The following is a 142,258-nucleotide window of genomic DNA, read 5'->3' as shown; positions in this document are numbered from 1 at the left end:
TTAGAACTTTTTAAGGATGCACTGTCCTGGGAAGATGTAACTCGGGAAACAATGAGCTTCTTTAAGCAGCTTTCTGCCTTACGAGGGAGCAAAACAAGGTAAAAGAAACATCTCTCTCTCTCTCTCTCTCTCTCTCTCTCTCTCCCTCTCTCTCTCTCTCTCTCTCTCTCTCTCTCTCTCTCTCTCTCTCTCCCACTCTGCCTGTCTCTCTGTCTATGTCTCTCTGTTTCTGTATCTCTCTGTCTTTGTCTCTCTGTTTCTGTATCTCTCTGTCTTTGTCTCTCTGTTTCTGTATCTCTCTGTCTTTGTCTCTCTGTTTCTGTATCTCTCTGTCTTTGTCTCTCTCTGTCTTTGTCTCTTTCTGTCTCCTCCCCTTCTCTCTGTCTCTCTCTGTCTCTCTCTGTCTCTCTCTATTTTTTTTTAATCACTGAGTTGTTGCAACCAACGGCAGTCACTAAATGAAGACTATGTGTATCGGTGTTTTTTCTACTGCACAATCGAGTTTCTCAGCTCCCTATAATCTTATAAAAGTCCAATAAACAAACTGTGCCTGTGATAGAAATGGCAGGCGTCTTGTTTGGCCCATCGGCTAAGAATTAAAAAACAGCATGACCTCCTTCCGTATTTTGCAACCTGAGTCACTTTCAGATGAATGGACTTCAACTCCCAGAATTCCCCAGCCAGGAATTCTGGGAGTTGAAGTCCACGCATCTTAAAGAGGTCGAGGCTGCGGAACACTGACTTATTCCCAGATCTTAAATTTGCAGAAATCCAGAGGGGAATATTTTCCAATCAATCAGAACAGAGCTGGAAGGGACCTTGGAGATCTTCTAGTCCAACCCCCTGCTCAAGCAGGAGACCCTATACCCTTCTTACGAATAGTCGTCCAATCTCTTCTTTAAAACCTCCAGTGATGGAGCACCCACAATTTCTAGTGGTGAGCTGTTCCACTGGTTAATTGTCCTCACTGTTAGGAAATTTCTCCTTAATTCTAGGTTGCTTCTCTCCTTGATTAGTTTACACCCGTTGTTCCTCATCCTGCCTTCTGGTGCTTTGGAAAATAAGTTGACCCCCTCTTCTACATAGGTTCGGGACCATCCTAAGCCCACCCAGAGTAAGTTGCTGTTAAAACCCCACAAACAAGAGCTCGGAAAAGCTTTGGCCGTCTTCCCTACCTGTCTGGAACTGACCCAATGAATTCTTCTGCCTCCCATCCTTTTACAGAGAGTTGGGTCTCCGATGCTGCCTGCGGAAGTGAGAACGGCGAGAGAGGACGGACGTCTCCCGAAAGGAATTTGACCGGGCTGGACGGCTCAACTGGAGACCTCCTTCTCCGGCTGATGCACCTGGCCAGCAAGCAGCAACAAGGAAAACCACAATTTTATTAAGGCATTCGGAGCGCTGGCATTTCGTGGCCTTAAAGGGCTTCGAACTCGAAGCTGCCCTGAGAGATCCAAAGCATATAACCGCTTAAGAGTAAAATATAAATATTCTACCCCCAAACCAGTTCTAAATTAATAAAAGTCTCCTTGTGTCATGTGACAAAATTGTTTAAGCGTCGTTTATGAAGAGAAGAGATAACGCTTTCCTTGCGCTGGGAAGCATTATCACAAAACCCTGGATGGCCACAAAACTCCTAACCTTTCTGTAAAGAAGGGAAAGAAAATTCTTTTGTAGGTGTACTTGTGGTCCTCATATTACAACCCAAATGTACGACAGATCGTCCAGTACTTACGACTCTGTTCCAAAGTTCTGACATGACCGCATTTTGGGTGTTGGGCAACTGAATCATATTCCTGTAGTCATGTGACCCCAATTTACGAGATCAAGACCTTGGAGGTCTTCTAGTCCACCACCACCCCTGCTCAAGCAGGAGACCCTACATCAAGTGACTTTCTTAAAAGCCTCTGTGATGGAGCACCCAGAACTTCTGGTGGCAAGCTGTCCCACTGATTAATCATCCGGTCAGGAGTTTTCTCCTTAATTCCAGGTTGCTTCGCTCCTTGGTTAGTTTCCATCCGTTGTTTCTCATCCTGCCTTCTGGTGCTCTGGAAAATAAGTTGACCCCCTCTTCTTTATGGCAGAAAGAAGAGGGGGGGGGACCTTGCTGATGGCGGCAGCTTAACGAGCTGCCCCCAGGTTTCTGGTGGCGTTATCTGCCTAAATACCTGGTAGATACCTCATTCTTCAGGCAAAGAAGAGTGAGAGAGAGATCCAGCTGGTAAGAGCTTTTCTTTGAAGTTTGCAGCTTTTTTTTTTTTTTGCTGCGAATGGAAGGAGGGGCCAACTAAAGGCTGAATCACATTTCCGGGCCAGAAACCACGGCTGTATTTATTACGGCGCAAAGTAAGGATCCCCCCACTAGGGGACAACTTTTGATATATTTATTTGAGATTAATACAAGCAGAGTCCGTACCTGAGAACCTTATCTGCCTTTTTTTAAAAAAAAAAATCCTAGCTTCTTTTTACAAGAGCTTCCTTCGTGCACGGGGTTTTTTTTTTCTTAAAAAATAAGCTCCTAAGATGGCGATTATCCCACATTCCTAACTATCCGGCAAAGAGCAGTGATAAAAAAGATCAAAGGAACAACCAGCCTGCAGTCTCTTATTAATTAGCTTCATTTCTCTGAAGAGCTTACAAGACTTTCTTTTTTCTTATCAACTCTTAAAAGTTTTAAAAGACTCCTTGTTAATATAGAGACATTCCAAACAGAGATGAATATGCTGAACTGTTTCGTTACAATGCTAATCTTTTGAAACCTGCTTTGTTACAATGCTCTTTTCTGAAACCTTTTGAAAAACCTCTAAGAACAAATAAAGAGGGGACTTAATACTTTCTTTCCTCGTAAGCTACACAGCGGGCCAGTAGAGTTTGAATAATTGTTGAATAATTGTTTGAAGAAAAGATATAATGGCATCAAAATTAAATTCGGGGAGACCTCTTATTAGGAGTACATCTCACACACTTGGCACAAAGTCGCAGCTTCCACCCTCTACGCCCCCTACTGGAGATTTGCTAACAAAAGAACTTTTTTTTGAAACTCTTAGAGAATTTAGAGAGCAGAATTCAAAAGCTTTCAGAGAATTCAGAGAGGAGATAAAGAAACTTAAAGCAGACTTATATGATAAGCTTGATACTAAGATTGCCAAAACAAATGATGATATGCTGGGACTTGTAACTGTACTGACAGAATATGTTTCTGGAATGGAAGATAAGTTAGATGTTCTTGAAGAAGCCAACACTAACTTGACTTCCAAAATTGAAGTGGTGCAACAAAGAGTTGAAAACGGTGAAAAACAAATTGTTATGATGCAGTACACACAAATGGAGCTTGCATTAAGAGTCAGGGGGCTGCGCGAGGATAAACAGGAGAACTTGAAGCAGATTTTTTCAGAGGCTTTTGACCGTCTGGTGGAAAGACCGGGGTCCAACTTTGACTGGCAGATCGAAAAAATTTATCGCGTGGGGGGTGGGGGTGGACTAGAAGACCTCCAAGGTCTTGATCTCGTAAATTGGGGTCACATGACTATAGGAATATGATTCAGTTGCCGAACACCCAAAATGCGGTCAGGCCAGAACTTTGGAACAGAGTCGTAAGTACTGGACGATCTGTCGTAAATTTGGGTTGTAAGATGAGGACCACAAGTACATCTACAAAAGAATTTTATTTCCTTTCTTTACAGAAAGGTTAGGAGTTTTGTGGCTTTCCAGGGTTTTGTGATAATGCTTCCCAGCGCAAGGAAAGTGTTATCTCTTCTTTTCATAAACGACGCTTAAACAATTTTGTCACACGATGCAAGAAGACTTTTATTAATTTAGAACTGGTTTGGGGGTAGAATATTTATATTTTACTCTTAAGCGGTTATAAGCTTTGGATCTCTCAGGGCAGCTTCGGGTTCGAAGCCCTTTAAGGCCACGAAATGCCAGCGCTCCGAACGCCTTAATAAAATTGTGGTTTTCCTTGTTGCTGCTTGCTGGCCAGGTGCATCAGACGGAGAAGGAGGTCTCCAATTGAGCCGTCCAGCCCGGTCAGATTCCTTTCGGGAGACGTCCGTCCTCTCTCGCCGTTCTCATTTCCGCAGGCAGCATCAGGGACCCAACTCTCTGTAAAAGGATGGGAGGCAGAAGAATTCATTGGGTCAGTTCCAGACAGGTAGGGAAGACGGCCAAAGCTTTTCCAAGCTGTTGTTTGTGGGGTTTTAGCATCAACTCTCTTTGGGTGGGATTAGGATGGTCCCCATTCCATGGAGTTGCCCCAAAAAGGAGGGGGTCAACTTATTTCCAAAGAGAGGGGGGGGATTCCTACTTACGGGCAGGGAGTACCGGGACAGTCATCCTCCTGGCAAATTACACCTGGGCTGGTCACAAGTAGACAGCCCTGTTCTTGGTCACAACAAATCTTGCGCCCAAAGCACTTCCCTCGGTTTTCCGGGCCACAGTACATACACTAAAAGAGAAATGAAAAGAAGACAATGAATAATTAGCACTATTAAAAAAACTAAATAAAATTCATACAATCAAATGTTAATCAATACTGGGAAAATGTTATGATATATGATATAATTGAATATTATGGATGTTTAGCTAAAATAGGATATGAGGATTTGATGACAATAGAGGATTTTACAAATAAGTAAATGAATTGTCAGCATGTGTTATGGATTAATTCTTTAGCATAGCTAAGGATGAAGGATGTTTAAATAACCATAATAATTAAAACTGGAGGTATAATGATGTTGATATGGTAAATATTCGAGTTAAGATATCTGAATTAATATGAATTAATGGAAGAGAAGCACCAAAACATGTTGTAACCAGTTGATATACTTCTTCTTTTTTTTCATAACAGACACCTGTGTTTTGTTTTGTTTTCCTGATTGTCGTTTTTGTCTTTTTTGTATTATCTACTATCTTTTATCTTAATTTTTATTTTCTATTTGTCCTTTTTTTTTTCTTTTTTCTTTTTTTTTGATTTCTCTCCCCTCCCATCGGTGTGGGTAGGTATTGTTCAAGATTATTACTCCTACCAATACTCCTAAATAATAATTACAGTTAAATGAAAATGGATATATAATAATGCTTGAGTTAATATGAGTTATGTTGGTTGACTGTGGAGAAGATGTACCAAAACTTATTTGTAATCGATTGATATATTAAGAAAGATGCTGTACCCGTTTCAAACTAAAATTCAAAAACATTTAATTTAAAAAAAAAAAAAAGAAGACAATGAACATTTTCTGCATCAACAGAGGGTGAGACTCAAGATCCCGTGAAGGGTTAATACCACTTTATAAGGCCTTGGGAAGGCCACACTTGGAATCCGGCATCCAGTTTTGGTCTCCACGATGTAGAAAAGATGCTGAGACTTTAGAAAGTGCAGAGAAGAGCAACAAAGAGGATTAGGGGACTGGAGACTAAAACATATGAAGAACGGTTGCTGGAACTGGGTATGTCTAGTTGAATGAAAAGAAGGACTAGGGGAGACATCATAGCAGTTCTCCAATATCTCAGGGGCTGCCCCAAAGAAGAGGGAGTCAAACTATTCTCCAAGGCACCTGAGGGTAGAACAAGAAGCAATGGGTGGAAACTAATCAAGGAGAGAAGCAATTTAGAATTGAGGAGAAATTTCCTGACAGTGAGAACAATTAATCAGTGGAACAGAAATTGCCTCCAGAAGTTGTGAAAGCTCCAACACTGGAAGTCTTTAAGAAGATGTTGGAGAGCCATTTGTCTGAAGTGGTTTAGGGTTTCCTGCCTAAGCAGGGGGTTGGACTAGAAGACCTCCAAGGTCCCTTCCAACTCTGTTATTCTATTCTATTCTATTCTACAATAGAATATTCTATTCAGCCATTTGTCTGGAACCGTACAGGGCCTCCTGTTTGAGAGGTGGGTTGGACTAGAAGACCTCTGAGGTTCCTTCCAATTCTATTATTGCTGTATCACCTTTGCATTGGGGAGGTGGGGTCTACCTTTCAGCCCACCGGTGTGGCTCCTGGACAAACCTGCTGGAAATTAAAAGTTTGGTCACCTACAGACAAGGACAGGAGAACGAGAAAGAAGAGAAGGCTATGGGATTCTTCCTTACGATAGAAGATGGAAAGGGTAAATGCAAACACCTTTGCCTTACCTGTTGGGTTGTTATCTCAGGCACGGACCTCTTCTTCCCTCTTTGGGGGCAGTTCGTGAAGATGCAGGCTGAAGACAAGGTGAGAAGGCAGAGGAGAAACACCGAAAGGATCTCGGCACGCATCTTAGGAAGTTTGGCAAGTTGGCGTATCTGATATCTTGCCTTCTGGCTCTTTCTCTCTGAATCCTGGCTGCGTATTTATATTGTTTGCATCTATTGCTTGGAGCCCTGTAACACTGTGCCCTCCCCAAACATTTTCACAGGTGGGTGGGCTCCCTTCCTCTTCCCTCCACAGACCTCCAGTCTCCAACCGACACCTATAACCCACCCACATAGAAAGCAAGGGACCAGCTAGAGAAATCAAGCGGAGCTAATGGGGATCAGGGAAGACAGGGGGCTAGGAGCAAAGCTAATGGGTCAGAGGAGGCAAGGGGCGAGCGAGGAGATTGTACCCCAGCACGCACTATTAAGCAACCCAGGACAGGAAGATCGTTTCAAATCAAAGATTGATTGGGAACGTTCCAGTCCAAAAGCATTCTGTATTACCTGGACAGAACTCAAAAGTTGCAATCTTTTGTGGTTTAACTCATCAAAGACTTAAGGACACTCCTTTGCTCTGCCTTCCCTCAGACTCATCAAAGGTAAAGTACAAAGGTCCCAAACACCTAAGCCAAACACACACACCAAGAGTGGGTTCCTGCCAGTTCTGACCTCTTCCATAGAAGAGGTTCCACAGATCTACAGTGCTGTTTAGAACCGGTTCCAGCTCCCTCCCCCCGTCCGTCCGAGCATCATCAAGATGAAGAGCGAGAGGAGGAATTCTGGGAGTCGAAGTCCACAAGTCTTAAAACTGTCAAGTTTGAACACCCCTGGGTTTTTTTTTCCTAAAAGGTTAGGAGTGCAAGGGTCTTGTAACTTGACAGCTTTAAGACTCGCGTGCTTCAAATGCCAGAGTTCCTGAGCCGACATGACTGGAGGAGGAATTCTGGGAGTTGAAGTCCACAAGTCTTAAAGCTGTCAAGTTTGAACACCCCTGGGGGTTTTTCTCTAAAGGGTTAGGGGTGCAAGGGTCTTGTAACTTGACAGCTTTAAGACTTGTGTGCTTCAAATCCCAGAGTTCCTGAGCCGACATGACTGGAGGAGGAATTCTGGGAGTTGAAGTCCACAAGTCTTAAAACTGTCAAGTTTGAACACCCCTGGGTTTTTTTTTCTAAAAGGTTAGGAGTGCAAGGGTCTTGTAACTTGACAGCTTTAAGACTCGCGTGCTTCAAATGCCAGAGTTCCTGAGCCGACATGACTGGAGGAGGAATTCTGGGAGTTGAAGTCCACAAGTCTTAAAGCTGTCAAGTTTGAACACCCCTGGGTTTTTTTTTCTAAAGGGTTAGGGGTGCAAGGGTCTTGTAACTTGACAGCTTTAAGACTTGTGTGCTTCAAATGCCAGCATTTCTGAGCCAACATTTTGGTTGCTAAGCAAGAGCGTTGTTAAGTGAGTTTCACCACATTTTACAAGTTGGCCATGCCCATCCAGTCACATGGCTGGCAAGCCATTCCCACCCGTTTTCATGGCCAGCAAGCCACTCCCACAAAGCAGGCCACACCTACAGAAGAGGTTCTAAAAAAATTTGAAACCCACCACTGACACACACAAACACACACACACACACAGACGAACCCTAACCAAGGTTAAAACTAACCAGGGTTGGTTGCTGTGTGAATGCAACTGCTTGTTCTTTGACTTAAGGAGGCCTGGTTTTGTGAACATAGAGAGCTGCCCTCCAGTTAAAACTCTGAGGATTGATTGTGGAATGCCACAAGCGTTAAAGCGGACAATTTGATACGAAACAGCTCCCATTAACCTGTTGCAAGGTGTGTCATATTATATACACTTCCTAGTTAACGTGTCATACTACACAGACTTCCTAGTTGGTAGAAAGTGGGGAGCAATATATGGGCTTAAAACAGAGCTGCTAGTTGCCTAGAGATGCTGGGAGTGAATTTTGCCTTTGGGAGACTTGTAGTCAAAAGAAGGACTAAGGGTGACATGATAACAGTCTTCCAATGTTTGAGGGGCTGCCACAAAGAAGAGGGCTTGGGGTGTCAACCTGTTCGCCAAAGGACCCGAAGGGAGGACAAGAAGCAATGGATGGAAACTAATCAAGGAGAAAAACAACCTAGAACTAAGGAGAAATTTCCAAACAGGAAGAACAATTATTCCGCCACCAGAATTTGTGGAGGTTTTTAAGAAGAGATTGAACAACTATATGTCTGAAATGATAGGCGGTTTCCTGGTTGGACTAGAAGACCTCCAAGGTCCCTTCCAACCCTCTTACTCTGTTCCTTTGTGTCTGTTCTTTTGTGCCAGAAGAAATCTAGCAGAAATAATGGGATCGGGGAAGGTACCAGTTAGGAGAAAGTGAGCGGAGCTAATGGGGGGACAGAGAAGGAAAGGGACCAGCCAGAGAAATCAAGTGGAGCTAATGGGGGTGAGGGAAGACAGGGGGCTAGAAGCAAAGCTAATGGGGCAGGGAAGGCAAGAGGCTAGAGAGGAGAAATTATTGGCCAAATCTGGGTATCAGCTCGTGCCCCGGTACGCACTATTAAGCAATCCAGGACAGGAAGATCATTTCATTAAGATTTACTGGGAACGTTCCAGTTCAAAAGCATTCTGTTGTTGGAAGAAATGCCCTTCTGGGTTCAGTTCCAAGTGGGGGGAAAAAAGACATTGAAAACATGGAGGCTGCTTGGAAAGATGGTCTAATGGTGGACAGGACCACATGGCCTGAGCTCCTGAACAGAAAATGGGGGACCCCATGCTTCTAAATGTTGGGTGAAGAAGAAGAAGAGAGAAAGAAGGGGGCTTGCTGGGTTTTTATACCTTGTTCGGCCCCACCTCTCTGTTTCCTGTTCCTGTGTAAGAAACGTATTCTGATTGGTTGTCAGACACCCATGGGGCCATGCAGGGGCAACTCTCTAAGCTGTGTTTTGAGTCCAGGTTTGATTGAGCATTGCTTCTTCCCAGACGTTCTACTCCCCCTCCCCACCTGAAAAGAACTCTGTTTCAACTGCCACTTGCCTCACATTCCGTTACCTCAAACTGGCAGACGTTCCACTCCTTCCCTCAGGAGCGGACTTGGGCTCCTTATAGTACTAAATGTCGGTACCTCACCAAAATGTCTATGCCTTCCACCTATGGAACTGCTTCCAGACTCAAGGCGGCGGGAGTGATATTCCCTTATGTGTTTCAATCACCAACCACTACTGAGCCGACGGATTGAACCGGATTTCTCCTGCATTGCCCAATCCCATAGTTTCGTTGTGAAACACAGGTATCCAGCTAGCATTTAGTGTTTAAAGAGTGTTGGGACCACCCTGCTGACTGTTTTGCAATCCAGGACTGAGCTGAAAATATTCTTTGACTTTGCAATTATCAACCTTATTAAGTGCTCCGTATTAAAACCAGAGACGCCAAGTGCCAAAGGCGACTTTCCAGACAATTAGCTGATTTGAAAGAGGAGTGGACAGATTATTTAATCCAACCTTGCAAATATTATTAAGTGTTTCCAGATCTTGTCCAGGGCTGAGAAATCTGCAGACAGGTTGATTGGCTCTGATGAAGGTCGAAGAAGGAAAGAAACAGAACAGAATTTCAACCCCAGATAGATGACCCCGGTTAATAGCTGGTATTACTCATTGATATTCATTCCTGGATTGGAGGAAGGAATTTAGAAATGGGACCTTCGGGTTAGAAGGGACCTTGGAGGTCTTCTAGTCCAACCCTCCGCTCAAGCAGGAGACCCTTCTATGACATTCTGGGTAAAATGGTTGTCCCAATCTTTTCTTGAAAACCTCCAGTGATGGAACACCCACAACTTCTGGAGTGAAACCGTTCCATGGTCAAGAATTTTGTTTCCATAGTTCTAGGTTGCTTCTCTCCTTGAATAATTTCCATCTGTGACTTCTTTTCCTGCCTTCAGGTGCTTTGGATAATATGTCCCCCCCGCCCCGTTCTCTGTGACAGCCCCTCAAATATTGGAAGACTGCTATCATGTCCCGTCTAACCCTTCTCTTGTAGGTTAGACATAACTTCCTCCCTCAACTTTTCATCGTAGAGTTTAGTATTCAGAGCACTTGTTCTAGGACAGTGAGGGCAAATCTTTTTGTTGTTGTTGAGTGCCAAAAATGCGAAGGCCTGCTTGCACCCATAATGGAAAGTGTTGCCCCCCATGCGCAGGCGCGCACAACCCCCTACGTTCCCCCCCCCATGCGCGCCGCATTGCTCGGCTCCAAGCTGAGCTTGTTATTTCCTTCGGGGAGCTGGGGGAGGCCATTTTCGCCCGCGCCCCCAGGCTCCAGAAAAGCTTCCGGAGCCTGGGGAGGGCGGAAAACAGACCCAATGGTCCAACAAACGTCCGGTAGGCCCATTGGTCTGTTTTGTGAACTTCCGGTTGGACCTTTTGGCCTGTTTTTCGCCCTCCCCAGGCTCTGGAGGCTTTTCTGAAGGCTGGGGAGGGCAAAAACCGCACCGGCGCTTGCGTGCCTGCGGGAATCGCGGCTAGGCAGCTGGCTTAGTGTCTTCTCTTGTTTCACCTAGGCACTGCGGGAATCGCTGCATCCCACCTTCGTCGCCAGTTTTGTGGTTCGAGGCAGGAACGATGCAGATGCCAGGTTTCAACGAGAACAGGTTTATTATTACAACAAGAACAAAGTGACAGCGATTCAAATGCGGCAACTGCGCGCCAAGGTATTTATGTAAACTAGTTAACCAATCAGTGGCCGGGGACTGGGCAGCAACCGCTGACATCAGTACCTCGGCCAATCAAGGAGGATCTGTGGCCGGCAACAGCCTCTGCTGCGTCCCAACCAATCAGGGAGCAGCAGGGCTGTTGCTGGCTTCTTATAGAAGAATGCATTAACCAACTAATGAATATTTAACAACCCATGGCACTGGACACGCGACAGTTGCCAACGGAAACTGCAGTGGTTTAACCTCCCACGCAACCTAACACGGACTTCTTTAGGATCGACGTCCCAGGTCAATGGCGGTGATCAGGCACCCTCTTCTACTCTCAAGCGGAGTAGGTACACAATACTATATTATACTTGCCTGTCGGCAGGCCTTGTATTCCCTCTCATCCTGGCCAGGATTTGTTCAGATTTTCTCCTTTCCCTTTCTCGCACAAAGGGTCCTTGGGCTGACTGGAATTTCCCTCGACGGTGGAAGGTGTCCTCCCCCGTTCCTCCGAAGCAAGAAGCCTCGTGGTGCCAGAGGTACCCGGGGCTCGGATCCTTCCACCGGCGTGGGGTCCTGGTCGTCCAGAGCGAAAGATCGCCTGGTTGTCCCATCTGGGGTGCCAGAAATGTAGCAGAAAATGAGACAAGACCAGCTCTTTGTCAGAGGGAGAGGTTTATTTGTGAAAAAGGTTCAGTAGTGATTGGTCAAGCAAAATCTGAACCCCGAAGGGCCGGTTGTTTACAGTCTTTTATACTCTTAGACAACATATCGATTATCCCAAAGTACCCGGCCTTCCTGTGTCATGTAGGCCTCGTACACAATCTCGCAAAACAGAGACAGGACATTCATTACTCAATTACCTCCCTACAGGGGGTATTGGTACCTGTTTCATTATCCTGTTTTAGTTAGGTGAAGCAAACAGAACAACTAATCTTAAGGGTAATTAATCCTTTTCCCCATTCCACGTGGTAAAGAAACTTTAATAGCCAAATAATCTGTCTAGTTGTCAAATTCTCTTTTACCTCCAGGTAGCCTTACATCCATGAAGGACTACTCGTCTGAGGGGCTGCCATAAAGAAGAGGGGGTCAACTTATTTTCCAGAGCACCAGAAGGCAGGATGAGAAACAACGGATGGAAACTAACCAAGGAGCGAAGCAACCTGGAATTAAGGAGAAACCTCCTGACCGGATGATTAATCAGTGGGACAGCTTGCCACCAGAAGTTCTGGGTGCTCCATCACGGAGGCTTTTAAGAAAGTCACTTGATGTAGGGTCTCCTGCTTGAGCAGGGGTGGTGGTGGACTAGAAGACCTCCAAGGTCTTGATCTCGTAAATTGGGGTCACATGACTACAGGAATATGATTCAGTTGCCCAACACCCAAAATGCGGTCATGTCAGAACTTTGGAACAGAGTTGTAAGTACTGGACGATCTGTCGTACATTTGGGTTGTAAGATGAGGACCACAAGTACACCTACAAAAGAATTTTCTTTCCCTTCTTTACAGAAAGGTTAGGAGTTTTGTGGCTTTCCAGGGTTTTGTGATAATGCTTCCCAGCGCAAGGAAAGCGTTATCTTTTCTCTTCATAAACGACGCTTAAACAATTTTGTCACACGATGCAAGAAGACTTTTATTAATTTAGAACTGGTTTGGGGGTAGAATATTTATATTTTACTCTTAAGCGGTTATAGGCTTTGGATCTCTCAGGGCAGCTTCGAGTTCGAAGCCCTTTAAGGCCACGAAATGCCAGCGCTCCGAACGCCTTAATAAAATTGTGGTTTTCCGTGTTGCTGCTTGTTGGCCAGGTGCATCAGCCGGAGAAGGAGGTCTCCAGTTGAGCCGTCCAGCCCAGTCAAATTCCTTTCGGGAGACGTCCGTCCTCTCTCGCCGTTCTCACTTCCGCAGGCAGCATCGGAGACCCAACTCTCTGTAAAAGGATGGGAGGCAGAAGAATTCATTGGGTCAGTTCCAGACAGGTAGGGAAGACGGCCAAAGCTTTTCCGAGCTCTTGTTTGTGGGGTTTTAGCAGCAACTCTCTTTGGGTGGGCTTAGGATGGTCCCGAACCTATGTAGAAGAGGGGGTCAACTTATTTTCCAAAGCACCAGAAGGCAGGATGAGGAACAACGGGTGTAAACTAATCAAGGAGAGAAGCAACCTAGAATTAAGGAGAAATTTCCTAACAGTGAGGACAATTAACCAGTGGAACAGCTCACCACTAGAAATTGTGGGTGCTCCATCACTGGAGGTTTTAAAGAAGAGATTGGACGACTATTCGTAAGAAGGGTATAGGGTCTCCTGCTTGAGCAGGGGGTTGGACTAGAAGATCTCCAAGGTCCCTTCCAGCTCTGTTCTGATTGATTGGAAAATATTCCCCTCTGGATTTCTGCAAATTTAAGATCTGGGAATAAGTCAGTGTTCCGCAGCCTTGACCTCTTTAAGATGCGTGGACTTCAACTCCCAGAATTCCTGGCTGGGGGATTCTGGGAGTTGAAGTCCATTCATCTGAAAGCGACTGAGGTTGCAAAATACGGAAGGAGGTCATGCTGTTTTTTAATTCTTAGCCGATGGGCCAAACAAGACGCCTGCCATTTCTATCACAGGCACAGTTTGTTTATTGGACTTTTATAAGATTATAGGGAGCTGAGAAACTCGATTGTGCAGTAGAAAAAACACCGATACACATAGTCTTCATTTAGTGACTGCCGTTGGTTGCAACAACTCAGTGATTTAAAAAAAAATAGAGAGAGACAGAGAGAGACAGAGAGAGACAGAGAGAAGGGGGGGAGACAGAAAGAGACAAAGACAGAGAGAGACAAAGACAGAGAGACAAAGACAGAGAGATACAGAAACAGAGAGACATAGACAGAGAGACAGGCAGAATGGGAGAGAGAGAGAGAGAGAGAGAGAGAGAGAGGGAGGGAGGAAGGGAGAGAGAGAGAGAGAGAGAGAGAGAGAGAGAGAGAGAGAGAGAGAGAGAGAGAGAGAGAGAGATGTTTCTTTTACCTTGTTTTGCTCCCTCGCAAGGCAGAAAGCTGCTTAAAGAAGCTCATTGTTTCCCGAGTTACATCTTCCCAGGACAGTGCATCCTTAAAAAGTTCTAACATCTCAAGTCCACAAGCTCAGTTTTGTCCCCTTAGTTGATTAGAAGCCTCCCATCAGCTGGCAGCTGCTGCCTGAAACTGACTGGGTCTTAATAAGAGTCCCTCTGAAGATTTTGGTTGTCCTAAACGCCCGCGTTGCTTGGGAAATGAATTTTTAATCGCCTCACCTTCGTGAACCGTCCCCATCTGAGGCCGTTGATAAATGAGGACTACCTTTACGGAAGAGAGGATGGCTTTTAACTTGCTGAAATCTTTTCAGACGCCTCAAACTTCAACTCCCAGGGCTATCAGGAATTCTGGGAGTTGAAGTCCCACACATCTGGGGGGGCAACTGGTTAGAGAAGCTTTAGGGCTTCAGCACTGCTCAACGTAACATTTGACTGAGGACGAATGCAATTAATTTGTTTACATCGTGTCTGATCCTATAATTACCATTATTGCAGCAAATGCCAGGGATTCCTACCTTACGTGCAGGGAGTAGGGGGACGGCCCTCCTCCTGGCATCTTCCTTCTGGGTTGGTCACAAGTAGGCAGCGCATTACTCCGTCACAACAAATCTTGTTCCCAAAGCACCTCCCTCGGTTTTCCGGGCCACAGTACATACACTAAAAGAGAAATGAAAAGAAGACAATGAACATTGCCTGCATCAACAGAGGGAGAGAATCAAGATCACGTGAAGGGTTAATACCACTTTATAATCCCTTGGTGAGGCCACACTTGGAATACGGCATCCAGTTTTGGTCGCCACGATGTAGAAAAGATGCTGAGACTTTAGAAAGAGTGCAAAGAAGAGCAACCAAGAGGATTGGGGGACTAAAACATATGAAGAACGGTTGCAGGAGCTGGGTATGTCTAGTTTAATAGAAAGAAGGACCAGGGGAGACGTGATAGCAGTCTCTCAATATCTCAGGGGTTGCCACAAAGAAGAGGGAGTCAAAACTATTCTCCAAGGCACCTGAGGGTAGAACAAGAAGCAATGGGTGGAAACTAATCAAGGAGAGAAGCAACTTAAAACTGAAGAAAAATTGCCTGACAGTTAGACAGAAGAGCCGAAGTGGCGCAGTGGTTAGGGTGCAGTACTGCTGGCCACTTCAGCTGATTGTTATCTGCAGTTCAGTGGTTCTAATCTCACCGGCTCAAGGTTGACTCAGCCTTCCAAGGTGGGTGAAATGAGGACCCAGACTGTGGGGGTGATATGCTGACTCTGTAAACCGCTGAGAGAGGGCTGAAAGCCCTATGAAGCGGTATGTAAGTCTAACTGCTATTGCTGTTAGAACAATTAATCAGTGGAACTCCTTGCCTCCAGAAGTTGTGAATGCCTCAACACTGGAAGTCTTTAAGAAGATGTTGGATAGCCATTTCTCTGAAACAGTATAGGGTTTCCTGCCTAGGCAGGGGGTTGGACTAGAAGACCTCCAAGGTCCCTTCCAACTCTGCTACTGTATTGTATTGTATTGTATTGTATTGTATTGTATTGTATTGTATTGTATTGTATTGTATTGTACTGTACTGTACTGTACTGTACTGTACTGTATTGTATTGTATTGTATTGTACTGTATTATATTGTATAACATTCTGGAGGCATAGCTTTCCTGCTAAGGTGCTCCTTAGCTCCTTCCCCCTTTTAAATCCCAAAACATTAAGGTACACTGTTGCTCGACCTGGAAGTTCCCTAAATGGGCCACCTCAGGAATCCCATCTCCCGTGCAATTAGTATTAATTAATTAATTATCACTAACACTAATTAATACCAATTCATTAACAATTAATTAATACTTAATACTCTTTAATTAATACTTAATACTAGTTAATTAATACTTAGATAATAGTTAATTGATAATTAAATAATATGTAATCAATAATCAATAATTATGAATAATCAATAATTAGATGATCATTGATCATTAATTGATCATTGATCCCTGATTACTAAATATAAAATGCTAATAATTAATAATTAATAATCAAGGAAGTAAGTTGTGAGTAAGTTGTGAAAAGCGTGCAGAGAAGTATAAAAATAATATCTTGGGAAGCGTTTAGGGCCACCGGCTGTAGCTAATCCTTGCTGGATTCAGCTATGTCAGTGGAACTTATTGCAATAAATTGCTAATCTAAGTAATGCTATGTTTGCTAAAATTGTACATGAAACAATAAACCTCCGATCATAAAATAAGATTTATTGCTTGTGGTTTCCCTTTGTTTTTTATATAGGGATATTTTTTATGACAGAATTGATGCAAAACACTGGCTTTTTCATGTTCAAAATTACTCAGGAAATAAACTCTTGATTCAAAGTGGAATGGTGGAGGCGTGCTTGTATTTTTTGTTTTTAGTGTCTTGTTTTACGACAGAATGAAGCCGTGTGTGGCTGGACAGCCATTTGTCTGGAACCGTAGAGGGGCTCCTGTTTGAGAGGTGGGTCGGACTAGAAGACCTCTGAGGTTCCTTCCAATTCTATTAATTGCTGTATCACCTTTGCATTGGGGAGGTGGGGTCTACCTTTCAGCCCACCGGTGTGGCTCCTGGACAGCCCTCCTGGAAATTAAAAGTTTGGTCACCTACAGACCAGGACAAGAGAACGAGAAAGAAGAGAAGGCTATGGGATTCTTCCTTACGATAGAAGATGGGAAGGGTAAATGCAAACACCTTTGCCTTACCTGTTGGGTTGTTATTTCAGGCACGGACCTCTTCTTCCCTCCTCGGGGGCAGTTCTGTAAGTAGCAGGCTGAAGACAAGGTGAGAAGGCAGAGGAGAAACACCGAAAGGATCTCGGCACGCATCTTAGGAAGTTTGGCAAGTGGGCGTATCTGATATCTTGCCTTCTGGCTCTTTCTCTCTGAATCCTGGCTGCACCCCCTGTGTATTTATATTGTTTGCATCTATTGCTTGGAGCCCTGTAACGCTCTGCCCTCCCCAAACATTTTCACAGGTGGGTGGGCTCCCTTCCTCTTCCCTCCACAGACCTCCAGCCTCCGACCGACACCTATAATCCACCCACATAGAAAGCAAGGGACCAGCCAGAGAAATCGAGCAGAGCTAATGGGGATCAGGGAAGACAGGGGGCTAGGAGCAAAGCTAATGGGTCAGAGGAGGCAAGGGGCGAGCGAGGAGATTGTACCCCAGCACGCACTATTAAGCAACCCAGGACAGGAAGATCGTTTCAAATCAAAGATTGATTGGGAACGTTCCAGTCCAAAAGCATTCTGTATTACCTGGACAGAACTCAACAGTTGCAATCTTTTGTGGTTCAACTCATCAAAGACTTAAGGACACTCCTTTGCTCTGCCTTTCCTCAGACTCATCAAAGGTAAAGTACAAAGGTCCCAAACACCTAAGCCAAACACAAACACCAAGAGTGGGTTCCTGCCAGTTCTGACCTCTTCCATAGAAGAGGTTCCACAGATCTACAGTGCTGTTTAGAACCGGTTCCAGCTCCCTCCCCCCGTCCGTCCGAGCATCATCAAGATGAAGAGCGAGAGGAGGAATTCTGGGAGTCGAAGTCCACAAGTCTTAAAACTGTCAAGTTTGAACACCCCTGGGGTTTTTTTTTCTAAAAGGTTAGGAGTGCAAGGGTCTTGTAACTTGACAGCTTTAAGACTCGCGTGCTTCAAATGCCAGAGTTCCTGAGCCGACATGACTGGAGGAGGAATTCTGGGAGTTGAAGTCCACAAGTCTTAAAGCTGTCAAATTTGAACACCCCTGGGGGTTTTTCTCTAAAGGGTTAGGGGTGCAAGGGTCTTGTAACTTGACAACTTTAAGACTTGTGTGCTTCAAATGCCAGAGTTCCTGAGCCGACATGACTGGAGGAGGAATTCTGGGAGTTGAAGTCCACAAGTCTTAAAGCTGTCAAGTTTGAACACCCCTGGGGGTTTTTCTCTAAAGGGTTAGGGGTGCAAGGGTCTTGTAACTTGACAGCTTTAAGACTCGCGTGCTTCAAATGCCAGAGTTCCTGAGCCGACATGACTGGAGGAGGAATTCTGGGAGTTGAAGTCCACAAGTCTTAAAGCTGTCAAGTTTGAACACCCCTGGGTTTTTTTTTCTAAAGGGTTAGGAGTGCAAGGGTCTTGTAACTTGACAGCTTTAAGACTTGTGTGCTTCAAATGCCAGCGTTTCTGAGCCAACATTTGGTTGCTAAGCAAGAGCGTTGTTAAGTGAGTTTCACCACATTTTACAAGTTGGCCATGCCCATCCAGTCACATGGCTGGCAAGCCATTCACACCCGTTTTCATGGCCAGCAAGCCACTCCCACAAAGCAGGCCACACCTACAGAAGAGGTTCTAAAAAAATTTGAAACCCACCACTGACACACACAAACACACACACACACACAGACGAACCCTAACCAAGGTTAAAACTAACCAGGGTTGGTTGCTGTGTGAATGCAACTGCTTGTTCTTTGACTTAAGGAGGCCTGGTTTCGTGAACATAGAGAGCTGCCCTCCAGTTAAAACTCTGAGGATTGATTGTGGAATGCCACAAGAGTTAAAGCGGACAATTTGATACGAAACAGCTCCCATTAACCTGTTGCAAGGTGTGTCATATTATATACACTTAATGTGTCATACTACACAGACTTCCTAGTTGGTAGAAAGTGGGGAACAATATATGGGCTTAAAACAGAGCTGCTAGTTAGCTAGAGATGCTTGGAGTGAATTTTGCCTCTGAGAGACTTGTAGTCAAAAGAAGGACTAAGGGTGACATGATAGCAGTCTTCCAATGTTTGAGGGGCTGCCACAAAGAAGAGGGATTGGGGTGTCAACCTGTTCGCCAAAGCACCCGAAGGGAGGACAAGAAGCAATGGATGGAAACTAATCAAGGAGAAAAACAACCTAGAACTAAGGAGAAATTTGAAATTTCCAAACAGGAAGAACAATTATTCCGCCACCAGAATTTGTGGAGGTTTTTAAGAAGAGATTGAACAACTATATGTCTGAAGTGGTAGGCGGTTTCCTGGTTGGACTAGAAGACCTCCAAGGTCCCTTCCAACCCTCTTACTCTGTTCCTTTGTGTCTGTTCTTTTGTGCCAGAAGAAATCTAGCAGAAATAATGGGATCAGGGAAGGTACCAGTTAGGAGAAAGTGAGCGGAGCTAATGGGGGGACAGAGAAGGAAAGGGACCAGCCAGAGAAATCGAGCAGAGCTAATGGGGGTGAGGGAAGACAGGGGGCTAGGAGGAAAACTCATGGGGCAGGGAAGGCAAGAGGCTAGAGAGGAGAAATTATTGGCCAAATCTGGGTATCAGCTCGTGCCCCCGTACGCACCATTAAGCAATCCAGGACAGGAAGATCATTTGGAATGGGGAACATTCCAGTTCAAAAGCATTCTGTCCTGCAAAGAGGGAAGCCAGAACTCAAAAGTTACAATTGTTTGTAGTTTAACTCATCGAAGGTTGACGCACAAAGAAACGTTTACCTGGACAGGACAAAACATCCTGCTATTGGGATAATAGCTTGACACCCCCCCCTCCTCTCTGTGGCAGCCCCTCAAATATTGGAAGACTGCTACCACATCACCCCTGGTCCTTCTCCAGTTGCCGCAGCTGTTCATCATACAGTTTAACCTCAGGTCTCCTAATATAGGCTTGAAACATTTTGAAATGTTTGGAGTAGATTGATCTGGGAGGTTCAGTCCAGTCTCCTATTCTATTCTATTCTATTCTATTCTATTCTATTCTACTCTACTTTACTCCATTCCATTCCACATTCTATTCTGTTCCGTTCCGTTCCACTGCATTCTATTCTACATTCTAGTCTAATCTAGTCTGTTAGTAGAAAGTCAGGAACAAAATATTGGCTTACATGGCCGCCTCTAAAAGAGAGCTCCTAGTTGCAGAGAGATGCTTGGAGTGAATCTTTGAGTGATATGAGCCAAGGTGGCGCAGTGGTTAAATGCAGCACTGCAGGCTACTGCTAGATCAGCAGGTCAGCGGTTCAAATCTCACCGGCTCAGGGTTGACTCAGCCTTCCATCCTTCCGAGGTGGGTAAAATGAGGACCCAGATTGTTGGGGGCAATATGCTGACTCTCTGTAAACCGCTTAGAGAGGCCTGAAAGGCCTATGAAGCGGTATATAAGTCTACTGCTATTGCTATATTGCTATTGCTATTTGAGTGAGCCAAAACAAGGACTAGTGGGTGACATGATAGCAATCTTCCAATATCCAAGGGGCAGCCACAAAGAAGAGGGTTTCCCCCCCCCTCCACCTATATGCCAAAGCACCTTAATAACAAGAAGATCAATTACTCAGTGGAACTACCTGCCACCAGAAGTTGTAGGTGCTCCATCACTGGAGGTTTTAAAGAAAAGATTGGGCAAATATATGTCTGAAGTGGGAGACGGTTTCCTGTCTGAGCAGGAGGTTGGACTAGAAGACCTCCAAGGTCCCTTCCAACCCTCTTACTCTGTTCCTTTGTGTCTGTTCTTTTGTGCCAGAAGAAATCTAGCAGAAATAATGGGATCGGGGAAGGTACCAGTTAGGAGAAAGTGAGTGGAGCTAATGGGGGGACAGAGAAGGAAAGGGACCAGCCAGAGAAATCAAGTGGAGCTAATGGGGGTGAGGGAAGACAGGGGGCTAGTAGCAAAGCTAATGGGGCAGGGAAGGCAAGAGGCTAGAAAGGAGAAATTATTGGCCAAATCTGGGTATCAGCTCGTGCCCCGGTATGCACTATTAAGCAATCCACGACAGGAAGATCATTTCATTAAGATTTACTGGGAACGTCCCAGTTCAAAAGCATTCTGTTGTTGGAAGAAATGCCCTTCTGGGTTCAGTTCCAAGTGTGGGGGAAAAAGACACTGGAAACATGGAGGCTGCTTGGAAAGATGGTTTAATGGTGGACAGGACCACATGGCCTGAGCTCCTGAACAGAAAATGGGGGACCCCATGCTTCTAAATGTTGGGTGAAGAAGAAGAAGAAGAGAGAAAGAAGGGGGCTTGCTGGGTTTTTATACCTTGTTCGGCCCCACCTCTCTGTTTCCTGTTCCTGTGTAAGAAACGTATTCTGATTGGTTGTCAGACTCCCATGGGGCCATGCAGGGGCCACTCTCTAAGCTGTGTTTTGAGTCCAGGTTTGATTGAGCATTGCTTCTTCCCAGACGTTCTACTCCCCCTCCCCACCTGAAAAGAACTCTGTTTCAACTGCCACTTGCCTCACATTCCGTTACCTCAAACTGGCAGACGTTCCACTCCTTCCCTCAGGAGCGGACTTGGGCTCCTTATAGAACTAAACGTTGGTACCTCACCAAAATGTCTATGCCTTCCACCTATGGAACTGCTTCCAGACTCAAGGCGGCGGGAGTGATATTCCCTTATGTGTTTCAATCACCAAACACTACTGAGCCGACAGATTGAACCGGATTTCTCCTGCATTGCCCAATCCCATAGTTTCGTTGCGAAACACAGGTATCCAGCTAGCATTTAGTGTTTAAAGAGTGTTGGGACCACCCTGCTGACTGTTTTGCAATCCAGGACTGAGCTGAAAATATTCTTTGACTTTGCAATTATCAACCTTATTAAGTGCTCCGTATTAAAACCAGAGACGCCAAGTGCCAAAGGCGACTTTCCAGACAATTAGCTGATTTGAAAGAGGAGTGGACAGATTATTAAACCCAACCTTGCAAATATTATTAAGTGTTTCCAGATCTTGTCCAGGGCTGAGAAATCTGCAGACAGGTTGATTGGCTCTGATGAAGGTCAAAGAAGGAAAGAAACAGAACAGAATTTCAACCCCAGATAGATGACCCCGGTTAATAGCTGGTATTACTCATTGATATTCATTCCTGGATTGGAGGAAGGGATTTAGAAATGGGACCGTCGGGTTAGAAGGGACCTTGGAGGTCTTCTAGTCCAACCCTCCACTCAAGCAGGAGACCTTCTATGACATTCTGGGTAAAATGGTTGTCCCAATCTTTTCTTGAAAACCTCCAGTGATGGAACACCCACAACTTCTGGAGTGAAACCGTTCCATTATCAAGAATTTTGTTTCCATAGTTCTAGGTTGCTTCTCTCCTTGAATAATTTCCATCTGTGACTTCTTTTCCTGCCTTCAGGTGCTGTGGATGATATGTCCCCCCCGCCCTGTTCTCTGTGACAGCCCCTCAAATATTGGAAGACTGCTATCATGTCCCGTCTAACCCTTCTCTTGTAGGTTAGACATAACTTCCTCCCTCAACTTTTCATCGTAGAGTTTAGTATTCAGAGCACTTGTTCTAGGACAGTGAGGGCAAATCTTTTTGTTGTTGTTGAGTGCCAAAAATGCGAAGGCCTGCTTGCACCCATAATGGAAAGTGTTGCCCCCCATGCGCAGGCGCGCACAACCCCCTACGTTCCCCCCCCATGCGCGCCGCATTGCTCGGCTCCAAGCTGAGCTTGTTATTTCCTTCGGGGAGCTGGGGGAGGCCATTTTCGCCCGTGCCCCCAGGCTCCAGAAAAGCTTCCGGAGCCTGGGGAGGGCGGAAAACAGACCCAATGGTCCAACAAACTTCCGGTAGGCCCATTGGTCTGTTTTGTGAACTTCCGGTTGGACCTTTTGGCCTGTTTTTCGCCCTCCCCAGGCTCTGGAGGCTTTTCTGAAGGCTGGGGAGGGCAAAAACCGCACCGGCGCTTGCGTGCCTGCGGGAATCGCGGCTAGGCAGCTGGCTTAGTGTCTTCTCTTGTTTCACCTAGGCACTGCGGGAATCGCTGCATCCCACCTTCGTCGCCAGTTTTGTGGTTCGAGGCAGGAACGATGCAGATGCCAGGTTTCAACGAGAACAGGTTTATTATTACAACAAGAACAAAGTGACAGCGATTCAAATGCGGCAACCGCGCGCCAAGGTATTTATGTAAACTAGTTAACCAATCAGTGGCCGGGGACTGGGCAGCAACCGCTGACATCAGTACCTCGGCCAATCAAGGAGGATCTGTGGCCGGCAACAGCCTCTGCTGCGTCCCAACCAATCAGGGAGCAGCAGGGCTGTTGCTGGCTTCTTATAGAAGAATGCATTAACCAACTAATGAATATTGAACAACCCATGGCACTGGACACGCGACAGTTGCCAACGGAAACTGCAGTGGTTTAATCTCCCACGCAACCTAACACGGACTTCTTTAGAATCGATGTCCCAGGTCAATGGCGGTGATCAGGCACCCTCTTCTACTCTCAAGCGGAGTAGGTACACAACACTATATTATACTTGCCTGTCGGCAGGCCTTGTATTCCCTCTCATCCTGGCTAGGATTTGTTCAGATTTTCTCCTTTCCCTTTCTCGCACAAAGGGTCCTTGGGCTGACTGGAATTTCCCTCGACGGTGGAAGGTGTCCTCCCCCGTTCCTCCGAAGCAAGAAGCCTCGTGGTGCCAGAGGTACCCGGGGCTCGGATCCTTCCACCGGCGTGGGGTCCTGGTCGTCCAGAGCGAAAGATCGCCTGGTTGTCCCATCTGGGGTGCCAGAAATGTAGCAGAAAATGAGACAAGACCAGCTCTTTGTCAGAGGGAGAGGTTTATTTGTTAAAAAGGTTCAGTAGTGATTAGTCAAGCAAAATCTGAACCCCGAAGGGCCGGTTGTTTACAGTCTTTTATACTCTTAGCCAACATATTGATTATCCCAAAGTACCCGGCCTTCCTGTGTCATGTAGGCCTCGTACACAATCTCGCAAAACAGAGACAGGACATTCATTACTCAATTACCTCCCTACAGGTACCTGTTTCATTATCCTGTTTTAGTTAGGTGAAGCAAACAGAACAACTAATCTTAAGGGTAATTAATCCTTTTCCCCATTCCACGTGGTAAAGAAACTTTAATACCCAAATAATCTGTCTAGTTGTCAAATTCTCTTTTACCTCCAGGTAGCCTTACATCCATGAAGGACTACTCGTCTGAGGGGCTGCCACAAAGAAGAGGGGGTCAACTTATTTTCCAAAGCACCAGAAGGCAGGATGAGAAACAACGGATGGAAACTAACCAAGGAGCGAAGCAACCTGGAATTAAGGAGAAAACTCCTGAGCGGATGATTAATCAGTGGGACAGCTTGCCACCAGAAGTTCTGGGTGCTCCATCACGGAGGCTTTTAAGAAAGTCACTTGATGTAGGGTCTCCTGCTTGAGCAGGGGGCGAGGTGGACTAGAAGACCTCCAAGGTCTTGATCTCGTAAATTGGGGTCACATGACTACAGGAATATGATTCAGTTGCCCAACACCCAAAATACGGTCATGTCAGAACTTTGGAACAGAGTTGTAAGTACTGGACGATCTGTTGTACATTTGGGTTGTAAGATGAGGACCACAAGTACACCTACAAAAGAATTTTCTTTCCCTTCTTTACAGAAAGGTTAGGAGTTTTGTGGCCTTCCAGGGTTTTGTGATAATGCTTCCCAGCGCAAGGAAAGCGTTATCTCTTCTCTTCATAAACGACGCTTAAACAATTTTGTCATACGACGCAAGGAGACTTTTATTAATTCAGAACTGGTTTGGGGGTAGAATATTTATATTTTACTCTTAAGCGGTTATAGGCTTTGGATCTCTCAGGGCAGCTTTGGGTTCGAAGCCCTTTAAGGCCACGAAAGGCCAGCGCTCCGAACGCCTTAATAAAATTGTGGTTTTCCTTGTTGCTGCTTGCTGGCCAGGTGCATCAGCCGGAGAAGGAGGTCTCCAGTTGAGCCGTCCAGCCCGGTCAAATTCCTTTCGGGAGACGTCCGTCCTCTCTCACCGTTCTCACTTCCGCAGGCAGCATCGGAGACGCAACTCTCTGTAAAAGGATGGGAGGCAGAAGAATTCATTGGGTCAGTTCCAGACAGGTAGGGAAGACGGTCAAAGCTTTTCCGAGCTCTTGTTTGTGGGGTTTTAGCAGCAACTTACTCTGGGTGGGCTTAGGATGGTCCTGAACCTATGTAGAAGAGGGGGTCAACTTATTTTCCAAAGCACCAGAAGGCAGGATGAGAAACAACGGATGTAAACTAATCAAGGAGAGAATCAACCTGGAATTAAGGAGAAATTTCCTAACAGTGAGGACAATTAACCAGTGGAACAGCTCACCACTAGAAATTGTGGGTGCTCCATCACTGGAGGTTTTAAAGAAGAGATTGGACGACTATTCGTTGGAAGGGTATAGGGTCTCCTGCTTGAGCAGGGGGTTGGACTAGAGGACCTCCAAGGTCCCTTCCAGCTCTGTTCTGATTGATTGGAAAATATTCCCCTCTGGATTTCTGCAAATTTGAGATCTGGGAATAAGTCAGTGTTCTGCAGCCTTGACCTCTTTAAGATGCGTGGACTTCAACTCCCAGAATTCCTGGCTGGGGGATTCTGGGAGTTGAAGTCCATTCATCTGAAAGCGGCTCAGGTTGCAAAATACGGAAGGAGGTCATGCTGCTTTTAAATTCTTAGCCGATGGGCCAAACAAGACGCCTGCCATTTCTATCACAGGCACAGTTTGTTTATTGTACACGTAGTCTCCATTTAGTGACTGCCGTTGGTTGCAACAACTCAGTGATTAAAAATAATAATAATAGAGAGAGACAGAGAGAGACAGAGAGAAGGGGAGGAGACAGAAAGAGACAAAGACAGAGAGAGACAAAGACAGAGAGACAAAGACAGAGAGATACAGAAACAGAGAGACATAGAGAGACAGGCAGAGTGGGAGAGAGAGAGAGAGAGAGAGATGTTTCTTTTACCTTGTTTTGCTCCCTCGCAAGGCAGAAAGCTGCTTAAAGAAGCTCATTGTTTCCTGAGTTACATCTTCCCAGGACAGTGCATCCTTAAAAAGCTCTAACATCTCAAGTCCACAAGCTCAGTTTTGTCCCCTTAGTTGATTAGAAGCCTCCCATCAGCTGGCAGCTGCTGCCTGAAACTGACTGGGTCTTAATCAGAGTCCCTCTGAAGATTTTGGTTGTCCTAAACGCCCGCGTTGCTTGGGAAATGAATTTTTAATCGCCTCACCTTCGTGAACCGTCCCCATCTGAGGCCGTTGATAAACGAGGACTACCTTTACGGAAGAGAGGATGGCTTTTAACTGGCTGAAATCTTTTCAGACGCCTCAAACTTCAACTCCCAGGGCTATCAGGAATTCTGGGAGTTGAAGTCCTGCACATCTGGGGGGGGCAACTGGTTAGAGAAGCTTTAGGGCTTCAGCACTGCTCAACGTAACATTTGACTGAGGACGAATGCAATTAATTTGTTTACATCGTGTCTGATCCTATAATTACCATTATTGCAGCAAATGCCAGGGATTCCTACCTTACGGGCAGGGAGCAGGGGGACGGCCCTCCTCCTGGCATCTTCCTTCTGGGTTGGTCACAAGTAGGCAGCCCTTTTCTTTGTCACAACAAATCTTCTTCCCAAAGCACCTCCCTCGGTTATGCGGGCCACAGTACATACACTAAAAGAGAAATGAAAAGAAGACAATGAACATTGCCTGCATCAACAGAGGGAGAGAATCAAGATCACGTGAAGGGTTAATACCACTTTATAATCCCTCGGTGAGGCCACACTTGGAATACGGCATCCAGTTTTGGTCGCCACAATGAAAAAAAGATGCTGAGACTTTAGAAAGAGTGCAAAGAAGAGCAAGCAAGAGGATTGGGGGACTAAAACATATGAAGAACGGTTGCAGGAACTGGATATGTCTAGTTTAATAGAAAGAAGGACCAGGGGAGACGTGATAGCAGTCTCTCAATATCTCAGCCACAAAGAAGAGGGAGTCAAAACTATTCTCCAAGGCACCTGAGGGTAGAACAAGAAGCAATGCGTGGAAACTAATCAAGGAGAGAAGCAACTTAAAACTGAAGAAAAATTGCCTGACAGTTAGACAGAAGAGCCGAAGTGGCTCAGTGGTTAGAGTGCAGTACTGCAGGCCACTTCAGCTGATTGTTATCTGCAGTTCAGTGGTTCTAATCTCACCGGCTCAAGGTTGACTCAGCCTTCCAAGGTGGGTGAAATGAGGACCCAGACTGTGGGGGCGATATGCTGACTCTGTAAACCGCTTAGAGAGGGCTGAAAGCCCTATGGAGCTGTATATAAGTCTAACTGCTATTGCTATTGCTATTAGAACAATTAATCAGTGGAACTCCTTGCCTCCAGAAGTTGTGAATGCCTCAACACTGGAAGTCTTTAAGAAGATGTTGGATAGCCATTTCTCTGAAACAGTATAGGGTTTCCTGCCTAGGCAGGGGGTTGGACTAGAAGACCTCCAAGGTCCCTTCCAACTCTGCTACTGTATTGTATTGTATTGTATTGTATTGTATTGTATTGTATTGTATTGTATTGTATTGTATTGTATTGTATTGTATTGTATTGTATTGTATTGTATTGTATTGTATTGTATTGTATTGTATTGTACTGTACTGTACTGTACTGTACTGTACTGTATTATATTGTATAACATTCTGGAGGCATAGCTTTCCTGCTAAGGTGCTCCTTAGCTCCTTCCCCCTTTTAAATCCCAAAACATTAAGGTACACTGTTGCTCGACCTGGAAGTTCCCTAAATGGGCCACCTCAGGAGTCCCATCTCCCGTGCAATTAGTATTAATTAATTAATTAATTAATTAATTAATTATCATTAACACTAATTAATACCAATTCATTAAGAATTAATTAATACTTAATACTCTAACTAATACTTAATACTAGTTAATTAATACTTAGATAATAGTTAATTGATAATTAAATAATATGTAATCAATAATCAATAATAATCAATAATCAATAATTAGATGATCATTGATCATTAATTGATCATTGATCCCTGATTACTAAATATAAAATGCTAATAATTAATAATTAATAATCAAGGAAGTAAGTTGTGAGTAAGTTGTGAAAAGCGTGCAGAGAAGTATAAAAATAATATCTTGGGAAGCGTTTAGGGCCACCGGCTGTAGCTAATCCTTGCTGGATTCAGCTATGTCAGTGGAGCTTATTCCAATAAATTGCTAATCTAAGTAATGCTATGTTTGCTAAAATTGTACATGAAACAATAAACCTCCGATCTTAAAATAAGATTTATTGCTGTGGTTTCCCTTTGTTTTTTATATAGGGATATTTTTTATGACAGAATTGATTCAAAACACTGGCTTTTTCATGTTCAAAATTACTCAGGAAATAAACTCTTGATTCAAAGTGGAATTGTGGAAGCGTGCTTGTATTTTTTGTTTTTAGTGTCTTGTTTTACGACAGAATGAAGCCGTGTGTGGCTGGACAGCCATTTGTCTGGAACCGTACAGGGGCTCCTGTTTGAGAGGTGGGTCGGACTAGAAGACCTCTGAGGTTCCTTCCAATTCTATTAATTGCTGTATCACCTTTGCATTGGGGAGGTGGGGTTTACCTTTCAGCCCACCGGTGTGGCTCATGGACAGCCCTCCTGGAAATTAAAAGTTTGGTCACCTACAGACAAGGACAGGAGAACGAGAAAGAAGAGAAGGCTATGGGATTCTTCCTTACGATAGAAGATGGGAAGGGTAAATGCAAACACCTTTGCCTTACCTGTTGGGTTGTTATTTTAGACACGGACCTCTTCTTCCCTCCTCGGGGGCAGCTCGTGAAGTAGCAGGCTGAAGACAAGGTGAGAAGGCAGAGGAGAAACACCGAAAGGATCCCGGCACGCATCTTAGGAAGTTTGGCAAGTGGGCGTATCTGATATCTTGCCTTCTGGCTCTTTCTCTCTGAATCCTGGCTGCATCCCCTGCGTATTTATATTGTTTGCATCTATTGCTTGGAGCCCTGTAACGCTCTGCCGTCCCCAAACATTTTCACAGGTGAGTGGGCTCCCTTCCTCTTCCCTCCACAGACCTCCAGCCTCCGACCGACCCCTGTAACCCACCCACATAGAAAGCAAGGGACCAGCCAGAGAAATCGAGTGGAGCTAATGGGGATCAGGGAAGACAGGGGGCTAGGAGCAAAGCTAATGGGTCAGGGAAGGCAAGGGGCGAGCAAGGAGATTGTACCCCGGCACGCACTATTAAGCAACCCAGCACAGGAAGATCGTTTCAAATCAAAGATTGATTGGGAACGTTCCAGTCCAAAAGCATTCTGTATTACCTGGACAGAACTCAACAGTTGCAATCTTTTGTGGTTCAACTCATCAAAGACTTAAGGACACTCCTTTGCTCTGCCTTCCCCCAGACTCATCAAAGGTATAAGTACTAAGGTCCCAAACACCTAAGCCAAACACACACACACACACACAAACCCTAACCAAGGTTAAAACTAACCAGGGTTGGTTGCTGTGTGAATGCAACTGCTTGTTCTTTGACTTAAAGAGGCCTGGTTTCGTGAACATAGAGAGCTGCCCTCCAGTTAAAACTCTGAGGATTGATTGTGGAATGCCACAAGAGTTAAAGTGGACAATTTGATACGAAACAGCTCCCATTAACCTATTGCAAGGTGTGTTATATTATATACACTTAATGTGTCATACTACACAGACTTCCTAGTTGGTAGAAAGTGGGGAGCAATATATGGGCTTAAAAAAGAGCTGCTAGTTAGCTAGAGATGCTGGGAGTGAATTTTGCCTCTGGGAGACTTGTAGTCAAAAGAAGGACTACGGGTGACATGATAGCAGTCTTCCAATGTTTGAGGCGCTGACTCAAAGAAGAGGGATTGGGGTGTCAACCTGTTCTCCAAAGCACCCGAAGGCAGGGCAAGAAGCAATGGATGGAAACTAATCAAGGAGAAAAACAACCTAGAACTAAGGAGAAATTTCCAAACAGGAAGAACAATTATTCCGCCACCAGAATTTGTGGAGGTTTTTAAGAAGAGATTGAACAACTATATGTCTGAAGTGGTAGACGGTTTCGTGGTTGGACTAGAAGACCTCCAAGGTCCCTTCCAACCCTCTTACTCTGTTCCTTTGTGTCTGTTCTTTTGTGCCAGAAGAAATCTAGCAGAAATAATGGGATCGGGGAAGGTACCAGTTAGGAGAAAGTGAGCGGAGCTAATGGGGGGACAGAGAAGGAAAGGGACTAGCCAGAGAAATCGAGCAGAGCTAATGGGGGTGAGGGAAGACAGGGGGCTAGGAGGAAAACTCATGGGGCAGGGAAGGCAAGAGGCTAGAGAGGAGAAATTATTGGCCAAATCTGGGTATCAGCTCATGCCCCCGTACGCACCATTAAGCAATCCAGGACAGGAAGATCATTTGGAATGGGGAACATTCCAGTTCAAAAGCATTCTGTCCTGCAAAGAGGGAAGCCGGAACTCAAAAGTTACAATTGTTTGTAGTTTAACTCATCGAAGGTTGACGCACAAAGAAACGTTTACCTGGATAGGACAAAACATCCTGCTATTGGGATAATAGCTTGACACCCCCCCCCTCCTCTCTGTGGCAGCCCCTCAAATATTGGAAGACTGCTACCACATCACCCCTGGTCCTTCTCCAGTTGCCGCAGCTGTTCATCATACAGTTTAACCTCAGGTCTCCTAATATAGGCTTGAAACATTTTGAAATGTTTGGACTAGATTGATCTGGGAGGTGCAGTCCAGTCTCCTATTCTATTCTATTCTATTCTACTCTACTCTACTCTACTCTACTCTACTCTACTCTACTCTACTCTACTCTACTCTACTCTACTCTACTCTACTCTACTCTACTCTACTCTACTCTACTCTACTCTACTCTACTTTACTCCATTCCATTCCACATTCTATTCTGTTCCGTTCCGTTCCACTGCATTCTATTCTACATTCTAGTCTAATCTAGTCTGTTAGTAGAAAGTCAGGAACAAAATATTGGCTTACATGGCCGCCTCTAAAAGAGAGCTCCTAGTTGCAGAGAGTTGCTTGGAGTGAATCTTTGAGTGATATGAGCCAAGGTGGCGCAGTGGTTAAATGCAGCACTGCAGGCTACTGCTAGATCAGCAGGTCAGCGGTTCAAATCTCACCGGCTCAGGGTTGACTCAGCCTTCCATCCTTCCGAGGTGGGTAAAATGAGGACCCAGATTGTTGGGGGCAATATGCTGACTCTCTGTAAACCGCTTAGAGAGGCCTGAAAGGCCTATGAAGCGGTATATAAGTCTACTGCTATTGCTATATTGCTATTGCTATTTGAGTGAGCCAAAACAAGGACTAGTGGGTGACATGATAGCAATCTTCCAATATCCGAGGGGCTGCCCACAAAGAAGAGGGTTTCCCCCCCCTCCACCTATATGCCAAAGCACCTTAATAACAAGAAGATCAATTACTCAGTGGAACTACCTGCCACCAGAGGTTGTAGGTGCTCCATCACTGGAGGTTTTAAAGAAAAGATTGGGCAAATATATGTCTGAAGTGGGAGACGGTTTCCTGTCTGAGCAGGAGGTTGGACTAGAAGACCTCCAAGGTCCCTTCCAACCCTCTTACTCTGTTCCTTTGTGTCTGTTCTTTTGTGCCAGAAGAAATCTAGCAGAAATAATGGGCTCGGGAAGGAAAGGTACCAGTTAGGAGAAAGTGAGCGGAGCTAATGGGGGGACAGAGAAGGAAAGGGACCAGCCAGAGAAATCGAGCAGAGCTAATGGGGGTGAGGGAAGACAGGGGGCTAGGAGGAAAACTCATGGGGCAGGGAAGGCAAGAGGCTAGAGAGGAGAAATTATTGGCCAAATCTGGGTATCAGCTCGTGCCCCGGTACGCACTATTAAGCAATCCAGGACAGGAAGATCATTTCATTAAGATTTACTGGGAACGTTCCAGTTCAAAAGCATTCTGTTGTTGGAAGAAATGCCCTTCTGGGTTCAGTTCCAAGTGGGGGGAAAAAAGACATTGGAAACATGGAGGCTGCTTGGAAAGATGGTTTAATGGTGGACAGGACCACATGGCCTGAGCTCCTGAACAGAAAATGGGGGACCCCATGCTTCTAAATGTTGGGTGAAGAAGAAGAAGAGAGAAAGAAGGGGGCTTGCTGGGTTTTTATACCTTGTTCGGCCCCACCTCTCTGTTTCCTGTTCCTGTGTAAGAAACGTATTCTGATTGGTTGTCAGACTCCCATGGGGCCATGCAGGGGCAACTCTCTAAGCTGTGTTTTGAGTCCAGGTTTGATTGAGCATTGCTTCTTCCCAGACGTTCTACTCCCCCTCCCCACCTGAAAAGAACTCTGTTTCAACTGCCACTTGCCTCACATTCCGTTACCTCAAACTGGCAGATGTTCCACTCCTTCCCTCAGGAGCGGACTTGGGCTCCTTATAGAACTAAACGTCGGTACCTCACCAAAATGTCTATGCCTTCCACCTATGGAACTGCTTCCAGACTCAAGGCGGCGGGAGTGATATTCCCTTATGTGTTTCAATCACCAAACACTACTGAGCCGACGGATTGAACCGGATTTCTCCTGCATTGCCCAATCCCATAGTTTCGTTGCGAAACACAGGTATCCAGCTAGCATTTAGTGTTTAAAGAGTGTTGGGACCACCCTGCTGACTGTTTTGCAATCCAGGACTGAGCTGAAAATATTCTTTGACTTTGCAATTATCAACCTTATTAAGTGCTCCGTATTAAAACCAGAGACGCCAAGTGCCAAAGGCGACTTTCCAGACAATTAGCTGATTTGAAACAGGAGTGGACAGATTATTTAATCCAACCTTGCAAATATTATTAAGTGTTTCCAGATCTTGTCCAGGGCTGAGAAATCTGCAGACAGGTTGATTGGCTCTGATGAAGGTCGAAGAAGGAAAGAAACAGAACAGAATTTCAACCCCAGATAGATGACCCCGGTTAATAGCTGGTATTACTCATTGATATTCATTCCTGGATTGGAGGAAGGGATTTAGAAATGGGACCATCGGGTTAGAAGGGACCTTGGAGGTCTTCTAGTCCAACCCTCCACTCAAGCAGGAGACCCTTCTATGACATTCTGGGTAAAATGGTTGTCCCAATCTTTTCTTGAAAACCTCCAGTGATGGAACACCCACAACTTCTGGAGTGAAACCGTTCCATGGTCAAGAATTTTGTTTCCATAGTTCTAGGTTGCTTCTCTCCTTGAATAATTTCCATCTGTGACTTCTTTTCCTGCCTTCAGGTGCTTTGGATAATATGTCCCCCCCGCCCCGTTCTCTGTGACAGCCCCTCAAATATTGGAAGACTGCTATCATGTCCCGTCTAACCCTTCTCTTGTAGGTTAGACATAACTTCCTCCCTCAACTTTTCATCGTAGAGTTTAGTATTCAGAGCACTTGTTCTAGGACAGTGAGGGCAAATCTTTTTGTTGTTGTTGAGTGCCAAAAATGCGAAGGCCTGCTTGCACCCATAATGGAAAGTGTTGCCCCCCATGCGCAGGCGCGCACAACCCCCTACGTTCCCCCCCCATGCGCGCCGCATTGCTCGGCTCCAAGCTGAGCTTGTTATTTCCTTCGGGGAGCTGGGGGAGGCCATTTTTGCCCGCGCCCCCAGGCTCCAGAAAAGCTTCCGGAGCCTGGGGAGGGCGGAAAACAGACCCAATGGTCCAACAAACTTCCGGTAGGCCCATTGGTCTGTTTTGTGAACTTCCGGTTGGACCTTTTGGCCTGTTTTTCGCCCTCCCCAGGCTCTGGAGGCTTTTCTGAAGGCTGGGGAGGGCAAAAACCACACCGGCGCTTGCGTGCCTGCGGGAATCGCGGCTAGGCAGCTGGCTTAGTGTCTTCTCTTGTTTCACCTAGGCACTGCGGGAATCGCTGCATCCCACCTTCGTCGCCAGTTTTGTGGTTCGAGGCAGGAACGATGCAGATGCCAGGTTTCAACGAGAACAGGTTTATTATTACAACAAGAACAAAGTGACAGCGATTCAAATGCGGCAACCGCGCGCCAAGGTATTTATGTAAACTAGTTAACCAATCAGTGGCCGGGGACTGGGCAGCAACCGCTGACATCAGTACCTCGGCAAATCAAGGAGGATCTGTGGCCGGCAACAGCCTCTGCTGCGTCCCAACCAATCAGGGAGCAGCAGGGCTGTTGCTGGCTTCTTATAGAAGAATGCATTAACCAACTAATGAATATTTAACAACCCATGGCACTGGACACGCGACAGTTGCCAACGGAAACTGCAGTGGTTTAACCTCCCACGCAACCTAACACGGACTTCTTTAGGATCGACGTCCCAGGTCAATGGCGGTGATCAGGCACCCTCTTCTATTCTCAAGTGGAGTAGGTACACAATACTATATTATACTTGCCTGTCGGCAGGCCTTGTATTCCCTCTCATCCTGGCCAGGATTTGTTCAGATTTTCTCCTTTCCCTTTCTCGCACAAAGGGTCCTTGGGCTGACTGGAATTTCCCTCGACGGTGGAAGGTGTCCTCCCCCGTTCCTCCGAAGCAAGAAGCCTCATGGTGCCAGAGGTACCCGGGGCTCGGATCCTTCCACCGGCGTGGGGTCCTGGTCGTCCAGAGCGAAAGATCGCCTGGTTGTCCCATCTGGGGTGCCAGAAATGTAGCAGAAAATGAGACAAGACCAGCTCTTTGTCAGAGGGAGAGGTTTATTTGTGAAAAAGGTTCAGTAGTGATTGGTCAAGCAAAATCTGAACCCCGAAGGGCCGGTTGTTTACAGTCTTTTATACTCTTAGACAACATATCGATTATCCCAAAGTACCCGGCCTTCCTGTGTCATGTAGGCCTCGTACACAATCTCGCACAACAGAGACAGGACATTCATTATTCAATTACCTCCCTACAGGGGGTATTGGTACCTGTTTCATTATCCTGTTTTAGTTAGGTGAAGCAAGCAGAACAACTAATCTTAAGGGTAATTAATCCTTTTCCCCATTCCACGTGGTAAAGAAACTTTAATACCCAAATAATCTGTCTAGTTGTCAAATTCTCTTTTACCTCCAGGTAGCCTTACATCCATGAAGGACTACTCGTCTGAGGGGCTGCCATAAAGAAGAGGGGGGTCAACTTATTTTCCAAAGCACCAGAAGGCAGGATGAGAAACAACGGATGGAAACTAACCAAGGAGCGAAGCAACCTGGAATTAAGGAGAAACCTCCTGACCGGATGATTAATCAGTGGGACAGCTTGCCACCAGAAGTTCTGGGTGCTCCATCACGGAGGCTTTTAAGAAAGTCACTTGATGTAGGGTCTCCTGCTTGAGCAGGGGTGGGGGTGGACTAGAAGACCTCCAAGGTCTTGATCTCGTAAATTGGGGTCACATGACTATAGGAATATGATTCAGTTGCCCAACACCCAAAATACGGTCATGTCAGAACTTTGGAACAGAGTCGTAAGTACTGGACGATCTGTCGTACATTTGGGTTGTAAGATGAGGACCACAAGTACACCTACAAAAGAATTTTCTTTCCCTTCTTTACAGAAAGGTTAGGAGTTTTGTGGCCTTCCAGGGTTTTGTGATAATGCTTCCCAGCGCAAGGAAAGCGTTATCTTTTCTCTTCATAAACGACGCTTAAACAATTTTTGTCACACGATGCAAGGAGACTTTTATTAATTTAGAACTGGTTTGGGGGTAGAATATTTATATTTTACTCTTAAACGGTTATAGGCTTTGGATCTCTCAGGGCAGCTTTGGGTTCGAAGCCCTTTAAGGCCACGAAATGCCAGCGCTCCGAACGCCTTAATAAAATTGTGGTTTTCCGTGTTGCTGCTTGCTGGCCAGGTGCATCAGCCGGAGAAGGAGGTCTCCAGTTGAGCCGTCCAGCCCGGTCAAATTCCTTTCGGGAGACGTCCGTCCTCTCTCGCCGTTCTTACTTCCGCAGGCAGCATCGGAGACCCAACTCTCTGTAAAAGGATGGGAGGCAGAAGAATTCATTGGGTCAGTTCCAGACAGGTAGGGAAGACAGCCAAAGCTTTTCCGAGCTCTTGTTTGTGGGGTTTTAGCATCAACTCTCTTTGGGTGGGATTAGGGTGGTCCCCAATCCATGGAGTTGCCCCCAAAAGGAGGGGGTCAACTTATTTCCAAAGAGGGGGGGGGATTCCTACCTTACGGGCAGGAATTAAGGGGACAGCCATCCTCCCGGCAACTTCCTTCTGGGTTGGTCACAAGTAGGCAGCCCTGTACTTTGTCACAACAAATCTTGTCCCCAAAGCACTTCCCTCGGTTTTGCGGGCCACAGTACATACACTAAAAGAGAAATGAAAAGAAGACAATGAACATTGCCTGCATCAATGGAGGGAGAGAATCAAGATCACATGAAGGGTTAATACCCCTTTATACGGTAATCCCTCGGTGAGGCCACACTTGGAATACGGCATCCAGTTTTGGTCGCCACAATGAAAAAAAGATGCTGAGACTTTAGAAAGAGTGCAAAGAAGAGCAAGCAAGAGGATTGGGGGACTAAAACATATGAAGAACGGTTGCAGGAACTGGGGATGTCTAGTTTAATAGAAAGAAGGACCAGGGGAGACGTGATAGCAGTCTCTCAATATCTCAGGGGTTGCCACAAAGAAGAGGGAGTCAAAACTATTCTCCAAGGCACCTGAGGGTAGAACAAGAAGCAATGCGTGGAAACTAATCAAGGAGAGAAGCAACTTAAAACTGAAGAAAAATTGCCTGACAGTTAGACAGAAAAGCCGAAGTGGCGCAGTGGTTAGGGTGCAGTACTGCTGGCCACTTCAGCTGATTGTTATCTGCAGTTCAGCGGTTCTAATCTCACCGGCTCAAGGTTGACTCAGCCTTCCAAGGTGGGTGAAATGAGGACCCAGACTGTGGGGGTGATATGCTGACTCTGTAAACCGCTGAGAGAGGGCTGAAAGCCCTATGAAGCTGTATATAAGTCTAACTGCTATTGCTGTTAGAACAATTAATCAGTGGAACTCCTTGCCTCCAGAAGTTGTGAATACCTCAATACTGGAAGTCTTTAAGAAGATGTTGGATAGCCATTTCTCTGAAACAGTATAGGGTTTCCTGCCTAGGCAGGGGGTTGGACTAGAAGACCTCCAAGGTCCCTTCCAACTCTGCTACTGTATTGTATTGTATTGTATTGTATTGTATTGTATTGTATTGTATTGTATTGTATTGTATTGTATTGTATTGTATTGTATTGTATTGTACTGTATTATATTGTATAACATTCTGGAGGCATAGCTTTCCTGCTAAGGTGCTCCTTAGCTCCTTCCCCCTTTTAAATCCCAAAGCATTAAGGTACACTGTTCCTCGACCTGGAGGTTCCCTAAATGGGCCACCTCAGGAGTCCCATCTCCCGTGCAATTAGTATTAATTAATTAATTATCATTAACACTAATTAATACCAATTCATTAACAATTAATTAATACTTAATACTCTTTAACTAATACTTAGTACTAGTTAATTAATACTTAGATAATAGTTAATTGATAATTAAATAATATGTAATCAATAATCAATAATAATGAATAATCAATAATTAGATGATCATTGATCATTAATTGATCATTGATCCCTGATTACTAAATATAAAATACTAATAATTAATAATTAATAATCAAGGAAGTAAGTTGTGAGTAAGTTGTGAAAAGCGTGCAGAGAAGTATAAAAATAATATCTTGGGAAGCATTTAGGGCCACCGGCTGTAGCTAATCCTTGCTGGATTCAGCTATGTCAGTGGAGCTTATTGCAATAAATTGCTAATCTAAGTAATGCTATGTTTGCTAAAATTGTACATGAAACAATAAACCTCCGATCTTAAAATAAGATTTATTGCTTGTGGTTTCCCTTTGTTTTTTATATAGGGATATTTTTTATGACAGAATTGATGCAAAACGCTGGCTTTTTCATGTTCAAAATTACTCATGAAATAAACTCTTGATTCAAAGTGGAATGGTGGAAGCGTGCTTGTATTTTCTGTTTTTAGTGTCTCATTTTACGACAGAATGAAGCCGTGCGTGGCTGGACAGCCATTTGTCTGGAACCGTACAGGGGCTCCTGTTTGAGAGGTGGGTCGGACTAGAAGACCTCTGAGGTTCCTTCCAATTCTATTAATTGCTGTATCACCTTTGCATTGGGGAGGTGGGGTTTACCTTTCAGCCCACCGGTGTGGCTCATGGACAGCCCTCCTGGAAATTAAAAGTTTGGTCACCTATAGACAAGGACAGGACAGCGAGAAAGAAGAGAAGGCTATGGGATTCTTCCTTACGATAGAAGATGGGAAGGGTAAATGCAAACACCTTTGCCTTACCTGTTGGGTTGTTATTTCAGGCACGGACCTCTTCTTCCCTCCTCGGGGGCAGTTCTGGAAGTAGCAGGCTGAAGACAAGGTGAGAAGGCAGAGGAGAAACACCGAAAGGATCCCGGCACGCATCTTAGGAAGTTTGGCAAGTGGGCGTATCTGATATCTTGCCTTCTGGCTCTTTCTCTCTGAATCCTGGCTGCATCCCCTGCGTATTTATATTGTTTTCATCTATTGCTTGGAGCCCTGTAACGCTCTGCCCTCCCCAAACATTTTCACAGGTGGGTGGGCTCCCTTCCTCTTCCCTCCACAGACCTCCAGTCTCCGACCGACACCTATAATCCACCCACATAGAAAGCAAGGGACCAGCCAGAGAAATCGAGCAGAGCTAATGGGGATCAGGGAAGACAGGGGGCTAGGAGCAAAGCTAATGAGTCAGGGAAGGCAAGGGGCGAGCGAGGAGATTGTACCCCAGCACGCACTATTAAGCAACCCAGGACAGGAAGATCGTTTCAAATCAAAGATTGATTGGGAACGTTCCAGTCCAAAAGCATTCTGTATTACCTGGACAGAACTCAACAGTTGCAATCTTTTGTGGTTCAACTCATCAAAGACTTAAGGACACTCCTTTGCTCTGCCTTCCCCCAGACTCATCAAAGGTATAAGTACTAAGGTCCCAAACACCTAAGCCAAACACACACACACACACACAAACCCTAACCAAGGTTAAAACTAACCAGGGTTGGTTGCTGTGTGAATGCAACTGCTTGTTCTTTGACTTAAGGAGGCCTGGTTTTGTGAACATAGAGAGCTGCCCTCCAGTTAAAACTCTGAGGATTGATTGTGGAATGCCACAAGCGTTAAAGCGGACAATTTGATACGAAACAGCTCCCATTAACCTGTTGCAAGGTGTGTCATATTATATACACTTCCTAGTTCATGTGTCATACTACACAGACTTCCTAGTTGGTAGAAAGTGGGGAACAATATATGGGCTTAAAACAGAGCTGCTAGATAGCTAGAGATGCTGGGAGTGAATTTTGCCTCTGGGAGACTTGTAGTCAAAAGAAGGACTAAGGGTGACATGATAGCAGTCTTCCAATGTTTGAGGGGCTGACTCAAAGAAGAGGGATTGGGGTGTCAACCTGTTCGCCAAAGGACCCGAAGGGAGGACAAGAAGCAATGGATGGAAACTAATCAGGGAGAAAAACAACCTAGAACTAAGGAGAAATTTCCAAACAGGAAGAACAATTATTCCGCCACCAGAATTTGTGGAGGTTTTTAAGAAGAGATTGAACAACTATATGTCTGAAGTGGTAGGCGGTTTCCTGGTTGGACTAGAAGACCTCCAAGGTCCCTTCCAACCCTCTTACTCTGTTCCTTTGTGTCTGTTCTTTTGTGCCAGAAGAAATCTAGCAGAAATAATGGGATCAGGGAAGGTACCAGTTAGGAGAAATCGAGCGGAGCTAATGGGGGGACAGAGAAGGAAAGGGACCAGCCAGAGAAATCAAGTGGAGCTAATGGGGGTGAGGGAAGACAGGGGGCTAGGAGGAAAACTCATGGGGCAGGGAAGGCAAGAGGCTAGAGAGGAGAAATTATTGGCCAAATCTGGGTATCAGCTCGTGCCCCCGTACGCACCATTAAGCAATCCAGGACAGGAAGAACATTTCATTAAGATTTACTGGGAACGTTCCAGTTCAAAAGCATTCTGTTGTTGGAAGAAATGCCCTTCTGGGTTCAGTTCCAAGTGGGGGGAAAAAAGACATTGGAAACATGGAGGCTGCTTGGAAAGATGGTTTAATGGTGGACCGGACCACATGGCCTGAGGTCCTGAACCGAAAATGGGGGACCCCATGCTTCTAAATGTTGGGTGAAGAAGAAGAAGAGAGAAAGAAGGGGGCTTGCTGGGTTTTTATACCTTGTTCGGCCCCACCTCTCTGTTTCCTGTCCCTGCGTAAGAAACGTATTCTGATTGGTTGTCAGACTCCCATGGGGCCATGCAGGGGCCACTCTCTAAGCTGTGTTTTGAGTCCAGGTTTGATTGAGCATTGCTTCTTCCCAGATGTTCTACTCCCCCTCCCCACCTGAAAAGAACTCTGTTTCAACTGCCACTTGCCTCACATTCCTGCCTACACAGGGGGTTGGACTAGAAGACCTCTGTTATTCTATTCTATTCTTCATTCCAATATGTTATGTTATGTTCCGTCCAGTCCTATTCCATTCCATTCTATTCTACCACTTGATAATGCCTTTGTGAGGCCACACTTGGAATATGGCATTCAGTTTTGGTTGCCACAATATAAAAAAATATATGTGGAGACTCTAGAAAGAGTGCAGAGAAGAGCAACAAAGATGATTAGGGGACTGGAGACTAAAACATATGAAGAACAGTTGCAGGAACTGGGTATGTCTAATTTGATGAAAAGAAGGACTAGGGGAGACATGATAGCATCTTCCGATATCTCAGGGGTTGCCACAAAGAAGAGGGAGTCAAGCTATCCTCCAAAGCACCTGAGGGTAGAACAAGAAGCAATGGGTGGAAACTAATCAAGGAGAGAAGCAACTTAGAACTAAGGAGAAATTTCCAGACAGTGAGAACAATGAACCAGTGGAACAGAAGTTGCCTCCAGAAGTTGTGAAAGCCCCAACACTGGAAGTCTTTAAGAAGATGCTGGATAGCTGTTTGTCTGAAGTGATATAGGGTTTCCTGCCTAAGCAGGGGGTTGGACTAGAAGACCTCCAAGGTCCCTTCCAACTCTGTTATTCTATTCTATTCTATTCTATTCTATAGTATATATTCTATTCTATTCTATTCTATAGTATTTATTCTATTCTATTCTATAGTATTTATTCTATTCTATTCTATTCTATTCTATTCTATAGTATTTATTCTTTTCTATTCTATAGTATTTATTCTCTTTTCTATTCTATTCTATTCTATAGTATATATTCTATTCTATTCTATAGTATTTATTCTATTCTATTCTATAGTATTTATTCTTTTCTATTCTATAGTATTTATTCTATTCTATTCTATTCTATTCTATAGTATTTATTCTATTCTATTCTATTCTATTCTATTCTATAGTATTTATTCTATTCTTTTCTTTTCTATTCTATTCTATAGTATATATTCCATTCTATTCTATTCTATAGTATTTATTCTATTCTATTCTATTCTATTCTATTCTATAGTATCTATTCTATTCTATTCCATTCCATTCTATTCTATAGTATATATTCTATTCTATTCTATTCTATAGTATTTATTCTATTCTATTCTATTCTATTCTATTCTATTCTATTCTATTCTATTCTATTCTATAGTATTATTCTTTTCTATTCTATTCTATAGTATTTATTCTATTCTATTCTATTCTATAGTATAGTATATATTCTATTCTATAGTATATATTCTATTCTATTCTATAGTATATATTCTATTCTATTCTATAGTATTTATTCTATTCTATAGTATTTATTCTTTTCTATTCTATAGTATTTATTCTATTCTATTCTATTCTATTCTATTCTATTCTATAGTATTTATTCTATTCTTTTCTTTTCTATTCTATTCTATAGTATATATTCCATTCTATTCTATTCTATAGTATTTATTCTATTCTATTCTATTCTATTCTATAGTATCTATTCTATTCTATTCTATTCCATTCCATTCTATTCTATAGTATATATTCTATTCTATTCTATAGTATTTATTCTATTCTATTCTATTCTATAGTATTTATTCTATTCTATTCTATTCTATAGTATAGTATATATTCTATTCTATAGTATATATTCTATTCTATTCTATAGTATTTATTCTTTTCTATTCTATTCTATAGTATAGTATATATTCTATTCTATAGTATATATTCTATTCTATTCTATAGTATTTATTCTATTCCTTTCTTTTCTATTCTATAGTATTTATTCTATTCTATAGTATTTATTCTATTCTTTTCTTTTCTATTCTATAGTATTTATTCTATTCTATTCTATTCTGGATGTAGCAAGCAGAAGAAAAAGCGAGCAGCGAAAATAAGGCAGAGAGTCAACACGGTGTAAGTCATCTTGGCCATCCCTGCTAGTTGCCTAGTTTATGGAATTGCCCAGAAAACCTCGCCCTGGTTCCCTCTTGGTAGCTGCCAGCATTTATACGGCCGAGAGGTCTGCGTAGGAAGGGCACCAGCCTCCTCGCCCGTCTCTCTTAAAAGGCACAAGAGATTGCTGTCCATGCCAGAGGTCTCATCTAATATGCCGAGGTCGCAGGTGTGAGGTCAGTCAAATATGGACAATTTGCGGTTGTGCGTTTTTCCTCCAAAGTGGGGGAAAGGGAGGGCGAGGACCGAGACTCCAGAAGTGATGGACGTCACTGGGGGGGGACAAGCAACTGGATCGCTTCTCTTCGTAACTTTCAAGAGGCCCCAATGGAATAAACCAGTTACTGGTAATCCCCAACTATAATTGAGCCCCAAATTTCTGTTGGTAAGTGAGACAGTGGTTAAGTGAGTTTTGCTCCATTTTACGATCTTTCTGGCCCTGGTTGTGTTAAGTGAATCCCTGCAGTTGTTAAATTAGTGACGTGGTCGTTAAGTGAATCAGGCTTCCCCTCTGTCTTTGCTCCTCAGAAGGTCGCAGAAGAGATCTCGTGACCCTCTAGGACACTGTAACGGTCATCAGTTATGGGCGTAAGTGTGAAAAATGGTCACATGTCCCTTTTTTCCGGGCCGTTGTTACTTTGAATGGACAACTAGAATTAGAATTAGAGTAGAATAGAATAAAATAAAAGAGAAAACGTAATAGAAGGGAATACAATAGAATAGAAAATAGAATAGAATAAAATAAAATAAAATAAAATAAAATAAAATAAAATAAAATAGAATAAATAGAATAGAATAGAATAGAATAGAATAGAATAGAAAATGAAATAGAAAATGAAATAGAATGGAATAGAAAATAGAATAGAAAATGGAATGGAATGCAATAGAATAGAATAGAAAATAGAATAGAAAATAGAATAGAAAATAGAATAGAATGGATAGAATAGAAAATAGAATAGAAAATAAAATAGAAAATGAAATAGAATGGAATAGAATAGAATAAAAAATAGAATAGAAAATGGAATGGAATGCAATAGGATAGAATAGAAAATGAAATAGAAAATGAAATAGAATAGAATAGAAAATGGAATAGAAAATGGAATGGAATGCAATAGAATAGAGAATAGAATAGAATAGAATAGAAAATAGAATAGAATGGAATAGGATAGCATAGCACAGCATAGCATAGCAGAGTCAGGAGGGACTTTCGAGGTCTTCTAGTCTATCCCCCTGCACAAGCAGGAGAACCTATACAATCTCAGACAAGTGACTGTCCAGCCTCTTCTTAAAAGCCTCCAGTGATAGAATACAGTGGTGGGTTTCAATTTTTTTTACAACCTCTTATCTAGGTGTGGCCTGCTTTGTGGGAGTGGCTTGCCACCCATGTGACCGGGTGGGAGTGGCCAACTTGTAAAATGTGGTGAAACTCACTTAACAACGCTCTTGCTTAGCAACCAAAATGTTGGCTGAGAAACTCTGGCATTTGAAGCACCCAAGTCTTAAAGCTGTCAAGTTACAAGACCCTTGCACCCCTAACCCATTAGAGAAAAAAAAACCCAGGGGTGTTCAAACTTGACAGCTTTAAGACTTGTGGACTTCCACTCCCAGAATTCCTCCTCCAGTCATGTCGGCTCAGGAACTCTGGCATTTGAAGCACGCAAGTCTTAAAGCTGTCAAGTTACAAGACCCTTGCACTCCTAACCTTTTAGAAAAAAAACCCCCAGGGGTGTTCAAACTTGACAGTTTTAAGACTTGTGGACTTCAACTCCCAGAATTCCTCCTCTCGCTCTTCATCTTGATGATGGGGGGATGGATGGGGGGGGGGGGAACTGGAACCGGTTCCAAACGGCACGGTAGATTTGTGGAACCTCTTCTATATAGAAGAGGTTAGAACTGGCAGGAACCCTCCCCTGTGGAGCACCCACAATTTCTGGAGGCCAGCTGTTCCACTGGTTAATTGTCTTCACTCTTAGGAAGTTTCTCCTTAATTCCAGGTTGCTACTCTCTTTGATCAGTTTCCAACCCTTGTTTCTCGTTCTGCCTTCAGGTGCTTTGGAGAATAATTTGAGCCCCCTCTTCTTTTTGGCAGCCCCTCAAATACTGGAAGACTGCTATCATGTCACCCCTAGTCTTTCTTTTCTTCAGACTACCTAGCCAAACATAAATCCTGCAGGCGTTCTTCATATGTTTCAGTCTCCAGGCCTTTGAGTATTGCTCTTCTCTGAACTTTTTCCAAAGTCTCAACAACTTTTTTTGTAGTATGGTGACCAAAATCTACTTGGTCGAATACTTTACAGGGTCTTGCCACACTGTTCAGCCCTATTTTTAATACTTATGAGGAAGTTGGAGAGAAAAGTTCACTCCAGCTAAAAGTCAACTTTGGAACTCCAGGGCACTAGAATGAAAAGCCAAGCTAATATGAATTTATAAGGTCCATTCTCGTAAGACCACCTAACCTGGCCAGCCACTGGTGGGTTTACCTGTGCACCCCCTCCTGCGTCAATATAGAGAACAAAATTAAGAAAAAACTTTTCAAAAAGAAAAGAAACAAGCTTTTGATGTGAGCAACACATCACTTCTGGCTTCCTGTGTGTGCCTGTGCGCAAATGCTTGCAATTTGTCTGTCTTGATGTGCTGGGTTGGGACGGAGCAGTTTCAAGCTCCACCCACCTCTTGGCTCCGCCTTTCCCCTTGGCCCCGCCTCCACCCTTGGAGTGCATAAAAGCCGTTCGGTCCAACCTGCATCCATGCTTCAACCAAAGAGCATCCTTAACCGAACAGGTGAGTAACCTCCCCCCTTTTCTCCTGGCTCATAATTCTTTTCTTTAACTTCGTCAAATCTTGTAATTTCTGTTTTAAAAAAAGTTTTTTTTGTTCCCTTTCAAGTTCTTTCCCAAATATACATCCTTGTAATTGCTATTTAACATTTTGTCTATTCATCAGTAGTCTCTATAATTATTTTTACACACACATATCTATAATACAGTTTGGGTGACTTTTTTGCCTTCATCTTTTTTTGCTACAACCTTACTCCTTCCATCTTCTCAACCTCCCTTCTGCCTTCTTCTTTCCTCCTCTCCTTCCTCCTTTCTTCTTCCCTTCTCTTTCCCCTCTCCTCCCTCCTTCTCCTCTTTCTTCCCCCCTCTCCTACTCTTAATTCTTCACCCTTACTTTCTCTGCTTTACCCTCCCTTCCTTTCCCTCCTCATCCCTCCTCCTTTCTTCTTCCCTTCTCTTTCTCCTCTCCTCCCTCCTTCTCCTCTTTCTTCCCCTCTCTCCTACTCTTAATTCTCCACCCTTACTTTCTCTGCTTTCCCCTTCCTTCCTTTCCCTCCTCACCCCTCCTTTCTTCTTCCCTTCTTTCCCCTCTCCTCCCTCCTTCTCCTCTTTCTTCCCCTCTCTCCTACTCTTAATTCCCCACCCTTACTTCCTCTGCTTTACCCTTCCTTCTTTTCCCTCCTCATCCCTCCTCCTTTCTTCTTCCCTTCTTTTCCCCTCTTCTCTCTCCTTCTCCTCTTTCTTCCCCCTCTCCTACTCTTAATTCCCCACCCTTACTTCCTCTGCTTTACCCTTTCTTCCTTTCCCTCCTCATCCTTCCTCCTTTCTGTTGTTGCACCTGCTTATTTATTTTCTCTGATGGGTTCAGCAATCCCAACTTTATCTTTTCATACAAGTAATTTTCTCTATTGCATTTTATTTCTAATATTCTAGTATTTTCTAAAGGGCAAAAGAGTTCATTTACTGGGTTTGTTGTTGTGCGAGAGTTCCTTTTTTTCCCCAGCATTTCTATTTTATTCTTCTCTCCCCCTATTTTTATACAGCAGGGTTTGATATTTGAACTGATTTCTCCACGTTTGGTGTCCTTGAGTTGAGTTGTGAAGGTGCTCAGAAGAAATTGAATTTGCTGCAAATGTGGGCCGAATCGAAGGGTTTTTTTTCCTCACCAGCTTTGCAAGCGTGAAAGGAGGAATCGCCAGGATATTTTTTGGTCCCCTGGTGAGTATTTTAATCTATCAAGAGAGCAGAGAATGGTTATATGGGGACAGGCCAGGGGTTGATCCACAGAGAACAGGATAGGTGGTTTTTGTTTGCAGTTTGGAGAATGCCCAAGAAAAATATAATTTCTGAAGGTATAAATGCCATTTCTGCTTTGGGGTCTTTATCAATTGTGTAAGTTGTTTGGGGGCAGAGACAAAATGAGGGATGGATAATACATTTCACTCTCCTCTGGTTTACACAAAAGTTAAATCAGTTTTCCTCAACCTTGCCAACTTTTAGCTTATTAGGCTATTTTGTAATTGTGCAGTGTCACAAAATAGCATGAGTGTTGCATTGAGAAAGGTGGGGGTAGCTATTAAAAGTGAGTCTGCTTCCTGCCTAAAAACATGTTTCTCCATTTCTGATCCAGGGAAACATAATATTCTGCCTTTTCAATATTTCCCAGGATGTTTCATTTTTTTCTAGGAGAGAGGCGGGTTTGAACTTCCTACACCATCACCCTAGAGCTGAAGGGGGAGATCTCTGTTATGTAGAATAGAACATGTTTCTCCATTTCTGATCCGGGGAAATATAATATTCTGCCTTTTCAATATTTCCCAGGATATTTCATTTTTTCTAGGAGAGAGGCGGGTTTGAACTTCCTACACCATCACCCTAGAGCTGAAGGGGGAGATCTTTGTTATGTAGAATAGACTGGCTAGGCCTTTTAATGGCTCATTCACAAAGGTGGGGGCTATTAAAAGTGAGTCTGCTTCCTGCCTAAAAACATGTTTCTTCATTTCTGATCCAGGGAAATATAATATTCTGCCTTTTCAATATTTCCCAGGATGTTTCATTTTTTTCTAGGAGAGAGGCGGGTTTGAACTTCCTACACCATCACCCTAGAGCTGAAGGGGGAGATCTCTGTTATGTAGAATAGACTGACTAGGCCTTTTAATGGCTCATTCACAAAGGTGGGGGCTATTAAAAGTGAGTCTGCTTCCTGCCTAAAAACATGTTTCTCCATTTCTGATCCGGGGAAATATAATATTCGGCCTCTTCAATATTTCCCAGGATATTTCATTTTTTCTAGGAGAGAGGCGGGTTTGAACTTCCTACACCATCACCCTAGAGCTGAAGGGGGAGATCTCTGTTATGTAGAATAGACTGGCTAGGCCTTTTAATGGCTCATTCACAAAGGTGGGGGCTATTAAAAGTGAGTCTGCTTCCTGCCTAAAAACATGTTTCTCCGTTTCTGATCCAGGGAAATATAACATTCTGCCTTTCCAATATTTCCCGTGGAATACAGCCTTACAAAAAAGATGTTTAGACTTTGGAAAAAAAGTTCAGAGGAGAGCAACTAAGATGATTGAAGGCCTGGAGGCTAAAACATATGAAGAACGGATGCAGGAATTGGGTTCGGCTCCTCTAGAGAAGTAGGGATGCGGTGGCTCAGTGGCTAAGAGCTTGTCAAACAGAAAGGTGGGCGGTTCGGCGGTTCGAATCCCTAGCGCTGCATAACGGAGTGAGCTCCCGTGACTTGTCCCAGCTTCTGCCAACCTAACAGTTCGAAAGCACGTAAAAAATGCAAGTAGAAAAATAGGTGCCACCTTTGGTGGGAAGGGAACAGCGTTCCGTGCTCCTTCGGCATTGAGTCATGCCAGCCACATGACCACGGAGACGTCTTCGGACAGCGCTGGCTCTTCGGCTTTGAAACGGAGATGAGCAGCGCCCCCTGGAGTTGGGAACGACTATAGCACATATGTGCGACCTTTACCTTTAGTCTAGAGAAAAGAAGGACTAGGGTGGACACCTAGTAGTATTCCAGTATTTGAGGGACTGCCATAATGAAGGGGGGGACAAATTATTCTCCAAAATAATAGAAGGGAACTAATTAAGGTAAGACGCAACCTGGAATTAAGGAGAAAGTTCGATTGCCAGACACCCAAAATGCGGTCATGTCAGAACTTTGGAACAGAGTCGTAAGTACTGGACGATCTGTCGTACATTTGGGTTGTAAGATGAGGACCACAAGTACACCTACAAAAGAATTTTCTTTCCCTTCTTTACAGAAAGGTTAGGAGTTTTGTGGCCATCCAGGGTTTTGTGATAATGCTTCCCAGCGCAAGGTGAAGCGTTATCTCTTCTCTTCATAAACGACGCTTAAACAATTTTTGTCACACGATGCAAGAAGACTTTTATTAATTCAGAACTGGTTTGGGGGTAGAATATTTATATTTTACTCTTAAACGGTTATACGCTTTGGATCTCTCAGGGCAGCTTCGAGTTCGAAGCCCTTTAAGGCCACGAAAGGCCAGCGCTCCGAACGCCTTAATAAAATTGTGGTTTTCCTTGTTGCTGCTTGCTGGCCAGGTGCATCAGCCGGAGAAGGAGGTCTCCAGTTGAACCGTCCAGCCCAGTCAGATTCCTTTCGGGAGACGTCCGTCCTCTCTCGCCGTTCTCATTTCCGCAAGCAGCATCGGAGACGCAACTCTCTGTAAAAGGATGGGAGGCAGAAGAATTCATTGGGTCAGTTCCAGACAGGTAGGGAAGACAGCCAAAGCTTTTCCGAGCTCTTGTTTGTGGGGTTTTAGCACCAACTTACTCTGGGTGGGCTTAGGATGGTCTCGAACCTATGTAGAAGAGGGGGTCAACTTATTTTCCAAAGTACCAGAAGGCAGGATGAGAAACAATGGATGTAAACTAATCAAGGAGAGAAGCAACCTGGAATTAAGGAGAAATTTCCTAACAGTGAGGACAATTAACCAGTGGAACAGCTCACCACTAGAAATTGTGGGTGCTCCATCACTGGAGGTTTTAAAGAAGAGATTGGACGACTATTCATTGGAAGGGTATAGGGTCTCCTGCTTGAGCAGGGGGTTGGACTAGAAGATCTCCAAGGTCTCTTCTGGCTCTGTTCTGATTGACTGGAAAATATTCCCCTCTAGATTTCTGCAAATTTAAGATCTGGGAATAAGTCAGTGTTCCGCAGCCTTCACCTCTTTAAGATGCGTGGACTTCAACTCCCAGAATTCCTGGCTGGGGGATTCTGGGAGTTGAAGTCCATTCATCTGAAAGTGACTCAGGTTGCAAAATACGGAAGGAGGTCATGCTGTTTTTTAATTCTTAGCCGATGGGCCAAACAAGACGCCTGCCATTTCTATCACAGCCACAGTTTGTTTATTGGACTTTTATAAGATTATAGGGAGCTGAGAAACTCGATTGTGCAGTAGAAAAAACACCGATACACATAGTCTTCATTTAGTGACTGCCGTTGGTTGCAACAACTCAGTGATTAAAAAAAAAATAGAGAGAGACAGAGAGAGACAGAGAGAGACAGAGAGAAGGGGGGGAGACAGAAAGAGACAAAGACAGAGAGAGGCAAAGACAGAGAGACAGACAGAGAGATACAGAAACAGAGAGACATAGACAGAGAGACAGGCAGAGTGGGAGAGAGAGAGAGAGAGAGAGAGAGAGAGAGGGAGGGAGGAAGGGAGAGAGAGAGAGATGTTTCTTTTACCTTGTTTTGCTCCCTCGCAAGGCAGAAAGCTGCTTAAAGAAGCTCACTGTTTCCTGAGTTACATCTTCCCAGGACAGTGCATCCTTAAAAAGTTCCAACATCTAAAGTCCACAAGCTCAGTTTTGTCCCCTTAGTTGATTAGAAGCCTCCCATCAGCTGGCAGCTGCTGCCTGAAACTGACTGGGTCTTAATCAGAATCCCTCTGAAGATTTTGGTTGTCCTAAACGCCTGCGTTGCTTGGGAAATGAATTTTTAATCGCCTCACCTTCGTGAACCGTACCCATCTGAGGCCGTTGATAAACGAGGACTACCTTTACGGAAGAGAGGATGGCTTTTAACTTGCTGGAATCTTTTCAGACGCCTCAAACTTCAACTCCCAGGGCTATCAGGAATTCTGGGAGTTGAAGTCCAGCACATCTGGGGGGCAACTGGTTAGAGAAGCTTTAGGGCTTCAGCACTGCTCCACATAACATTTGGCTGAGAATGAATGCAATTAAAAAATTTTTAAATGATGTCTGATATTTCTTTTTTTTCTCCATTTCCCCCCCCTCCTATAAATACCATCACTGCAGCAAATGCTAGGTGCTGCGCATCGCCCGCCCGCACTGCAGGGTTTCCCACCAGCCTCGCAGGGAGAAGGGAGAAAGTTCTCTTCCAGGCAACGCCGAGTCTCTGCAGTCCCAAAATAGCAGCCCATCTCTTCTCCACAACAAATGTTGGGCCCGAAACAGTTCCCTCTGTTGCCGGGGCCGCAGGGGATACACTAAAAGAGAAATTAAAAGAAGATGATTAACATCACTGAGAAACCCCCCACAATCTTTCCCCTGGTATAGTTGACAAAGTGAGGAGATCCCGTGGCTTAGAGGTTAACACATCTACCTAATACGTAAGTATGGATTTGAATATGGCTAGCCAACACAGTTCTAGGCTGCATCAACAGAGGGAGATAATCAAGATCCCGTGAAGGGTTAATACCACTTTATAAGGCCACACTTGGAATACGGCATCCAGTTTTGGTCTCCACGATGTAGAAAAGACGTGGAGACTCTAGAAAGAGTGCAGAGAAGAGCAACGAAGAGAATTAGGGGACTAAAACATATGCAGAACGGTTGCAGGAACTGGGCATGTCTAGTTTAATGAAAAGAAGGACCAGGGGAGACATGATAGCAGTCTTCCAATATCTCAGGGGCTTCCACAAAGAAGAGGGAGTGAAGCTATTCTCCAAGGCACCTGAGGACAGGACAAGAAGCAACGGGTGGAAATTTAGAACTAAGGAGAAATTTCCTGACAGTCAGAACAATTAATCAATGGAGCAAATTGCCTCCAGAAGTTGTGAACGCAGAAAGCCGGAAGCCTGGTAATAACTGTTCTGACTAACCGATTTCATGAAAAGTTTTATTAAACTTTCTGCCTGGAAATCAGAGGTGGCATTCAGCAGGTTCTGATCAGTTCTGGAGAACCGGTAGCAGAAATGTTGAATAGTTCAGAGAACCAGTAAATAACACCTCTGGCTGGCCACGCCCCCATCTATTCTCTGCCTCCCGAGTCCCAGCTGATCGGGAGGGAATGGGGATTTTGCAGTATCCTTCCTCTGCCATCCCACCAAGCAGTGGTGAAATTCAAATTTTTTTACTACTGGTTCTGTGGGCGTGGCCTGGTGGGCATGGTGTGGCTTGGTGGGGCGTGGCTTGTGAATCTCTATTCCCTCTCCACTCCAAGGGAAGGATACTGCAAAATCCCCATTTCCCTCCCCACTCCAGGGGAAGGATACTGCAAAATCTCCATTTCCACTCCACTCCAAGGGAAGGATACTGCAAAATCCCCATTTCCCTGCCCACTCCAGGGGAAGGATACTGCAAAATCCCCATTTCCCTGCCCACTCCAGGGGAAGGATACTGCAAAATCTCCCTTTCCACTCCACTCCAGGGGAAGGATACTGCAAAATCCCCATTCCCTCCCACTCCAGGGGAAGGATACTGCAAAATCTCCATTTCCACTCCACTCCAGGGAAAGGATACTGCAAAATCTCCATCCTCACCCCACTCTGGGGCCAGCCAGAGGTGGCATATGCTGGTTCTCCAAACTACTCAAAATTTCCACTACCGCTTCTCCAGAACCTGTCAGCACCTGCTGCATTTCACCCCTGCCACCAAGCCATACCACGCCCACCAAGCCACGCCCACAGAACTGGTAGTAAAAGTATTTTGAATCCCACCGCTGCTGGAAACAGCTATAAGACTAACCTGCTAGTTGGATCATGCTAGTTAACCTGGGGTGTTAGTTTACCATTGCTAATCCAGATGCTTCCTCCCCCCACCCCCCAAACTGAGTGAACCTGGTCTCTAAAAGCTAAACAAGGTTGAACCTGGTTAAGACTCGGATGAGAGGCCACAAGGAAATCCCAGGGCTACCACGTAGCATGGAGAAAGTTTTGGGGGTGTGAAATCCTAGAAGGAAATGACATGGTTTCCACATGCTTGCCGAGAAAACCAGAGGAAATCCCCAGGAACCAAGTTGTTGTTGTTGTTGTTGTTGTTATTATTATTATTATTTATAAATTATAAATTATCTATCAATTATCAATTATCTATCAATTATCAATTATCTATCAATTATTTATCTATTATCTATTATCTATTATCTATTATCTATTATCTATTATCTATTATCTATTATCTATTATCTATTATCTATTATCTATTATCTATTATCTATTATCTATTATCTATTATCTATTATCTATTATCTATTATCTATTATCTATTATTTTAATGGATTTATAGGCCGCCCAATCCCAGAGGAAATCGGGGGAACAGTTTGCTGGGTGCTCCATCCCATATTCAAAAGAGATTTAAAGCTTGGGTAGGGGGCCACAGGGATCTCCCAGGGTTATAAACAATGTTCCCTCTAATTTTTTTTCAGTGTGAGCGGAAAAGTATAGTGTTTGAGCGGCACATTTTCATGCCTGAGCACCTTAATTTTTTTCACAGATGTCACCTAAGACAACAACGAAATCAGTATTATTTGAAACTCAAAGTTATGTTTATTCAAGGTACCCGCTTAATTAAAAGTGTTATATAATATCAGTATCACTTAACAACGGTCCTGCTTAGCAACCAAAATGTTGGCTCAGAAACTCTGGCATTGAAGCGTGCAAGTCTTAAAGCTGTCAAGTTACAAGACCCTCGCACCCCTAACCCTTTAGGAAAAAAACCCCAGGGGTCTTCAAACCTGACAGCTTTAAGCCTTGTGGACTTCAACTCCCAGAATTCCTCCTCCAGTCATGTTGCAGCAACGTCATCTGCGTGGATCTGCTCCATCTTCGGTTTTTTCACAGGAGGCAGGGCTGCTGCTGAAGATGCCAACGAGCTCCCGCCGCCACTAGAATATGCATTTGTTTAGCATGACATAGAATAGTCTTTCAACCAGAAGTATGGAATAAAGAGAGACTGATAAATATTAAAAAAAATAAAACCAAAAAGCAGCTATTTATTTGAGTTCTAGATAAACATTTAGTTCAGAAGAGATTAGAATAGAACAGAGAAAGAATAGAATATAGAGAATACAATAGAAATAGAATTGGAAGGGACCTTGGAGGTCTTCTAGTCCAACCCCCTGCCTAGGCAGGAAACCCTACACTACTTAAGACAAACGGTTATCCAAAATCTTCTTTAAAACTTCCAGTGTTGGAGCATTCCCAACTTCTGGAGGCAAGTTGGTCCATTGGTTAATTGTTCTCACTGTCAGGAAATTTATCCTTAGTTCTAGGTTGCTTCTCTCCTTGATTAGTTTCCATCCATTGCTTCTTGTCCAGCCTTCAGGTGCCTTGGAGAATAGTTTGACTCCCTCTTCTTTGGAGCAACCCTGGGCCCTGAGATATTGGAAGACTGCTATCATGTCTCCCTAGTCCTTCTTTTCATCAAACTGGACATACCCAGTTCCTACAACCGTTCTTTATATGTCAATATCATTTAGACAAAGTTGATCCCCTTATTCTCCACTCCAGAACCTTGGAGTTTGAAGTTCTTTGGTTCTCTTCTCCCAACCTCTGTGTTCCCACGAGGGGATTAGCATCATAGCTCAACTGCCCCCCTCCCACCCATAAAGACCAGGAGAGCATCGCTGCGCATAGCCAAATGCTACCATAGCAACTATGGCGTTGTCTCAGGGGATCAAACTATTTTCCAGGGAGAGGAGGGGGATCAAGCTATTTGCCCCAAGCTAAAGAACTGTTGCCCCCCCCCCCCCCGTCTTGAATGGTATGACTGCTGTGTGTTTTAAACCATGTATTGTTTTGTGTCATTTTAATTTTGTCTGTATCCCCCCCTTCCCTGGTTTTGAGTTGTGAGCCGCCCTGAGTCCCCTTCGGGGGGAAAAGGGTGGCATATAAATAAAATCAACATTCAACATTCAAAGCACCCGAACAAGGAATAATGGGTGGAAACTGGTCAAGGAGAGATTCAACCTAGATGTAAGGAGAATTTTTCTGACAGTGAGGACAATTAACCAGTGGAACAGCTTGCACCAGAACTTGCAGCTGCTCCATCGCTGGAAGTTTTTAAGAAGAGACTGGATAACCATTTGTCAGAAATGGTGTTAGGGTCTCCTGCTTGAGTTAGATGACCTCCAAGGTCCCTTCCAACTCTGTTAATCTGCTAACAGGTGGAATCTTACCAAAGAGAGCTTCAATCTAGAATTAAGGTTAATCTGTAGGTTATATACCCCCTAATTTTTCTCTTCCGTAGGCTACAGACAAGGAAAGGACAATGAGGAAGAAGAGAAGGAAGAAGGCGGGAAGGGTGAATGCAAACACCTGGAAAGCCTTAGCCTTACCTGTCGGATTTCTGCATCTGGCAGGGACCTCTTCCCTCCTCGGGGGCAGTTCTGGATGTAGCAGGCTGAAGAGAAGGTGAGAAGGCAGAAGAGAAACACCGAAAGGATCCCGGCACGCATCTTAAGAAGTTTGGCAAGCGGGCGCATCTGATATCTTGCCTTCTGGCTCTTTCTCTCTGAATCCTGGCTGCATCCCCTGCGTATTTATATTGTTTGCATCAATTGTTTGGAGCCCTGTAAGGCTGTGCCCCCCCCAAAAAAACATTGTCACAGGTGGGGGGGCTCTCTTCCCCTTCCCTCCACAGACCTCCCACCCGAAACCAGCCTCCGACCGACACCCGTAATTAAGCCATTCGGTGCCAAGAGCTGTACCCTTCTCCCAAAGCTGCCGCTTTATTGGCAGCCAAATTATTTTTAATCGGGGCATCATCAAAATTGTGAGTCGGGTGGTCCGCAGGGACGCAGGCAGCGAGCATAAAATCAGGATGGTTTTTCTCTGTCCAAAATCTTTTTTTTTTTCTTTTCCTCCTGGCAGGGATGTTGTGTTTTCCGGCTGAACCTTCGTAAACATCGCTAGGTTGAGTGCGAAAGGCATCAAAATCCTCCCGTACTTTTGAAAAAGAGATGCCACGCTTCGAAGGAACAGCTGGCACCGTCCTTGCTCTGAACAATAAAAGTCCAGCATCGGTTTTTATGTTCTGAAAAGCTCCTTTGACTTAAGGCTAACTCCATCTAACTCACACCTTTCTTTCTTTCTTTCTTTCTTTCTTTCTTTCTTTCTTTCTTTCTTTCTTTCTTTCTTTCTTTCTTTCTTTATCCTATTTCTGAAATATAAGGGCACATCTGCCTTAGAGGTTCCTTTCTTATTGTTATGCAAGGTCTTAATGCTTTTAAGACTCTAATAGGGTTAGGGTCTTCTCCTCTCCTTCCCCCGATTCTATTCAATTCTTGTTTTTATTTCTCTTCTCTTCTCTCCTGCCCTCCCTTTCACTCCTCCATTCCATTCCATTCTTGTTTTCTATTCTATCTTCTTTTCTCTCTTCTCCTCTCCTCTTCCCTCCCCTTTGCTCCTCCATTCCATTCTATTCCATTCTTGTTTTCTATTCTATTTTATCTTCTCTCTTCTCTCTTCTCCTCTCTTCTCTCTTCTCCTTCTCTTCTCCTCTCTTTTCTCTTCCCTCCCCTTTGCTCCTCCATTCCATTCCATTCCATTCTTGTTTTCTATTCTGTTTCTCTTCTCTTCTCTCCTGCCCTCCCTTTCACTCCTCCATTCTATTCCATTCTTGTTTTCTATTATATTTTCTCTTCTCTTCTCTCCTCCTCTCCTCCTCTCTTCCCTCCCCTTTGCTCCTCCATTCCATTCTATTCCATTCCATTCTTGTTTTCTATTCTGTTTTCTCTTCTCTTCTTTTATTCTCTTACCTTCTCTCCTCCCCACCCCACCCCTCCCCTCTCTCATTCCATTTTTTTTCTATTCTATTTTCTATTTTTTTCTATTTCTCCTCTCCTCTCTCTTCCATCTCTGTTTTCTATTCTATTTTTTCTATTTTTCCTCTCTTTTCCTCCCCTCTCCTGCCCAGTCCAGTCCCATTCCGTCCCGTCCCATTCTTTTAAGCTCTTTTGGTGAACCCATTCAATACGTCGTGCGAATAGAAAAAACAGGTCAAGCCGAGCAATTGTGTGAACACAATCGGTGACATCTCCAAGACCTCTTTTGTGGCCTGGCCAAAAAGATTGTGGGGGGGGGGGGGAGAAGGCCTATGGGGGATGGGAGGGGGGGTGCTCCTGGCAACATTTCAAACCGTCCTCCACACTTGACTTCAGCCAAAGAGCTGCTGAGATCTTCTGCCAAGCTACAGATGGCAATTCCTCTGATTCAGCATCACGAGGAATGTGGGACTCTTCATGGCTGCAGCCAAGAAAATTCCCCTGCACCCATTCCCCATCTGTGTAGGGCAAGGGACTTTGGAGGAAGACTTTTCCCTTTTTTTCCCCTCCTACTTCTGGTTCTGGAAAAACACAGGGACCCAGAAGAGTCCAGCTTCACTTCTTCCCCGCTTTAGAGATTTAAACCTGGTTCTATGCCGTGCCAGTTGTGTCCCACCTTGGCAGGATAAAGGGCCCAGCTTAAGCAACAAGGGTTCTGGAATGGGGGGGTGGGATGCTGGGGCTCGCGAGGAACATTTCTCTCCCAAGGAGGATATTCAGAAATGTGATCTCTTCACTGCCACCGTCCCCCCTTTCTAGCACTGATGATGTTACCTAGTTGGGTCACGAAACGTCTACGAGAAAACAACCAAGCTCAGAGAGCATCAAGAGGTTTTGGTGTCTTGCTATTAAAGTACATTCCAGTTAAGCTTGTCTCGGCATTCGTTACTGGATGGAGGAGGGGGTCAGAACTCAATGAATTCAATATGTTGCTCAGTTATCATTTCCAACCAATTATGATTCCCCCCCCCCCCCCCCAGTAATTCCTACATGGCCACCACATGTGGTAATAGGTTCCTGGAATCTGGTTGCATTTCCAACATTTAGGAGAGGACGTTTTATACATTTTTCCTCAATTCAGGCTTGAGGCTTGATGGCTTGGGAACTTTTTCTAACTTTGGAGTCTTGGAAAATAACAGAGTTGGTTTAGGATTGCATTCACGTTGCGTTGTCTTCTTCTAAACAAAGTTTTATTTTATTTTTTGTTGCATATTTTAACTTCTTTATAAACAAAGTCTTGTCCTGGTTTCCCTCCTTTTACATTTTTTGTTACGGATAGTACATATTACCATTTTACATTTCAGTCATCTTATTTTCATTCCATAATCTCCCGCTTAATTTTAATTTCTTCTTAATATATTGACAGTATCATTATTTGCCTCTCCAAATTAATCAAATTTTACACATTATTTCCATCTATTATTCTGTTTTGCGGTTAATAACATATATCCTCAAATTTAATTTTAAATATTAAACATTTTATTTAGTTAGTTATCCACAAGTAATAGTTTTAATCTTTTTCCCCACAATGTCAGGGTTCCAAATAGCATCCAAACGTAAATCAGAGTCCAAAGTAAATGATTCCTCAAATTTATTAAGAGAGCCACATTGGCACATCTGGGAAAACCTGAATCTGAAAGCTTCCTGGTTTTCCCCACCCAGTTGAAAGTTCAAGATCTTGCCCCCCATACCCACAAGCCCATCACATGGTCCAATCTCCCACTGCCATGCTGGCAGTTCCACCTGTCCAATTCCGGTCAGGTGCAGAGACAAAGGATGACCTTGGCTTTCTAGAAAGAATGTTGTTATGGCTACATAGCATCTAACTCCGTACAATCCTCCCTCCCATTTTCCCACAATAGAAAAGGCATGGTAGACTAATAGAAAGATCCAAAAGGAATATGGCTGCAGGCCTGACAGACAGCCTCTCCTTGGAAGAAAAGCATTTTCTGAAAAAAGAATATATACCTTTGGCTATATTTACTAGATTTCATTCCATTCTACTAAAAAAAAAATCCTTTTCTTTCTTTCCTCCTTTCAACCATTTTCTCTTAGTCTCTAAGGTTCTTTTCTCTTATAATCTCTTCTCACCACCCATTTATCTAGCATTTTCTTGATCTTGAAATTGCTATATTTTTTCTTTCGAGTCCTTTTTCTCCGTTTTAATTCTATTGTTTTAGTACCTCTCCCCAATTTCCCCCTCCCAAAATCTTTCCCCAGTGATCCCACGTTGGTTTGTCTTCTTGTAATTACTCCTCCAGGCTATCAAACACCAGCTCATCCTTCCACCCCCGGTTCTCTTCCACGTAGTTAAACCCTCCCTGCAGTGCAGGTCCCCGAGGAAAGACAGGGGCAGGCCAGATGCCAGCAGGAAACGAGCCGAGAATGTGCCATGAATATGCAGAAGGGAATCTGGCAAAGGACAAACACGTCAGCAAGCTCGCCTTCAGGAGAGCTGGCAGATGCCCAGGATGGTCAACGCCACGGGCTTTCTTCCTTTTAGGAGAAGCAATTCTCCAAGGTGGCTGCGAAGGTTGAGTTAATTTGCAGGAAAAAATAGCGAACGAGAAACAGAGAGGAGTAAATCTGAAGATGAAAACTTGGCAGAAGAAATCCAGCTGGTGCGCCTTTTATCGCCCAGAATTCCCCGACCAGCATGGCCGAGTCTAAGATTTCTGGAAGTTGGTCCAAAGTACAACAGATTTTGGTTACAGATCAATGTAGAGATGCTATTAACCTTTTATTTTTATTTTTTTCTCAATATATTGTAGACTGTGTTTGTTAAAAATCTGTACCATGTACGGACTCTGGGAAGTCGGGGGGGGGAGGGAGGTGGGGGGTTTGGGGGGAGGGTGGGGGGAGGGCAGTGGTGGGTTTCAAAAATTTTTGGAACCTCTTCTGTAGGTGTGGCCTGCTTTCCGGGTCCACTGGTGGAACCTCTTCTAACCGGTTCGGTAGATTTGACGAACCGGTTCTACCGAATAGGTGCGAACTGGTAGGAACCCACCTCTGGGGGAGGGAGGGATATATACTAGGTTAGATTTCAATGTAATATGACTTCACATGTATACTGTTTTTCTATAATTTCTCTGTAAAAATAGGATAAGTTAAGTACACTGACATATAGTGGAAATACACAAAGGGGAGGAGGAGTGGGATAGAAGAAAGACGGGTAGAGAGGGATGGGAGAGAGGGATGGGAGGGAGGGTGAGAAGGAAGGGAGGGAGTGGATCGGGAGAGAGGAGTGGTAGAGGGCGAGGGGAAGTAGGGTAGAGGAGGAGGATGGAGGGAAGATAAAAAGTTGGAGGGGGTGGTGGAAGAGAGAGGTGTATGGAGAGGGGAAGAGGTATATTGGGTTTGTATTTTTGGGGGTATTGTTGACAAGAGGAATTGCTGCGATTATTGTTTAATGTTGTATGGCGCCGGCTATGCACAGTATATATGTGAGTGTATGAAAATGATAAAATGGAAAATAAAAAAACTTTTAAACAACAACAACAAAAAATAGATTTTGGTTACAGGTTACAGGAAATTACAAACACTCAAACCAAACTCAAAGCAGAATTGTTCCTTCTGGGGATTATTAAGGGAAAGTATACGAAAGAGATAAAATATTGAATTTTGCACATAATTACAGCAGCGAGAACAGCGCTCAGACAATGTTGGAAAAGTGATACCAGGCTGACAAATTGTTTGATAATCCAAAGCATCCTTGATTGCGCAGAGATGGATAAATTCACCTTGGAGTTAAGGAACAAGGGAGACTCGGAATATTATACCGTTTGGGAAAACTGGTATCAATGGATGAATAACAGGAACATGAAAGGTACAGTTTGGAAATACAGATGTATAAGATATAGGAAGAATTAGGAATGTATAAAAATGTATTTGAATAACCAAATGGTTATATTAGTACTGTCAAAAAGAATTGCAACTTACGCAAAATTATTTTTAAAAGGCGTTTGTATTTTAATGTTTTAAATTTTCAATAAAGGTTAAAAAAACAAAGCAGTATAGATTTTATCGAAATATAAGCTACAAAGAAAAATTAAAATAAGGGAGAAATAAGGAAGGAAAAAGGAAAGAGGAGGAGGAGGAAAAAAAGGGGAAAGGAAAAGGAAATCATTGATTTCTTACTTTTTTTAGTGTAGAAAATAAAGTCATCAAGTCAGTACAGTAGCCTTGACATACAACTGCAATTTCTGCTGCTAAACAAGACATTTGTTCAGTGAGTTTTGCCCCATTTTAGGACCTTTCTTGCCATAGTTGTTAAGTGAATCACTGCGGCTGTTTAAGTTAGTAACACGGTTGTTAAGGGAGTCTGTGTTTGCTTGTCAGAAGATCTTGTGACCTTGAGACACTGCGACCGTCATAATTATGTGTCAGTTGCCAAGCGTCTGAATTTTGATCACGTGACCTTGGGGATGCTGCAATGGTCGTAAATGTGAAAAACACTTTTTCCCAACTTCAAACCGTCACTAAGTGAACTATTTTAAGTCGAGCACTACCGGTAACCACAAACCTATCGAATCAGCAAAATCCAAAATCAAAGTTTCTTTCTTTTTTTTTTTTGTTCCACCTCGAGCACAAAGTCCAGAAGCGGTTTCCATATAAAAAACAAAATTAATTGTATTCTTTTCTTTAACCCAAGCAGTCGATTCAGCCAGCTCTGCTAATAAGAACTTTTGCATCCAGTTATCCGTTGTGGGACTTTGGAAGTTGTTCCAAAGATCTGAAGTCAATGCAGTTTAAACAGAGGTGGCCTTCACATCATTTAACAACCGGTTCGCCCAGAATCGAAACTGTGAGCACGCATGCTTTGCGCGCACGCACGGTGTGTCAAAAACGCAGCGATTATATAGGACGGGATAGATTTGCATGCCTTGTGCACATGTGCACTGCGTCAAAAACGCAGCGATTATATAGAATGGGATACTTTCGCCAGCAAGTGCGCCTTGCACGCCTGTGACAAAAAAACTCTTTTATTAATTCATTGTGAATTCTCTTCATTCCCATCCAGCAAAGTCTTTCGAGAGAGGATTTACGGTCACAGACCTTATCCGGCTTGGAGAGCTGCCAGGCCGATCTCTGCAGAACTTGGCAAGGAGTCTCGGAGAATCACGAACAAATTAAGCAAACTGATTGTCTCCTGCAAACTCCACTCCCCTTTCGCTCCTCTTTTATTCCCTCTGGGAGGGGCCATTCACCGTCCACCTGTGGCCTCACTCCCAAGTCGCCCCCTGTTCTTTAGCTCTTCCCTTCCTCTGGCAGCTCTGTGCATGCGCACACTGGGAACAGGCTCCTGCTGTTCTTCTGCCCCACTGATGTCTGACAACGAAGGCAACTGATAACTGGCATACAGCTCTGGCCCCCTCTCTGCCTCTGACACAGAGCCCTCATCAGAGCCCTCCCCAGACTCCAGGACTGACCCAGGTTCTTCCCCAACCTTCTCAGTGTCCGAATCTACTGGCGGGGCAAAACACCTGTATGTGTTTTTAACCTGTCCGATCTCTTGGTTATATCAGGTATAAAAAAAAAAATTAATCTAACCGGAGGCTGCATTGATCTCAGTCTAAAATATTCTCAGCAGTTTCTCAAACGGACTCAAGTCTGCCAGTCGTAGGATGATGACACAGAAAGAGAGAAATTCGTTATTTTTCCCCCCAAGGGTCATTTCTAGACGGAATGACCACATTAGGTGATTAGGCCAGACTCCAGATTACGGTATCGTAAAATGACATTAGCGGCAATTATCCGGCCTCAGATAAAAAGATGACTTGAATGATAATGCAGCCCTAAAAAATTAAAATGCAATGACACTTTTTTTTTTTAAGTCGCCAGAGGTTAATGAAATGTTTTTCAAATGAAGGGAAATTTGCACAAACACATCAACAGCCTAAAAGCAATTAATAAAATCAAGTCAATGCAGCAAATTTGGGGGGGTGAAAGGCTAACATCTTGGAAGGCTGTGATGAGAGTTACAACATAGTTTTGAAGCAGCCTGACATAGGCCCAAGTTCTAAGGGTTTTTTTTGTGGGGGGGGGTGGCAATGTACAAATGTAATAAATAAATAAAAAGATCAGATATGGCTTACGCAGAAAATGCTCCCGCTTGTGGGGGTCCTTGGTGCTCTGAGCTCAGTTGGGTTTTTTATTTTTTGAAGACGTCTCATTAACCAACTAGGTAATATCATCCATGCTAGAAGGGAATGAGATGGTGTGTGTGTGACGGGTGGGAGACGAGGAAGAGGATGAGGAAAACTATGACGTCCTTGGTGCTCTCTGAGCTTGGCTCTTTTCTTGCCGTTTCATGACCCAACTAGGTAACGACATCAGTGCTAGAAGGGAATGGGATTGTGGAGGAGGAGGAGGAGGACTGTGGGGTCCTTAGTGGTCTCTGAGCTTGGTTGTTTTCTTGCAATGTTTCACTGCCCAACTAGGTAACATCATCTGTGCTACAAGGGAGTGGCATTTGCAGGGAGGAGGAGGAGGAGGAGGAGGAGGAGGAGGAGGAGGAGGAGGAGGAGGAGGAGGAGGAGGAGGAGGAGGAGGAGGAGGAGGAGGAGGAGGAGGAGGAGGAGGAGGAGGAGGAATAAGAAGAGGAGGAGGAGATTGTGAAATCCTTGATATTTCCCTGAGATTGATTATTTTCTTACAAACGTTTCATGACCCAACTAGGGAACATCATCAGTGCTAGAAGGGAGTGGGGATTGTGAAGAGGAGGACTGTGGGGTCCTTAGTGCTCTCTCAGCTTGCTTGTTTTCTTGCAGACGTTTCATTACCGAACTAGGTAACGTCATCCGTGCTAGAAGAGAGTGGCATTTGCGAGGAGGAGGAGGAGGAGGAGGAGGAGGAGGAGGAGGAGGAGGAGGAGGAGGAGGAGGAGGAGGAGGAGGAGGAGAACTGTGGAGTCCTTGGTGCTCTCTGAGTGGTTGTTTTCTTGCAGATGTTTCATTACCCAACGAGGTTGTACCATCAGTGCTAGAAGGGGAGTGGGGTTTGTGGAGAAGGAGTGCAACTGTGGGGTCCTTGGTGCTCTCTGAGCTTGGTGGTTCTCTTACAGATGTTTCATTACTCAACTGGGTAACGCCATCAGTGTTCGGAGGGAGTGGGGTTGCTCTTATTTTTATATACTAGTGGCCCATTCCCCATCTCTGGAGAAGATGCATGGCTCAAGGCTTCCCCCGTGACAGGTCTTAGTCCTCGACCTACAACCATAATGGAACCCACAATTTCAGACCCAAGTCGTGCTGGTCACAAAGTGGATCGCCACAGAACTGTGTCCAATTTGACCTCTTTTTGTGACGGTTGGTAATTGAATGCTGTGGTTGTTAAGTGAACCCATTGCCAGCTACGACATGGTAAATGCAGGCTGGTTGCCCAGCAGCCAAAATGTAGTTATGTGGCCATGTCTGTACGTGTGTCTGTTACGTTTTGACTGGGGAATTCTGGGAGTTGAGGTCCACATGTCTTAAAGTTGCTAAAATTGGGAACTCCAATACAGTTCTAGGCTGCATCAACAGAGGGATGGAATCAAGATCCCGTGAAGGGTTAATACCACTTTATAATGTCTTGGTAAGGCCACACTTGGAATATTTGCATCCAGTTTTGGTTGCCACGATGTAGAAAAGGTGTGGAGACTCTGGAAAGAGTGCAGAGAAGAGCAAGAAAGAGGATTAGGGGATTGGAGACTAAAACATATGAAGAATGGTTGCAGGAACTGGGCATGTCCAGTTTAATGAAAAGAAGGACCAGGGGAGACATGATAGCATCTTCCAATATCTCAGGGGTTGCCCCAAAGAAGAGGGAGTCAAACTATTCTCCAAGGCACCTGAGGGTAGAACAAGAAGCAATGGGTGGAAACTAATCAAGGAGAGAAGCAACTTAGAACTAAGGAGAAATTTCCTGACAGTGAACAATGAAATCAGTGGAAGAACTTGCCACCAGAAGTTGTGAATGTTTCAACACTGGAAGTTTTTAAAATGATGTTGGATAACCATTTGTCTGAAGTGGTGTAGGGTTTCCTGCCTAAGCAGGGGGTTAGACTAGAAGACCTCCAAGGTCCCTTCCAACTCTGTTATCCTATTCTATTGCTCATCTTCTAGAGCATGTTTTCCAATTCAGCAATTTTAAGATGTGCGGACTTTCACGCACATTTTTCAGTGCTGTCCCAGCTTCCACAGGTAACAGCAATACGACCGCTGGTTAAGTCCCCTGTGATTTCGAACCATAATTTTATTAAGGCTTAAAATGTCATCTGTCAGATGCCTTGACCACCGCACCCCTAGCTGCACAAGAGACCAGGATTGACAACAAACAGGTGTGTATAAAAGACAATTTTTGAGGTTCTCCTTTTAACGGATCCTGCTTGAGCAGGGGGTTGGACTAGAAGACCTCCAAGGTCCCTTCCAGCTCTATTCTGAATAGATCCTGTAAAAAGTGAACTGCTAACTGCTCCCTTTTGCGGAACAGGAAGCCACAGATAACATGGGCAGTTTGAAACATGGCCAAAGAATGGAATTGAAATTATAAAGATGCGAAGTTTTACGTATAAACTAGCTGATAACCCGGCTTTGCCCGGTTATTTATTTATCGGGGGGAAATGCCTGGACCAAACGTAATTTCTGATGTTGAATTCTCACCCCCCCCTTACCAGAGAGGGAGCCCCCTTGTGGAGTACTGTGAAGCCGTTACCCTGGCAACTCCACTGTGCTGTACAGTAGAAGCCATTTTAAGGCACAACAGGCTGTATCTTAACAGAACACACAGACCGAGGGTTTTAGGAGTGTCTTACCCCCACAATATTTGTTTTCTTGAGGCGTTCCAGAATTATGTTGGAACACTCACTCACACACACACACACACACACACACACACACACAGAGCCATTTTTATATATACAGTATAAATGAACTGTTTTTGGAGACAAAAATAATAATAATAATAGAGAAGCATATGGCTTTATTATCCTTTTGATTCCTCCAGCTCTAAAACTCTACTGTCCTAGCATGTATAACCTCACCAGTTCCTTCGTTGTTTAGTACAGCGTGTGTAGGATTGTTGTCGTTGTGCGACTCAGCGGTGGCAGTGGAGGGAGTGGTGGTGGGGAGAGGAACCAGTCCTGCCTCTTGGCTATCGCGAAGGAAGCCTGCCCGGGGCTAAACCTCCCAACTCCGAAGAGCTCGTCCCCCGTTCTCTTTTCCCTCTCAAAAATGGACCCTCGAAACGTCGTGGCTGGCAAACAGCCTTTTGCAATTCATACACAGGATGGACAAGGATTTCTGCTGGTCGGCCAAGCAGGCGCGGCACACCAGATGCCGGCACGGGAGCTGGTAGACGGCCTCGGTTTTGAAGTAGGAAGAAAAGGCTCGGGAACAGGTTGAACATCCTTGGGGGCCGACGCTCCTGTTGTGTTCTGTGGGGGGGAAAAGAAAAACACACAAAAGTGAAAATGTGACTGTTGTGGCCCGCCGGCGCCCAACGGAGATGGCAGCAGAGACAGACAGGCGGTTGGGGAGGAGCATGGGCCAGTCTTGGGGGCTGGGGAAAGCTCGGACGAGGGCTCTGCGTCGGAGACAGAGAGGGAGCTAAACAGCAGTGAGGCAGAGGAGCAGCTGGAGCCTGTTCCCAGTGTGCGCATGCGCAGAGCTGCCAGAAGACAAGAAGAACTAAGAAAGCAGGGTGGACTTTTGAGTAAAGCCCCACCTTGGAGGTGACTGGCCCCTCCCATAGGAAACAAAAGAGGAGCAAATGGGGAGGGGGCTTTTGCAGGAAACAATCCGTTCCTTGTTGGTGGCGGAGTACTGGAAGAAGGAAGAATTGCCTACTATTCAAGAACGGACGTTAAAAGTAGTAAACTTAGCAGAGATGGCCAAAATCTCAGCATATTTGAAGGACTATTCAGATGAGAAATTCAAGGAGATGGATTGACTACATTCAAAATAAATATCGGACTAAGAAATTTCAATTGGCTTATGAATGAACAAGGAATGTTATAATTTATTTAAATTTAGCTTAATAAAAGGGGAGTTAAAGTACAAGAGGAGGTAGGATGCTATAGTTAGTTAGCTTATGTTAGTGTATGATTGTTAAATGTTTATACCCTGTATTTTGCTCTGGGAAGTTGGGGGGAGGGAGGGTTGGAGGGGGGATAGGGTTGGGGTGGAGGGAGGGAAGGGGAAATATTTGTAAAACTTATTAAAACTTTTCAATAAAAAAAACCCCCCATTCCTTCGCTCGTTTCAAGAGTGGAAAGTTCTGTTTGTGACTATAAGAGACTCTGTGCCAAGTTTTGCCTTTCCCTGCAGTTGGAAACTAGTTATCTGGCAGCTCCCCAACCGAGATAAGGTTCGTGTGGATGAATATTCCTCTGAAAGGCTGTTTATTAAGCCTCGCAGACTGTGAAGGAAAGGAATTCATTCAACTCAAAAATCTCGGCTAGCGGTTCTCCAGAACCTGCTGAATTTCACCCCCGTGTTAGCCCTTTTCTTCTTGTGGGGAAGAAAAAAGACTTAGGGGACCCGCTCCCTGAAGAGAAGAAGGGTGAAGAGGATGAGTTGGCCAACTTTCCCCCGGCTTTACCGTGAGCACCGCCTGCCCCATTGAAATCGCTGGAGCTGCTGCTGCTGCTGTGCCCATGTTGCCCGCCTTTAGCTAAATTCGCAGTGAACGGCATTGTGCTAAGTGCAGAGTTTAAGGCGCTGTCCAAGCTTTCGGACAACCTCTGTTCGTGAGTCGCCGCTTCTGTGAAGAGAGAGAGAGAGAAAGATGTAGGAAGAGGCACCGTGGGAGAGTCAAATACCTCCCTCCCTGGGAAATCAAGCTACTGAAATGTGTTGGATTTGTCTGTCAAATATATCTAGCTGCCTATCTCACCAAAAGCAACTCTTGAGTAGCACACAACAATCAGGTGAGAAATAACAAATGACAACAGACTTGACTTTGGGCCAATAACCAGGTGACTGTGAGTTCTAGTGCTGCCTTAGGCATGAAAACTTGCTGGGTGACTTTAACCCAATCACCTGGTGACTGTGAGTTCTAGTGCTGCCTTAGGCATGAAAGTCGGCTGTATGTCTTTGGGCCAATCACCTGGTGACTGTGAGTTCTAGTGCTGCCTTAGGCATGAAAGTCGGCTGTATGACTTTAGGCCAATCACCTGGTGACTGTGAGTTCTAGTGCTGCCTTAGGCATGAAAGTCGGCTGTATGACTTTAGGCCAATCACCTGGTGACTGTGAGTTCTAGTGCTGCCTTAGGCATGAAAGTCGGCTGTATGTCTTTGGGCCAATCACCTGGTGACTGTGAGTTCTAGTGCTGCCTTAGGCATGAAAGTCGGCTATATGTCTTTGGGCCAATCACCTGGTGACTGTGAGTTCTAGTGCTGCCTTAGGCATGAAAGTCGGCTGTATGACTTTAGGCCAATCACCTGGTGACTGTGAGTTCTAGTGCTGCCTTAGGCATGAAAGTCAGCTGTATGTCTTTGGGCCAATCACCTGGTGACTGTGAGTTCTAGTCCTGCCTTAGGCATGAAAGTCAGCTGTATGTCTTTGGGCCAATCACCTGGTGACTGTGAGTTCTAGTCCTGCCTTAGGCATGAAAGTCGGCTGTATGTCTTTGGGCCAATCACCTGGTGACTGTGAGTTCTAGTCCTGCCTTAGGCATGAAAGTCGGCTGTATGTCTTTGGGCCAATCACCTGGTGACTGTGAGTTCTAGTCCTGCCTTAGGCATGAAAGTCGGCTGTATGACTTTAGGCCAATCACCTGGTGACTGTGAGTTCTAGTGCTGCCTTAGGCATGAAAGTCGGCTGTATGTCTTTGGGCCAATCACCTGGTGACTGTGAGTTCTAGTCCTGCCTTAGGCATGAAAGTCAGCTGTATGTCTTTGGGCCAATCACCTGGTGACTGTGAGTTCTAGTCCTGCCTTAGGCATGAAAGTCAGCTGTATGTCTTTGGGCCAATCACCTGGTGACTGTGAGTTCTAGTCCTGCCTTAGGCATGAAAGTCGGCTGTATGACTTTAGGCCAATCACCTGGTGACTGTGAGTTCTAGTGCTGCCTTAGGCATGAAAGTCAGCTATATGACTTTCAGCCAATCACCTGGTGACTGTGAGTTCTAGTGCTGCCTTAGGCATGAAAGTCGGCTGTATGTCTTTGGGCCAATCACCTGGTGACTGTGAGTTCTAGTCCTGCCTTAGGCATGAAAGTCAGCTGTATGTCTTTGGGCCAATCACCTGGTGACTGTGAGTTCTAGTCCTGCCTTAGGCATGAAAGTCGGCTGTATGTCTTTGGGCCAATCACCTGGTGACTGTGAGTTCTAGTGCTGCCTTAGGCATGAAAGTCGGCTGTATGACTTTAGGCCAATCACCTGGTGACTGTGAGTTCTAGTGCTGCCTTAGGCATGAAAGTCGGCTGTATGTCTTTGGGCCAATCACCTGGTGACTGTGAGTTCTAGTGCTGCCTTAGGCATGAAAGTCGGCTGTATGTCTTTGGGCCAATCACCTGGTGACTGTGAGTTCTAGTGCTGCCTTAGGCATGAAAGTCAGCTATATGACTTTCAGCCAATCACCTGGTGACTGTGAGTTCTAGTGCTGCCTTAGGCATGAAAGTCGGCTGTATGACTTTAGGCCAATCACCTGGTGACTGTGAGTTCTAGTGCTGCCTTAGGCATGAAAGTCAGCTATATGACTTTCAGCCAATCACCTGGTGACTGTGAGTTCTAGTGCTGCCTTAGGCATGAAAGTCGGCTGTATGTCTTTGGGCCAATCACCTGGTGACTGTGAGTTCTAGTGCTGCCTTAGGCATGAAAGTCGGCTGTATGACTTTGGGCCAATCACCTGGTGACTGTGAGTTCTAGTGCTGCCTTAGGCATGAAAGTCGGCTGCATGACTTTGGGCCAATCACCTGGTGACTGTGAATTCTAGTCCCGTCTTAGGTATGAAAACTGGCTGGGTGACTTTGAGCCATTCACCAGCAGACAGGGAGTTCTAGCCCCGCCTTAGGCATGAAATCTGACTGGATGACTTTGGGCCCATCACTAGGAGATGGTAAATTCTAGTCCCGCAGTAAGCGTGAAAGTCAGACTGGTGACTTTGGGCCAATCACCAGGTGACCGTGAATTCTAGTCCTGTCTTAGGCATGAAAACCAGCAGGGTGACTTTGGGCCAGTACCCCTTTATCTTTCTCAGCCCAACCCACCAGCACAGGATTGTTATTGTGGGGGAGAAAGGAGGAGGAAGCTGTGTATTTATACAAATAATGAAGGTGGAAGACAGACAAACACAACACAACGATTTACAGAAGACCTGCAAACTTATGAACCCAACAGCTAAAGCAATTCAGAATATTACAGAAAAGGTACTCAGCTAAACATCCTCCACGCAGGATGGTCCCCCCCCCCTTAGAAACCGGAAGAGGTTAGGTGGGATGAATGGGGAAAGATGGGGGGAAATTGGGGAGCGATACTAAAACAACAGGATTAAAAAGGAGAAAAAAGATTGGAAAGAAAAAAACATAGAAATTTTAAGATTAAGAAAAAGAAATAAAAAACTTAGGTAAATGGGTGGAGAGGAGAGAATATGAGAGGAATTAAGTTCCTGAGAGACTCGGAGAAAATGGTTGAAAGGAGGGAAGAAAGAAAAGGATTCGCTAGTAGAATAGAATGAAACTTAGTAAATAAAGCCAACGGTATATATTCGATATGATGGGAGAGACATAGATTAATACTATTAACTTGTAAATAATTAATGAAATGTTTACTGCATAAATATAAATTTGAGGATACATGTTATTAAAACAGAATAATAGATGGAAATGATGTTACGTTTGATTAATTTAGAGAGGCAAATAATGAGATAGTTTATATATTAAGAAAAAATTAACACTAAGCGGAAGAATATGGAATGAAAATAAGAGGACTGAAATGTAAAATGAAAAGAAAATGTAAAGAGGGGGGAAACCGGACGACGTTTATAAAAGTGGTAATAATTAAAATAAAAAAAACCCTTTGTTTTTAAAAAAGAAACCGGAAGAGGCTCTGGATACCTGTGGAGCAATCCATCTGCGACGAATTCAAATCCCACTCCATCTTCACCCTCTTGCCGTGGAACTCTAAGCTGGACGCCACGGCGAAGTCCACCGTCGAAAAGCATCCGGGCTCCGAGCCACCTTCCTGGTTCTGATCCACCAGGTCGATTTTCCGTTTGAGCGAAGACATGGCGAGGGAGGACGCAACCACCGTCCCGGAGGCTCGTCTCCTGCCCAGCAGATTCACGCCGGGGATGTTATGCTGGAGGAGGAAGTGGTCTATCCTGGCCTTGAGGGACGGGTGGGGAAGGGGCTGAGAATGCGGGCTGAACGCCACCCCCGTGAACGGGTCGCTGGGCACCCGGCCCCACGTGGCCTCGCTGCGGTTGCACTTCTCCAGGGTCCCGTGGTCGATGACTTTCCCGGAGGGCAACAGCATGGGCAGAGTCATGATCTCCAGGGTGATGGGGTCCAGGAATTCTTCGGGGATGTCCTGGAGAACCTCCACCAGCTTCTGCTCCTGGTGGTCGGCGTGTCCGAAGGGACCGACGTCGCTCTCCATCGGCAGGGCGGGGAGTTGACCTTCCGAGGCGTCCAACGAAGATTTGGCGGCGAGCTGGAGGACATCATCCACCACTTCGTGAGAGCAGCTTTTGGCCGGCTGGCCCCAGACCTCCACTCGCTTGATGGAAGGCAAGCCGCTGCCCGCCACGTAAGTGATGCAGATTTTCAGGTGCGAGACGCTGTTTAAGGACGTCGGGCCTTTATTCCATAAGTCCAAAGAGGCGGAACTGGGGAAGGAGAGGAGGGGGTCTGTTTGGTGATGGAAGGGAGGTCTGGGCCGGAAGCCTCGATGGCCGAAGGTCACTTTGCTTTGATTCTTTAAGACGGCTTTGCCCACCAGCGTGAAGCTCTCTTTGTCCAACGCGGGATGCTGGCTGGACGGGGCGGAGAAGAGGGGCTCGGGGCTATTCCAACAGGCCTTATTGGATGAGGTAGCGGTATAAATATCCAAGCCGGTGATGTTGTGGCAAGACCCAGAAGAAGTATCGATATTAATCCGGCAGATTTCCACGTTGAAGGGGAAGGAAATCGTCACATGCACCGGCGGCTTGATGAAGTATTCGCAGCGGAAGCCGCGGTGTCTCCTGACGGGGTCTTCGGAGACGAGGTTTTCCACTTCGTAGCCGTCGGCGGAAATCTACAATTCAGGATAATGGTCAGTGATGGGGAATACAGGCGGTCCTCGGCTTACAAAGGGGGGGGGGTGTCAAAATTTCTGTGACTCTGTGAGACAGTTAGTGAGTCTCAGGCTGTTTTACAAGCTTTCTTGCCAGGCTTGTTAAGTGAATCACTGGGATTGTTAAGTGGAGAACGAGGCTGTTAAAGAATCCGCCTTCCGCATCAAGTTTGCATGTCAGAAGGTCGCCAGGGAATCACGTAGCCCTGGGACACTGCGACCGTCGTAAACATGAGTCAGTTGCCGAGCATCTAAATTTCAACCAGGCGACCGCGGGGATGCTTGCAATGGCCGTTCAGTCACTTTTTACAGTGCTGTTGTTAACTTTGAACAGTTGCTAAAATGAAGTGAGTCGAAGGCTACCTGTAGACTGGACAACTGTTTGTCCGGGATGGTATAATAAGTTCTCCCGTCTTGAGCTAGGGGTTGGAATAGAAGACCTCCGAGGTCCCTTTGAGCTGTAGGATTCTGTCTTGGCCCGCCAGTGGCCAGTGGAACTGGTGACAGACTCAAGACAGTGAGGAGGTTGGGGAGGAACCTGGGCCAGTCCTGGAGTCTGGGGAAGGCTCTGTTGAGGGCTCTGTGTCGGAGGCAGAGGAGGGGGCCAGGGCCGTCCGACAGTTATCAGCTGCCTTCGGAGTCAGACATCAGTGAAGCAGAAGAACAGCTGGAGCCTGTTCTCAGTGTGCGCATGCGCAGAGCTGCCAGGAGAAGGGAACAACTAAGGAACAAGGGCCGACTCAGGAGTAAAGGCACAGGTGGACGGTGAATGGCCCCTCCCAGAGGAAATAAAAGAGGAGCAAAAGGGGAGTGGAGTTTGCAGGAGACAATGAGTTCCGTTCCTTAGGGTGAAGAACTGTTTCTGATTTCTTGCCAAGAAATTGCTGCTACAGCATGGAGTTTAGAAGATATCGGCCTGGCAGCTCTCCAAGCCTGATCAAGGTCTGCGGTTGTGAAATCTCATGAAAGATATCGGCCGGGACTTTGCTGGAGAGGAACTCCCTTCAACCTAAATAAAAGGGGGTTTATCGGGACGAGGAGTCGGCTTCGTGCTTTTAGGCTATGTCGGAACAGATTCTATGTTTTATGTTCTAAACCGGGAGTGTCAAAACTCAATTTCACTAAGCACCACATCAGGACTGCGGTTGACCTCGGGAGGGGGGGGGGGGCAGGGGTGTGTGGCTGACTGGGTGGGTGTGGCCAGTTGGACGCCACTCCCCAAACTGCTGCAATGATTCCTCTTTGCATTTGGGTAGACCAGGATGGCCCCGCAGGCGGCATCCGACCACATCACGGGTCTTGAGTTTGGGAACACCCCCCCCCCCAGTTCTAACACCCCCCCCCCCCCGTTTACCAGCTATCGCTCTGCAGGTGCCCTTATTTCCATTTCTGAGAAAGGATTTGCATAAAAGCAGCAGGGAACGCGAATCACGGACTGAGTTAACGCCTCCCTTCATCCCTACGGCGGTTTCTTCCGCTGACGCAGAACTGCTCCACTCTTTGGTCTATTTTGCTGTATTATACAGGTGGTCCTCGACTTACAACCGTTCATTTGGCGACGGTTCAAAGCTACAAAGGTACTGGAACAAGGAACTTAGCACCGTTTTTCCCCCCACACTTATATACCACTGCAGCATCCCTGCGGTCAAAATTCAGAGGCCTGGCCAACAGGTTCATACTTATGACCGTGGGGGGGGGGGGCACGTGATCCCCTTTGGAGGCCTCCTTCTGACGAGCCAAGTCAAGGGCGAAAGCCGGATTCACTTAACGACCGTATTGGTTGCTTCACAATTGCGGGAAGAAAGGTCGTAAGACGGGGCAAACGTTCATTCAATCCGCTCAACAACAGTCTCGCTTAGCAACAGAAATGCTGGGCTCAATGGTGGCCGTACGTCGAGGACCACCTGTGTTGTAGTAATTGTGCTGTGTTGTGCTGTTTTTTTTTTACCTTGTTGCAGTGAATTCTTGGCTTGAACTGTGGAAGGCAGAGATTAATCACCATATTTATGGATGGAGACAGAAATCGGCTTCCCAAATTTTAATCTGGCTCTACGATAAAAACACACAACGTTTTTTAAATCATAGCAAATGGCGGAGGATAAAAAAAAGAATAGGAGACTTGTGATGGGTCACACGGAAGGCCTGGCTGATCCAGGGCTGTTTGCGTAACCACCAAGTACAAAATCTTGGGGTTCCCCAAAGGATGCTGTGAGCACCAGTTCTTCCTTTCCTTTCCTGCGGCTAAGAAACCTGCCCCTTTCTACACAATTGCAATGACCTGTCGACATGAATTCTTCGTTCTAAACATGGAAGTGATGGCCATCGGTCCCTACAGAAACAAATTGTAGAATGCCGGCTCAGGAATTCTGGGAGTTGAAGTCCACAAGGCCTAAAGCAGCCATAGTTTCCCCCACGCTGACTGGGGAATTCTGGGAGTTGAAGTCCACAAATCCTAAGAGGGCCATAGTTTCCCTCATGCTGACTGGGGAATTCTGGGAGTTGAAGTCCACAAGCCATAAAAGGGCCATAGTTTCCCTCATGCTGACTGGGGAATTCTGGGAGTTGAAGTCCACAAGCCATAAAAGGGCCATAGTTTCCCTCATGCTGGCTCAGGAATTCTGGGAGTTGAAGTCCACAAGCCATAAATAGGGCCATAGTTTCCCTCATGCTGGCTCAGGAATTCTGGGAGTTGAAGTCCACAAGCCACAAAAGGGCCATAGTTTCCCTCATGCTGGCTCAGGAATTCTGGGAGTTGAAGTCCACAAGCCCTAAAAGGGCCATAGTTTCCCCCATGCTGGCTCAGGAATTCTGGGAGTTGAAGTCCGCAAGCCCTAAAAGAGCCATAGTTTCCCTCATGCTGGCTCAGGAATTCTGGGAGTTGAAGTCCGCAAGCCCTAAAAGAGCCATAGTTTCCCTCATGCTGGCTCAGGAATTCTGGGAGTTGAAGTCCACAAGCCATAAAAGGGCCATAGTTTCCCTCATGCTGGCTCAGGAATTCTGGGAGTTGAAGTCCACAAGCCATAAAAGGGCCATAGTTTTCCCTCATGCTGGCTCAGGAATTCTGGGAGTTGAAGTCCATGGGCCTTAAGGCTGGGCACCGCTAGCCTAGAAGTTGGAAAACTACAAGGCCACTTCTATCAATACCACTTGATATAGGACATATATTGCATCGTGTATAACCCATTCATTTTCAGTGTGGATTAACCAATCACTCTGACAACATCTGTCAAGTGATGTTTTGGACATGGTGACATAGGAGAACGGCGTTCCTTAACCTTGGCAGACCCCCGTCCTAGACCTTCAATGTGAATCATATTAGACCTTCAATATGATTCACATTGAAGGTCTAATATGATTCACATTGAAGGTCTAATATGATTCACATCGAAGGTCTAATATGATTCACATCGAAGGTCTAGGACGGGGTTCTGCAACCTTAAACACTCAAAAAGCCATTTGGACGCATTTCCCACAGAAAAAACACCGGGAGGCACAAAACCTGGGTGGGCGTGGCCAACTCATCACTCACTCCCACCCAGTCACATTACCTCCCCAGCCACGCCTACTCAGGTTTTCTGGCTCCCGGTGTTTTCTGTGGGGAAACAAGTGTATCCCTCTCTCTCTGTCTCTCTTTCTTTCTCTCCCTCTCTCTCTGTCTTTCTCATCTCCCTCCCTCCTTCCCTGCCTCTCTACAAGGGCCGGAAGAAGCGCCCCCGAGATATGGCAAGTACAGGGGTGCTTCGCTCCCACTCTGGAATATGGAGTAAGTCTCCATTTCCCCGCTGTCACCTTTACCTTCTCAGGCCAGGTGAGGAGTGACTGGGAGGGCGAGGAGCGGGGCCAGCCAGTGGTGGCTTCAGCCAACAGGGAGCCACAGCAGGGGGATGAAAGAGCCGCATGTGGCTCCGGAGCCGCAGATTGTAGAAACCCTGCCTAGGAAATATATGTTTTGACTAACTTTTGTTGAGTTCACTTGTGTCTCTCCCAGCGCTCTGAGATTTTACAAATGAAGGAGTTTCGCAATTTAAAGTTATATGTGTGTCAAAGGTACCTGGTTCCTTTCAATCTTCAATTTGAGCTTCAATTCATTGTATTCTTCTATTAGGACAACCTCACGATATTACAGGCCTGGTGGCACCTGCCAACGAATATAAATTGTTTTGGTATCATGGCTAATCTGAAAAAAACAAACACCTGCATTGTCGTGACGGAAGCCTGCTGAAGTTGGACAGCAATACGGTTTATATCCTGGTTTAACCGGAGAAAGTTGTAATTCGCTGTCCATATGTAGCCCAGTACTGGTAGTCCTCGACTTACGGCCACAGTTGAGCTCAATGGTTCTGTTGCTAAGTGAGACAGTCATCAAGTGAGCTTTGCCCCCCATTTTATGACCTTTCCTGTCACGGTTGTTAAGTGAATCACTGCAGTTGTTAAGTTAGGAAGACGGTTGTTCAGTGAATCTTTGATTTTGCTTATCAAAAGGTCGCAAAAGGGGATCACGTGACCCCAGATTCCCTGCAACCGTCATAAATATGAGCCAGTTGCAAAGCGGCTGAATTTTGATCACATGACCATGGGGATGCTGCAATGCTTGTAAGCGTGAAAATGCTTGTTCATAAGTATTTTTTTAGTGCCGTCGTAACTTTGAACAGTCACTAAATGAACTGCTGTAAGACGAGGACTACCTGTGTTACAATTCACAGAATACAGCTATCTGTTGACATCATTCTCAAAATACAATAGAATTATATTGAGCCATGGTGGCGCAGTGGTTAGGATTCAATATTGCAGGGTAATTCTGCCAACTGCCAGGAGTTCGATCCTGACTCGCTCAGGGTGGACTCAGCCTTCCATCCTTCCGAGGTCGGTAAAACGAGGACCCATATTGTTGGGGGTGAGATGTTGACCGCTTAGAGAGGGCTGTAAAGCAACGGGAAGCGGTATATAAGTCTAAGTCCCTTTGCCTTCCGTCTGTAAAGCTAATTTGGATTCTACTCATAAATGGAGGAGAGAAATAAACAATAAATTTAAGATAGGTGAAGATTAAACAACAAAGATTAATGGAGGCTGAAAAAAAATAGGAAGAACGGTTGCAGGAATTGGGTATATCTAGAATCGTGAAAAGGACTCGGGGAGACCTGATTGCAGGGATCCAATATTTGAGGGGCTGCCATAAAAAGGAAAAGGGATGCGGTGGTTCAATGGTTAAGACGCTGAGCTTGTCGATCAGAAAGATCGGCAGTTTGGCGGTTCAAATCCCTAGCGCTGCCTGAGTGAGCTCCCGTGACTTGTCCCAGCTTCTGCCAACCTAGCAGTTCGAAAGCAGGTAAAAAATGCAAGTAGAAAAACAGGCACCACCTTTGGTGGGAAGGGAACAGCGTTCCGTGCGCCTTTGGCATTTAGTCATGCCGGCCACATGACCACGGAGACGTCTTCGGACAGCACTGGCTCTTTGGCTTTGAAACGGAGATGAGCACCGCCCCCTAGAGTCAGGAACAGCTAGCCACATATGTGTGAGGGGAACATTTACCTTTACATAAAAAGAGAGGGATGTGTGTTCCACCTATTCTCCAAAATGCCTGAAGCCAGGACAAGAAGCAACGGATGGAAACTAAGCAAAAAGAGAGGCAACCTAGAACTAGAGACACATTTGGGGCTCAATTGTAGCCATGAGGACTACCTGCCCACATGCAAATTTATATCGAAGTGGTGAAATTCACTTTGTGGTAATTCCAAAGCCATCTTCATGTAAGTTTGTTTATTTATTTATTTGGTGTGCAAATAAAGAAGTGATTTCCCTGGGCTATTTCCTGGCTTCCCAGTCTAACCCGCACTCCCAAGGATTTCTTAGTGGTCTCCCATTCAAATAGTTATAAGGCCTAGTCCTACTTAGCTTCCAAGATTAACCAGCATGGGACGCTGCCATCCACCCCGATTAATCCACGCACACATATACAACTCGCTTTCTCACTCACGCGCATACCCCCCAAAAAAGAATTTTACAATTCTTTCCAAATTCCAGCAAATTTTAATTCCCGTTTCACAGACTGCCAAGCGGTATGTGAGAAATTTAACATGAGGTGTGCTCATTCGTGGGCAAACCGACTGCTGGATTTTATATATAACTAGCTGTTAACCCAGCGCAGCCCCGGGTATTTATTTATCCCAACCCTCCTTCCATGAATGTTGCTGCAATTTCTAATGTTGGATTTTTCCCCTTACCAGAGGGAGCCCCCTTGTGCTGTGAAGCTGTTACCGTGGTAACTCCACAATGCTGTACAGCAGAAGCCATTTTACGGCAGTATGGTAGAAGCCATTTTAAGGCACAACAGGCTGTATCTTAACAGAACACACATCCCAAGGGGATGTTAGGGGTGTCTTACCCCCACAGTATTTGTTTCCAGAGAGTAAGTCATCTGTGTACCAAGTTTGGTTGAAATTGCTCCAGGCATTCCAGAGTTATGCTGGTATGCTGGAACACAAACACACATAGACACACACAGAGCCATTATATCTATCTATCTGTCTGTCTGTCTATCATCTAGATAGCTAGATATAGATATATAGATATAGATAGATAGATAGAGATATATAGATACAGATATAGATATATAGAGATAGATAGATATAGGACCCTTGGGACTGGCGTCCCCTTGGGTATATCCAGCCGAAACAGCTTCCATGGATCGCCGTACAGTGGCGTCAAATTTCCATGGAAGTCGCCTATACTCACGATGGGTGAAGAGGCGTCAAGTACAAGTACGAGATAGATATAGATAGATGATAGATAGAGATAGAGATAGATAGATAGATAGATATAGATAGATGATATAGATAGATGATAGATATAGATAGATGATAGATATAAATAGATAGATAGATAGATAGATAGATAGATAGATAGATATAGAGAGAGATAGATAGATAGATAGATAGATAGATAGATAGATAGATAGATAGATAGATAGATAGATAGAGATAGGTAGATAGATAAATATTTGCTTTCCTTGGTTTTTTCACATTACGACAGCTGCTCCTTTGGGGGCGAAGGTATGAAATGTAAGTCAAATAAAACAGCATTAGAAGTTACGTTTTATTTTCTTAAGGATGACAAGTGAAATCCTTTCGCCCTCAAGGAGACATGATGAAAACTAGCACTGCCCCTCCTCAAATATTATCGACGTTTAATTGCAAAGGGACATGAAACCGGAAATACAGCAGCTTGGAAATACAAATATTGTTCACAAGGTGGGCTTCCATCTATGTCAGAGGTGTCAAACTAGCAGTCCAGATGCATCGTGTGCTGATCCCACTCCCATCCGGTTTAGCGAAGGGGGAAAAAGTCCCGATACGTCACGTGACGCTGTGAGTTTGACATCCCGATCTTTTGTCATCTCAAAAGCTAAAAACTCAAGTCATCGCCACTGTTGCGGCCTGCCAATGGCCAGCGGTTCTGGCAGCAGATTTGGACAGTGAGGAGGTTGGGGAGGAACCTGGGCCAGTCCTGGAGTCTGGGGAAGGCTCTGCTGAGAGCTCTGTGTCGGAGGCAGAGAGGGGGACAGAGCCATCTGACAGTTATCAGCTGCCTTTGGAGTCAGACATCAGTGAGGCAGAAGAACAGGTGGAGCCTGTTCCCAGTGTGTGCAGAGCTGCCAGACAAAGGGAAGAGCTAAAGAACAGGGGGCGACTTGGGAGTAAGGCCACAGGTGGGCGATGAATGGCTCCTCCCAGAGGAAATAAAAGAGGAGCGAAAGGGGAGTGGAGTTTGCAGGAGACAATGACTTCATTCCTGCATTCTTGCCAAATATTGCGGCGTCTGAAAGATATCGGCCTGGCCGCTCTCCAAGCCTGACAATTGGTAATTGTGGACTATCTTGAAAGACTGTGGAAGAAGAAAGACTTTGCTGGAGATGAATTCACTGTCAATTAAATAAAACGGGTTTATCGGGATGAGGATTCGGCTTCGTGCTTCTGGGGAAAGCTAGGTCAGAACAGCCACGAGGAGTTTTCATCTGGCTCTACAGCATGTTTTGGCTACCTTTCAAACACTTTCTGGTACAAATACTTCCGCTGTTCCTCCCGGTTACATTTGAGTAATGGAAACCACTCCCAAAAAGGCAGTTCTACTGGGACGTATCCAATTTGGCGGAGCTGCCTCCTTTTCATGGCGTGGAGCCCCAGCAGCTCTTTTGAGTGATATCTGTACTGGTTTCTGTTGGTGACCTGAAGGGCTAATTTCACACATTCCTGCTGCTCCTGGTTTATCGGAGAGGGTCGTCCTTCAGCTTTTGCATCAGCTGAAGTCTCCAAACCGGGGTCGGCATCAGAAAATTCCATTTTTTTCCAAATAGGCAGTCCGTGAAATTCTCCCCCTTTCTGAATACGCTGGTCTTTCTCGCTTTCCTCGGACTGGCTGAGCGGTTTCCCTTTCAAAAGCCGATTAATGATGTTATCGGTGAGGAGAGCGCCATTTTTTTTCAGTTCCAAGCGCTCCCCGGCCACGCCTTCCGAATTAAAGGGCAACGGCTTTCCGTTGGTGTCTAAGCGGATTTCCAAATCCACGGACCTGATGTGAGGCAAGACCGCGTGCAGCTTGATAAACTGGGGGCCGCCCAGCACCTCCTCCAGGAGGGACCAAGCCACGTCGAATTCCTGCTTCAAGACATAATCCCGCATTTTCCCCGCCATCTCTCGCTTGCTTTGAGTGGTCAGGCGGCTGCCGGTGTAGCCCGGGCACTCGATTCCCACCGTCCCGTCGAGGGTGAAAAAATCTTTCCAGAGATCGTGTTTACAGATGCTGCTTAACTCGATAAACTCGGGACTCAAGGCGTAGTCGAGCAAATCGTGAGGGAAACGTTGCACAAAGGCCAAGCCGATTAAGGAAGTGATAAGATGCTCGGGGAATTTATTGTACTCAAACATCCTCGATTCCAGCTGTTCCAACAGGTTGGCGTAAAACTCTTCTTCGTTGGGAGGATGGTAGTTCAAGGTTCCGAACGACCACAATAATTTCGCGATGTCTTTGGTACGGCAAGACGCCGCCTTAGAGGGGACCGCGGCCGCGATCGCATTGAGGATGTCTTCGTCGCAATAATGCAGCGAGGAGCACGCAAAGGCGATGTGCATGATGCCCGGGATGCTGAGAGCGGGGATCCTGGGAGGAATAACATGCCCCAGCTCCTTTAGAAAATCCAGGTGATCCAGGTGAATCCCACGGAACATTTTGAGCACGTTGATGATGGCAAAATTGCTCATGTCTCCCAGGGAGCCGCAGATTTTGTCTCCGATTTTTCTCAAGAGGGGTTCGGACATATTACTCTGCGACTTGAAGAAGCCTAAGCAGATGATGCCGACTTCCTCCAGATTGAGGGCGTGCAAATGTTTCAAGACCGAGGCCTCCAACTTCTTCACTAACTCTTCGGGGGCCTTCCGGCCTTCGCCGATGATGTAAACCAGTTGCACCAGCTGAGTCAGCGACAGATCCTTCCAGTTCACGTTGATGTCATTCAACATGGCATCCAGGTATTGAGGGACCTTGCAGTTCAAGCAACGCCACAGATCGGCTACCAGCAGCTGCTGATTCAAGCTCAGGTCCTCAACCCGTCGGACGCATTCGTCTTCCACGACCTTCAACATGTAATGGACGGGCGGAACTCCTAAGGCGACAAAGGCCTTCAAGAGCACGATCAGCTCCGCATTCCCAAACAGGCGGATGTTCTTAATGACGCCCTGACACAACACCGGGAATCTGGGGCTGGATTTGAATGCCTGGTGTTTGTCTGCTGGCAAATGGCTCAGCCGGAAGAAAGAGTTCACGATGTCCTTGGGTTTCATGTATTCTTTCAACATGGAGACGTTTTGGAGGATGAAGTGAGACTCTTCAGCGGAAAGGAGCCGGCGACGTTCTTCTGGGTTGTAACACAGAGATGCGTACTCGGGCCTTTGCTTCTGGAATTGTCTAGCCACTTTCTTATTGCTGGGAGACTTTAAATAGGCCTCATCCTTGTCATTCCTTACGGAGGACAGCAGCCATGAGTCCCTCGGGGACGCTTGAGTGCAGAAAGCTTTGCTGCTTCCCAAATCTAGAAAAACGTTCTTTGCTCTTGAAAGCCTTGGGAGAGCGAGGATGCTGGCTGTATTCTGGGTGCATCTAATGCTAGTTCTGGAGCAAAAGTCCAGAAGAGCTCCTTCTCTCGAACCTCGGAGGGCATCCTTGCGAAGGAGACACTTGGATTCTCGTGAAACGGAGGGATAATAATGTAATTGGTACCCTGGTAGCTTCCAAGCTTTGCGCACAACGGCAAGTTTGGGGTCTTGGCCTCTTCGATGGATGTTTTGGCTCTCTTCTTCTCCTCGGGGGAAGCTCTTCGTAGTCTCCATCTTGAGAAATGCAGTTGTCTTACAAGATCGCCCTGAAAATCTTCGGCATATTATCCTCGTGGGCATGGTCACAATTACCGGGCCGGGTACTGAAAAAAGGGCAGATGGAGAGTAAGTGGCTTCCACTTTCTTCTGTCGTTAGTTATCAAGAGATATTTTTGAAAGGCTACATTTACCCAGAACGTCAAAAGAATCCAACGCGCTCTACGGCCAAAGAAAACTAACAGAGTAGCTAGATACAACGCTACTTAACTTTTCACGCCCTTCTTTTACATACATTTAGTTTGCTAAGTCTACTAATCAGGCAACTGTGAGTTCTAGTGTCCCGTTGGAATATGCAGAAAAATAAACTCTTGGGACAAAGAGTATAACAGATCCATACAGGCAAAGAAGCAAAGGCAATTCTAAAGGTTCCCACAGAACCAAAGACGTCTCTGTGGTCATGTGGCCGGCATGACTCAACGCCAAAGGCGCACGGAACGCTGTTACCTTCCCACCAAAGGTGGTTCCTATTTTTCTACTTGCATTTTTTAACGTGCTTTCGAATTGCTAGGTTGGCAGAAGTTGGGGCAAGCAACGGGAGCTCACTCCGTTACGCGGCGTTAGGGATTCGAACCGCCAAACAGCCAAACTTTCTGATCGACAAGCTCAGCGCCTTAGCCACTGAGGCATCACATCCCTGATACTCACCCATATACCATCTTTCTATTTATAAACATACAGAATCCATTGATAGGTCTGATCTCCTCCCTCACACATGTTATGTAAAAACACACATGGATATTAACCCTTGAGCCTACATTGCATCCCTCCATCCTTTCAGTCTCTCCACCAAAAACTTTCCTCGTGTTATCCGGTCAAGGTTTCTCTTTCAATCAATTCTGTGCCCTTTCGTTGAGGTCTTGGATGGATATTCTGATTTTGCTGCAAAGGAACATCACCTAAATCTCACACTACGGCATGGCATGACATCTAAGAGTCTATTTCCCTACAATAAGAATACTGAATAATGCAGGTACCTTTCCTGGCTGGTTCAAAATTCCATTTTCTACACTCTTAAAATGTTAGGAAGCACAGATGCCTCCAACATGGCCAATGGAAACTCTGGGGGTTGAAGGCCACACTCGCATCTTAAATAGTTGCTGAGGTTGTGGAACAGTGAACTATTTATCGTGAGTTCTAGTCCCACCTTAGGCATGAAAGCCGACTGGGTGACTTTGGGCCAATCGCCGGGAGATTGGGAGTTCTAGTCCCGCCTTTGGCATGAAAGCCAATTGGGGTAGCACTTGCTCTCAAGTCCAGCTCACCTCGGCAGGGTGACTGTGTGGAAAATGGGAGGAGGGAGCATTAGGCATGATTCCCCTCCTTCAGTTACTTATAGAGCAGCAGAGGTAGCCCTCGATTTACAACAGTTCATTTAGTAACCGTTGTAGTCCTGCCTTAGGCATTAAAGTTGCTTGGGTGACTTTGGGCCAATCACCAGGAGACTGGGAGTTCGAATCCTGCCTTAGGTATAAAAGCTGGCTGGGTGAATCACCAGAAGATGGTGAGTTCTAGTCCTGACAGTGAGTTCTAGTCCTACCTTAGGCATGAAAGCCAGCTGGGTGACTTTGAGCCAATCACCAGGAGACTGGGAATTCTAGTCCTGCCTTGGGCATGAAAGCCAGCTGGGTGACTCTGAGCCAATCACCAGGAGACTGGGAATTCTAGTCCTGCCTTGGGCATGAAAGCCAGCTGGGTGACTTTGAGCCAATCACCAGGAGACTGGGAATTCTAGTCCTGCCTTAGGCATGAAAGCCAGCTGGGTGACTTTGAGCCAATCACCAGGAGACTGGGAATTCTAGTCCTGCCTCAGGAACTAAAGTTGCTTGGGTGACTTTGGGCCAATAACCAGGAGTCTGGGACTTCTAGTCCCACCTTAGGCAGGAAGGTCATCTGGGTGATTTTGGGCTACCTCCATTCTCTCACACTCCCACCCACTTCACAGTGGGGAAAACAAACCTTTGGTCTACAACATAATGCATGTCGTAATACTGAGTTATATCGTTCAGAATAACACCCAAAGACCCATGACTTCTTGTTCTGTTTTGGGGTGCTATGGAGAATAAATCAAGGGCCCTTTTCTGCACAGCCTTTTAAGTGGTATTAGGCGTTATCAGGTCTTAGGGAAGCCTTAACAAAATAACAGAGGTGGGAGGGGAATTGGAAGTCATCTAGTCCAACTCCTCTCCCCAAGCAAGGAGACCCTATACCTATGATGGCAAACCTATGGCTCATGTGCCAGAAGTGGCATCCAGAGCCATCTCTCCGGGCACATAAGCCGTCACCCGTTGCTCTTCTGGGTTCCGGCGTGCCAGCTAGCTGGTCATCATGGGCCCCAGGAAAAATGACTTTCATCTGATGAAGGTGCGCATGTGCGCACTGGGAACACGACCTTCCAGTTTCTGGCACGCACATGCTCACCGGCCACCTGGTCTTTGCGTGCACATGATTGCCAGAAAGAGCAGCTGCCTGGGGTGCATGCATGCGCCGGAAAGATGATTTTTCTGGTTTCCTGTGCGCGAAGGCCAGGTGGCAAGTGAGAATGCGCGTGCCAGAAACCGGAAGATCATCTTCATGGGGCGTGCATGTGCACCAGGCGGCTGCACGCACACACTCCTGTTTCGGCACTGAAAAGATTCACCAACACTGCCTTATACCATGTCAGACCAATGGTCGTCCAATCTCTTCTTAAAAACCTCCAATGCTGGAGCACCCACGACTTCTGGTGGCAAGTCGTTCCACTGGCTAATTGTCCTCGCCGCCAGGAAATTTATCCTTAGTTCTGTTCTTTCTTTCGTTTCATTTGTAATTTTTTTCATGCCCCCCCACCCCTACCCCAAGTGAAGCATAATATAAAGGTAGGACTGGTTTATAAAGCGGGTGGTAAGATTTTTTCCGAGCAGATGTTGTGTTTTTAGATTTCAGGCAGCAAATGAAGCCACTGTAATGGAGCTTCCTTCGCTCTCCTCCTTTCTATCTGCTTCTATCCCTGAAATCAATCCCTTGCGGGGGGGGGGGGGGGAATAGAAGAAAAAGAAAGGCACTAAACAGGCAAGAAGCTTCGTGGAAATTGCACAGTGCCCGGGGGGGGGGGGGGGGGGCTTGGCTTTGAGTTAAACGGAAGGGGACTACAATCCGTTACTGCCACCTAGTGCTGCCGAGAACACGTAGTAAAATGATAGTAGCGCTCCTCGGAAAAACGAGAAGCGTGGATTGGGGGGGAGCTACAATGAGGAGGAGGAACAATGGAAGTTTTTAAAAAAATGGTACTAAACCTTTAAGAGTTACTTTGGAAGGTCTTCTATCTACTGTAATTTTTGGACTGTAAGACGCACCGGTGTATAAGACGCACCAGGATTTCGAAGAGGTACCGTATTTTTCAGAGTATAAGAGGCACCTTTTCCCCCTCAAAAAAGAGGCTGAAAATCTGGGTGAGTCCTATACACTGAGCACAGCATTTTCTGGCCTCCTGAAACCCCGCCCCCTTCACCAAAATGGCTGTGCATAGCCTCATGGAGGCTTTCAGAGAGCTCCTGGGGGCTGGGGAGGGCAAAAATGATCAAAAAACGGGCCGTTTTTATACTCAATTTTGCCCTCCCCCAGCCCCCAGGAGCACCCAATAAGCTTCCTAGAGGCTATCCATTTTTTTGCAAAAACGGGCTGGTTTTTTTCTCGTTTTTGGCCCCCCTACCCTCATAGCAGCACTCTACAAGCTTCCTAAGGGCTATTCGTGCCCTTTTAAAAAAAACAGGCCCGTTTTCTCAAAAAACGGGCCGTTTTTGGGAGGTTTGCAGAGTGCAACAATTTTTTTTAAAACTTGCCTCTTCAAAACCTTGGTGTGTCTTATATTCCAAAAAATACGGTAAGAAACACACACACCCCGGCCCCCAGGAGCACTCTGCAGGCTTCAGCAGGGCTGGGGGAAGGCAAAAACGCCTCCATTTTTGCAAAAAACGGGCTGTTTTTCGCAAAAAAACTGGGGCATTTTCCCCTTCCCCCAGCTGTGCCAAAGCCTGCAGAGTGCTCCTGGGGGCTGGAGGAAGGGAAATTGCCTCCGGGATGCAGGGGTGGGGCTTCGGGAGGCCAAAAATAGCTGTGTTTGGTGTATAAGACGCACCAACATTTCCACTCTTTTAGGGGGGAAGGTGCGTCTTATACTCCGAAAAATATGGTAGGTGGCTGGAATGCTCAGTTAACGACAGGACATTTCAATCAGAATAGAGCTGGAAGGGACCTTGGAGGTCTTCTAGTCCAGCCCCCTGCTCAAGCAGCAGAGCCTGGCCTATACCATTTCAGGGGTGTCAAACTCAAGGCACGGGAGGCCGGATCCGGCCCGCGGGGTGCTTAGATCTGGCCCGCAAGCCTGCCCTGGACACAGCAAAGGACTGGCCCATGGCGCCACTGCTGGTGAAAATGGAGATGGGGAAGGCTGCGTGCAGTCGTCCCAAGGTCTGGTTTCAATGGCACAGCGTTGCAGGAGGATGTCGCAACCGAAAACAAGAGCTTGAGAGCCCGGTTTCGCTGGCTGAGTACTCAAGCCACCACAGACGCCCACCCACCCAACATGAGTGATGTCAAGCTGGCCACACCCGCTCTGACTACACACACCCTGAAGTCAAACACATGCAGCCCTCAATGAAATCCAGTTTGACACCCTTGACCTACAATTCCTGGTGGCAAGCTGTTCCACTGCTTAATTGTCCTCACTGTTAGGAAGTTTCTCCTTACTTCTCTTTTGTTTCTCTCCTTAGTTAGTTTCCACCCTGTTGTTCCTTGCCTTGCCTTCTGGTGGTTTGGAAAATAAGTTGTCCCCCCCCTCTTCTTTATGGCAGCCCCATTAATACTAGAACCCTCTTATCATGACCCCTCCTAAAAGTCCTTCTTTTCTCTAGACTAGCCAAACCCAAATCCTGCAACCGTTCTTCATCTGTTTTGGTCTCCAGGCCTTGCAACCTAAGGAGAAAGGATGAAAATTGCCCCCTAGAGGGGCTGCATCAATCCAAATTTGGGGTTTTTTCCCCCACAGAGTCCCACGCCACGATTTGGCAGCAGAAAAAGATAATTTCTAGGGACAGGGATGGACAACGCATGGCTCTGGAGCTGCATGTGGCTCTTTCATCCCTCTGCTGCGGCTCCCTGTCACTCAAAATACATGTCACAATGTGCGACACTTGCCGCCACACGATTTATTGAGCTTTTCAACCCCTGGTAGCTTTTGTGGCTCCCGGTGTTTTCTTTTCGGTGGGAAAAGGATCCAAATGGCTCTTTAGAGTGTTTAAGGTTGCCAACCCCTGTCCAAGGGTATTTGCTGGCTTTCCTTGAGCAACTGATAACTACCTAACCATTTAAATTCCTCGTTACTTGGGGAAGGAGATCTGCAACCTACGGCAAATGCAACCCAAACAGCTCTAAAAATGGATCAGGCAAGATTTCTGGATGGTTGATCACTAGTTTGCAAGAATCTCACCAGACTTAGAAGATAAAAGCCAAGGGCGTTCAACTTTGGGCAACTTTTTAGACCTGTGGACATCAACTCCCAGCATGGCTCACTGGGGGATGCTGGGAGATGAAGTCCACAAGTCTTAGACGTTGCCAAGGTTGGAAGACCCTTTAAATATAGATCTAAAGGTTTAACTTGAAATGTTTTTATAGGCCCAGACCGGACTCCAAGTTAGAAGGTCTTTTAACCACCTCTATGCTGCTTCCTCTGCTTCAGCCAGCGGTACCATCACAAATACAGGTAGTCCTCTACTTATGTCCACCATTGAGCACAGAATTGAAATTGCTAAGTGAGAAATTTGTTCAGTGAGTTTTGCCCCATTTCACAACCGTTCTTGTCACATTTGTAAAGTGAATTATTGCAGTTGTTATCTACCTACCTACATACCTACCTCAATTACATCTATCTATCTATCTATCTATCTATCTATCTATCTATCTATCTATCATTTATCTATCTATCTATCATCTATCTATTTATGTCTATCTAGAATTTCTGTTGCTTGAGACATTTGTTAAGTGAATTTTGCCCCATTTTACAATTCTGTTATTCAGTGGAGTGCCCTGTCTTCAGAAGTTGTGGGAGCTTCACCACTGGGAGGCTTTCAAGAAGAGACTGGAGTGCCCTCTGTCAGAAATGGTGCAGGGTCTCCTGCTTGGGCAGGGGGTAGGGCTAGATGACCCACAAGGTCCCTTCCAGTTCTGTTTTACCTGTAAGTCGTAAGTCGAGGACTTACCTGTAGTTGGGGGGGGGTTCAGGAACCCCTGGGAGGAACCCCTGAGGCTATCAAGGTGGGCGGAGGGGAAAGACCTCTAGGGCAAAATAGTCTTGGCACTTAACCCAGGCTCCGCCCCATGCCCCTCCCCCTTTCCAAAGAGGATCCCGCCCATCACTATTATCAGTCTCCATCAATCTGAGCTGACAGCAGGTGCACCTGAGAAAAGGGGGGGGGTAGGGGAGACAGGAGCCCCCCCCCACTTTGAGTCCTGGAGCAGGAGGAGGAAGCCCCCCCAGGAACCCCCCCACCCAGTCGATCCTACCGGGCGATTGCGCAATTCCCGGGCAGTGACGTCACAGCTAGGCAGAGCAGCCTTTCCCTCCAGAGACCACCAAGCGGGGGCGGGGCCACGGGGGCCGGGGCTGTGACGTAAGAGGTGCAAAGGCGGGGCTTCGTGAATGCGTCAACCTTTCGCCCTCTCAGGGACGTGGGCGGGGCGGGGGGGCGACGAACCGGACCGCTTCGCCCCTTCACCCCTCTTGGTTTGAAAACACGACCACCCCTTCTTCCCCGTCCCACACTCACCGCGGCCTACCCGTCTTTTTCCCTTTCTGCCACGGTCGCTCGGCGAGGCTCCCCTCTTTCTCCTACCGCAGGACCACTTCCGGTCAGGTGGCCTCACGCACTTCCGGCCCCTTAACGGCCTGAGTTTACCTCGTTCGACAGAGAATCCCGCGCAGGCGCCGTGTGGGGGAAAAAAGAGCCGAGGGCCGGAAGGGAAAAGAGGCGGGGCCTCTTTTGCTGCGCGCGCATACCCGTGTTGAGGGCTTAAAAAAAAAGAAGTCGCCGGCGATTCCATTGCGCAGGCGCCAGGGGGCGCGCAGGAGCTTGCTCTGCAGTCGTGGAGATATATATTCATTTTCTATTTGTTATTGAATATTTATAATTAGCAGGAAATTAATTTGCGGGATAAATAAGGCGCCTGTGCCAATAAGCCCCATCCCTCATTGCAATACACGCTTTGCCAAGTCTCCTCCTTGGGCGGGGTTCAGTGTTTCTCAACCTTGGCCACTTGAAGATGTCTAGACTTCAACTCCCAGAATTCCCCAGCCAGCATTCGCTGGCTGGGGAATTCTGGGAGTTGAAGTCCAGACATCTTCAAGTTGCCAAGGTTGGGAAACACTGGACTAGATGACCTACAAGGTCCATTCCAACTCTGTTATTCTGTTATTTTGGGGCGTTCTCACGTGCAACATGTGCACGCTTCAGCTTCAGGCACTGCATCTGCTGGCAGGCAGCCGCAACCAGAGGGGGGCATCAGAAGGGACGATGGGGCAGCTACAGGTGGCCCTAGACTTAGTGACCGTTTGAAGTTACAACAGCACTGAAAAAAAAATGACTTAGGACCATTTTTTCACACTTGTTAAGTGTGAAATTCCAGCACCCTGGAATTGAGGAGAAACTTCCTAACAGAGAGAACTATTAACCAGTGGAACAGCTTGCCACCAGAAATTGTATAAAGCCCTAGTAAGTTCCCACACCTAGAGTACTGCATCCACTTTTGGGTACCACACTGTAAAAAAGATGTGGAGACTCTAGAAAGAGTGCAGAGAAGAGCAAACAAGAGGATTAGGCAACTGGAGGATAAAACATACAATGAACGGTTGCAGGAACTGGGCATGGCCAGTCTAGGGAAGAGAAGGACCAGGGGAGAGATGAGAGCATCTTCCAATATTTGAGGGGCTGCCCCAGAAAGAAGGGGGTCAAGCTATTTTCCAAGGCACCCAAAGGCCAGACAAGGAAGAATGGATGGAAGCTGAGCAAGGAGAGATTCAACGTGGAAATAAGGATGAATTTTCTGACAGTGAGAAGAATCAACCCATGGAACAGAAGTTGCCTTCGGAAGTTGTGGGACCTTCACCACTGGAAGCTTTCAAGAAGAGGCTGGACTTCCCTCTGTCAGAAATGATGTTCGGGCTCCTGCTTGAGCGGGGGGTTGGACTAGATGACCTACAAGGTCCCTTCCGACTCTGTTATTCTGTTATTATTCTGTTATTCAGAAGTTGTGGGAACTTCACCACTGGAAGCTTTCAAGAAGAGACTGGACTGCCATCTCTCAGAAATGACACAGGGTCTCCTGCTTGAACAGGGGGGCTGGACTAGAAGACCTCCACGGTCCCTTCCAGCTCGATTCTGATTCTGAAATCCCCATTGACTTTTCTCGTCAGGCGGCCATAAAACATGATCATGTGACATGTCCCCCAGAGCACTGCAACCGTCACAAATACGAGTCAATTGCCAAATTTCCAAGATTTGATCATGTGACGATACCACAACGTGAAAAACAGCCATAAGTTAACTTTTTCCAGTGCCTTTGTAATCATGAACAGTTAATAAAAAAACAAATGGTTGTAAATTGGGGACTCCCTGTAAAATCAGGAAACAACAGTGCCGTTTTTTTAAAGCTTAAAATATTGGGTTAAATTCAAATCCATTCTCAAAATGAGGCTTAGATAGTGTTGTTATACTGTGGTTTCTTTCAGCCGGATTGTCCTCAAAAGGTTATAGGTATTCCTCGACTTTCGACCACAATGGGGCTCAACATTTATGTTGCTAAGGGAGAAATTTCTTAAGCGAGCATTGCCCCATTGGACGGGTTTTCTTGCAACCGTTGTTAAGCGAATCACTGCAGTTGTTAATGTAATAACACAGTTGTTAAGTGAGCCTGACTTCCCCGTCGACTTTGCTGGTTGGAAGGTGGCAAAGGTGGATCACTGCCCCCGTCATAAATATGAACCAGTTGCCAAATATCCCAGTGTAATAATCGTGAGATCGTGGGAATGCTGCAGCGGTCATAACTGTTGAGAAACAGTCATAAGTCACTTTTTCGGTGCCTTTTGCAGCTTCAACCAGTCACTAAATGAATTGCTATATTTGATGGGTCAAATCTAGGTTCCCCGCAGCTTTTAATAAATGGCCATAAATCAAATATTTTCGAACAGGGGAATTCTAGCAGGAAAGTAAGCTGTACAGCTAATTTTCAGCACGAGCAAGAATTAAATCGGCTTAGAGTGTAATAATTCTAGACCTGTTTGTTCAGAAGATAGTCACGCTATCTGGTCTAATCTTTTTTAAAGTATTATTAAGTTTGTGGCTATAGAAATAACAACAAGTGGAATCCTAGCCTTTGGAATTCAGTGGCATTTACTAATTAAATCTGATTAAGTCAGATTTATCTGCCATCGTGCAGATCCAGAATCACTTGAGAGTTAATCTAAGAGGCTCATGTAACACTCCGTTCCCTTTCCGTGTTTGAAAGTTACGTTGTGCTAGACTAGGCTTTTATAATCTCACGTTTCAAAGTTTCCCCAGCTCATCGGCTTGTTTTGCCCTGCAGGAATTCTCATCCATGGAATCCTTCCCAAACTCTCTCTAAATGTATTGAAATCGGTCCTCTTAAAGTCCAAAAACTCTAGTCTGCTTGTGGTTGCATAACGAATCAAGGCAGTGGTGGGTTTCAAAAATTTTTGGAATCTACTCTGTGGGTGTGGCCTCCTTTGTGGGGGTGGCTTGCCGGCCTCTCTCTCTCTCTCTCTCTCTCTCTCTCTCTCTCTCTCTCTCTCTATCCCCTTCCTTTTGTCTCTGTCCCTTTTTCTTTTTTTCTTTCATCTCTCTCTCACTTTTTCTTTCTTTTTCCTTTCTTTCTTTTTTCTTTCTTTCTTTCTATCTTTCTTTCTCTCTCTCTCTCTCTCTCCTTCCTTTTGTCTCTGTCCCTTTTTTCTTTTTTTCTTTCATCTCTCTCTCACTTTTTCTTTCTTTTTTCTTTCTTTTTTCTTTCTTTCTTTCTATCTTTCTATCTTTCTTTCTTTCTCTTTCTCTCTGTCTCTGTGTCAGTCTGTCCGTCTGTCTCTCTGTGTGTGGGGGGGGCAGTGGTGGGTTTCAAAAAATTTTGGAACCTCTTCTGTGGGTGTGGCCTCTTTTCCAGGTCCACTGATGGAACCTCTTTTAACCGGTTCGGTAGATTTGACGAACCGGTTCTACCGAATAGGTGCGAACTGGTAGGAACCCACCTCTGAATCAAGGAGAGAATCAACCTAGAACGAAGGAGAAACTTCCTGACAGCGAGAACAATTAATCAGTGGAACAACTTGCCACAAGAAGTCGTGAATACTCCCAACACTGGAAGTTTTTAAGGGGAGATAGGATAACTATTTGTCGGCAATTGTATATTGCCTCCTGCTTGACCAGGGGGTAGGACTAGAAGATCTCCCAAGGTCCCTTCCAAGTCTCATTCTCCAAAACATATGGCAGGACAAGAAGCAATGGAGGGAAACGAATGAAGGGGAACAGAAAAGGGGGAATCGCATGCTTCCAGATGTTGGGTGAAGAAGAAGAAAGAGAGAAAAAGGGGTGTGCTCTCTGTTCGGCCCCACCTCTCGGTTTCCTGTTCCTGTGTAAGAAATGTATTCTGATTGGTTGTCAGACTCCCGAGGGGGGGGGAGGGTGTCTTAGCTAACTTCGTAGGTTGCGTGTCTTTTGAGTCCCAAGCTTGGTTGAGTTCCCAGATGCCATGTGGTGAGTTTGCGTTGCAGGCTAATCCCACTTCTGTTATGTAGAATAGACTGGCTCAGGCATTTTAATGGCCCATTGACAAAGGTGGGGGCTATTAAGAGTGAGTCTGTTTCCTGCCTAAAAACATGTTTCTCCATTTCTTATCCAGGGAAATATAATAGTCTGCCTTTTCAATATTTCCTAGGATATTTCATTTTTTTTCGAGGAGCCCACCCAGCTGGTCATTAGGGCAGAGAACCGGTTGTTAAATTATTTGAATCCCACCACTGGCATACGGGTGTACTCCTCGACTTACGAGAGTTCGCTTAGTGGCCGTTCAAAGTTACAGCGGCACTGGGTGAAGTGACTTACCGCCGTTTTTCCACAGTTGCAAACTTTGCAGCCTTCCCACGATCACGGGATCAAAATCCAGAGGCTTGGCAACTGGCATGTACTTAGCACTGTTGCTGCGTCCCAAGGTCACGTGACCTCCCGACCAGCAAAGTCAACGGGGGAGGCCGATTCCCTTAACAACCAGGTTACTAACTTAACAAATGCAATGCTTCACTTCACAACGGTGGCAAGGAAAGTTATTTCACACACGTCTCACTTAGCAACAGAGGTTTGGGGCTCAATTGTGGTCATAAGTCGAGGACTACCTATATACCGGATGAGGAGCGCATTCACCAGATAAAACCCACTAGAAATACAGCTTTTCCTGTTGGACATCCTGCAAAAGATACATGAAAATCTTAAAAATGGTTTCGAAATGGACTTTTCCCCCCAAAGTTTTCTGTTCTTATCAGCAGAGAGGCAGAGCGAGGAAGGCCAAGCTAATAAATAACCCGAATAAATCACCTTTTTTCCAGTGTTTTCTCCAGAACAAACATTCTATGTTTACAATCCAGGTTTACATTTGGAACGCCTGAATCGGTGGGACAAAATTCTTTTAATAAATTGTGTGTTTTTTAAAAAAAACTCGAATTATAATCTAATTAGCTGAAAGCTATTCTGGCGTCTAGGAAATCTCACCACTGTTGATTTTTAGTTCGACAATTTACGAACTTAAAAACAACAACCACCCACCATTCTTAAAAACAAGTTGACAAGGAGCAGGTTGACCTGTAAGATGCGTTTCAATAAAAAGACTCTAGTAAAGAGCCGTGACTAAAATAATGTGGAAATGGGTGACAAGCTCATTAATTAAATCTGCTGTTTAGCAAAGGCCTTAATTGGTCTGTGACAAGTTCCCGGAATAAATGCATTGAAGAGTCTATTACTCATCCCTTCTTATTAATACTGCATCCTCTCTGTGTTTGAATAACCAACTGAAAGTCCTGATATATAATTACTAGCTGGATACCCGTATTTTGCAATGAAACTATCAGATCCGACTATGCAGGAGAAATTCAGTTTACAATCTGTTGGCTCAGTGGTGGTCGGTGATTGAATCACACAAGGGAATATCGCTCCCGCCGCATTGAGTCCGGAAGCAGTTCCATAGGGGGAAGGCGTAGACATTTTGGTGAGGTACCGACATTCAATAGCAGTAGACTTATATACCGCTTCATAGGCCTATCAGGCCTCTCTAAGCGGTTTACAGAGAGTCAGCATATTGCCCCCAACAATCTGGGTCCTCATTTTACCCACCTCGGAAGGATGGAAGGCTGAGTCAACCCTGAGCCGGTGAGATTTGAACCGCTGACCTGCTGATCTAGCAGTAGCCTGCAGTGCTGCTCTTTAACCACTGCGCCACCTTGGCTCATACTTCAGTACTGTAATGAGCCCCACACTGCTCCTGAATGAAGAAGTGGAACATTCGCCAGTTTGAACTGAGGTAACGGAATGTGAGGCAACTGGCAGTTGGAACAGAGTTCTTTTCAGGTGGGGAGGGGGAGTAGAACTCCTTAGCATCAGTGTGTTAATTATTGTGTACGAAATACTAATTATCTGATGGTTATTTCGACAAATCCTTTTTTAGCGAGCACCTAGAAACCAAGAGCAACGTACGTGCCGAATTTCAAATTTGTAGGGCTTATAGTTCTTGAGATTTCATGATGAGTGAGTGGTACATGACTCTGCCACCGGTTTAAGCAACGGTTTTAAAAATTGTTGTCTCTGTTATACAAAAAAAACCCATGACTTTCTTTTTATTAAATGCAAACAATCAGAAAGACAAAGTCGATCAAACAAGGTCTGAATGCAAAAACTAGGTAAGAGAAACATTTTTTTAATTTTCTTTTTTTTTTTAGCGTTTTTAATTCTCTCTCTTTTTTTTCCCCTTGTTGAGTTTTCCGTTCTTCTTGAGAAGAACGAACTTTCCTCAAAGATAGTTCAAAAGAAAAAAAATAAAGATAAATCAACAGTCGAGTATCGAGTATGTGACAAAAAAGATTTTAACAGTTTTGATTTGGGACGCCCGGACTTAAAATTCTGCAGTAAGAGCAGAGAAAAACCGACGGAAGCTCTAAATAAAGGACATCAAGGCAATTTTGCTTCGAAGCGACAGCTGGTCCTTGACTTACAACGGTTCACTTAGTGACCGAAGTTGCAGCGGCTCTGGAAAAAAAAATGGACGATGACCAGTTTTCACGCTTATGACCCCATGCTCACGGGGTCAAAATTCAGATTCTTGCCTTGGCCACTGACTCATATTTATGACGGTTGCCATATCCTGAGGTCCCATCATTCCCTTTCGCGGCCTTCTGACAAGCAAAGTCAGAAGCCACATTCACTTCACCAAGTTAGGAGAACCTTCCTAACGGGGACGACAATTGACCAGTGGAACAGCCGGCCACCAGATGTTGTGGGTGCTTCACAACTGGAGGTTTTGAAGAAGAGATTGGACAGCCATTTGTCGGGAATGGCATAGGCCAGGGTTGGCTAACCTTTTTGTCGACGTGTCCCTCCCCCCCCGCACATGCACGCCGACCCTCCTGTGTGCCCCGCAACCCTGCGCATGTGCGCCACCCCCCCTCCTGCCCATTTTTGGCTTCCAGGTTGGTGCAGAAGGTTTTCCAGACCCGAAACAGGGTGCGGGGAGACTTCACATGTCCTTTTGTGCCTGGAAGGCCTCCAGAACCAACTTGGAAGCCAAAATGGGGCGCGGCGGCACCGCACAAGGCCCCAAAATGCAATGCGTGTGAGTGCCCTGCCCCTGCTCCTCTGAGACATGAAGAGCAGCTGGCCAACGGGAGGTGTGCCCAAATGTGCAGTGGGGCTGGGCTGGGCCGAAGGCTGGTATGCCCGTAAAGAGGGCTCTAAGTGCCCCCTGTGGCACCGGTGGCATAGGTTCGCCATCACGGGTATAGGCAGTGGTGGGATTCAAATAATTTAACAACCATTTCTCTGCCCTAATGGCTGGCTGGGTGGGCGTGACCAGGGGGTGTGACAGGCAGTACTTGGCTGCCTGCACCCTCCTGGGAGCAAAAATGGGCCGCAGGGGGGCTGTGCCAGGCCGCACCCCTTTTTGGGCCTAGTAAGCCTCCCTGGACTTTCCTGGGAGCCAAAACGGGGCGTGTGGGGACTCCTGGAAGGGGCGCGGCCAGCCAGCAATTTAACAACCAGTTCGCCCGACCCGACCCGAACCAGCTGAATCCCACCATTGGGTATACGGTCTCCTGCCTGAGCAGGGGGCTGGACTAGAAGACCTCCAAGGTCCCTTCCAGCTCTATGAAGCCAGAGTTAAAACCTAAACAGAAAAGAAGACGCCTTCTTCTAATCCTGGAATAATCCGGAATGACTTTGGTACCATATGAACCTCAAAATTGAGAATTTGGCAAAGACGTCCCTTTCATAATCCAAAACTTTTGTCCCGGATTTTTTTCTGCTCTTACCGCACAACGTAGTCGTTAATCACAGAAATTTTCTTTTCCTGCCCTCTTCTTTGTACACCTCTTCTTGCTTTAATCATCACATAAACAGATACGGAGAGTATTTACATCCAAGTAACTTGCTTCTGTATAATTTTAGCAGCATTAATCAGGAAATTATTTCTCTTTGAATTGCCATCTCTATTCATTTCCATTTGCAGGCAATTTAACCATTGGTTTGCCTTGGTCTGGGATAGGTACGTTCTACGCTCAATTCAAAGACAGCAGATCGTCTCTTTTAAATCTAAGACAGCGTATCTATAGATATATATATATATTCTTTGTTTTCTCTTACCAGGCGAGATACAAAAAAAGTGCCTTTTTTAAAAAAAAAAAATCTGATAAATGTCTTCCCACAGGCAAGACAAGTCACAGTTTATGAAAAGACCTGACGGGTTTTTTTCGAGTCACTCAACACAAAAAATAAAGAAAAGAAAAAAGAAAGGAAAAGCAAGTAAATGTAAAGAGAAGAGGAGAGGAAGAAGAAGAGAAAGAAGAAATGAAGTGATGAGAGAGGGAGAGGGAGGAGAGGAGGAAGAAGAGAGGAAGAGGAAGAAGAGAGGAGGGAAAGAGGAAGAGAAGTGAGGCGAGAGGGAGAGGAAGAAGAGAGGAAGGAGAGGAGAGGAGGAAGAAGAGAGGAAGAGGAAAGGGAAGTGAGGAGAGAGGCAGAGGGAGGAGAGGAGGAAGAAGAAGAGAGGAATAGGAAGAAGAGGAAGAGGAAAGAGCAGTGAGGAGAGAGGGAGAGGAAGAAGAGAGGAGAGGACGAAGAGAAGAAGAGGGGAGGAAGAGGAATTGAGAAGGGAAAGGAAGAGAAGAAGAAGAGAAAAGAAAAGGGGAGAGGAAGAAGAAGAGAGGAAGATGAGGAGTGGAAGAAGAGAGAAGGAAGAGGAATGAAGAAGGGAAGGGAAGAAAGGAGAGGAAGAAGAAAAGAGGCAGAAGAGGAGGAAGGGGAATAGAGAAGGGAACAGAGGAGGAAGAAGAGAGGAAAGGAAGAAGAGGAGGGGAAGAAGAGGGGAGAGGAAGAACAGAGGAAGAAAAGGGGAGGAAGAGGAATGGAGAAGGGAAGAGAAGAGGAAGAAGAGGAGAGAGGAGGAAAAGGAGAGAAGAGAAGAGGGAGAGAAGTGAAGAGAAGCCTTGGTTGATTCAAATACACACAGAATTTAACATCTTGGGAAGAAGAGACGGTGATTTTGCAGGGGGTTGTAGGTTAAAAATCATTTTTCTGTGGGATAAAGAGAGAAATTTCCTTCCTAAAAGTCTGAGCGTCGCTTTTTTTAAAGTCCTTGACTTACAACCATCATTTTAGTGACCATTCGAAGTTGCAATGGTACTGGAAAAACTGACTTATGACCAGTTTTTCAAGCCTACGGCCGTCACAGTCTCCCTGCAGTCACTTGATCAAAATTTGGGCACCTGGCAACCACCAAGGTCGTGTGATCACAATTTGCAGCCTTCCCAGCTGCTTTCTGACAAGCCAACTCGGAGAGGGGGAGGAGCCAGATTTGCTCAACGACCGCACGGTTCACTTAACAACTGCAGCGATTCACTGAACAGCGGTGGCGCCAGAGGTCACAAAACAGGGCAAAACTCAACAACGGCCTCGCTTAGCAATGGAAGCTTTAGGCTCAATTGTGGTCACAAGTCGAGGACTACCGGTGTAGAAATAAGAGAAAACATGATAAAACCAGATGTTGTCTAGAACAGGGGTGTCAGACCTGATTTCATTGAGGGCCGCATCAGGGTTGTGTTTGACCTGTGAGGGCCTGGCTGGGTATGGCCAACTTGACGTCACTCGTGTCATGGGCACAGGTGGTGATCCCAGTGCTCTGCCAGCGAAAACGGGCTCCTGAACTCCGTTTTCGGCTGCCACGGCCTCCTGCAACCCTCACAGCGAAAACAGGCTCCTGAGCTCCGTTTTCAGCTGTCACGGCCTCCGGCAACCCTCACAGCGAAAACAGGCTCCCGAGCTCCGTTTTCGGCTTCACGGCCTCCTGCAACCCTCACAGCGAAAACAGGCTCCCGAGCTCCGTTTTCGGCTGTCACGGCCTCCTGCAACCCTCACAGCGAAAACAGGCTCCTGAGCACCGTTGTCAACTGCCACGGCCTCCTGCAACCCTCACAGAGAAAACAGGCTCCCGAGCTCCGTTTTCGGCTGTCACGGCCTCCTGCAACCCTCACAGCGAAAAGAGGCTCCCAAGCTCCGTTTTCGGCTTCCACGGCCTCCTGCAACCCTCACAGCGAAAACAGGCTCCTGAGCTCCATTTTCGGCTGCCACGGCCTCCTGCAACCCTCACAGCGAAAACAGGCTCCTGAGCTCCGTTTTCGGCTGTCACAGCCTCCTGCAACCCTCACAGCGAAAACAGGCTCCTGAGCTCCGTTTTTGCCTGTCACAGCCTCCTACAACCCTCACAGCGAAAACAGGCTCCTGAGCACCATTGTCAGCTGCCACTGCCTCCTGCAACCCTCACAGCGAAAACAGGCTCCTGAGCTCCGTTTTCGGCTTCCACGGCCTCCTGCAACCCTCACAGCGAAAACAGTTGATTTAAATCAAGCCTTTTTACTAGTGATTCAAATGGTGATTTAAACAGACTTTAAAGCCACCCTGGTTTACCAATTTAACATCTGCAGCGATTCACTTAATTGTGGCCAGAAAGATCGTGGAAGAAGGGTTTAAAACTCGCTTGACCACTGTCTTAAGCGACAGAGATTTTGGCTCAGCCGTGGTCATAAGGCAAGAGAAACTGCAGAGAATCTTAAAGGGCCACCCGTCTGTAAGTGGAACGCAGGGACACCCCATTTTGGACCCACTAACGGTGACCTGCAATGAAGATCCTCCCATCGGCAAACCAGGAACGTGATGTGGGAAGAAGAGAGCTGGATTGGACAAGAGCTACCACCAGGAGGATCCTAAGGTACTTCCTGAATTCACTAGCTCCAAGCTTCAGTCTAGAGGATCTCAACGTACCCCACAGTTATGTAACAGTGCCAGAAGGACCCAGTCACCACCGTCCATTGATGGTTGGGTCAAGGTTGCTTCTGAACCTCAGATCACTCTGAAAGGATTGAAATGATGTCCCTTAATTTCTGGCAGGCTTTTTAACAAAAAAAAGCCTTTTGAGGTATTCTATAATCGAAACTACTTTAGAACTGCTCAGTAGGTAGATAGGGTGGGTTCCTCTCAATGAACCCTGGGAGTTGTAGTTTTCTCAGAGAAACGTGGCATTATTTGGGAGGGACACCGTCTCCTCCTGGAGTGATGGGAGATAAAGACTTTCACAGAGAGAGAGAGAGGGAAGGGCAACGGGGGAGGTGGGTCAGAATAATCCCACCTCCCACGAGCTTCTATTCTCGTAGAAGAGAATATTCGTAGCTCAGGGTTGAAATGAAGGGTCTCTGAGCTTGGTGGTTTTCTTGCAGACGTTTCATAACCCAGCGAGGCAACATTACCAATGCGAGGAGGAGGACTGTGAGGTCCTTGATGCTCTCTGAGCTTGGTGGTTTTGTTGCAAACGTTTCATGACCCAGCTAGGGAACACCATCAGTGCTAGAAAGGAGTGGGGGGTTGCTCTCTGTTTATATACAAGTTGGTGTTGGTGGGAGTCAGATAGTTCCTTCATTAGGCTGTTGTTTACTGTTAGCTTGAGTTGGTAGTTCCTTGATTGGGGTACACGGATGTATTGCGGTAGTATTAATCTTGGTTTTAATCTCTGCCTATCTGATGATGATTGCTGGCGAGAAAGTGTTTTTGCTTCCTTTTGGGCTTTTGGATTGTCTCTTTTGAATGGCGTGTAAATGTTGTTTATCTCTATGTGTCTGTTGATGGCTGATTTGTCTGAGTGCCCAGCTTCCGGGAATTCTCTAGCATTTATGGACTTAACCTGGTCTAGGATGGTCATACTTCCCCAAGCTGAAATTATAGTTAGGTCTCTCCACCTCAGAGGTGGGTTCCTACCAGTTCGCACCTATTCGGTAGAACCGCTTCGTCAAATCTACCGAACCGGTTAGAAGAGGTTCCACCAGTGGACCCAGAAAGCAGGCCACACCTACAGAAGAGGTTCCCAAAATTTTTTGAAACCCACCACTGGTCCTTGGATATGATTATTCTACACTATCATGCTCCTATTTATACAACTCTGTGGAAGGTAAGGATGACTACTGTGTTTGTGGTGCAATCAGAACATTGCGTGTGTTGAAGTTGTTTTAACGCAAACCAAAGATGCCTTTTAAAAAACAAATTTGCATCATATTCTTATGCATGCCAGTGCTGTGTGTGAGGTAATTTAAGGTGGTTCTGACAAGTGTCGTCGGCATCTTCGTATCCGGTCACATGGGCGGCAAGCCACTCCCATCCAGTCACATGGGCAGCAAGCCACTCCCACAAAGGAGGCCACACCCACAGAGTAGTTTTGAAGAATTTTTGAAACCCACCACTGGTCCACATGGAGGAGTTCTCATCGTGTCTTCTGAGTGCTAGTTTGTACTCACGGAGACGCGCCTCCTGCCTGTTTATCCTACAAAGCACTGATGACGTTACCTAGTTGGGTCCCGAAACGCCTTCAAGGAAGCAACCAAGCTCAGAGAGCACCAAGGACCCCACAATCCTCCTCCTCTCCACAAAACCCACTCTCTTCCAGCACTGATGACGTTACCAAGTTGGGTCACGAAACGTCTGCAAGGAAACAGCCAAGCTCGCGGAGAAGCATGTCACACAAAGAATTTGAGAAGGGAGCAGAGGTTGTAATACATTGGCTAATGGTGTCATAACAGAAACCATATCAACTAACACCAAGGAGCCCACAATCCTCCTCCTCCTCTCCACCAACCCCACTCTCTTCCAGCATGGATGACGTTACCTAGTTGGGTCTGCAAGGAAACAGCCAAGCTCACGGCTAAGCATGTCATATGAAGAAGGGAGCAGAGGTTGTGGTACATTGGCTAATGGGAGTCATAACCGAAACCAGGTCAACTAAAAAGCCTACACAACAGCACACTCAAGAACTCCTGATGTCAAACTCTCCCTGGAACACAAAAGTACACCTGTGGCTTTCCCCCACTTCCCCCACGCCCCTCTCCCCCATAAAAGTAATTTGTAGAGCACCAGAGTATATCTGTGGGGGCCAAGTGCAAAAGATTTATGCTGCTGGTTATGTCACATATTCTACTTGGGAAGATCTCCAGCTGAAATTACAGGCACCATAATTGGGAAAAAGAACAAATTGTACTCGAAATGCCTTGGTCCTTAGATCTCCGTCGACTCTATCCTTTCCAGTCTGGATGGAGTCCATGTTTTCTTCTCGTCTGGGTGGGAGAGACCGGTGGCCTTGTTGGCCATCTCGTTGACCTTGTGCTCCAGGAGTTGGTTCTTCTGATACATCTCCACATAGTTCAACTGCAGCTGCTTCTGGTACTTGATGACCTTCTCCTTCTCCTCTTGCCACGTGCAACGTTCCTCCTCAAAGTCCAAGACCTGCTGCTCCCGGAACTGGCGCTCCGCTTTCAACTCCGCCTGGAGCCTCTCCACCTCTCTCCTCAAGGCGTTGAGGTTCTCCTCGCTCTGCCGCTTCACCTTGGCCTCGTCGCTCTCGCAGGCCAGGGGGTCCCTCGCGAGCTTCTCGGGGAGCTCCGGAGGGGCGTGGTTCTGGGGTCCCCCCAGGTGAGCCAAGGTCTGCTTCAGGTTGGAGACCTCCAGCTCGCACTGGCCGAGCTTCTCCCTCAACATCTGGACCTCGGCCATCTTGAGCTGCAGCTCGTTCTCGCAGAAGTCCAGGCTGACGCTTTTGGTGCTGTAGGAGTCCTTCAGGGTCAGGATCTGCTCGTCTTTGTCTCGGAGGAAGCCCTTGCCTTCTTTCAGCTGGGTACGCAGCCCGACGATCTCGTTCAGCTTTTGGGACACGTCGGCCTGAGAGTCCTTCAGCTGCTGCTTCAGCAGGGAGATCTCACCTGCCTTCTGGCACACCTGGATGAGAGAGAGAGAGAGGAGAGACAGAGAGAGATTGTCATCAGGTAACATCTTAAACCAAGTCAGTTAACTGGGCTTGAGCTGCCCAGGAAATAAACTGAGCCCTTTTGAAGTCCTACAGCTGTGACGGCGAACCTGTGCCATGCGTGTCCACAGGTGGCATGCCGAGCCATTGCTGAGGGCACGCGAGGCGTTGCCCTGCAAGCCCCATTTGGCTTTGATTTTTGGCCGTGAAAACGGACTTCCGGTTTGTGCTTTGGGCTGTTTTTCGCCCTCTGGAGGCTTCAGGGAAGCCTCCAGAAGTATAATAATTATAATAAAAAAACAAAACTATATACCGTTAAGTTTTAACTAATAGGGGGGAAATGTTATGATATAGGATATAGTTAAATAAAGAAAGGATAATGATAATAAATTATATACATGGAGGATTAGAAAACTTTGGTATTAAATATTATGGATGTTTAGCTAAAACAGGATATGAGGACTTAATGTTAATGGAGGATTTTACAAATAAGTAAATGAAATGCCAGCATGTGGTTATGGATTGAATCTTGGTTTACTTAAGGATGTTTAAATAACTGTCGTCAAATAAAAGTGGAGGTATGATGATGTTAATATATTAAATACTTGAGTTGATATTTGAATTGATATGAAGTATATTTGATGACGGTGGAAGAGATGCACAAAAGCTTTTTGTAACCAGCTGATATACTTTCTACAATATGTTTGTTTTGAAAATAAATAAATTAAAAAAAATTCTTAAAAAAAAAAAGTTCAAAACATCCTTAAAGATCCATCTCATCCTGGCCACCCCCCTTTTTTTTGAACTATTACCATCTGGCAGACGGTACAGGGCAATAAAAACAAGGACAAATAGAATGAAAAAACAGCTTCTATCCCAGGGCAGTCACTATATTGGATTCTACGGTATAGTGCAATATTGGGTTTTCAATTTCAATTATATAGCATGCGAAGGATGTGTGTTTGTGGTTTATCTTTTATCTCCAAACTGCTTGCTGTAGGGACAACGGATGCGCATCCCTCTCAAGTGACAAGTGTATTTGAATTATCTCCATCCAGAAGTAATCCTCAATTTACGGCCACCGTTGAGCTGAGAATTATGGTCATACATCCTTCTGCGCAATTCTTGTTGCTCTCCTTGTTGCAGTTGTTATTGGGAGCACATGGTGGCTGAATGGATGGTCGTAAGTTGAGGACTAACTGTAGTTGGAAGAGGAAGGAGTAGGAGAAGGTCTCCTTCAAAACCACCCACACTAGGAGGCAACATTGGTTGAGTCCCTTGTATCAGTGGTGAAATTCAATATTTTTTTACTACCAGTCCTGTGGGCGTGGCATGGTGGGCGTGGTGTGGCTGGTGGGCGTGGCAGGGGAAGGATACTGCAAAATCCCCATTCCCACCCCACTCTGGGGCCAGCAAGAGGTGGCATTTGCTGGTTCTCCAAACTACTCAAAATTTCCGCTACCGGTTTTCTGAACTACTCAAAATTTCTGCTACCTGTTCTCCAAACTACTCAAAATTTCTGCTACTGGTTCTCTGAACTACTCAAAATTTCCGCTACCGGTTCTCTGAACTACTCAAAATTTCCACTACCGGTTCTCTGAACTACTCAAAATTTCCATTGCCGGTTCTCTGAACTACTCAAAATTTCCACTACCGGTTCTCTGAACTACTCAAAATTTCCACTACCGGTTCTCTGAACTACTCAAAATTTCCGCTACCGGTTCTCTGAACTACTCAAAATTTCTTCTACCGGTTCTCTGAACTACTCAAAATTTCCATTGCCGGTTCTCTGAACTACTCAAAATTTCCGCTACCGGTTCTCTGAACTACTCAAAATTTCCGCTACCGGTTCTCCAGAACCAGTCAGAACCTGCTGGATTTCACCCCTGCCTTGTATGGTGTTGACCCTGGCTGACTCTCACCTCCCACTTGGTCTCTTCGATCTTGGGAAGAAACTCGGCCTGCTCTTTTTTGAAAGCCACAAACTTCTTCTCCAGCTCTTCCCGCTGTTGAAGGAGTTGAGCGACGTCATCTTGGAGCTTCTTCTTCTCCTGCTGGAGCTTGAAGATCTGGAGCTGGAGGGCTTGTTGAGCTCTCTGGGCTTTCTTGGAGACCTGCTGGAGCTTGTTGGCGTAGTTCTGCCTCAGCTCGTCCATCTCCCGTTCCCAAATCTTCTGCTTCTCCTCAAAGACCTGGTAGATGGCCGCCTCGCTCTTGTCCAGGTTCCTCCTCATCTGGAGGACTTCCTGCTCCTTCTCCCACAGGCGGTTTTCCAGGTCTTGGATGATGTCGTCCGTGGAAGGCGAGTGGAAAGGCATCGTTTCGTTGAGATGGTTGAGTCGGCTGAAGGAAGAGGTGCTCTTCGTGGAAGACCGGCCGCTGTCTGAGGTAGATATCCCGTTGTATCCCACGACGTTCTTCTCGCCGTAGGTGGTCCCGATGCGGTTGATGTGACTGGTGGAGGCGCTCATGGGAGCCACGTGCTGGCTGTAGCCCGTGCCGTACGTGGGCAAGCTGGTTAAAGAGTTGCGGCCAGAATCGGAAAGACCGACTCTCTCTGGGTTGGTAGTCCTGTTAAGGCTGGCCTTCTCCAGGCCGCTTTTGACCGGCGCAGGACTATTGCTGTGCGTGTGGTTTAAAGTCTTTCGGTTCTCGGTGGTGACGCCGTTGCTCTGCACTGGACACAGGTTTTGCATGGAATGGAAGTTTTTAGGAACAACTGGCTTAAAGGCTGAAGGTCTAACTAAGGGTTCAGTATTCTGAAAGGGAAAAAAAGAAGACCAATAAAACAATTTCATTTATTTATTTATCTATTTATATCTTTCTATCTATCTATCTATCTATCTATCTATCTATCTATCTATCTATCATCTATCTATCTATTTATCTATGTATGTATCTATGTATCTATGTATCTATGTATCTATGTATCTATGTATCTATCTATCTATCTATCTATCTATCTATCTATCTATCCATCCATCCATCCAGCTAGCTAATCTATCATCTATACCTATCGTGTCTGTCTGTCTGTCTGTCTGTCTGTCTGTCTGTCTGTCTTTCTATCTATCTATCTATCTATCTATCTATCTATCTATCTATCTATCTATCTATCTATCTATCTATCTATCTAACTATCCATCTATCTATTTTTACCTATCTGTTGATCTATCCTATCCTTTTATCTATTTATTATCTATATCTATTATCCATCTATTTATCTCTCTATTATCTCTCTATCTATCTATCTATCTATCTATCTATCTATCTATCTAATCTATTTACCACCTATACTTATCTTATCTCTCTCTCTCCCTATCTCTCTCTCATCTATATCTATCCTATCTATCTACCTACCTATTTATCTATCCTCCTATCTATTTATCATCTATATCATCTATCTATCTCTATAAACTCTCTTTGTATCATCTCTATCTCTATCTATCTATCTATCTATCTATCTATCTATCTATCTATCTATCTATCATCTTATTTTTACCTATCTATTGATCTGTCCTATCCTCTTATCTATTTATCATATCTATTATCCATCCATTTATCTCTCTATCTCTCTATCATCTATCTAATCTATTTACCACCTATACCTATCTAATCTCTCCCTCCCTCCCTATCTCTCTATTTATCCTATATCTCTCCTATCTACCTATTTATCTATCCTATCCTATCTATTTATCATCTATATTTATCATCTATCTATCTATCTATCTATCTATCTATCTATCTATCTATCTATCTATCTATCTCTATAAACTGTCTCTCTTCGTATCATATCTATTTATCTATCTATCTATCTATCTATCTATCTATCTATCTATCTATCTATCTATCTATCATCTATCCATTCATCCATCTATATATATATTATCTATCTATCTATCTATCTATCTAATCTATCTATCTTATCTATCTTATCTATCTATCATATTTATTAAATAGAACTGTTTATTTGTTTATTACATTTCCAGGTAGACCTCGACTTTAAAAAGTTCATTTAGGGACCATTCAAAGTTACAACAGCACTGAAAACAAAGTGACATATGACCGTTTTTCACATTTACGACCATTGTGGCATCCCCATGGTCACGTGATCAAAAATCCGCCGCTTGGCAACTGACTCGTATTTATGACAGCTGCAGTGTCCTGGCGTCATGTCATCCCCTTTGCGACCTTCTGACAATCCGGGGAAGCCGGATTCACTCAACAAATGTGTCGCTCACTTAACAACGGTTTGTTGAACAACTGTGGCAAGAAAGGTTGTAACACAGGTAAAAAAGGGCAAAATCTCCCTGAGCAATGGAAATGGGAGACTCAATTGTGATCGTAAAAGGAGGACGGCCTGAATCAGAAAGGCATGGAAGACAAGAGCCATTCTTCCTAAAGCTGCCCAAGAAGCCGTTTGGAAACAAGAGGAGCAACAAATAAATTTAGTAAATAAATAAATAAAACAACAGGTCGGGGTGGGGAATGGTGGCCCTTTTAGGACTTGTGGACTTCAACTCCCAGAATTCCTCAGCCTGCATGGGGAATGATGGCTCTTTTAGGACTTGTGGACTTCAACTCCCAGAATTCCTCAGCCTGCATGGGGAATGATGGCTCTTTTAGGACTTGTGGACTTCAACTCCCAGAATTCCTCAGCCTGCATGGGGAATGATGGCTCTTTTAGGACTTGTGGACTTCAACTCCCAGAATTCCTCAGCCTGCATGGGGAATGGTGGCCCTTTTAGGACTTGTGGACTTCAACTCCCAGAATTCCTCAGCCTGCATGGGGAATGGTGGCCCTTTTAGGATTTGTGGACTTCAACTCCCAGAATTCCTCAGCCTGCATGGGGAATGATGGAATGATGGAATGATTGACACTGAGCCAAGGTGGCGCAGTGGTTAAATGCAGCACTGCAGGCTACTGCTAGATCAGCAGTTCAGCGGTTCAAATCCCACCGGCTCAGGGTTGACTCAGCCTTCCATCCTTCCGAGGTGGGTAAAATGAGGACCCAGATTGTTGGGGGCAATATGCTGACTCTCTGTAAACCGCTTAGAGAGGGCTGAAAGCCCTATGAAGCGGTATATAAGTCCACTGCTATTGCTATTGCTATTTTAAGACTTGTGGACTTCAACACCCAGAATTCCTCAGCCGGCATGGGGAATGATGGCCATTTTAGGATTCGTGGACTTCAACTCCCAGAATTCCTCAGCCTGCATGGGGAATGATGTCCCTTTTAGGACTTGTGGACTTCAACTCCCAGAATTCCTCCGCCTGCATGGGAAATGATGGCTCTTTTAGGACTTGAATACCCAGAATTCCTCAGCCAGCATGGCTGCCTGAGGAATTCTGGGAGTTGAAGTCCACAAGTCCTAAAGGGGGCCACAGTTCCCCACCCCTGTTAGGTTCTCCGTTGACAGGCACGGAACCAACCCCCCCTCTTGAGGGTTGGACTAGAAGACCTCCAAGGTCCCTTCCAACTCTTCTGATTCTCGTCTGAAGATGGGGGCACCCACCTGGTCCAGTTTCCCAGAGACTGGAAATATCTTTGGTGGTTTATTGGTTTCTCTGTACTGGGTGAGCGGTGGGGGCATGTTCTTCTCGTTGTTGGCCGCCACATTCCCACCAACGTCACCCTTCCCCTTCTCGCTCTTGCGCAAGTCCCCATTGATGTAGATGGAAGTGGAGACCTTCTCCTCCCCGGCGTGGCGCGTGGAGAGAGAGTAGCTACTCCGCGTCCCGTCCAGCGGCTGGTGGGTGTTTTGAGGCCTGGTGACCCCCAGGCTCTTGAGGGCAAAGTCTTTTTCGTGAGAGACGCCAGTGCCCACGCTGCTGCTCTGCGAGGTGGATTCGGAGCTCCTGGGGTGGAAGGTGTGGAAGGTCTCCTGGCTGTGGTAGCTGGCATCAGTCAGGACAGAGAGGGTCTCTAGCTTGGCCATGGCAAACGGTGGGAGTCGGTGGCCCTGTAAGAAAGAGAAGAAAACAGCCGCCCCCCCACCCAGAAAAGGGCATTGAGAAAGAAAATTCTATTTTTTTTCCTATGCAGCAAAAAGGTAAAGATAAAGGTTCCCCTTGCACATCTGTGCTAGTTGTTCCCGACTCTAGGGGGCGGTGCTCATCCCCGTTTCAAAGCCAAAGAGCCAGCACTGTCTCCGAAGACGTCTCCGTGGCCATGTGGCCGGCATGACTCAACGCCGAAGGCGCATGGAATGCTGTTACCTTCCCACCAAGGTATTGTGTTCTCTGATGTGTTTTTTTTTTTTGTAGATGTTTCACGATCCAATCAGGTAACATCATCAGTGCTAGAAGGGAGTGGGATTTGCAGAGAGGAGAGGAGCAGGAGGAAGAGGGAAAGGAGGAGGAGGGGCAGGAGGAGGAAGACTGTGAGGTCCTCGGTGCTCTCTTAGCTCGGTGGGTTTCTTGCAGACGTTTCCTGACCAATCTAGGTAACATCATCAGTACTAGAAGGGAGTGGGGTTTGCAGAGGAGGAGGAGGAGCAGGGAGGAGGAGGAGGAGGAGGAGGAAAAGAAGGAGGGGAAGAGGGAGGAGGAGGAGGAGGAAAAGAAGGAGGGGAAGAGGAGGAGGAGGAGGAGGAGGAGGAGGAGAAGGAGGGGAAGAAGGGGGAGGAGGAGGAGAACTGTGGGGTCCTTGATGCTCTCTGAGCTTGGTGGTTTTCTTGCAGGCGTTTTATTATTTATTTATCAAACTAGGTAACAGCATCACATGCAAAAACAGAAGAAAGAAGAGATCAATCAGCCTCGCACAAAACAAAGGCAGAAGGGAAAAAAATAATAATGAACGTTGCATAGATGGCTGAGCAAAACTGCTTGGAGTTTGGCTTGCAATGTGCAGGCACCCACCCACGATCCCTTACAGGCGAGGCAGCCCTTCAACAGCCCTTTACGGACGCATTAAAAACGGACAGCAGTAACACCTGGCTATTCGGAGAGGTGTTACTTCTCCCACTTTCTAAAGAGTGAGAGAACTGCCTGGAAGGGAGACGTTTCAGTAGCCAACGGAGATGCAAATATCCGGAAAAAAACACCCCTTCATTCTGTTTGCTGCCTCTGGTTTAGCTGTGAAAAGTCCAGGAATTGGGTCACAGCAAAAATAAGAAATATCCTTCAAGCACATTAAAAAAACAAAAAACTGAATCTGAGTGGCAAATATCCAGGCAGCCACAAGAGGGCAGGAAAGAGTAAATGTTTTTCGGTATATACGAAACCCCACCACCACTTTGGGAAATATTTTAAAAAGGCAGGATAGAATATTTCGCCTAAATGAGAAATCGGGGGGGGGGGGGGGGGATCTTAAGGGAGGCAGAAACTAACTCCAGTCTCCCTTCCTCCCAAAGCAGATACTGAGCAGGCCAGCTTTTAAAAATGCAGATTTGATACTCCATTCCGAAAGACTGGGTCAGACAGAAACTCCTGATAAGCAATTAGGCAAGCGAAGAGGATTAGCTCAGAACAGCACCTCGGATTTGTATTTCCTCTTTTGCTTTTAGAGTAAGGGTGTCCAACTCGATTTCATTGAGGGCCGCATCAGGGTTATGTTTGACCTGGGCGGAGGGGGGGCATGGCCAGCACGACATCACTCATTTGGGGAGGACCCCTGTGGTGGCCTGAGCACTCTGCAGCGAAAACGGGCTCCCGAGCTCCATTTTCGGCTGTGACAACTTCTTGCAACCGCCTCTGTTTTCACTGCCAGAGAATTGCAGGAAGCCGTCACAGCCGAAAACAGAGCTCGGGAGCTCGATTTCACTGGCAGAGGGACCGGGGCCGGTCCGCTGTTTTCAGGGCGGCCCCACGGACCAGATCAAAGCACGCTGCGGTTGTGAGTTTGATACCCCTCCTATAGAGCCAGCCATGACAACATGAAGATGACAAGAGCCAACAGACTATTAAAGGACAGGTTCTTGCACAGGAACAGGAAGCTCAAATACGAAGCCAAAAAACCCAACCCACTTAACTCCCATTTTGTCAGCTGTCCCAAAACCACACACAATCGGTGGTTCTGCTTCATCAATAAAGGGAACCTTTCTTTCTATCACCCTACAGCCTCCATTTTATCCCCAGCGCCTTTCTCCCAGCTTGGAACTGAACCAGATTCATTTTCCTTCCAACAAGTATTTACAACGGCACAGAGGTGGTATTCAGCCGGTTTGGACAAGTTCGGACAAACCGGTAGCAGAAATTTTGAGTAGTTTGGAGAACTGACAAATACCACCTCTGGCTGGCCGCGCCCTCCTGCCCTTCCCAGTCCTATATTCCCTTGTTTTTTAGCTCAGCTGATTTGTGTGGCAGAGCGGATAGCCGTGCCTTAACTGAGCTAAAAATCAGCTCAGCTCACCAGCGCTGACTCCGAGGGTGGTCTTTGAGTGCTACGCACGTGCGTTGCTAAGCAGGACGGTTGTTTCGTGAGTTTGGCCCCATTTTACAATCTTTCTTTGCCTCTGTTGTGAACTGATTCGCTGTGGTTGTTAAGCTAATCACATGGTTGTTAAATGAAACTGGCTTCCCCATTGATGGTGCTTGTCAGAAGGTCGCAACAAAGGGGGTCACGGGGACACTGCAACCGTCATAAATACGAACCGGCTGCCAAATGTCTGAATTTCAATCATGTGGCCATGTGGTTGTAAGTGTAAAAAAATGGTCAGACGTCACTTTTTTCAGAGACGACGTATCTTCGAACGGTCAGTAAATGAACTGTTGTAAGTCGAGGACTGCCTGTACTGTAGAATAGTGCTTCTCAACTTTGCCAACTGGAAGATGGGTGGACTTCCAAATCGTAGAACATGTGTGAACCAGGGGTGAAATGTTTCGTTCGTCCGAACCAATAGCAAAAATGCTACCTGTTCACTCGAACCGGTAGCAAAAGGAAAAGGTCTCGGTTCAGGCGAACCAGTTTTTCCGACAATCAGCTACGATGCGTACAGATTTCCTCCCCTCACTGTTCGCTTACCTTTGCAGGCGTGTTCTGCACATGCGCAGAAGGTCCGCGCAGAACCGGTAGCAAAGTTAAATGCATTTCACTCCTGGTGTGGACTTTTTAACTTTCACAATTCTCCAGCAAGCATGCTCGAAGTTTGGGGGGAAAAAACCAACCCTGTGCTTGGAGATGATTCGCTAGGCTCCCAGAGGACTAGCCTCTTGCTTTCCTTTTGAATTTGCTGAATTGTATTCAAATCTTCACAAACTCGGCTGGACCAACCTCTAAATCTGAGATCTGATTCCCTCCTCCAGTGTTCAACCCATGACGGATGGCCGGGTGGTTCTAGCAAAACAATCGGGAAGGCTGATTTTTTTTTCTCCCCTAATTCCAATGCAATTAAGAAAGCAAACCTTTCATAAAGTACTTTATTACTGCTTTTATCCTTGTTTTCTTTGGCTGAAAGCTGGGGAGGATTTACTCCACAAAACTCCAGTAGACCAATAGTCAATATTTAACCAGCCCCTCCCCACCCATTCCAAAGGCTTCAGGTTTCCAAACATCCATTAAGAGGGTTGTTTTTATTTTAAAGAAAAAAAAAGACAAAATGTGCTTTTATTCCATTGATGCTAATCTCGGCGGTTGTTTCCACAGGGAGGGGCGGTGGTGGAGGCTGAATGGGGGCTATTTGCTTTGCAAATTCTAGGTTCCCCCCCCACCCCTCCCGAAAACTTCAAAGGAAACTCCAAACTCACCTTTTCTTTTTGGGCCAGATTATAGGAGAGGCAGTCCTCGACTTACGACCACAACTGAGCCCGAAATTTCTCCCGCTAAGCAAGACGTTCGTTAAGGGAGTTTCGCCCGATTGTAAGCCCCTTTTTTTTTTGCCACGGTTGTTAAGCGAACCACCGCCGTTGTTAAGTTAGTAACCCGGTCGTTAAGTGAATCCGGATTGACTTTGCTCGTCAAAAGGTCGCAAAAGGGGAATCGCATGAACCCAGAACACTGCGAATGATTGTCATAAATACAGGGAGTCCTCGAGTTACATCAGTTCATTTAGTGACGGTTCAAAGTTACAATGGCACTGAAAAAAGCGACTTAGGACCATTTCCCACACTTACGACCGTTGTAGCATATGCGACCGTCATAAATATGAGTCGGTGGCCAAGCTTCCGAATTTAATCACGTGATCGCGGGGATGCTGCAACGGCTGTAAGGGTGAAAAACGGCCATAAGGGGTCACTTTTTTCAGTGACCGTCGTAATGGTCACTAAACAAATAGATGCAGTTGACAAGCTGGTCACCCGGTCGTTAAGTGAATCCGGCTTCCCCATTGATTATGCTTGTCAGAAGGTTGTAAAAGGGGATTGTGTAGCCTCCGGGACACAGCAACCGTCGTAAGTATGAGTCGGTTTCCAACCATCTGAATTCTGATCATGTGACCCCCGGGATGTTATAACGGTCGTAAGTGTGAGAAATAGTCATAAGTCACTTTTTCATTCAAATCCCTTTCTTTACTCACGGGGAATTTAAGAAGAAGAAAAAAGCTAAGGGGGGCCACAAAAGATTTTTTTCTACACACTGTTTCAACATTTCCAGGAATGAATGAATGAATGAATGAATGAATGAATGAATGAATGAATGAATGAATGAATGAATGAATGAATGAATATATATATATATATATATATATATATATATATATATATATATACCGTATTTTCACGACCATAAGCCGCACTAAAAATCCTAAATTTTGATCCAAAATCGGCAGTGCGGCTTATAACCCGGTGCGCTTTATATGTGGAAAAAGATCTCCCAGCTGCTTTGCTCCTCGCGACTGCAATAGATGTCCAGAGGCGGCTTTTGGGGCTGGTGGGGATTGGATTTCCGGCTCGGTGGCCCCTGTCGCTTCTGGACGTTGTGGGGAGCCGAGGAGAGTGTGGGGGGGAGCGCGCGGCGGTTCTTGGCGCTCTGGGAGGCGGGAGAGGCGCGCGGTTTGGTTTCTCCTCCCTGGGCGTCGCGGCGGCGGCCCCGGGCGCGCCGATCCCCGTGTTTTTCGCATCGGGGCATGCTCTTGCAGCACGCCCCGATGCGAAAAACACAGAGATCGGGCGACGTCCAGGGAGGAGAAATCAAACCGCGCGCCTCTCCCGCCTCCCAGAGCGCCAAGAACCGCCGCGCGCTCCCCCCCACACTCTCCTCGGCTCCCCACAACGTCCAGAAGCGACAGGGGCCACCGAGCCGGAAATCCAATCCCCACCAGCCCCAAAAGCCGCTTCTGGACATCTGTGGCTCCCGGCGCTCCAGGAAGCACCGAAAGCAGCTGGGAGAGGCGCGCGGCTTGGTTTCTCCTCCCTGGACGCTGCAGCAGCAGCCCCAAACTCACCGATCCCAGTGCCTTTCGCATCGGGGCGCGCTGCAAGAGCATGCCCCGATGCGAAAAACACAGAGATCGGTGAGCCCGGGGCCGCCGCTGCGACGTCCAGGGAGGAGAAACCAAGCCGCGCGCCCCTCCCAGCCGCCCTCGGCGCCCCCCGGAGCGCCAAGAACCCTCGTGCCGCTCCTCGCGATGTCCAGAAGCGTCGGGAAATGTGCGGCTTATAACCCGGTGCGCTTTATATGTGGAAAAAGTTAAAAAAATTAACGTTAATTGATACTGCGGCTTTTAATCCGGTGCGGCTTTTGGTCGTGAAAATACGGTATATTTCACCACATTATTGGCAGAAAATTCTGCAGGATTTCAAACGGGAAGAGGGACGTTTTAGCCTGTATTTGCTTTCTTAATCAGCATAGAGGGGACCTTAGAGGTCTTCTAGTCCAGCCCCTTATTTACCTTATTTATCCCCCCCCCCCTTCAACCCAAGAGGCCTGATTTGCGTAACTTTGAAGAAGTGGAACGAGAGCCTCAAGAATTGCAAATTTATTTGTTTTTAAATGCCCCAGTGCGTTTGGGAAGTCTCCTAAAACTCTCCCTTTGCACAGTAAGAAAAGGGAGGAATTGAAAAAAACCACAGAGATGCTTGTTTGTGTCTTTTCCAAGCCAATAATGAGATAATTGTAGGGTTCTCTAGTCGGGAAAACAATATTGCGTTCCTGGCTTGCATCGCCCATGGGTGGAAGCCACCGGAAGACAAAGGACAATTAAGGCTTGACACTGATTGAAACCAACAACTATGCAATGATAACAATGACCGAAAAGCAGAACGTTCATCTATGTCCTCAGCTTCCCTTTGTCCGTGTTAAACCCGGCTTTCATGCCTAAGGCCGGACTAGAACTCACCGTCCCCTGGTGATTGGCCCAAAGTCACCCAGTCGGCTTTCATGCCTAAAGTGAGACTAGGATTCACCTTCTCCTGCTGATTGGTCTAGTCACTCGGTTGACTAAGGCGGAACCAGAACTCACAGTCCCCTGGTGATTGGCCCAAAATCATCCAGCCAGCTTTCATGCCTTGAGTGGAACTAGAACTCACAGTCTCCTGGTGATTGGCCTAAAATCACCCAGCCAGCTTTCATGCCTAAGGTGGAACTAGAACTCACAGTCTCCTGGTGATTGGCCCAAAATCACCCAGCCGGATTTCATGCCTCAGATGGAACTAGAACTCACATTCTCCTGGTGATTGGCCCAAAGTCACCCAACTGGCTTTCATGCCTAAGGTGGGACTAGAACTCACAGTCCCCTGGTGATTGGCCTAAAATCACCCAGCCAGCTTTCATGCCTAAGGTGGAACTAGAACTCACAGTCTCCTGGCGATTGGCCCAAAATCACCCAGCCGGATTTCATGCCTCAGATGGAACTAGAACTCACATTCTCCTGGTGATTGGCCCAAAGTCACCCAGCTGGCTTTCATGCCTAGGGTGGGACTAGAACTCACAGTCTCCTGGTGATTGGCCCCAAATCACCCAGCCAGCTTTCATGGCTCAGGTGGAACTAGAACTCACATTCCCCTGGCGATTGGCCCCAAATCACCCACCCAGCTTTCATGGCTCAGGTGGAACTAGAACTCACATTCTCCTGGTGATTGGCCCAAAATCACCCAGCCAGCTTTTATGGCTCAGATGGAACTAGAACTCACAGTCTCCTGGCTTCTCGCCTAATGCTTTAACCACTGGTCCAAATTCTCTCTCCTATTAAGGTCCTATTGATTGAGATAACCTGGGCACATTTTGACTGGGATCCACCCAGAGTTTGTTACAAGATGAGGCAGCCATTATAAAAGTTTTAAATAAAATGAAATACAATGAATAAAATCCACAGAATGCTGAGAAATGGCAAGGCATCCCTTTAGCCAATCAGAACTCCCTTTTGGCTGACCAATATGTCGCCCGGGGCCCACCTGTCGAACTACATTGTCCCTGGTCGTAAGTGCGAGGACCGGTTGTAAGTCCTTTTCCCCCCAGGGCCGCTGAAACTTTGAATGCTCTCCAAATCCATGCTTGTAAATCAATGACTCCCTGTTTGGCTCCTTCTCACAACCGCTCCTATTGTGTAAAAGTGTACAATCTTTGTGCGTGAGAATGCAAGGCAGGGAACAGCTTATGGAATACGAGAACCAGGTAAGGGAAGAGTTTGACGTAGCTGCTTAAACAGCCAGAGAAAAATCAGGCCATTATTATTACCGTGTTTCCCCGAAAACAAGACAGGGGTCTTATTTTCTTTGGACCCCTGAAATAAGCGCTTGGCCTTATTTTCAGGGAGGTCTTATTATTTTTGAGGCGCAGGAGGTGGTGAGTGTGGTCACCTTGTGGCTTCTGCTGTATTTTCGGAGAGGGCTTATTTTAGCACATGGGCTCAAAAGTCCGATTGGGCTTATTATCCAGGGAGGATATTATTTTGGGGGAAACGGGGTATTATTCTGTGGTTAATCTTTGGTGAGATTCACAGCCCTTGGGGCTGGTTGGTAGCTCAACAGCTCGAGTCCTAACCAAGGACCTAGGAACTGTTAAGGTAACGTCGGAGGATATTATTATTATGTGGTTAATTTTTGGTGAGATTCACAGGCTTTGGGGCTGGTTGGTAGCTCAACACCTCGAGTCCTAACCAAGGACCTAGGAACTGTTAAGGTAACGTCGGAGGATATTATTATTATGTGGTTAATCTTTGGTGAGATTCACAGGCTTTGGGGCTGGTTGGTAGCTCAACAGCTCAAGTCCTAACCAAGGACCAAGGAACTGTTAAGGTAACGTCGGAGGATATTATTATTATGTGGTTAATCTTTGGTGAGATTCACAGGCTTTGGGGCTGGTTGGTAGCTCAACAGCTCGAGTCCTAACCAAGGACCTAGGAACTGTTAAGGTAACGTCGGAGGATATCAGCTGTTCCAAGTAGCGTGGTTTTTTTGTAGAATCCGAATGTTCAAGTCAGGTAAATTTAGAATTTCCAAATAGCGAGGTGGCCCTTTAGGTATTGCTCCAAGGGCTCCAATTACAATCGGGACAACACACAATTTCTTTTTCCACAGTCGCTCAACTTCAATTTGCAAGTCCCGGCACTTTGTGATTTTTTTCTTGCAATGTCAATGAATCATACTTTTTTCTTTTCAACTATTGTTTTGTGGGCCAAGTGCCTGTCAGTCTGGATTCTGAAGTCCCACAAGATCTTGACTTTCTCATTCTCTAAAACCTTCTCAACCTGATTATTATTATTCGCAACAACAGAATTGTATCACAGCGGCCAGTTGTTTCGCCGGATTTGGCATTGGTTACTAGTCGGGCCCCACCCAGGGGCCTAGGACGTCGTAACGTATTTTCGTAATATGCGTGCAGATCCAAGCAGTGCGGCTGTTTGCATTTGACTGATGGTGATTTTGTCAATTTTTAACTGTTTTAAATGTAATTCCAGTGCTTTTGGAATAGCACCCAGTGTGCCAATTACCACTGGAATTACCACTGCTTCTTTGTGCCATAATCGTTGAATTTCAATTTTTAAGTCCTGGTATTTCGTGATTTTTTCACATTCCTTCTCGCCGACCCTGCTATCATCTGGCATTGCGATGTCTATGATTGTAACCTTATTTTTCTCAACCAGTGTGATGTCTGGTGTATTATGCGCCAGTATTTTGTCCGTTTGTATACGGAAATCCCACAAGATCTTGACCATCTGATTTTCGGTGACTTTTTCAGGCTGACGTTCACACCAGTTTGTTGCTGTTTTAATATTATAATTTTTGCACAAACTCCAATCGATCATTTGTGCCACTGAATTGTGCCGCAATTTATAATCAGTCTGCGCGATTTTTTTTACAGCAGCTGAGTATGTGATCAACAGTTTCATCAGCTTCTTTGCAATTATTGCTGTTGTTGTTGTTATTGTTATTATTAATTATCTTTGCAAGAAGTGTGAAAAAAATACAAGAAAGATTAAGATTAAGGTTGCCCTGGAAAGATATGAGAAAATTGGAAAGCGGGAGGCTGGGTCGAGCGAGAATTCCCACGAATTTGCCTTACGAGTTAGAAATAATGAATAGAAGAGGAAACACTTCAAATTTGCAGATGACACTAAACCGGCAGGAATAGCCAACTGCCCCAGATCACAAATCCCAAAGGATTTTGACCAGTGGTGAAATCTAATTTTTTTTAAACTACCGGTTCTGTGGGCGTGGCTTGGTGGTGGTGAGTCATGTAACTGGGGGATGAAAAGACAGAAACTCACTTTAACAATGTCCCGCTGGAGCAGGGTTGGACTAGATGACCTCCAGGTCCCTCCCAGCCCTGGATTATCCTCTGAAGCTGGGTCTAGTGCCAGGTTTGTAGTCCTTCCTTCCTCTCCTTTTTCCCTCTCTCTCTCTCTCTCTCTTTCTTTCTTTCTTTTCCTTTCTTTCTCCCTTCTTTCTTTTCCTTTCTTTCTCCCTTCTTTCTTTCTTTTCCTTTCTTTCTCCCTTCTTTCTTTCTTTTTCTTTCTTTCTTTCTTTCTTTTTCTTTCTTTCTTTCTTTCTTTGTTTTCCTTTCTTTCTCCCTTCTTTCTTTCTTTTTCTTTTCCTTTCTTTCCTCCTTCTTTCTTTCTTTCTTTTCCTTTCTTTCTCCCTTCTTTCTTTCTTTTCCTTTCTTTCTCCCTTCTTTCTTTCTTTCTTTTCCTTTCTTTCTCCCTTCTTTCTTTCTTTCTTTCTTTCTTTCTTTCTTCTTTCTTTCTTTTCCTTTCTTTCTCCTTTCTTTCTTTCTTTCTTTCTTTCTTTTTTTCCCTTTCTTTCTCTTTCTCAGCACCCCCCACCTCCCATTTTTGGCCTAGCTGGGAGCAAAAATGGACCCCCACCCCACCGCGTTTCCAGAAAACCTGTAGTAAAAAAAAATGCTTTAAAAAGTAGTTCCGAAGATCAGCTGTGTGACGTGCTAATGTGATCCTCAGTTACATAAACAGAGGCATAGAATTAAAACCACATGAAGTATCAGCACCGCTTTATAAAGCCTTAGTAAGGCCACACCTGGAATCCAGTTTTTTCACGTTACAAAAAAGATGTTGAGACTTTGGAAAAAATGCAGAGAAGAACAACTAAGATGATTTAAAGTCCCGGAGACTAAAACACACGAAGAACGGTTGAAGGATTTGAGTTTGGCTACTCTAGAGAAAAGAAGGACTGGGGGGGGGGGGACATGATAGCAGAGTTCCAATATTTGAGGGGCCGCCACAAAGAAGAGATAGAAAATTATTCTCCAAATCCCCTGAAGGCAGGACAAGAAACGATGGATGGAAACTAATCAAGCAACTTGGAATTAAGGAGAAACTTCCTGACAGTGAGGACAAATTGATCCGTGGAACAGCTTGCCACCAGAAGTTGTGGTCCTCCTCCATCACTGGAGGTTTTCAAGAGGAGATAGGACGGCCATTTGCCTGAAAGGGTTTGGGGTCTCCTTCTTGAGTTTGGGGGCTGGACTAGAAGACCACCAGGTCCCTTCCAGCTCTATTCTGATTTTGAATCTGATTCTGAATTGGGCATAGAAGGCGCGCACCTGGCGTGCAAAGCTGAATTTCTGAATATGCGATGAGCTAATAATAGGGATGCTAATTTTCCTTGGAGAACTGGGCCAGTTTCCCCCCAGGTTAGCAATGCTGCAGCTCAGCCCCGCAAGGATTTTGCAGAACGGAGGGGCAGCATTGCTAATCTGGGAGAAAACTGGCCCAGTTCTCCAAGGAAAACTAGTATTATGGGCTCATCGACAGATGTTCCAATGATTTTGCATTTTTGCCCAACTATTCAGAGGGGGTATTCTGCCTGTTCGGACCGGAACCGCAAGGGTCAAAATTCAGCAGGTTCTGAAAGGTTCTGGAGAACCGGTAGCGGAAATGTTGAGTACTTCGGGGGAATACCACCTCTGGCTGGGCCCAGAGTGGGGAGAGAATGGGGATTTTGCAGCATCCTTCCCCTTGAACGGGAAGGGAATGGGGATTTTGCAGGATCCTTGCCCTGGAGTGGGGAGGGATTGGGGATTTTGCAGGATCCTTGCCCTGGAGCAAGGAGGGAATGGGGATTTTGCAGTATCCTTCCGCTGGAGCAAGGAGGGAATGGGGATTTTCAGTATCCTTCCCCTGGAATGTGGAGGGAATGGGGAATTTGCAGTATCCTTCCCCTGGAGTGGAGTGGAAATGGGGATTTTCAGTATCCTTCCCCTGGAGTAGGGAGAGAATGGAGATTTTGCAGCATCCTTCCCCTGGAGTGGGGAGGGAATGGGGATTTTGCAATATCCTTCCCCTGGAGTGGGGAGGGAATGGGGATTTTGCAGTATCCTTCCCCTGGAGTGGGGAGGGAATGGGGATTTTGCAATATCCTTCCCCTGGAGTGGGGAGGGAATGGGGATTTTGCAGTATCCTTCCCCTGGAGTAGGGAGAGAATGGAGATTTTGCAGCATCCTTCCCCTGGAGTGGGGAGGGAATGGGGATTTTGCAATATCCTTCCCCTGGAGTGGGGAGGGAATGGGGATTTTGCAGTATCCTTCCCCTGGAGTGGAGTGGAAATGGGGATTTTGCAGTATCCTTCCCCTGGAATGTGGAGGGAATGGGGAATTTGCAGCATCCTTCCCCTGGAGTGGGGAGGGAATGGGGATTTTGCAGCATCCTTCCCCTGGAGTGGGGAGGGAATGGGGATTTTGCAGTATCCTTCCCCTGGAGTGGGGAGGGAATGGGGATTTTGCAGCATCCTTCCCCTGGAATAGGGAGAGAATGGAGATTTTGCAGCATCCTTCCCCTGGAGTGAGGAGGGAATGGGGATTTTGCAGCATCCTTCCCCTGGAGTGGGGAGGGAATGGGGATTTTGCAGTATCCTTCTGCTGGAGCAAGGAGGGAATGGGGATTTTGCAGTATCCTTCCCCTGAAGTGGAGTGGAAATGGGGATTTTGCAGTATCCTTCCCCTGGAATGTGGAGGGAATGGGGAATTTGCAGTATCCTTCCCCTGGAGTGGGGAGGGAATGGGGATTTTGCAGCATTCTTCCCCTGGAGTGGGAAGGGAATGGAGATTTTGCAGTATCCTTCCCGTGGTCAAGTAATCCCATTTTTTCAATGGGGAAGACAGATTCACAACAATTGGGTTATTGTCGGCGGTGATTGACTTAACGACAGTGGTGAGGAAGGTAGTAAAATGACCTAACAAATCTTACTTAATGACAGAAATTTGGGGCTCCATTGTGGTCATAAGTTGAGGACTGAATGTATTTAAATTTGATAAGCATAATACAAGCAGTCCTTGACTTCCAACTGTTCATTTAGCGATGGTTTGAAGTTACATCACTGAAAAAAGAGAATTATGACCATTTTTCACAGTTACGACCTTTGTAGCAACCCCATGATCATGTGATCAAAATTAAGACACTTGGCAATTGTCTCATACTTATGACGGTTGCAGTGTCCCGGGGTCACGTAATCCCATTTTGTCAATGGGGAAGCCAGATTCATTTAACAACCAGGTTACTAACGTAATCGTTGACGATTCACTTAACAACCATGGCAAGGAAGGTGGTAAAATGGCACCAAACCTAACAAATGTCTCGCTTAACCACATAAGATGTAGTCATAAGTCGAGAACTTCCTGTAGTTAAATTTGATAGGCATAATACAAGCAGTCCTTAACTTCTGACCGTTCATTTAGCGATGGTTTGAAGTTACATCATCACTGAAAAAAGTGACGAACGACCGGTGCTCGCATTTATAACCGTCATAGCATCCCGACGGTCACATGATCCAAATTTTGGCGCTTGGCAACCATCATATACAGCAGTGTCTTGAGGTCACGTGAGCACCGAAAACCCAGCCCAAAGGCGGAATCTGAATTCACTTAACGGCCAGAGCGATTCACTTAACAACCACGAGGAAAAAAAGTTTGTGAAATCCAGAGTGACTCGCTGAACAACCAACCAAAGTTCCAATGTCAATTGAGGTCATACGTCGAGGACTGCCTGTACCGAATTGGGGAAATGCCCACCAATGGCCGGAACCTGAATTCAATTCACAACCAGAGTGATTCACTTAACAACCGTGTGGGGGGGAAAAGAAAGGTTGTAAAATCAAGATTATCTCACTGAACAGCTGCTTCGCCGGGCAACCGAAGTTCTGATCTCAACTGAGGTCGTAAGTTGAGGACTACCTGTACCGAATTGGGGGGAAGGCCCAGGTGACGGTAGAAATCGCCCGCCCTCCTCTCTGTTTCTTTGTCTTTATTTCACGGCGTTCCTGGCCTCCTTTGGCTTCAACCGAACCAGGAACAAAAGCCGAGAATGGCCCAGCGCCCAAAAAAGGAATATTCCGGCATCAAAGCCATCGTTCTTGGATCGGTTCCTGCCAGAAAAACCGGGCTCGGCTCCAGATGGTTTTGCAACGCTTCGGGTGTCACGGGAAGATAAAGGGAGCATTGTAACTCTCCCGTATTATTCGTCTCCCGTCTCCCCCCCCCCCCCCCACGAACGAATAATCTTTTTTTTTTTAAAAAAAAAAAACAGGCTCACCTGCCTACATTTTTCTCCTGAAAAGGCCCCCTTTTATGCAGGTAGTCCTCAACTTATGACCGCAATATATAAAAAAAATTAAAAATAGTTGAGGTGCCTGCATTTTTCTCCTCAAAAGGCCACCCTTTTACGCAGGTAGTCCTTGATTTACGACCACAATAATCTAAACAAATTAAATATAGGTTCACCTGCCCACATTTTTCTCCTGGAAAGGCCCCCTTTTATGCAGTTAGTCCTCGACTTACGACCATAATAATCAAATAATCAAATAAATAAATAAAGAAATAAATAAATAAAGAAATAAATAAATAAATAAATAAATAAAAAAGAAAGAAAGAAAGAAAGAAAGAAAGAAAGAAAGAAAGAAAGAAAGAAAGAAAGATAGGTTTATTTGCCCACATTTTTCTCCTGAAAAGGCCTCTTTTATGCAGGTAGTCCTCGACTTATGACCACAATATAAAAAAAATTAAAAATAGTTGAGGTGCCTGCATTTTTCTCCTCAAAAGGCCCCCTTTTATGCAGGTAGTCCTTGACTTAGGACCACAATTATCTAAAAAAATATATAATTTAAAACTAAATTCACCTGCCTACATTTTTCTCCTGAAAAGGCCCCCTTTTATGCAGTTAGTCCCCGATTTACGACCATAATAATCTAATAAATAAATAAATAAATAAATAAATAAATAAATAAATAAATAAATAAAGATAGGTTCACCTGCCCACATTTTGCCCCTGAAAAGGCGCATTTTATGCAGGGAGTCCTCGATTTACGACCACAATAATCTAAACAAATTAAAAATAGGTTCACCTGCCTACATTTTTCTCCTGAAAAAGGCCCCTTTTATGCAGGTGGTCCCTGACATACGACCACATTGGAGCCAACATTTCTGTTGTTAAGTGAGACATTTGTTCAGCGAGTTTTGCCTCATTTTACCATTCTTGCTATAGTTGTTAAGTGAATCGTGTCAGTTGTTTAATAGCACCGCTGTTAAGTGAATCTGGCTTCCCCATTGACTTTGCTTGTCAGAAGGTTGCAAAAGGGGGAAATCACATGACCCAGGACACTGTGAATGAGTGTCATAAATACAGGGGGTCCTCGACTTACATCGGTTCATTTAGTGACCATTCAAAGTTACAACGGCACTGAAAAAAATCATGTGATCCTGGGGATGCCACAACGGTCGTAAGTGTGGGAAATGCTCTCAAGTCACTGAAAAAAGTGACTTGGGAGCATTTCCCACACTTACGACCGTTGTAGCATCCCCAGGATCGCATGACTGAAATGCAGACACTTGGCCACCGTCTCATATTTATGACGGTCGCAGTGTCCCGGGGTCACATGATCCCCTGTTGCGACCTTGACAAGCAAAGTCAAAGGGGAAGCCACATTCAATTAACACAACTGTGTTACTATTTGTATTGTGTTGTATCTTACAACAACTTGGCCCCAAAACAGCAATTTACTCCTCATCTGTGGCCATATCATTCCACAGCCAAATTTTGGTTCGCTTAACAAGCAGGACATTCGCTTAATGATTTAAAAAATCAGTCATGCAGACGACCCGATATACCACGAACAACCGTAATGGGCAGGCTCCATTCTGGTCGTAAGTTGAGGACTGTCTTGTATTCAAGTCTAGCCAATCCCACACAATGCAAGAATGGGTGCGATCTAACAGTCGCTCCAGCAGAGGAAGAGCCAGTTCGGTCTAGTGGGTTAAGGCGCGGGAGACGGTGAGTTCTAGTTCTGCCTTATGTAGGAAAGCCAGCTGGGTGACTTTGGGCCAATCACCTGGAGACGGTGAGTTCTAGTCCCGCCTTAGGCATGAAAGTCAGCTGGGTGACTTTGGGCCCATCACCAGGAGACGGTGAGTTCTAGTCCCACCTTGGGCATGAAAGCCAGCTGGGTGACTTTGGGCCAATCACCAGGAGACGGTGAGTTCTAGTCCCGCCTTGGGCATGAAAGCCAGCTGGGTGACTTTGGGCCAATCACCAGGAGACTGGAAGTTCTAGTCCCGCCTTAGGCATGAAAGCCAGCTGGGTGACTTTGGGCCAATCACCAGGGGACTGTGAGTTCTAGTGCCGCTTTATGAGTGAAAGCCAGCTGGGTGACCTTGGGCCAATCACCAGGAGACGGTGAGTTCTAGTCCCGCCTTAGGCATGAAAGTCAGCTGGGTGACTTTGGGCCAATCACCAGGAGACGGTGAGTTCTAGTCCAGCCTTAGGCATGAAAGCCAGCTGGGTGACTTTGGGCCAATCACCAGGAGACGGTGAGTTCTAGTCCCGCCTTAGGCATGAAAGTCAGCTGGGTGATTTTGGGCCAATCACCAGGAGACGGTGAGTTCTAGTTCCTCCTTAGGCATGAAAGCCAGCTGGGGGACATTGGGCCAAACACCAGGAGACCGTGAGTTCTAGTCCCGCCTTAGGCATGAAAGCCAGCTGGGTGACTTTGGGCCAATCACCAGGAGACGGTGAGTTCTAGTCCCGCCTTAGGCATGAAAGCCAGCTGGGTGACTTTGGGCCAATCACCAGGAGACCGTGAGTTCTAGTCCCGCCTTAGGCATGAAAGCCAGCTGGGTGACTTTGGGCCAATCACCAGGAGACCGTGAGTTCTAGTCCCACCTTAGGCATGAAAGCCAGCTGGGTGACTTTGGGCCAATCACCAGGAGACGGTGAGTTCTAGTCCCACCTTGGGCATGAAAGCCAGCTGGGTGACTCTGGCCTGCAACTGCCCACGTAGCAACATCAATGCTGGGTTTAATTCTCGTCACAAGTCAAGGACTACCTATGCACGCTTTGTCATTTCAGGTTCTCTTCCCTTCTCAGCCCCCCACCCCAATAAATGACAGCACTTTCCCTTGCTGGTGCCAGTCCAGGAGGGTGTGGGTGGGAACTGGATTCCTGCCCTTGAAAAATATTTATATCTAGTTAATGACAAACCGGCCTCGTGTTCCCGGCAGCTGAAGCCATTTCGGGGAACTTTGCATTTCTTAAAGAGGGCGCAAACTTTGCACCTTTGTACCAATGGAGAGTGCGCCGTTTCCTTCTCTCTCAGAAGCTGGACTTGGAAAATGCGCTTAATTTTGATTCCCAGCCTCAGTTTCCTTTCGTTTTGTTTTCTTATTTATAAACTGTCTTTGCAAGGAGTATCAATCCTTCCTCACTATCCGGTCAGAGCTGAAGAAGCTTCTTAGATGCGAAGCGAAACATCTTCAAAGAAAAAGAAGAAGAAGAAGAAAGTCCATTTGCCTCCTGAAAAAAGCACCTTTGGGAAAACTATGAGCTGGAGAGCTGAGAATCTCCATCGATATTTTATTTTCCTTTCCTTTCTCTATCTTTCCTTTCCTTTCTTCCTTTTCTTTCCCTCTCTTTCTCTTTTCTTCCTTTCCATTCCCTTCTTTTCTCTTTCTTTCCTTTCCCTTTCCTTCCCTCTCTTTCTCTTTTCTTTCCCTTTCCTCCCTTTCTCTCTCCTTTCCCTTTCCTTCCCTCTCTTTCTCTTTCGTTTCCTTTCCCTTTCCTTCCCTCTTTCTCTTTTCTTCCTTTCTGTTCCCTTCATTTCTCTTTCTTTCCTTTCCCTTTCCTTTCCTCTCTTTTTCTTTTCTTCCTTTCCGTTCCTCCCTTTCTCTTTCCTTTCCCTTTCCTTCCCTCTCTTTCTCTTTTCTTCCTTTCCGTTCCCTTCCTTTCCCTTCCCTTCCTTTCCTTTCCTTTCTCTTTCTCTCCTTTCCTCCTTTCTCTTTCCTTCCTTCCCTTCCTTCCCTCTTTCTCTTTTCTTCCTTTCCTTTCTTTTCCTTTCCTTTCCTCCCTTTCTCTTTCTTCCTTTCCTTTCCTCCCTTTCCCTCTCCTTTCCCTTGTCTTCCCTCTTTCTCTTTTCTTCCTTTCCTTTCTTTTCCTTTCCTTTCCTCCCTTTCTCTTTCTTCCTTTCCTTTCCTCCCTTTCCCTCTCCTTTCCCTTTTCTTCCCTCTCTTTCTCTTTTCTTCCTTTCCATTCCCTTCCTTTCTCTTTCTTTCTTTCCTTCCTTTCCCCTCCCTCTCTTTCTCTTTTCTTCCTTTCCTTTCTTTTCCTTTCCTCCCTTTCTCTTTCCTTCCCTCTCTTTCTCTTTTCTTCCTTTCCATTCCCTTCCTTTCCCTTCCTTTCCTTTCTCTTTCTCTCCTTTCCTCCTTTCTCTTTCCTTCCCTTCCTTCCCCCTCTTTCTCTTTCCTTCCTTTCCTCCTCCTCCTCCTCTGCTCCTTTCCCTCCCCCAAAAAAATGCTTTTTCAAGAGGCAACTGGAATTTCTTGCTTTTCTTTGAAGACGTTTCCCTTCTCATCCAAGAAGCTTCTTCAGCTCTGACTGGAGGGTGGGGAATGGAAGCTTCTTGGATTGGAAACCGATGAAGCTCCTTGGATGAGAAGTGAAACCTCTTCAAAGAAAAAGAAACCAAGAAAATCCACTTGAAAAAGCCCCTTGGGGACAACCCTGAACTGGACGACGGAGAATCTCTACAGAATTTTTGCTGTAAGCTGCCTCGAATCGCCGTAAGTGAAACGGGCAGCCGTAAAAAAAAATCTTAATAATTAATAAAGAAAGAAACACCTTTTTATTCGCCAAATGGCAAATAGCAGTAGACTTATATACCGCTTCATAGAGCTTTCAGCCCTCTCTAAGCGGTTTACAGAGAGTCAGCCTCTTGCCCCCAACAATCTGGGTCCTCATTTTACCCACCTCGGAAGGATGGAAGGCTGAGTCAACCCTGAGCCGGTGAGATTTGAACCGCTGAACTGCTGATCTAGCAGTAGCCTGCAGTGCTGCATTTAACCACTGCGCCACCTCGGCTCTCTTCTGTTTTGCACACCTTGCCACCACGGCGCCTGATGCAATTGTTTATCGTCTCCGCTAGAGTTCTCCTTTGGGATCCTAGTGAACACTCCACCCTCTGATCCAAGATCCCTAAGGAGTGACTTCATTCCGCGGCTCTGGTGCCAGCCAGATCGATCCTTTGCAAGCCTAACCTTCAAGCAGCTCACTCAAATCAACTCCGAGGCCTGAAATCTGCGAGCGCCGCATTATAAACTTCTAAAGAAATGCTGCAGCACCGAAGACAGCATGGATAATGCTCTAGAACTGCCCGGGTTCTAGATTCCTGCCCCTTTCGAAGGCCAAAATTCAACAGGGGAACTGGCAACTCGACCCATGGTGTTCCCTGAGCGTGGTGGTTTTCTCGCCGACGTTTCATGACCCAGCTAGGTAACCTCATCAGTGCTGGAAGGGAGGAGAGGAGGAGGAGCCGGAGGAAGTGGTGGTGGAAAGGAGGAAGGCCACCTTTGGGTCCTTGGTGCTCTCTGAGCTCATTGGTTTTCTTGCAGGCGTTTCAAGACCCACCTAGGTAACATCATCCATGCTACGGTAACAGCACAGTAATCAGTAGCACCAGTAGCACAGATGATGTTACCTAGGTGGGCCTTGAAACGTCTGCAAGAAAACCACCAAGCTCAGAGAGCACCACAGCTAAAGTTCTGTAGCTAGGTGATTCCCTAATTAACTAGTTCCCTTAATCAAGGAACTAGCAAGAAAAAAACAACACCAACATTAGCAAGGCAAATCACTTGTACATTAAGAGAGAGAAAACCCCTCTCCCTTTTAGTACTGATGATGTTCCTTAGTTGGGTCATGAGATGTCTGCAAGAAAGCAACCAAGTCCAGAGGGTACCAAAGACTCCACAGTTCTCCTCCTCCTCTTAGTACTGATGATGTTCCCTAGTTGGGTCATGAAACGTCTTCCAGAAAACCACCAAGCTCTGAGTTCAACCCTCAGCTGCAAATAATTCTCTTGAAGAATTACATTCCATGAATTACATTCATTCATCTATCTATTGGAGGCTTATCTCTTTTCCTCTGTGGCCGCTATATCCTTCCTTCCTTCTCTTCCCTTCGTTTGATCTTCACCATGAAGGAGGCTCATCCGCAAATATCACAACTGGTCAACAACCAAGTAATGAACTCAACGATCAACCCTGGACTTGAACTCAGAACAGAGGGGACAAATTTCACAGGAAAAAAATGTTTACGTCTACAGCAACATAAAAACCATTTTCTCTAACCTTCCACATTGGGGAACGTTTTTATGCAACTGAATATTTGTCTCATCTTTATGAAGTTTGGGAAAGTTTATAGCTATTTGTAGACCTGTTAATGTAAGGGGGCAACGAAAGGTACTTTTGATATATTTGTCGGCATTCAAACTTTTTTTTTTACGTTGAATATTAATATGAATGATATATTTGTTATTTTTTTGTACATTTTTTATTTTTACTATTAGTGTCAAATGATTGTCAGCTTGTTTCTTCTTCTTTTTTTTCTTTATTTTGTATTCTAACTTTGGCAAAAAAAATAAAAATAAAAAAAACCCCTTCTTTCATTTAAGCTGCCTTTGCTTTGCAAAACTGCCCAAGAGTTTCTAGAAAATATATCCACTGAAGAGAAGCCACAATTGTCCAACTTCACACCAAACCGGAATATTGACTCAGCCTTCCCAAAAGAGCTGAAATTCTTCTGTGGGCCAGAGCTGTTGGTTCAAACACCAAAGTTGCTCAAAGCATGTGCAGAGTGCCAGCCAAACTGAACTGCCAACCTCCCAAATGCATCTGATATAAACAGCCCTGCGGAGAGCCATTTTAAAAGAAATATCCCAGATACAAAGGTGCAAAATTATTCTGTTTTGTTTTTTTCCTACAACAAATTTGAGTTTATTTTCTCCGAAGAGGGAAAAAGTCAAGGCTGGCTTTTTAAGAACTCAAGTAAAAGTTATTTTTAAGCTCCGCTCGGCATGCCATTCCGAAGGGAACATTCAACCGTTGTTTATTTCAAGATAATTCGCCCGCTGCCTTCATAGCTGGCATTCTTGGCTTGCGTTCTGCCAATACCTTTGCCCATACTTAAGTAAATATATACACTCTCGATTCAATTCATCGGGATTTTTCCGCTCCACACCCCCGAATCGCAAACTCACCCCGAGAGACGAGGGCGGAAAACTTCACTAAATCCACAAATTTAAGGGGTGGCTGGGCTGATCTTTGGCTGGAAGGGTTGTGTGAACGCAAATCCTTAATTCCTGGGTTCACATATGGGTGGCAATTCCAGGCAAGGCTCAGCAAAACAGCCCAGACGCTGCGAGAAATTCAGCCAGTAAACACGGATTGGGGGGCGGGGAAAAACCACCCCACCAAAAACCAGAATTTTCAAAGCAAGAAGAAAGGATGAAAGACCCCCGTCTCCTCCCCACGTTTTTCAAAAGCCTGAAATCGTCTTCCGAATAGGCTTGTCTGCTTGCAAAAGTCCGTTGGAGGGAGTGCAAAGAACTAACTCAACAATCAACACAGAATGTTTTGGAGAAACAAAAGTTATTTTTTTTTCCTCCGGGAACCTTACCTGGATATTCCAGGTTTTCTTCACATAACTCCACCAGCAACTCGGGGTTTTAAGGGGCTTCCTCGCCTTGTAGGCACTCTGGAGAAAGAGAGAAAGCAGAGGCTACTACTTGGAGGAAATCCGTCCATCACCTGTTCGCTCAACTGAAGCTGGATTGCGCCCGTGTTCCTGCAGATGGCTGAAACCAGCCAGGAAGTTCTCAAGCGGCCAGATTGATTAACTCTTCTCTGGCAAGTTGGCAACTTTTCAAAAAAATAACAGGGGAGTGAAGCCAGGCGCCAGAACTGATGAAGCTTGTTGGATGAGAAGGGAAACATTCTCAAGGGGGGGAAAAAATCACAAGGAAATCTAGTTGCCTTTTCAGTCATTCAGAGTAGAGCTGGAAGGGACTTTGGAGGCCTTCTAGTCCAGCCCCCTGCTGAAGGAGGAGACCCTGGCCTTATACCATTTCAGACATGACATTGCCAAAGAATTCAGGAGGGCTACCGCGAAGACCTGATCATCCTTTGGCCGTTCGCAGACCTACGACCGCAAGGGAGCCCCCAAAATTTCTCGTTAAGTGAGACATTTAGTTAGAGTATTTTGGACGTGCGATGCGACACCCGGAAAATACGCCGTACCTATTTCAGTTTTAAAACAATGCCTTCTCTTTCTTGCCGTCACAATCTGACATACTTTTATGCTTGGCCACCGTAGGCCATTTTACGGCAGTGCAGTAGAAGCCATTTTAAGGCACAACAGGCTGTATCGTAACAGAACACACACACCGAGGAGTGTTAGGGGTGTCTTACCCCCATAGTATTTGTTTCCAGAGAGTAAGTCATCTGTTTGGTTGAAATTGCTCTAGGCGTTCCAGAGTTAGGTTGGAACACACATACGCACACACACACACGCACATCTCCAGTCTGTATTGTGTTTCCCGAAAATAAGACAGGGTCTTATTTTCTTTTGACTTCCGAAATAAGCGCTTGGCCTTATTTTCGGCAAGGCCTTATTACTTTTGAGGTGCAGGAAGAGAAGGAGGCGAGCGTGGTCACCTCTTGGCTGTTGCTGTGTTGTGACATTTCCAGGGAGGGCTGAGCCGAGGTGGCGCAGTGGGTAGAGTGCAGTACTGCAGGCCACTTCAGCTGACTGCTATCTGCAGTTCAGTGGTTCAAATCTCACCGGCTCAGGGTTGACTCAGCCTTCCATCCTTCCGAGGTGGGTAAAATGAGGACCCAGACTGTGGGGGTGATATGCTGACTCTGTAAACCGCTTAGAGAGGGCTGAAAGCCCTATGAAGCGGTATATAAGTCTAACTGCTATTGCTATTGCTATAACTGCTATTTAATTCATGCGCTCAAAAGCCCGATTGGAATTATTATCCAGGGAGGGCTTATTTCCAGGGAAACAGGGTAGCTATTCTCCCCCCCCCCCAAAATCCCAGGAGGATCAGGTGTTTTCTGGAGCAACCTTTTCCTCGTACTCACCTGTCAACCTTCAAGGTAGACCATACCTACCAAACCACAATCACGCGGGCTAACCCCATTTTCACTAGTATGAAGTTACTAGTAATAGAATCCCTGCGGGTCTGAATGCTCTCCCCCGCCTTCCCTCTTTCTTATCCCCGTGAGAACTAGGGAGGGTCTTGGTCTGAGGCACTTCCTCGGGCGGGTTACGGTTCTGGGACCGGAGTCAGGTTTCTTTTATCCGACCCGTGGTCTTGGTTGCAACATTTCCTCCTTGTGGCTCAAGGGCATTCCTTCCGCCCCATCAGATCACCAGAGGTGGCGCAGTGGTTAAATGCAGCACTGCAGGCTACTGCTAGATCAGCAGTTCAGCGGTTGAAATCTCACCGGCTCAGGGTTGACTCAGCCTTCCATCCTTCCGAGGTGGGTAAAATGAGGACCCGGATTGTTGGGGGCAATATGCTGACTCTCTGTAAACCGCTTAGAGAGGGCTGAAAGGCCTATGAAGCGGTATATAAGTCTACTGCTATTGCTATTGCTATTGCCATCAGATCACCAGATCTCTGGGTCCATCCAGAGATCTGGCTTTGAAACAGACGGTTAGCTAGCGCTGATGGTGTGACCAAGTTTGGGTCGTGAAACATTTGGGAGAAAACCAGCAAGCTCAGAGAGGACCAAGGACCCTACAGTCATTGTCCTCCCTCCTCCCCCTTCCTCTTCTCCACAAATCCCACTCCCTTCTAGCAATGATCATGTTACCTAACTGGGTTATGAAATGTTTGCAAGAAAGCAACTAATTTCAGAGAGCACCAAGGACCCTAAAGTCATTGTCGTCGCCCTCCTCCTCCTCCTCCTCCTCCTCCTCCTCCTCCTCCTCCTCCTCCTCCTCCTCCTCCTCCTCCTCCTCCTCCTCCTCCTCCTCCTCTTTGCAAGCTCCCTTCTAGCACTGATGATATTACCTAGTTGGGTCATGAAACTGATTGATACGGTTGTGACTCAAGTTGATTCACGGGGACCATTAAATTAATCGATGTGTTCGGCTCCCTGCTTAAAAGCCACCGCGTTTGCACAAGAGGGGGAGAAAGGAGGGAAGGGGGGAGATGCGTTAAAGGATTTCTCAGCAGCAGATGTGTGGAGCACATCTGTCCTAGCAGCTGCTTGGAGGTCCACTGAGGCCCCTGCTTACGAGAAGACACTGCGAAAAGGGCCTGAATTGGGAGGGGGGGGGAAAAAAACCTTCTTCACAGCCACAGTTCTACCAAACCAGTGGGAAGGCTTTGCATTTTTGTGGCTGTTAGTTGCGAAGTCCTGTCCGACCCATCGCGATTCCATGGAGAACGTTCCTCCAGCCTTCCTGTCCTCTACCATCCTCTGGAGTCCATTTAAGCTCACGCCGGCTGCTTGGGTGACCCCATCCAACTACCTCATTCTCTGCCGTCCCCTTCCTCTTTTGCCCTCCGTCGTTCCCAGCATGAGGCTCTTCTCCAGGGAGTCCTTCCTTCTCATTAGGTGGCCAAAGCATTTGAGTTTCCTCTTCAGGATCTGAAGCCTTCTAAAGAGCAGCCAGGGTTGATCTCCTCTAGGACTGACCGGTTGGATGGCCTTGCAGTCCAAGGGACTCAATGCAGGAGTCTTCTTCTCCAGCACCAGAGTTCAAAGGCCTCCATTCTTTGGCCCTCAACCTTCCTTATGGTCCAACCTTCACAACCACCCATCGCAACTGGGGAAACCATCACCTTGACTATATGCACTTTTATTGGCAGGGTGATGTCTCTGCTTTTTAGTCTGCTTTCTAGATTTGCCATCTCTTTCCTCCCTGGGAGCAAACGTCTCTTCATTTCTCGCCTGCAGTCCCCATCTGCGGTGATCCTGGAGCCCGGGAAAATAAAATATGTCACTACCTCCATTTCTTCCCCATCTATTCGCCAGGAGTTGAGAGGGCCGGATGCCATGATCTTAGCTTCTTAATGTTGAGTTTCGAGCCAACTTTTGCACTCCCCTCCTCCACCCGCATCCAGAGGCTCTTTAGTTCCTCTTCACTTTCTGCCACTAGAGTGGCATCGTCTGCATATCTGAGATTGTTGATATTTCTCCCGGCAATCTTAATTCCAACTTTTGATTCCTCTAGCCCAGTGGTTCCCAAACTTGGCAACTTTAAGACTTGTGGACTTCAACTCCCAGAATTCTGCTGGCTGGAGAATTCTGGGAGTTGAAGTCCACAAGAGTCTAGCCCAAACTTTTGTATCCGCAGTTTTTTGGCAAGAAAACAAATAAAATCAGAGCAGTGATGTAATCTAATTTTTTTTTTACTACCGGTTCTGTGGGCGTGGCTTGGTGGGGGGTCATGTGACTGGGCGGGCGTGGCTATGTAGCCATGTAACCCGGGGGATCAAAAGACAGAAACTCACTTTAACAATGTCCTGCTGGAGCAGGGTTGGACTAGATGACCTCCAGGTCCCTCCCAGCCCTGGATTATCCCCTGAAGCTGCGCCTAGTGCCAGGTTTGTAGTCCTTCCTTCCTCTCCTTTTTCCCTCCCTTTCTCTTTCTTTCTCCCTTCTTTCTATTTCTTTCTTTCCAGAGAACCTGTAGTAAAAAAAAATGCTTTAAAAGTTTTTTTTTTTTAAAGTTCCGAAGATCAGCTGTGTGACGTGCAATCGACGGAACGTTTTTTTAAACTTTTTAAAACTATTTTTTACTACCGGTTCTACGAACTGGTAGCATTTTCTACTTCCGGATGGGTCGAACCGAGCTGAACCGGTAGCATTTCACTCCTGAATCAGAGTCTATGGAGATTCTCAATCATCTAAGTCAGTGTTTCCCAACCTTGGCAACTTGAAGATGTCCGGACTTCAACTCCCAGAATTCCCCAGCCAGCATTCGCTGGCTGGGGAATTCTGGGAGTTGAAGTCCGGACATCTTCAAGTTGCCAAGGTTGGGAAAGGCTGATCTAAGTCACAGTTGTCCTAAAGATGCTTTTTCAACGAAACTAAGATGATTAAAGGCCTGCAGAGTTAAAACATATGAAGAACGGTTGCAGGAACTGGGTATGTCTAGTTGAATGAAAAGAAGGACTAGGGGAGACATGATAGCAGTCTTCCAATATCTCAGCCACAAAGAAGAGGAAGTCAAACTATTCTCCAAGGCAACTGAGGACAGAACAAGAAGCAATGGGTGGAAACTAATCAAGGAGAGAAGCAACTTAGAACTAAGGAGACATTTCCTGACAGTCAGAACAATTAATCAGTGGAACAGAAGTTGCCTCCAGAAGTTGTGAATGCCCCAACACTGGAAGTCTTTAAGAAGATGCTGGATAGCCATTTGTCTGAAACGGTATAAGGTTCCTGCCTAGGCAGGGGGTTGGACTAGAAGACCTCCAAGGTCCCTTCCAGCTCTATTCTGAATGACTGAAAAGGCAATTAGATTTCCTTGTGGTTTTTTCCCCCTTGAGAATGTTTCCCTTCTCATCCAAGTAAGTTCTTCTTCAGAACCGAAGAAGCTTCTTGGATGAGAAGCAAAGACCTTTTCAAGGGATAAAAAAAACAAAAGAAATTGCCTTCAGCTTCACAGATTCTCTTCCTTGGATCTCCAAGTTCTCTTCCAACAAATTCTGATTCTATGTAAGGGAGCAACCAAATATACAGGTAGTCCTTAACTTACAACAATTCAGTTAGTGACCGTTCGAAGTTACTTCGCTGAATAAAAATGACTTTTCACACCTAGGACCACTGCGGCATTTTTATGGTCTCATGATCAAAGTTCGGATGCTTGGCAACTGACTTACAGTTATGACGGTCGCAGCGTCCCGGGGGTGGGGGTGGAGCGTCAGGCAAAGTCCACAGGGATTCACTTAACAACCGGATGTGACTAACTTAACAACTGCGGTGATTCATTGAACAAATGTGGCAAGGAAGGTCGTCAAATGGATGGGGGAAAAACTCAATTAACGACGGCCCGTCTTAGCAACAGATATTTGGGGCTGAACTGTACTCGTAAGTCAAGGATTACCAGTATGGTTTTGCTCAAAACCAGGGCTTGTATGAGTTCATGAAAATGACACATTTGCAAACCCCTAGAAAAATATCTATGTGTCAGGTTCCCTTCGCACCTATGTGCTAGTCATTCCCGACTCTAGGGGGCAGTGCTCATCTCCGTTTCAAAGCCGAAGAGCCAGCGCTGTCCGAAGACGTCTCCGTGGTCATGTGGCCGGCATGACTCAATGCCGAAGGCGTATGGAACGCTGTTCCCTTCCCACCAAAGGTGGTTCCTATTTTTCTACTTGCATTTTTTTTACCTGCTTTCGAACTGCTAGGTTGGCAGAATCTGGGACGAGGAACGGGAGCTCACACCGTTAGGTGGCGCTAGGGATTCGAACCGCCGAACTACTGATTTTTCTGATTGACAAGCTCAGCATCTTAGCCACTGAGCCACCCTTACGTGTCAGAGTGATGGTTTTAAGAGTATATATTTAACGCCAAGAAAGGCAAAAGCTGTTATTAGTATTTTATAACACCGTTGTCATATTATAACCTAAATAAATAAAATAAGAGTCACCAGGTGTTCACAGGTATATCAATTTAATAAATTGCTCTTATTACTATTATTGGAACCTGTTTACATCCCGTTTAAAGAACAGCAGGGCAAATATAATCACTTGGCAGTCTGGCTTCTAAATGGGAATATTTAGAATACTCGTCTACAAATATTGCAAATTAGTAGATATATTAAAAGGGAAAGAATCAGAAACCCAACTGTTCTTTTTTTTTGCTTCCTTTTTATTTCTCTCCCCTTCTTTCTGGTATTTTAATTCTTGTTAACTTTTTGTTAACTTGTTCGCCTCAAAACACACACAAATGCTAGGAAACAAAAACAATGGAGGCCTTGGTGTAAAATAATCAACTTAAGATTGAAACCTTCATTGTGTCACAAATATTTCAATGGGAATCTGTTCTACTCTCCTTCGGGACGAGAAAGCCAAATAAATTAATGCTTGTAGTATTGACATCCCAACATTGTAATTGAAGGTACTCCTCGACTTAAGACCACAACTGAGCCCAACATTTCTGCTGCTAAGCAAGGCAGTTGTTAAGTGAGTGTTGCCCCATTTTATGACCATTCCTCCCACAGTGGTTACATTACGACCTTCCTTGCCAGTTTTTTAAGTGAACCACAGCTATTCTTAAGTTAGTAACCTGGTTGTTAAGTGGATCTGGATTTCCTCATTGACTTTGCTTGTCAGAAGGTCGCAAAAGGGATCACGTGACCCAAGGACACTGCAATGGTCATAAATATGAGTCAGTTGCCAAGTCGTCTGAATTTTGATCAAGGGACCATATGGATGCAGCAATGGTCGTAAGTGTGGAAAACGGTCACTTTTTTCCAGGGATGTTATAACTTCGAATGGTTACTAAATGAACTGTGGTAAGTTGAGGATTCTCTGTACATGACTGTTACAGTAGACCATCCAATATTATTATTATTATTATTATTATTATTATTATTGGCATTGGTATTATTAATAATATTAATATTATAATAATATTGATATTGATATTGATATTAATAATAATCTATATTAATATTTATAATAATACCAATGTTACTGTTACTGTTAATATAAATATAAATATAAATATTATTATAAATAGTATTATAAATAGTATCATAAATATTAATATGAATAATAACAACAATATTAATAACAACAACAATATTAATAACAACAACAATATTAATAATAATAACAAAAATATTGTTATTATTATCAATATGCATAATAATATTAATATTAATGATAATAATATTGATATTGATAATGTTATTATTAATTATAATAATGAACAACAAAGGAAAAATAGAAAGTTAAATTTAGAGCTACGCTTTTACCCCCCACCCCCCAAAAAAATCAGTATAGACGATCCTCACTTAATAACCTCAATCGAGACTGGAATTGCGACCTAAATGAAGCCGTCATTTGGGAAAAGCATCACACTGCTTAATGAAAGCAGTTCCTGTAGTCCTAGTTGCGTCCGTTACTTATGACGGTCGCCGTGTCCCCAGGTCATGTGATCCACCTTTGCGACCCTCGGACAAGCAAAGTCAATAGGGAAGCCAGATGATTCACTTAACGACCGTGTTATTAACTAAACAACTGCAGGGATCTACTTAACAACTGTGGCAATTAAAGGTCGTAAAACGAGGCAAAACTCACTTTAACAAATGTCTCGCTTAGCAACAGAAGCATTTAGGCTCCCCCTGGGCTCATAAATCGAGAGAGGTGCGGTGGCCTAGAGTGGGGAGCTCTCCCCTCACAACCAGGAGGCTGTGTGTTCGACCCTAGGTAATATCTCTCTCTCTGGGCACACTGAGAATATATCTGCCGAACAAAACTCCATATTGGCAACAGGGAAGAGCATCCGGCCATTAAAACAATCAGCTTCATTCGGTTGCCCAAGACTCCACCCCGCCAGGAATTACGGGACCTTTAAAAGAAGAAGATGATGACATGTAATGAAACGCTCGGCCTCCAACTGAGTGCCAAGGTTGTGTGTGTGTGTGTGTGTGCGCACGCACATGCCACATTTCTGCCTCAGTCCTTGCCAACGCGCTTACAACATGCCCAGCCAGTCTGGAGATAAAACACAAGCTAAAAGAGGATTATTCCCTGGATTTTTCCTGAATGCAGCATTGCAGATTTGACTTGTTCCCGTTCTTTTAGGAAGGGGAAAACCACATTCCCCCTAAAGCAACTGGGATTAGGTGTCAAGATACAGAGAATACCGATCTCTGGATTATCCTCCAGCAGACCAGTACAGGTCGTGATTGGAAGTTGGGGGGGGGGGGGGGGGGGGGGGGGAAGAAGAGAATCTAAAAATAAAAAAAATAAAAAATAAAAAGATTCAGCAGAATAAGCCATTTTATTTCTCTCCTCTCCTGCTAAGACAGTCAGGAAAAATTTACGTCCCTCCTGCCATCAGTGCAAGCTAACGTTAAGTGTTCCAGGAAGAATTCAGGAAGGACGGTGCGGAAGACACACACACACACACAAATTCACACTATTTTAAGAAATATTGGCAGCTACCGAAAGGGGAAGGTTAGAGTTTACGGCAGATCAGATGTGTACATCCACCACCACGAGTGTTTAAAAAAACACATAAGGCCAATTTCCAATCAAACCAGAGAGTCATAAAAATTGCTTTTTTAAAAAAAAAAAACACCAATGAAGATTTAGAAAAAAAACCTTTTCTGGAGGAAAAAAATCAAACCAGTTTCCAATCAAACCAGAGACGCACGAGAATTGCTTGGTTTAAAAACGTTTTCTGGAGGAAAAAAATAAGGCCACTTTCCAATCAAACTGGAGAGGCACAAGAATCGCCTTTTAAAACATTCTCCAGGGGCGAAAAATATTAATAAATTAATTAATTAAGACCCAAAAATCTGGCGTCCAGGAAAGTCCGGCCTGCATTCCAGCTAAAGGAAATTTAAAACATACTTTTTGTAGGGGGATAGGATCAAGGACCAGGGAAAGAAGGAAAGACATCCAAAAACAAAAAAAAAGGGATACATTTTAAATGTATTTGTTTATTTAACTGACTGGCATATCCTAACAGGGATTTGCAATGCATTTTAACGTTTCACCTCGATTAAGAACGTTAAAAAAAGATCTATATCCAGATACCCGTGTCTTAGGCCATCTAACCATCAAAGCATAGTGAAAAAAAAGAATCAGGTACTGGATCGGTATTTATATTTTGGAAAGAGGCTACGATATTTAAAAAGTGTCTGAGTTTAAGGTGTGGATGGGTGGACAGAGATAGGTAGGTAGGTAGGTAGGTAGGTAGGTAGGTAGGTAGGTAGGTAGGTAGGTAGGTAGGTAGGTAGGTAGATAGTGTTAGAGATAGCTAGAGAGAGAGAGAGAGTTTTAAATAGATAGATAGATAGATAGATAGATAGATAGATAGATAGATAGATAGATAGATAGATAGATAGAGATCGCTAGAGAGAGGGAGAGAGTTATAAATAGATAGATAGATTGGTAGAGTTAGAAATAGCTAGAGAGAGAGAGAGAGATGGAGAGTTAGAGAGTTATAAATAGATAGATAGAGAGAGAGTTATAAATAGATAGATAGGTAGAGTTAGAGATAGCTAGAGAGAGATAGAGAGAGATATATATACATAGAGTTAGAGAGTTATAAATAGATAAAGAGAGTGAGTTATAAATAGATAGATAGATAGATAGATAGATAGATAGATAGATAGATAGATAGATAGATAGATAGATAGATAGATATAGCTAGAGAGAGAGTTAGATAGAAATAGATAGATGATAGATAGATATAAATACATATATATATAGAGAGAGAGAGAGAGAGAGAGAGAGAGAGAGAAGAGAGAGAGAGAAAGATAGACAGATAGACACAGAGAGGCAGAGAGAGAGAGAGAGAAAGAGAGAGAAAGAGATAGATAGAAAGAGAGAGAGTGTTATAGCTATAGATATATAGATATATATTGTATACTGTAGCCTCTTTCCAAAATATATATACTGGTCCAATATCTGATTTTTTCCACTGTGCTTTGACAGTTAGGCATGTATATACACATACACACACACACATGTCCAATTTATGTATATTAGCCTAAAGCCAGTCACTTTTTAAGTATTGTAGCAGCAATACTTTATTCCAAAATAAAGTCCAGTCCTTCTTTTTTTTCTCATGGGGGGGGGGAGTTTTTCTTTTTTAATCCCACCTCCTCCAGGCTTCCCAATGACAACCAGAGGATGCTTTTTGGTTCTAAGGCTGGATAGGTTTGCAAAAGAGAAAAAAAATTATAATTAAAATTCTTCGCATCGCTCTGCTCTCAATCTCCCCCCCCCCTCCACTTCTGCATCATTACTCAGCCCCAAAAGGGTGGCGTGATCAGCCAGCCTTCCCCACGACAGAGGATGACATAATTGGAGCCGCCGGCTGCTCTCCAAAATCACCCCACCCCCTCCCACTCCATCATCAGCATCCCTGGACATTGGACGGTCCCACCTTTACGACCTCCATCATCTCCCATTCAAATAAAATCCAATTTTTAAAAAAATACAAATCTAAAGTCACAAAAACCTCCCTCTCCCTCCCCCTTGCATCCTTCCCCCTTCCTCCCCCCCCCCCAACGCCTTCTCTCCACGGGATCTGGGTTCGTGCATGCACACTCGGAGATGCACACTCGGCGGAGATGCACACTCGGTGAGACACACACAGACACAGGCTGTGCAAAAAACCTTGCACAGGGACAGAGCCAAGGGCCCGGAAGATGCCCTGTATTTTTTCTTGGACCACAACCACCTCCAATGCATGCACACACACACACACACACACACACACACACACACACACAAACACACACCGGGGGGGGGGGAGAGAGAGACAGCCACGAGCATCATCCTCCACCGAGCATCATCCTCCACCGAGCATCATCCTCCACCGAGCATCATCCTCTACCATCATCCTCTACCGCTAGGTGTATCTTCTCCCAGTTGGGTGTGCTTTACACACACACACACACACACAGAGCCACGAGTACCCTCCGACACGAGGTTCACCTTCTCCCAGGTGGGTGTCCTTTACACGCACGTACAAACACACAGACATACACACAGCCACCTCCACTGCGAGGTGTATCCTCTCCTAGGGGTGTGTGTGTGTACTTTACACGTACGTGCACGCACACAAATACACACACAGGGCCACAAATACACACACACAGGGCCACAAATACACACACATACAACACACACACACACAGCCGAGAGGTGTATCCTCTTCTCCCAGGTGGGTGTGCTTTACACACACACACACACACACAACCACGAGCATCCTCCACCGCGATCTTCTCCCAGGTGGGTGTGCTTTACACGCACGTACACACACACACACACACACACACGGATGCTTGCGCCCGCGCACGGAGAAGCCACGAATACTCGCACGGATGCCCCCCGCGGGACCGGCTCGCCAAAGCCCACGCCAGCCGTGGGCTGAAGGCATGCACGCCCCCCACCCTCTTCCAGGGCCCCCTTCCCCAAATCCCTCCGGGTGGGGTGCAAAGAAGGGGGGAAACCCCCTCCAGGATTCCCACGCAACCTCTCCCGCCCCCCCTCCTTACTCTTTTGCAAGCTCAGCTCCGGACGCAGCTGGGGTGGGTTGTTTTTCCTGCGATCCCTGGGTGGGTGGGCTCCGCGTGGGTTCAAGCCCCCCGAGCCAAGCCCCGGCAGACGGGCGGCGCTTTCCTTGCGCGGCTAAGGGAGCGATCCGGAGGAGGAGGAGGAGGAGCGCAAGCCGGCCGGGTGGAGGAAGCCGAGCCGGGCATGGCAGCCCCGAGTCAGCCCCTTTCCCCACGCGCGCCCTCCACCGACACGCGTCTTTGCTCCCTTTTCTTGCGGCAAACGGCGGCCACGCCCCCCTGGCCCCGGCCTCAGCCTATCAGCGGGCAGGATCGAGGGAGGAGGGTGGATCGCCGGCTGGGTAACTCTTCTTCTCCCCCTCCTCTCCTCCCGCCCCCCCGGCGAACGACCGAGCCGCCTCGGGTCGCCCGGTTCCCACGTGCACCAAGCGCTTTCCCCCCCGGGGGGGGGAGCTTGGCCGGGAAGGGAGCGTAACGTGGGAATGCAAGAGGAGAAGCCGCAACGCGCCTGCTTGGTGGGTGGTTGGGTGGGTTAGGCTGGGGCGGATCCTGGCGGCCGAGGCTGGGGGTCCCCTAGCCTGAACCGAAAGGAAGGGGTGTCGTGTGAACGTGGCTTGCGTTCGCGCTTGCGTGTTTTCTGTGTGCACCGGCTTGGCAAAGCGGATGGTGCGAACAGCCTGCCCTGCACGTGTGCGGATGGATGGATGGATGGATGGATGGATGGATGGATTAGATAGATAGATGATAGATGGATGGATGGATGGATGGATGGATGGATGATAGATAGATAGATAGATAGATAGATAGATAGATAGATAGATAAGATAGATGATAGAAGATGGATGGATGGATGGATGGATGGATGGATAGATTAGATAGATGGATAGATAGATAGATAGATAGATAGATAGATGATAGATAGATAGATAGATAGATAGATAGATAGATAGATAGATAGATAGATAGATAGATAGATAGATGATAGATAAGATAATGATAGATAGATAGATAGATGATAGATAGATGGATGGATGGATGGATGGATGGATGGATGGATGGATGGATGGATAGTAGGATGGATGGATGGATGGATGGATGGATGGATATGAACTAAAATAAATAGATGGATGGATGGATAGATAGATAGATGAAAGATAGAAAGATTGATGGTGTCTATGTATAAGTCTAGATGAGCG

At 45.7% G+C, this 142,258-nt stretch overlaps 5 protein-coding genes across 6 annotated transcripts; all 5 read right to left on the bottom strand.

Moving 5' to 3' along the window:
• Positions 1 to 12,519: 12,519 nt before the first annotated feature.
• Positions 12,520 to 16,741, bottom strand: LOC148043743 (vasotocin-neurophysin VT-like). Its single transcript, XM_087723877.1, is given in 4 exon segments — positions 12,520 to 12,785; positions 14,393 to 14,412; positions 14,414 to 14,565; positions 16,619 to 16,741. Coding segments are annotated over 4 exon segments (459 nt in total). The 3' UTR covers positions 12,520 to 12,621.
• Positions 16,742 to 24,375: 7,634 nt separating this feature from the next.
• LOC148043742 (vasotocin-neurophysin VT-like) lies at positions 24,376 to 55,145 on the bottom strand. Of its 2 annotated transcripts, none has more exons than XM_087723750.1 (3): positions 54,392 to 55,145; positions 50,120 to 50,321; positions 24,376 to 24,678 (listed from the first exon to the last, which is right to left on the bottom strand). In XM_087723750.1, exons 1-3 carry the CDS (start codon positions 54,536 to 54,538, stop codon positions 24,515 to 24,517), a joined length of 513 nt encoding a protein of 170 aa, XP_087579876.1. In that variant the 5' UTR covers positions 54,539 to 55,145; the 3' UTR covers positions 24,376 to 24,514. The 2 variants fall into 2 exon arrangements, with proteins under 2 accessions (XP_087579876.1, XP_087579877.1); XM_087723751.1 differs by lacking the exon at positions 24,376 to 24,678 and adding an exon at positions 48,210 to 48,533.
• A 9,666-nt stretch (positions 55,146 to 64,811) lies between these two features.
• Positions 64,812 to 88,479, bottom strand: UBOX5 (U-box domain containing 5). The gene is made up of 6 exons (XM_087723928.1): positions 88,364 to 88,479; positions 75,190 to 75,276; positions 73,087 to 73,187; positions 69,917 to 71,099; positions 66,461 to 66,622; positions 64,812 to 65,294 (listed from the first exon to the last, which is right to left on the bottom strand). Exons 3-6 carry the CDS (start codon positions 73,138 to 73,140, stop codon positions 65,086 to 65,088), a joined length of 1,608 nt encoding a protein of 535 aa, XP_087580054.1. The 5' UTR covers positions 73,141 to 73,187; positions 75,190 to 75,276; positions 88,364 to 88,479; the 3' UTR covers positions 64,812 to 65,085.
• Positions 78,061 to 88,487, bottom strand: FASTKD5 (FASTK mitochondrial RNA regulator 5). Its single transcript, XM_014070392.2, has 2 exons — positions 88,364 to 88,487; positions 78,061 to 81,607 (listed from the first exon to the last, which is right to left on the bottom strand). Exon 2 carries the CDS (start codon positions 81,582 to 81,584, stop codon positions 79,173 to 79,175), a length of 2,412 nt encoding a protein of 803 aa, XP_013925867.2. The 5' UTR covers positions 81,585 to 81,607; positions 88,364 to 88,487; the 3' UTR covers positions 78,061 to 79,172.
• A 12,823-nt stretch (positions 88,488 to 101,310) lies between these two features.
• On the bottom strand, positions 101,311 to 141,091 carry LZTS3 (leucine zipper tumor suppressor family member 3). Its single transcript, XM_087723927.1, has 5 exons — positions 141,045 to 141,091; positions 129,028 to 129,524; positions 107,700 to 108,146; positions 104,108 to 104,944; positions 101,311 to 102,157 (listed from the first exon to the last, which is right to left on the bottom strand). The coding sequence occupies exons 3-5, from the start codon at positions 108,120 to 108,122 to the stop codon at positions 101,441 to 101,443; spliced, it is 1,977 nt and encodes a 658-aa protein (XP_087580053.1). The 5' UTR covers positions 108,123 to 108,146; positions 129,028 to 129,524; positions 141,045 to 141,091; the 3' UTR covers positions 101,311 to 101,440.
• Between the last annotated feature and the right edge of the window lie 1,167 nt (positions 141,092 to 142,258).

The sequence above is a fragment of the Thamnophis sirtalis genome, unplaced genomic scaffold (assembly GCF_051295495.1).
Source record: "Thamnophis sirtalis isolate CommonGarterSnake01/CBP01778 unplaced genomic scaffold, rThaSir2_p1.2 scaffold_10, whole genome shotgun sequence".
Classification (NCBI taxonomy): domain Eukaryota; kingdom Metazoa; phylum Chordata; class Lepidosauria; order Squamata; family Natricidae; genus Thamnophis; species Thamnophis sirtalis.
The sequence above is the reverse complement of the archived record's forward strand: the minus strand, read 5'-3'. Positions and strand labels throughout refer to the sequence as shown.

Coding starts and splice junctions, on each gene's coding strand:
- LZTS3 (XM_087723927.1), bottom strand. CDS start 108,122: ATGGCCAAGCTAGAGACCCTCTCTGTCCTGACTGATGCCAGCTACCAC. Junction 104,945..107,699: donor TCTCTGGGAAACTGGACCAG/GTGGGTGCCCCC, acceptor TTTCCCTTTCAG/AATACTGAACCCTTAGTTAG. Junction 102,158..104,107: donor TCGAAGAGACCAAGTGGGAG/GTGAGAGTCAGC, acceptor TCTCTCATCCAG/GTGTGCCAGAAGGCAGGTGA.
- UBOX5 (XM_087723928.1), bottom strand. CDS start 73,140: ATGGTGATTAATCTCTGCCTTCCACAGTTCAAGCCAAGAATTCACTGC. Junction 71,100..73,086: donor CAAGAATTCACTGCAACAAG/GTAAAAAAAAAA, acceptor CCTGAATTGTAG/ATTTCCGCCGACGGCTACGA. Junction 65,295..66,460: donor TGGGGCAGGCGGTGCTCACG/GTAAAGCCGGGG, acceptor TCCCCCCCACAG/AACACAACAGGAGCGTCGGC.
- LOC148043742 (XM_087723750.1), bottom strand. CDS start 54,538: ATGCGCCCGCTTGCCAAACTTCTTAAGATGCGTGCCGGGATCCTTTCG. Junction 50,322..54,391: donor CAGATGCAGAAATCCGACAG/GTAAGGCTAAGG, acceptor TTTCTCTTTTAG/TGTATCCCCTGCGGCCCCGG. Junction 24,679..50,119: donor TAGCATTTGCTGCAGTGATG/GTATTTATAGGA, acceptor ATCCTTTTACAG/AGAGTTGCGTCTCCGATGCT.
- FASTKD5 (XM_014070392.2), bottom strand. CDS start 81,584: ATGCCCACGAGGATAATATGCCGAAGATTTTCAGGGCGATCTTGTAAG.